Source organism: Solanum stenotomum, chromosome 5 (assembly GCF_019186545.1).
Source record: "Solanum stenotomum isolate F172 chromosome 5, ASM1918654v1, whole genome shotgun sequence".
In the NCBI taxonomy this organism is placed as follows: Eukaryota; Viridiplantae; Streptophyta; class Magnoliopsida; order Solanales; family Solanaceae; genus Solanum; species Solanum stenotomum.
The window spans coordinates 1,079,458-1,215,817 of NC_064286.1; the positions used below are offsets into that span (position 1 = coordinate 1,079,458).

At 34.1% G+C, this 136,360-nt stretch overlaps 15 protein-coding genes and 1 pseudogene across 19 annotated transcripts; 10 read left to right on the forward strand and 6 right to left on the reverse strand.

Moving 5' to 3' along the window:
* Positions 1–4,928: 4,928 nt before the first annotated feature.
* On the forward strand, positions 4,929–11,681 carry LOC125864973 (two-component response regulator-like APRR9). Of its 2 annotated transcripts, XM_049545122.1 has the most exons (9): positions 5,193–5,315; positions 6,269–6,324; positions 6,764–6,925; positions 7,008–7,138; positions 7,229–7,372; positions 7,827–7,929; positions 8,008–8,410; positions 9,997–10,714; positions 11,212–11,681. In XM_049545122.1, coding segments are annotated over exons 3-9 (1,626 nt in total). In that variant the 5' UTR covers positions 5,193–5,315; positions 6,269–6,324; positions 6,764–6,924; the 3' UTR covers positions 11,338–11,681. The 2 variants fall into 2 exon arrangements, with proteins under 2 accessions (XP_049401078.1, XP_049401079.1); XM_049545121.1 differs by lacking the exon at positions 6,269–6,324 and having other exon boundaries at positions 4,929–5,315.
* Positions 11,682–12,443: 762 nt separating this feature from the next.
* Positions 12,444–13,896, forward strand: LOC125865004 (NDR1/HIN1-like protein 1). Its single transcript, XM_049545155.1, has 3 exons — positions 12,444–12,604; positions 12,716–13,204; positions 13,446–13,896. Exons 2-3 carry the CDS (start codon positions 12,794–12,796, stop codon positions 13,716–13,718), a joined length of 684 nt encoding a protein of 227 aa, XP_049401112.1. The 5' UTR covers positions 12,444–12,604; positions 12,716–12,793; the 3' UTR covers positions 13,719–13,896.
* A 1,051-nt stretch (positions 13,897–14,947) lies between these two features.
* LOC125865013 (protein CURVATURE THYLAKOID 1B, chloroplastic) lies at positions 14,948–17,024 on the forward strand. Its single transcript, XM_049545164.1, has 6 exons — positions 14,948–15,349; positions 15,901–16,028; positions 16,126–16,212; positions 16,316–16,378; positions 16,627–16,664; positions 16,773–17,024. The coding sequence occupies exons 1-6, from the start codon at positions 15,181–15,183 to the stop codon at positions 16,828–16,830; spliced, it is 543 nt and encodes a 180-aa protein (XP_049401121.1). The 5' UTR covers positions 14,948–15,180; the 3' UTR covers positions 16,831–17,024.
* A 2,149-nt stretch (positions 17,025–19,173) lies between these two features.
* Positions 19,174–21,893, reverse strand: LOC125864991 (caffeic acid 3-O-methyltransferase-like). Its single transcript, XM_049545142.1, has 4 exons — positions 21,214–21,893; positions 20,264–20,574; positions 19,982–20,046; positions 19,174–19,624 (listed from the first exon to the last, which is right to left on the reverse strand). Exons 1-4 carry the CDS (start codon positions 21,630–21,632, stop codon positions 19,328–19,330), a joined length of 1,092 nt encoding a protein of 363 aa, XP_049401099.1. The 5' UTR covers positions 21,633–21,893; the 3' UTR covers positions 19,174–19,327.
* Positions 21,894–30,248: 8,355 nt separating this feature from the next.
* On the forward strand, positions 30,249–55,772 carry LOC125864972 (protein LATE ELONGATED HYPOCOTYL-like). Its single transcript, XM_049545120.1, has 8 exons — positions 30,249–30,591; positions 30,750–30,775; positions 31,059–31,261; positions 31,348–31,459; positions 31,784–31,845; positions 53,267–53,494; positions 53,573–55,012; positions 55,096–55,772. The coding sequence occupies exons 3-8, from the start codon at positions 31,223–31,225 to the stop codon at positions 55,507–55,509; spliced, it is 2,295 nt and encodes a 764-aa protein (XP_049401077.1). The 5' UTR covers positions 30,249–30,591; positions 30,750–30,775; positions 31,059–31,222; the 3' UTR covers positions 55,510–55,772.
* Positions 55,773–55,948: 176 nt separating this feature from the next.
* Positions 55,949–58,725, reverse strand: LOC125864971 (putative pentatricopeptide repeat-containing protein At5g08490). The gene has a single exon (XM_049545119.1). The coding sequence runs from the start codon at positions 58,709–58,711 to the stop codon at positions 56,156–56,158; it is 2,556 nt and encodes an 851-aa protein (XP_049401076.1). The 5' UTR covers positions 58,712–58,725; the 3' UTR covers positions 55,949–56,155.
* An 8,811-nt stretch (positions 58,726–67,536) lies between these two features.
* Positions 67,537–70,454, forward strand: LOC125865009 (plasma membrane-associated cation-binding protein 1-like). Its single transcript, XM_049545159.1, has 5 exons — positions 67,537–67,724; positions 68,420–68,565; positions 69,030–69,119; positions 69,779–69,863; positions 69,929–70,454. Exons 2-5 carry the CDS (start codon positions 68,455–68,457, stop codon positions 70,258–70,260), a joined length of 618 nt encoding a protein of 205 aa, XP_049401116.1. The 5' UTR covers positions 67,537–67,724; positions 68,420–68,454; the 3' UTR covers positions 70,261–70,454.
* A 2,019-nt stretch (positions 70,455–72,473) lies between these two features.
* LOC125864982 (oxygen-dependent coproporphyrinogen-III oxidase, chloroplastic) lies at positions 72,474–80,901 on the reverse strand. Its single transcript, XM_049545132.1, has 8 exons — positions 80,227–80,901; positions 78,501–78,576; positions 75,792–75,886; positions 75,247–75,330; positions 73,552–73,639; positions 73,020–73,144; positions 72,824–72,922; positions 72,474–72,728 (listed from the first exon to the last, which is right to left on the reverse strand). Exons 1-8 carry the CDS (start codon positions 80,794–80,796, stop codon positions 72,657–72,659), a joined length of 1,209 nt encoding a protein of 402 aa, XP_049401089.1. The 5' UTR covers positions 80,797–80,901; the 3' UTR covers positions 72,474–72,656.
* Positions 80,902–81,956: 1,055 nt separating this feature from the next.
* On the forward strand, positions 81,957–89,821 carry LOC125864987 (jasmonate-induced oxygenase 4). 3 transcript variants are annotated; one of them, XR_007446303.1, is made up of 5 exons: positions 81,957–82,471; positions 83,897–84,218; positions 85,862–86,378; positions 86,467–86,527; positions 89,325–89,461. XR_007446303.1 is itself a non-coding variant. In XM_049545137.1 (3 exons), exons 1-3 carry the CDS (start codon positions 82,014–82,016, stop codon positions 89,547–89,549), a joined length of 1,005 nt encoding a protein of 334 aa, XP_049401094.1. In that variant the 5' UTR covers positions 81,957–82,013; the 3' UTR covers positions 89,550–89,821. The 3 variants fall into 3 exon arrangements, 1 of the variants encoding a protein (XP_049401094.1); XR_007446302.1 differs by having other exon boundaries at positions 86,473–86,527; XM_049545137.1 differs by lacking the exons at positions 85,862–86,378; positions 86,467–86,527 and having other exon boundaries at positions 89,325–89,821.
* A 3,194-nt stretch (positions 89,822–93,015) lies between these two features.
* Positions 93,016–110,803, forward strand: LOC125864968 (endoribonuclease Dicer homolog 1). The gene is made up of 21 exons (XM_049545116.1): positions 93,016–93,269; positions 93,359–94,391; positions 94,477–94,590; positions 97,442–97,652; positions 97,961–98,355; positions 98,449–98,677; positions 101,881–102,053; positions 102,138–102,260; positions 103,032–103,192; positions 103,283–103,516; positions 103,592–103,742; positions 103,812–103,994; positions 106,659–106,820; positions 106,942–107,037; positions 107,135–107,760; positions 108,028–108,128; positions 108,220–108,419; positions 108,495–109,421; positions 109,533–109,697; positions 109,815–110,182; positions 110,296–110,803. Exons 2-21 carry the CDS (start codon positions 93,444–93,446, stop codon positions 110,483–110,485), a joined length of 5,757 nt encoding a protein of 1,918 aa, XP_049401073.1. The 5' UTR covers positions 93,016–93,269; positions 93,359–93,443; the 3' UTR covers positions 110,486–110,803.
* Positions 110,804–111,439: 636 nt separating this feature from the next.
* Positions 111,440–113,867, reverse strand: LOC125864974 (probably inactive receptor-like protein kinase At2g46850). The gene is made up of 3 exons (XM_049545123.1): positions 113,120–113,867; positions 112,869–112,952; positions 111,440–112,525 (listed from the first exon to the last, which is right to left on the reverse strand). Exons 1-3 carry the CDS (start codon positions 113,865–113,867, stop codon positions 111,441–111,443), a joined length of 1,917 nt encoding a protein of 638 aa, XP_049401080.1. The 3' UTR covers position 111,440.
* A 4,174-nt stretch (positions 113,868–118,041) lies between these two features.
* LOC125864986 (probable purine permease 4) lies at positions 118,042–119,187 on the reverse strand. The gene has a single exon (XM_049545136.1). It carries the CDS (start codon positions 119,185–119,187, stop codon positions 118,042–118,044), a length of 1,146 nt encoding a protein of 381 aa, XP_049401093.1.
* A 1,553-nt stretch (positions 119,188–120,740) lies between these two features.
* LOC125865363 (probable purine permease 4) lies at positions 120,741–121,375 on the reverse strand (annotated as a pseudogene).
* Positions 121,376–123,732: 2,357 nt separating this feature from the next.
* Positions 123,733–124,965, forward strand: LOC125865364 (probable purine permease 4). The gene has a single exon (XM_049545555.1). The coding sequence runs from the start codon at positions 123,733–123,735 to the stop codon at positions 124,963–124,965; it is 1,233 nt and encodes a 410-aa protein (XP_049401512.1).
* A 3,293-nt stretch (positions 124,966–128,258) lies between these two features.
* Positions 128,259–133,448, forward strand: LOC125865002 (ycf3-interacting protein 1, chloroplastic). 2 transcript variants are annotated; one of them, XR_007446305.1, is made up of 7 exons: positions 128,265–128,592; positions 128,674–128,718; positions 129,499–129,612; positions 130,813–130,893; positions 132,098–132,262; positions 133,070–133,232; positions 133,300–133,448. XR_007446305.1 is itself a non-coding variant. In XM_049545153.1 (6 exons), exons 1-6 carry the CDS (start codon positions 128,287–128,289, stop codon positions 133,157–133,159), a joined length of 801 nt encoding a protein of 266 aa, XP_049401110.1. In that variant the 5' UTR covers positions 128,259–128,286; the 3' UTR covers positions 133,160–133,448. The 2 variants fall into 2 exon arrangements, 1 of the variants encoding a protein (XP_049401110.1); XM_049545153.1 differs by having other exon boundaries at positions 128,259–128,592; positions 133,070–133,448.
* A 767-nt stretch (positions 133,449–134,215) lies between these two features.
* On the forward strand, positions 134,216–135,370 carry LOC125865019 (uncharacterized). The gene is made up of 2 exons (XM_049545169.1): positions 134,216–135,063; positions 135,267–135,370. Exons 1-2 carry the CDS (start codon positions 134,232–134,234, stop codon positions 135,368–135,370), a joined length of 936 nt encoding a protein of 311 aa, XP_049401126.1. The 5' UTR covers positions 134,216–134,231.
* The last annotated feature ends 990 nt before the right edge of the window (positions 135,371–136,360 follow it).

Consider the following 136,360-nt stretch of genomic DNA (forward strand, 5'->3'; position numbering starts at 1 on the left):
AAAAGAAATCAAATTACATGAAAAATATAATATTATTTTTAGATATGACAATTTATTAATGTGGCATTGATATAATAATGATGTGGAGGCGAGTGTAGAATATCTTCCATTAGGTAAGCTGTTATATATGTCTTAGGGGGAGTTAGGGATGCACTTTTTACACTTTAAAATAGTTCAGGTGGGTAAAATGATCCGCGTAAATGAAAAGTGAATTTCTAAAACTGTAGATATTGTTCAAGAGGTATTAATATATTTGATCGCTAGGAACTCAGATTGTGACTTGATAAAGACAATATTTGATGTCTTGATATCTTTATTAATATATATTACCTGAGTTAATTATGAGATTTCGAGATATCACTTCAATGAAATATGTTATTATTTATATAAGTGTAAGCTAAGGTTTATAGTAGAGATGCTTCGAAAAATTCTAATAAAGATTTGATAAAACTCAAAAACAAGACTTGAAATATCCATAAAAGAAAACTTCCATCTTTGTAATTTTGTGGCTCCAAACTTGCAGATCTGATTTGTGAGAGAATAAATGAAGGGGAAGTTTGGTTCCACTGGACAATTCCAATTTGTTTGCAATAAAATTTAAAGAGATGGATAATTGACTACAATCACAAATAAAACATGATGAAATAGAGATATTTTATTGTGAATATTTGTGAGTATATTTTGTTCCTTTCTTGATTCTTCTCTTTGAATTTTCTCTGTGATTGGAGAGTCATTAATGTTGTATTTCTCCATTGTAGAATAATTTCTTGTGATGCATCTGATCGCTAGGAATATCGGGCAACGACTTTGACAAAGACATTACTTGATACTTTGATTTTTACGAATATCTCATAAGTTTATGAGATCAAGGAAATATGATACCCTTTATATAGGCGCGAGCTAAGATATATGATAGAGTACCCTTCAAGAACTTGAACAAAAATTGGACTTCATCTTGTAGAGTTCTATAAAAAATTTGATGTCTACAACCATGAAAGAACTACTTCACCCCATTGCACATATTTAGAATTTGATTACTAAAAGCGAAGTGAGCGACCTACATTGCATAGGATTTTAACCACCAATTTTCATTAACTTCTCAAGAGCAATGTTTCAAATTACAACTATGAATCAAAGAGACTTACTCTAGTACCTCAACTCAACAATTCACTCAAAACTGTTCTAACTACTCTCCAAGAAGTCAAACTCGCTTCTTGTTACAAATTTCACCCACACGGCTATTCTCTTCAATCTAGAAATTATTACAACTCAATAATAATTCTAGGACAACTCAACAAAGATTAATAACCCTAGCCTTTACCTACCCAAACATCACACAAAATAGCTCATTGATTCACTACAACTGGGAACTCAATAAAGACTAATAACTCTAGTTTTTAACTGATCAAACTTCAATAGTACATACTTGAACACAACTCATTTATTTCCTTCTTTGTGACAATCTTCCATATCTGTAAAGGTTGTCCGCATTCGCGTCTCAGAAACCTGGTTCTTGATTCACCTGATAGAGTATACATAAGACAACAAATAGTAAACTAGGTACACTTTGTCAATCATCAAAACTACATACATGTTATCCTATTTCTCAATAAATGATATTATTAAAGACCAAAATAGTCCAATCAGTCTACACTAACATTTTCCTTAGGTCAAATACATTGATAACTCCTTCTAATTTGCCTCCATTTTTTAATTTAGACATTCTATTTTACCCTTCAATCTTATTTTTAAATATCATTTTAAATATAACATATTGAGTTATGTCTCAATTTTTTTTTTATACTCTTAAATTACATTTTTACACTTAGAAAATCGATGAACTTTCTGTAAAGAGATTGTCTACACATGTGACCTTTCTCAAATGATGAAACTAACTGCTGGCCATGATAGTGATAACAGTGGTAATGCATGAGAAAATATCTTCATAGGAGGCTTGAAGAGCACAACTTTTTTTTTTACAAAGAGAAATGGAAGGGGCATATGTTCTTGGGGGTGGGGGTGGGAGTGGGGATGGGGGTGGGGTGGGTGTAAAAGAAAATCAAAATGAGTGATGAGAAAATTGCCAACTCATCCTGGCCAATAACAGGACGCCTATTGATCAGCTTTGAATACTCTCTCCTCCTTTATAATAGTTTTTTATTTGATATTAATATTTATATTAAAAAATGTATGATTAATTTAAATCCGTATCATAAACTTTTTCATATATATCAAGATTCATTAGTGATTGGAGAAATTTAATTCCACGTACCACAATATTGGTTTAATTAAATATCTCTCCATCATATCAACATGTGTTAAGATGCTACCTAATTTTCCATGGCTATAAAGCAAAGTCTATAATTTGCTTTAATTAGAGAGATCACATATCATCCACTAGTTTGCTGCTTTATCTTAGATATTTTCTTCAACAAAACCATCAAATATTGCACTCATCTTGTCTTTTTAATTCTTCTTTTACACAAAGTCGTAGAGGCCGGTTTTGTGGGACATCCACATCTTCCCGTGATTTAATGGGTTCAATACTTAGGTCCCGTTTGGCCATAAATTTTCCAAATAAAATTTGGGGAAAATTTGATAAATACTGTTGGTCTATACAATTTATTATTTTTGGCAAATATTTTTGACAAATAACCCAAATTTCCAAATACTAGAAAAAATTAGTATTTGGGTCAAATCTCATTATTTGAGAATTTTTAATAATTCAAATTCTACACCAAACTTATATCTTTTACAAGAACACCCTCTATTGTAGTTGTTTGCATTGTTTTATATAATTTTTTACGTGAACATCAAAGTAGTGATGGAATATTGAGTAAATATGAAAATGATGATATGGTTGTTGATAAAAATTATAACAATCGGCTTAGGGTAACAAAGTCATGTGCTATGTAATGCAAACATATGGTTAGTTTTTAAAACTTATGGATATAAATCACATTTCTTAAAAAGGTGAAATATATTTCCCAAATACTATGGCCAACACATGATGAAATTTCACCCAAATTTTCACCCAAATAATATTTGTCAAAAATATTTGAAAATCTATGGCCAAACACTAGCTTAATTAGCTTTATTTTACTTGAGTCCATTCCCCCCCCCCCCCTCCAAATTAAGAACAATAGATTGACATATACTTCCTCTGTCCCTAATTACTTATCCACTTTTTTTTTTTTAGTTGTCCCTAATTACTTGTCCATTTTGACAAATCAAGAAAGGACAAAATATTTCTACCTATTATACCCTCAATTAATTACTTTGAAAAATGTAGAACTTCTTGAAAATCTTAAGTTTTTAATTCATCCACTCCATAATTAATAGGGGTAAAACGGTAAACTTACTATGTCAATAATTGCTTTCTTAATAGGTGTGTTTATTCAAAAGTGGACAAGTAATTAGGGACAGAGAGAGTATTATAAATGGAGTTGAAAGAAGATAGAATATATATAGGTCTTATCATTATTTAGTGAAAGCAAAGAGGCTGACTTCGGCTCAAGTGCAACAATTTCAGATGTAATGAAGAAGAAAAGAGTGAATAAAACATAAAATTATTTTTTTTTAAAAGCAGTGCAAAACCTACGAGAAAAGAATATGAACAACAAGAAAATAATGTAATAGTCAAAATACAATAAACATATGAAATTGGTATAGAAAACTAGAATTATACTAATACGACTAGTATAATTTCAGACACCAACAAGCTTGAACCTTTGAAAGCAAGGCAACACTCCACTATCTACTAACTGTGTACCCTAATATGCGACCTTCACTCCCTCATATCCAAGGTCATGTCCTCAGTAATTAGAAGTTTCTTCATGTCATGTCTAATCATCTCTCTCCTAATGCATTTTCACCCTATCACTACCTCTCCTCATGTCTACTAAAACCAACCTTTCGCACCTCATCACTGGTGCATCTGTGCATCTCTGTTGCACATGTCCAAACCATCTCAATCTCTTTTCCTCCAGTCCTACTTGTTTTTCAAATAAATCAAGGGATTCTTGTCCATCGCGGAGGTTACTCCTACCTTATTTAGGATGACCTCATTTCTAATTTTATTGCTCCTAGTATGCCCATGTATCCATCTCAACATCCTCATTTTGTCAACACACATCTTTTGCACGAGAGTTCTTAATTGGCCAACACTTTGCATGTTAATGGTCCAACCACCACTCTATAGAATCCTTAAGTTTTGATTGTACTTTTTTACCACACAAGACTTCTGAGGCAAGCATTCTCTCCATCTGCGCCGTACCAATACGATGTGTGATATCGTTGTTGATGTCCCCACTAGCCTAGATAAGAGACTCAAATTACTTGAAATTCTCTTTCTTGGGGATAGGTTGTGTGTCAAGCCTCACTTCCACGTTTAACTCATGCATCACTATATAAATTCGCACTCCAAATATTCTACATTGATCCTGCTCAACTTGAACCTCTTAGATTCCAGAGTTTGGTCTCCACACTTTTAACCTAATATTACATATCTCATCAATTAGTATTATGTCATCCGTAAATTACATACACTAAGGCACCTCATCTTGAATATATACCACTTCAATTAATCCATCAATAAGACAAATTAAAACGGGTTAAAAACTGATTCGCGATACAACCCCATTTCAATTTTAAATTTTATAACAATAATATATTCAATTTGATTTTAGTAGTTAAATACAAACAAGACTTAATTTATCTAATTTTTTATCATTATTTTTATAAAGTAGATTGACGGTTTTCGATAGTGGAATGATGAAAGGGAAAAATCAGAGGTAAAATTATTTGTGGCCAAGTGAAATTTGTAGTATCTACCCACAGAAACGTGGCAATGGTCATTGAAAATATCTGATATTAGTAGGGCCGTTTGAGAAGGCTTTAACACCACGATTTTGAAGAAAATGATTCTATGGAAAATCAAATTTGTGGACCAAAATGGAGACAACTCATCCACTAACCAATGATGACCCGTCTTTAGATTTACATCCCTCAAATAATCTTTACCCAATTTCCACGGCCAAGAATCAAGACTCATTTTTTACAAAAACCCCTTCATTCACATCTGTCCATTAGTTTTAGGCGGGCTGTTAAAGATATATTTTCTTCAAGAAAACCAAAAGGGGTTGCAGTTTTTGACAAATATTGGATTTGGTGGTGTAAAATGGGTGAAGCAGTGATGGCAGGTGAAGGAGATGGTGAATGTTTCCCAAAAATGGTGCTTAGGGTTTTATTGGTTGAAGCTGATGATTGCACTCGTCAGATTATTGCTGCTCTGCTTCGTAAATGTAGTTATAGAGGTTGGTCATATGCGGTTTCAACACTATTGCTCCTTTAATGTTCATTTGTTTCCATTATTCTTGATAATTCAGCAATAAAACTTTGTGCAACTTAAAAAGGGGTTCTTCTTTTGAAAACATGCAAGTGATCTGTTAGTTGTTGAGTTCTTCTTTTGAAATAGTCCAAAAGAACAGATTTTTGTGCAAAAACTTCTTGAAAATAGTTAATATAAACTTTCTCTTTGTTTTTAATATACTCATCTATGTTTTTTTTTTCATTATTTTGGTATGAAGATGTCTTCAAAAAAGTTTAAACAAAAGCCACCTTTAGTCTTGGGCGACTGCACTCATTACATTAAGGTTTAGGGGTTGATAACTTGATACTAAGCTCCCGTTTAGCTATAGATTTTGAAGTTTGAAGCTTGAAAAAATGAGTTTATGAAGTTGTGCTTTGACATGCATTTTGAAGTTTTGTGATGGAAGCTTGTTTTTGGTTACTTGAAAATATTTGAAGATTAGATTTTCAAAATCTACTTCCAAGATTCTTTGTGTTAGCTCCAAGTCATGTTAAGGATGGTGTTTGAGTGCTATATAGTGTCCCTTATACATAGAGGTATTCAAAATATTTACTACATAAATCACCAAAAATACATAAAATTGGTAAGTCTCAGATTGAGCTTACTACCTTAACATTTGGGTTGGATTATCTGATCTTCTACCTAAGACTTGGACAGTGATTGTAGTGTGTTTGGATATCAAGCAGATTTGAAATAGAAATGTTTCTTTATTTGTAAGGAAAATATATTTTTGTGTCCTTTTTCCCCCTTGTTTTGGGAATGGATACCTAGGATATTGTTTAGACTTTTAGCCTGCCCGTGTCTTCTATAGTTTGTCGTCTGTAGAACCATTTTCAGCATGAGCCTTTCAGTTACTGAGAATACAATCCTTTTTTTTACTTGTCCTCTTATCTTCAGGTTATAGCATGGGGGATATAATATCACGCTCATCCTGCACCTGGAGATTTCTAGTGGTATTATAACTCCATGTATTCCTCCCAGACTATGATTCTGCATTCGCTGATGCCCCCCCTCTCTGCACCACCCCTTAAAAGAATATGGGCGGATGTAATGTATCTGTTAAATTCCATCCTGCCGTGAATTTCATTGACTGATATCATGGTGGGGCTCAAGAGTATTACTTAACCTTCATATTTGATTGTTGACTAATGAAGACTTAATCTACCACATTTTACCAACCCGACATCCACCCCTTACTTTGTGCGCTTTGTAATTGGTTGCCTGAGAGGCATGTATTAACTTTATGTTTCAGCACACTGGCAATTCTTGTGGCGTGAGTGTGTACATAGCATCTTGTAAATTTTTTACACTTAGTTTTTTGGTACCAAAGAAATAATAAGTTGTTTTTTGTTTTTTGGTACCAACGAAATAATAAGTTGTTTGACAAAACAGTTGCTGCTGTTCCTGATGGTTTGAAGGCATGGGAGACACTTAAGGAAGGGCCTCATAACATAGACCTTGTATTGACTGAGGTTGAGCTGCCATCAGTATCCGGATATGCACTGCTCACTTCAATTGTGGAGCATGACTTGTGCAAAAACATACCTGTTATAAGTATGTTTTCTTGATCTCAGCACTTATTTTAATGTAATATTCACAGGGATCGTAATGCTTAATATGCCTATTTATTATGCAGTGATGTCCTCCAAAGATTCCATTAGCACAGTCTTGAAATGCATGGTTAAAGGAGCTTCCGACTTTCTCATTAAGCCTTTAAGGAAAAATGAGCTGAGGAACTTGTGGCAGCATGTTTGGAGAAGAAAAATGGTATGTAAAGAAAAGAAAACATTTGTAAATGGTTATCAAATTTAACCAATTGAATTAACACAAATTATTTTGTTTCTCTTGAATGATCAGCAAAGTGCTAGGAGCCATCCTCGGAATGAAGTTGTTGAAAACCAGAAAATTGTAGCAGCTTCTGAGAATGACACAGCAAGTAACTATTCTAGCGATAATCTGGCTTCTGTTCATCGAGGAAATGACAAAGGTTGCCAGTCACAAGTAAGTGATATCTTCTGTGTTAACCTCATTTGACTGAGATGTATGAGCTCCATCATTTTGCACTTCATAGATTTTGATGTAACATGATTGATTATCTATATGTAATTTTATATGCCAACTTTAAGCTATTTTTTGTTAAAGGTCATCTTTTTTCAAGAAAATAAATTGACTTAAGTGAGATAAAATGCTGATCTTCTTTTGCACTCCATGCCATCAAGTGCCTTCATTTTTTCTGCAGATAGTTGATTTACGTCATTTAAGTTTGACAAGTAATATACTTTCCAAAATTTATGATAATGATGCATTATGAAACCATGTAAAGAAGAACGTATTTTTAGATTAGACTGGTTTCATCGGGTTTACATAGAGATGACATATTTTGCCAACTGTTGTGCATAACTCTTGTCCCATGCCTTTCTTGTTAGCTGATAGTGTGTGTATGCCAAATATGCAGGGCGTTACAGATATTAGACAGAAAGATGATTCAAATATGTGCAACGATGGAAGACATGAAGAATGTGTTGAAAGATCATTTATGCCAGAAAGTAAACCACTAGGTATGGCGAGCTATCCTTCTTCTATCAAATTTTGGAGTTATATGTCTAAGATTTGAACTGACAAACTATCATATGTAGAAAACATGACAAACTCTGGAATGGGAACTTCTTCCGGCACTACACCTGACAGCTCAGTTGCTATTGGTTCAGAAGATGCCACTCTTTGTGCTGAACCAAGGGTTACGGCTGATGAAGTGCAGAATGGATGTTTTAGTGCAAATACGTGTACTGCTGATGAAGTTGATTGCCAGTTGAATGAACTCTATTCTGCTCCTAATACTGCTGAAGCTATTGACTTGATGGGGAATTTTGAAAATTACTTGGCTCACAGTGACGGCCATTCTCATGACAGTAGAGAAAAATCAAATCTGGCTTCCAGGCTGGATCTTTCTTTGAGAACCTTTAATCCCAGTTGCTTAAATGATGAAGCGTCATGGGAGCAGAACATGATAAGTCATTCAAAAGCATCCGCCTTTTCTAAGTGAGTTTTGCATTTCTGTTCTTTGGCATTCTCTTGTTGAATTGTCCTCTTTGCTTAGCGGATTCCTCAAATATGAAGGAACAGTTCTCCATCGGGAAGAGTGCCCCAAAATTGTATCATTGTCTCTGTAGGATAGTAGTGTTTGTTCTCTTTAAACACAAAAAAGTGTAAATAGAGTGAGTAGCCACATTTCAACTACTGCATACTGCTGTTGCAGCAAGTTGAGATTTGTAACAATTCTTTATCAGGGGATGCAGCCTGTTTTACTGGGTTCACTTTTAACCCAGTATTTTGACATAAGAGTGTAAATAAACATTTGAAAAATTACTAAAAATTTCAACAATTATTAATTTATGAAACCATAAATTCAGTAGTGCAATGAATTCAATTGTAAAAATTTATAGGTTGAACCAATTAAGTTTAAATTCTTTATTCTCTTCATGAATTAGTCACACTACATAGCTTATGGTAGTAGCAATTTCTCTATGACAGTTGTGATGCAATACTTGTGGCAGGGCCGTTCATGCATATTATACAGTAGGGAGAAAACTAGTAGAAGACATCCATTTAGGAAGCTATATGGTAGGCGTTGTTCCTTTCTGTTGTTCATCCCTGACTCTATTCGTGGCTATTTCAGAAATCAACATCTGGAAAGTATCAAATTTTATGAAGAATGTGCAGTATATTTAAATTTGAAGGCCTTTATGTGTGTGTTTTTGTTTCTAGCTCTAATTAATGACCAAACCACTGCCCAGGAAAATTTGAAGATTTGGATGGGTATCTCTTGAGGAGTTTACTAACTACTCAACCATAGTGAATGCATGTAATGCTTGTATATCGTGATAGGATATTAATTTTATCGATAGCATGAAGGAAGAAATTATTGTACAAAACTAACACAAGGGACAACCAGATATATGCTGTAAAAGTGTAGTAATTCTTTGTCCAGGAAATATTTTGAGGCTGAATATTATTATCTTGTTGTGATATATGGTAAGAACCTCTATTAAATTCTTATATTTAAGATATACTAAACCAAGTCAAAGTATAACTGTTTGCATTCACGTTAAACCTAGCTACTTATCTTTCTTTATTGGCACTTTTAAGTTGAAACCCCAAAAGATCAAGATTGGAAAATTCACCTTTACTGTTTTGAGTGTAATGAAAGGTGACTTAGAGTGTGTAATGATGCCTTCTACTTACAACGTCACAGTTTTAATGAAATTATCTTACCTTTTCACGAAAAAAGAAGACTCAGGATGCCCTTATTTGCTAGTTTAGTTATTTATTGCTTTCAGGCTGATAATATTTTTTTGAAATATTACCAAGGCTTCTCATATCCTTGATGGTCTCCCTCCCTCTAGTTACAAGTCCAATCGAATGTTGTTTCTCTGCACGTCTTCTCTGTGAAAAGATGTGAGTATATTATACCTATATATGAACACTAGTACAGCAGTACCTTGCAGTGTGAACAATTGAGATTATATAGTAATTTATCTGCCTAAACTATCTTACGAAATACCTTAACTGCTTAAATTAGTTTCCAGATGCTATCTGAAAATTGACTAAACCTTCTTTTATGTCAGATATGAAAATAAGATGACGGTGCAACCTCTTTTCTCTGGATTGAGTAGCAATTCAGCTCCATTGAAGGAAGGCTCTAGTGCCTCTACTTGGCAGCATGATGCTTCATTGACTGAGAGTCAGGAAAACGAAACAGCTCTGGTTATGCGCCAACCGGGAAATTGTAAAGTTTCACTATCGGGCAACCAAGTAAGCTTCATTCCAGTTGACAAGGTAAGGTTTGGAAGTATGGCTGCCAGTGACATTCACATAAATGCTTCAGTGTACAATACACAATCAGGTTCTCAACAAGTACACAGCCCTCGATCACAGTCTACACTTCCAACAAGTTCTTTGACTTATTCAACTTCCGAAGGTCAAAATATGGAGCATTACAAACAACCATTTGATGATACTACAGTTCACTCTGAGGATAATGCGGAAGAAGAAGATAACAGAAATTTAGTAACAGTTGAAAAGGCAAGATATGATACTGCAATTTGTGAATCTAGTGATTTGGGAAGTGGCATGAAAAATAAGCTCAGTAACTCTCATTGTGGAAGTATTTCTGATGAAGCTGTAGAAAGTTCCTTTCCAGTTGCAAGTCCAGAGAGAGCTCCTGTTTCTGAGAGTGTGAATTACAATGATAAGACAAGATCAGAGAATCACAGCACCAGCCAAAGGGAAGCAGCACTCATGAAGTTTCGGTTAAAACGGAAGGATAGGTGCTATGAGAAAAAGGTATATATAACCTTAGTGCTAGTGCCATTATCTTATTCTTCAATTCTATTACTACTACTGTTTCTTTTACTTTGGTCATCTTTACTTTTTTCTTGCCAATACTTTTCTGCCTTTATTATTTTCTTCAAACCGTTTTCTTGACCTGAGGTCTATTGCAAACAGTCTCTCTACCCCACAAAGGTAGAAGTAAGGTCTAGGTACCTTCACCCTCCCCAGACCTCACTTATGAGACCACATTGGGTATATTGTTGTTGTCGTTGCTAGTGCCATTACTCAACTTAGATATATTGCATCAATTTTAAATGAGTACAGCGTTAACTAATCTCTATATTCTAGGTAGTTTAGCGGAAACGAATGCCATTACTATTGGTTTTTGACCTTTCATATGCTTGAATGATCAAATAGTAGATATAACTACAAAACTATTCAGAAGTAGCCAACATTTAGTTAAGTATCTTCTTTTTGTCCTTCATTATACTGATATCATTTTTGCACAGGTTCGATACGAAAGCAGGAAAAGACTTGCAGAGCAGCGACCACGAGTGAAAGGACAGTTTATTCGTCAGCTACAAAACGGAACTCTGCCTAAGGACAAAGACGAAATGCGAATAGTCCATCAATGAGAAAAAATAGTTTTTAGGCAAATTAATGTAGCATAGCCATTAAGATAGATATACAGGTTTGTAGTTTTTTTGTGTTGTGTTATGTGTGTATGTCTTGTAAGCCTGAGAATTAGGGGATTGATGATAGTTGCAACCCAAGATGTTTCAATTTTTATTTAGTTATTGGTTTATTATGTACTTAGCTTAGTAGGTGAAATTTGTCTTGCATTTGAGAGAGTTGAAACGTTTAATGGTGAACTTTGCAAGTATTTGTAGTTTGGGCAAGGAACTTGAGAATTCATTTGATTCGTCTATTATGTATATATATAGTTGCACAAGAATATTTAAAGGAGAATTCTTCATGTTTTTAATACAATATTTACCATTTCAAATATACATAAAAAAAAAATCTCTACCGAGCTCTGTTGGAAACCACCTCTCTATTTCACAAAGGTGGGAGAAAGATTTGGGAACACTCCATTCTCTTAAAATTTCACTTATGAGATTAAATTAAGTATATGTTATTATTGTTATTGTTCCAATAAAGGCATAATCCATGAACAAAAATTTAAATTTAGTTATAGCTAGCAAGTAAATACATTAACTTTGAGTATGCACATTTAGACAATTGAATTTGTTTCCGTTGTATCATTGAACACTTTTAGCTTAAAAAATGATCATTAAGTAAATTGAAATATCTAGATATACCAGCAAACTATCAAATTGGTCCACGGCAACTCCAAAACCAAATGTCATGAAACTAAGTAGCAAAAATGGTGACAAATGTATAGCAATTCCATTTTCTAGGTGTCATCACATCATAAGACTCCACCGTTACACATAACACAAAATTACATATTAGTCGGCAGCTACTAGCCAAGAATCTTCTTCCTAAGCTAAAGTAACAAAAAACAAAAGAATTTGCATTGAAAACAACTAGCAAAGAGAGAACCTTATTCCCTTCTTTTTTTTCTTTCATAGATTCTATCTTTTTATTCCACCTTTTCTCACCACTATCACTCACTTAACAATTCAAACACTTTGTTAAATAATCTACTTGTTGGTTTTAATTACACTTGATCATTTTATTGTTCATGTAAGCCTCTCTTATAGTTTTCTTTCTTTTCTTGTGGTTACATTAATGAGGTCTTTTTCTTTTTCTTTTCACGTATCTAACTTTATATAACAGGTCAACATCGAATTAAAAAAGCACAAATGACTTAATGTTTGGAGCAAAAGAAAAGAAAATTAAGGCAAGTATACAAGATTAGCTAGAAGAAATTTTGAGGTGAGCTTTTTTTTTTTTTTTTATAAAATCTTCTTCTACTAGTTACTAGTTAGTGCTTATATTAATTGGGAGAATTTACTTTCTTTTTCGATATGTAAAACTTATATACAGGTGAACATCGACTTAAGAAGCATCAAGCAAGTTCTAAGTGGAACTAATTAATTTGTAGAGAAAATTAATTAAGACAAAATGAGTGATTATGACCAACAAAAGATTCAAAATGAAAGTGTTGGTTATCCTCAAAAACCTTCTCCTTTACCATCCTCTAATGATCCAAGAAAATATCCATCATCACCTACAAGAAGTCCAGCCAAAACTTTGTGCACTTTCTTGTTAATTTTAGTCATCTTGGCTGGCCTTGTTGTGCTCATATTATGGCTAGTTCATAGACCCCACAAGCCAAATTTTAGTCTAGTTGGTGCTGCCATATATGATTTAAATGTAACATCCCCTCCTTATATGTCAACCACCATGCAATTCACAGTGTTGGCAAGAAATCCAAATAGGAGAGTTAGATTAGATTATGGCCAATTTTCAGCTATTGTTTACTACAAGGGTCAAGCAATTACACCTCCAGTGGTGCTTCCACCTTTATTTCAGGTAAAATTCACATACTCTATTCGTTTCAATTTATTTGTCTGAGTTTGACTTGATACAAAATTTACCAAAATAAATAAGACTTTACTTTTTATTGTGACGGAGGGAATACAAGTTGTTTTCGCCCATATAATTATTGTATATTTGCATATAATCATTGTGTATATATATATATACCGTGAATAAATCCGCAGCCAAGGCTCGCACAGAACCATGAGTTAATTTTGGACGTATTTAATTTCAGAAAACAAAAAGCACGGTGATATTATCGCCGTTGATAAGAGGTGCATCGGTACCTGTGTCGGTGGAAGTAGCAAATGGATTACTGATAGATGAAGTTTATGGAGTTGTGGGATTGAGACTAGTTCTTATGGGGAAAATGAGATATAAAGCTGGAATTGTAAAGACTAAACACTATGAAGTTTATGTCAAATGTGACATGTTGGTTGGGTACAGAAAGGGATTTATGGGTCAAGTTCCTTTGCTTGGTTCTCCAGATTGTCAACTTGATTTATGAAGTTTTTTTTTTTATTTGAGAATAAAAGAGACTTAAGTGTGTACTATGAACTTGGAGATTTGTTTCTTCTTATATCAAAAGTTGCAATGTTGTAATCATAGTTGTATGTTCTCATTCCAGCCACCCTTTAATTTGTAAGCAAAGTTTCAATTAGTGCCTCTTCTTCTTCTTTTTACAAATTAAAGTGAGCTTTTCTTTAATAAGTCTACTCTTTTTTTTTTAAAGTTTATTATGCTATTGAAATGTTGGAGGGTTAGTTTGTTTCTTTTTCAACACTTCTGAATTCATTATTTTGATTCATGAATTTAGTTATTTTTATAAGTAAAATTGTAACAAATAGTAGGTGTAAATTTATAATTTTAAAAATATAATAGGTTCAATATTAAAATCTTAAAGATTGAATTCAAATTCTTACTTCAAAAGATAGATGTTGTTGCCTCGTGGCTCTTGTATTTATAACAGAAAATAGATAGCAAATTTCACTCGCCTTTCTTTCATCTTGCTCGTCACTCTCTCATGTATCTTACATACCAGATATATGTGAATCACTTCAGATACATATAGATACATGTGTCTAGTGTGTTCTAATGTGATTCTCATGTATATGTGATACTTCCGAATTTCGCTCGCCTTCCTCTTCAATCTCACTCGTCTCTCCTTATTTTTGTGTATCTGGTAGCAAAAATACATGTTTCTAAGTGTAAGATACGTAAAAAAACTCTTAATTAGTAGTAATATACATAATATTTTAAAAGTATAAATAATTATAGTATATATAGTAGTGAAGTATGACTAATTATGTAATTTTTTCAATATTATAGATGTGTAGATATACTTATCATACATATAAATACAATGTACTTTATTATTATTATGCTTGTGAATACAATATATTCGCTACAAATATATTATATACGTGCGAATACACTTGTTATGTACACGAACATAGTGTAGTTCACTATTATTAATTTATTATGCACATGAATTAGGTCATATTCTATTACATAGATATTGTATAGACACTAATACACGTTCACTATTATTATGCGTACAAACTATGTTTCGTAATTAAGCAAAATCTCATTATCTTTTTTTTTTTAAAAAAAAAAAATCTAAATAGAAATAATATCAAACAAGTACATTTAAGAAAACCCAAATGTCCAATGAAATAGCACCATAAATTCCCTATCCAAAGCAGATGATGATAGGGTTCATCCCACAAAGGCATAAATGGGTGGCTCTTAATACTTTTGAGAGCTCCAAGAAATCTTACATTTCACTATTGACAATAAATATTTTTCAAAATATCCCAAATTTTATTTTTTCAGAAAATATATACGTAATATTTTCTTCTTAAAATTCAAAAATTAGCCATTTATTTGGTACTCATCAGGAAAAGAAATCTTGTTTACTATTTTTTTTTATTTTGGGAGTTTTTGATTTTCAATTAAGTGAGAAGCAAATGGCCTCTACAACTTCCCCTTCACTTTCTCTCTCTTCTTCATCGACCCTCGTCGACGGCAAGACAACTCGTCAGTCCGCTGCCGTGGCATCGTCGCAATGTGTGACACTACCCACCCTTCCGCCGCCGCCGGCCGTTCAAAGCCGTGCTGCCAGAACCACTGCTTACTGTAAGTAACATTATAACACCACTGGTTATGTTGAACCATTTCTTCTTAAAGTTGAAATGATGGACAAACGAACATTGATTTGCAAATAATATTCACTGGCCAAGGCATGACATAGATAGTAGACAGTCAATTATCTTAAAACTAGTTAATCTGATAGACCAGGAAGAGAGTGCTAGTTCAATTACCTGCTATGCAATAGCCGGAGGATCTTCCAATCCTATAATAAGGAAGTAGCTTCTCTGTTGTATGGGCTGCTCCATTGATAACATAGTTTAAAATGTTTTGTTCATGTTGTATTATAGGACAATTTATAACAAAAGTTAGTTTGAAATTGTAAATGTCGTAAAGAAACAGACTGGATCAAGCATTCAGAAAGAATGTATAAATTAGATTGGACGAAGTAACTTGTAGTTTATACTAAAAAGTTAATAGTGTCTTTTGTTAGAGAATGTTGGCTACTCCACTCACTCATTGCCTTAAGGTTTTACGTTGGATGTTCAAATTCTTTCATACCTTTGTAATTTCCTTGACGTGGATGTGCTGTGATGCAGGTAGAAAGATTGCAAGGAATGTGGCCGCAATGGCTACATCAACTGGAGAAGTTGCCACAGCAGAGGCCACAGCTGAAACAGCAACCACTGAGCTACCATCAGAGCTTGTCCAAAAAATTCAAGAAGTTGTAAGGACATAATACGTACTACTAGCTTTTTCAACTTTACTTGTTTCTTGATTTTCTCCCCCCTGAATATTGATACCTATCTGATTTCTTCTTTTAGTGGGACAAAGTTGATGATAAGTATGCAGTCAGTTCATTGGGTGTTGCTGCATTTATTCTGCTTTGGAGCTCCACTGGAGTGATCTCGGTACTGCTACTAATTGCTAACTTAGCACTTTTTTAGTTCCATTTTAGTTCAGGTGTTGCAAACTATAACAAACTTGACAAAGGGACTTGCTTAATTGTGGCAGGCAATTGACAGGCTTCCTTTGATTCCTGGTGTTCTTGAGCTTGTAGGAATTGGTTACACCGGTGTAAGTTGAAATATTTTCACTCTTAGCCACTACTCTGTATGTTGTAACCTGAATGCTCTATAACCAATAATTACACTGATAGGGTAAAAAATAAACGTTACACTTAAGTTAAATCCTTTCTTTGAACCATATTGCATAGGCATTAGCATCATATTTCATCAATGCTTCTTTGGTTAAGCTTTTAATCGATCACCATGTTATCTTGAACTCATTTACACGTTTTTGGGGGATCTTCCCTTCCTCTGCAGTGGTTTGCCTACAAGAACTTGATCTTCAAACCCGACAGGTAATTTCCGTTTCTTTGTATATGGACTAGTGGAAGCTAAGTTTATTATTCATTCCTTTGTGTTCATCCTACCTTACCTCTCTGCTTATTACCTTTTGCTGCTAACAGAGAAGCTTTGATAGTAAAGATCAAGGAATTGTACAAGGATATTCTTGGGAGCAGCTAAACGGAAACAGAGTCCCGATGCTGCTGCAGAGACATGATCAAAATAGATTTCAGTTGAGCAATCTTGCAGCTTTGCTCTTCAAAATGTAAACTCTGCTTCGTTCTTTTGCTATCTTTTTATTCTAACAGAATAAAATCCAACTGAACTATGTCTATATTATGTGCTTATCTGTATATTGTCTTTTCATTTCCTCACCTTCAGTATGTTTTCATTAGCAGTTGGAAGTTAATGTATATCAATGCTTTCAAGTAAATCCATATCTTTGGTAATTCAATGGCTTAAAAGAACTTGGACAATAAAACATGTTACTATGGTTATTTAGTCAATAGCTATACATTCAAATCGTTAAGAGGCAATGCCTCATCCTAGCAGGGAGATTGTTGACTACGGGCTCGGCTGAACCCAGTAACTTTGGCTCAAACTCTATGTTTGTTTCTAAAGTTAATTGAATTTGTACAAATTACTCCCAGTAACTTAAAAATATTAGAATCTAGAACCCAACAACAACAATATATCCAGTGTAATCCCACAAATATGGTCTGGGTAGGGTAGGGTAGGATAGAGTGTACCTAGACCTTACTCGTATCTCGTAGAGATAGAGCGGTGGTTTCCTAAAGCATCTCAAAGCAGTTTGAAAAAGGAAATATGAAAATGAAAGTAGTAACAATAATGAAATAATGTGACATGGACAACAGTAAATAGCATACATGAAAAAAAAAGAATAGTAACAACAACGAAATGATGTGATACTGAACCACAAGAAACATAGGTGGTAACAACAATCGAAGAACAAGAAACTACGAGAATAGTGTTAGTACTATTGGTAAGAAAGTAGGAGATACGACCACCTAGCCTATCCCATAGGGAAGAAAGAGAATGCTCAACTACCAACTAACTTTCTATTCTAATCTGCGACCTCCAAACCCTCTTATCTAAGGTCATGTCCTCAGTAAGCTCAAGATGCGTCATGTCCTTTTTAATCACCTCCCCCAATATTTCTTCGATCAACCTCTACCTCTCCGAACACCCACCAATGCCAACCTCTCACACCTCCTCACTATGACATATATACTTCTCTTCATATACCAAAACCATCTCAACATTCCCTCATCTTGTCCACCGCCACCAAGGAAGCCACTCTCACTGTTTCTCGGATATCTTGATTCCTAATCTTATTTTCTATTATGCCCACACATCCACCTCAGAATCTAGAACCCATATACATAATCATAAATCTTCTATCAATTTGTTTACCAAACAGAAAAACAAACTTGTAAATCCAAATCATGTTTCTGCATGTTCTCTCCTGAATTGGCAGCAAAACAGTACTAGCTAAATGCAAAATTCTGCAGCAACCATGTAATCCTGTTTCCATACATAAGTCAATTTTTTGGATCTTTGTTCTTGAGCCAAAACACAATTGCATTGTGAACGCATAAGTTTATTGGAATTAGTTGGAGTGTCTGCCACAAAACTATGAACAAGAAACATCATTAACTCGTAGATATATTCATTTAGCTTCTTCTTCCCCACGAGTGTGGAGAACAAGTTATGTCTTTAAAGCGTTTACTAACTTATGTCTTTCATATACCCCTCATGTGCATGTCTTTTTCTTTTTCATTGGCAAAGCAAATTCTTTTTGATAATAGTTAGTGGGAGACTCAAACATAGAACCTCTGCTTACTCTGATACTATGTTGAATTGTGCGATCATCTCAACTAAATGTCTTAATGGTTTGAGATAGCACACTCTTATTTACTGAATTGTGTCTTCAACAAGTGTTTATATGATGGTTGGCAGATATAAGAAAAACTACTAAGTTACCCTTTTATAAAATATATAAGAAAAGCTTAAGTTACCCTTTCAAACAAAAATATAAGAAAAACTTTTCTTTGATCGTACTTCCTCTGTTCTTGTAATGCTTCTTAACTATAAACCAAACCTTTACTAATTAGACAGCACCGTATGGATTAGTACAATTGACAGGTTCGGATTGGACGCGATCAGTCCAGAAATAACCGCCATAAAAACTTTAATCATACTAGAGTAAGTTGCCATTTTAGTCCCAACTGCCTGTATGTGGATGTGGAGACTTTCTATACCATTACTCCATCCATTTCATATTAAGTGAAGTACGTGTTTCGGGCACAAAGTTTAAGAAGAAATAATAAGATTTTTAGTATTCGTAGTCTTAAACATATCATGGCATTTCTATTTCCAAATACAAAAAAAAAGTGTTAAACGAACTAAAAATGAAGGTATCACATCAAATGGAACTGAGGAATATATAAATATTACTTATTAGGAATACTAGGATATCAATGAAATTTGGACAAAAGTTACAATGACATCCTCTCAAACTAGAGAAACAAACAAGTAGTAATATAAATATTATTAGGAATCAATGTCAAACATTCAAGCTGGGCTAAGTTACAAATTCCAGTCCCAGAGTGCCATAAAAATACATAATCATAAGAGCCAAGTAGGTTGTGGAAATCTACTTGTAAAATTCCATGATCCAAAAATTACAGACACAACATATTAGGTTAACGCCTTTGAATCCAGCTTCACTTGCCAATGCCCGAAACTCCTGTTCAGAACGCTCTTTGCCTCCCGGATTCTGAACCATCATGATCAAATCACATTGTGAAACTCCAACAACTGTGGTATCAGTATCAGGTTTCACTGGCAGATTGGCCTCCACAACAATCACCTTTCCGTTGTCCGGTAGAGCTTTATGGCAGTTCTTCAGCAATTTGAGGCAGTGACCATCACTCCAGTCATGAAGGATCCACTTTTCATCAATAAACACAGAATGTCCTTGTTAATCACAGGTTATAGATACCATTGGTGAAGAACAGGAATGCAAGACTATGCAAGTAGTTAAGTTCTAGCTGACACAAATTGTATGAGACTTCTTTTTTATTTCACAAATTGGTCAACCCAAAAGTATTTGGATTTGGGTCTGCTAATTTGTGAAACAAAAAGATGCCTTACATAACTTGCATCGGTTATGTGAGGTACAAAATAAAGTTTCTTGAAGGTGTTTGACTGAACATGAAATCTAAGAAATTAGAGAAAACTTTCGACATGTAAGCCAAATATATGCACGGTACATAAATACTGCCTCTGCAAAAGATTTGGACATTACCTTCATAAAAATAGCATCTCCTTGTGGAACACTTTCAAACATATCTCCCCCAACATGATCCACCCCTGCAATATTTATCATTACAAATTCAGTTCATGTTAGGAATTGACAGAGCTCTACCATTTTAGAAAATCCATCGATTAAATAATCTCGTTATTATTTAAACTTCGTATTATAACTTATTGGCAAACCAAACGACCCATTGGTTTGTAATTTAAATCTCTAACATTGAACTAAAGTATCAAAGTAAACAATAAAACAAAAATTAGAGAATTAAGGTACCAAGATAGGAAGGTGCATGTTGAACAACATGAGGCAAATCAAAATTAGTGCCCTTAATTGTGGGGTATTTAGATGTAATCATCTTGAGATTAACTCCGAGACCACCTCCAACATCAACCAAAGTTTTGAGATTCTCAAAACCTTTGTAATTTTCAAGTATTTTTTTCATGACAACAGTTGTGTGGTTGATCATTGCCTTGTTGAAAACATCATTGAACTTTGGGTCCAATTTTGGATATTCAAATGCATGTACACCATGCACCCTGTCAAATGGAACTCCACCTTCAAGTACTGCATCTTTTAGTTCAAACCTGTAATTTAAATTAGATAGAGAGGGTCAGAAATACAACAACTATAATTACGCCTCAGTCTCATATGGAAGCAATTAATTCCCAACCATCTAGCAGTAATAACAATATATTCAGTGTAATTCCACGAGTTCGAGATTGGCAACATATATACCCTAACTATATCCATCAATTTCTTGAAATTATATTGTACCCGTGATCTTTGGCAATTGAGTGGACATAGGCTCATGCAAAAGTGTTCTCTTAGCAATTTATATGCTAACTTGAATGATGTATTTGTTAACATGATCATTGTAATTAACTCACAAATTCCATTAGTCTCATTATTTCTCTAAGTTAGTGTTAACTTTGTATCATATATATGAGATCACTTCACACTTAATTAGAAATCTCCAATTCGAGCTAGGAAATGGAGCCATTCACTCTGTAATAGGCCCTAGGCATCATGGATTTGAATTAGTCGGCCTAGTGAGTTTTGGATACTGGATGGTTCGACACAAAAGCTCTAATATATTCTGAATTTGTTTGGTTATACTAGGATGGACCACATACAATTGACATGATAAAAATTTGGTTGAAATTTAAGAGTCTTGTGATAAAAAAAAAAGGGTAAGATTGCTGCAGTAAAAAGACAAAACTGACCAGCTGTTAATGAATACTTTATCTTGAAGCAAAGCCAACAATGGCCCCATGGATGCACCATCTTGATCACGTACAAAAAATTTCCCCACTCCCGACAGACCATAACACCTTTCCGTCACCCCATTTCCCTCCTCAACAACAGAGCAATCGAGTAAAGAATAACTAGCTAGGACATAAAGCATCCGGTCTAGCATGGTAGCGGCATCAGAGTTCTTACAGTTAGGCATGTGAGACACAATTTCTAAAGCAGATAGTTTAGTGGCTTTATCTTTTGCGAGTATCTCAAAAACATCCAACTGGATCGTTGAGTGCAACACGAAGGGAAGCACTGACGATGAGAGTAGTTGCATGGCGTACGTGCAATTACGCTCTTCGTCTTCGGATTGTGTTGGTAACTGGATATTTGCTGTGGATCCCATGGCTGAAAAAGCCTTAGAGATGAACAAGAAATATGAGTTAAGAGTTGATGTTTTGGAGTGTTTTGTTAGGCCTCAAGATGATGTATAATGGGGTTAGAGTACCCTTTTATAAGTATCAAACCAAGAATTGTTGTTTTGTCAAAGATTGGTCATCATTGATTTCTTGGTGGGAATATTGGTTGAATTATTAATGTGTCTGCTTCTCATTCGTTTTTGTTTTTGTTTTGTTTTTTTTCAATTGCATAGTGGCATTCTATTGGTAGCCATATGCAAAGGCGAAAGTATACCCCACTTAAAAAAACAAAGAGAAATTAATGACACATAAAATTTTGTAGTTAACAAAAAAAATAATTTATGCTAATCTCATTTAGTTATAAATTAGTGGACGGATTCTAAGAAAATTTAGCTAGGATCTATTTATGGATGGATAAATTATATAGCTAGTTTTTTTTTTCTTTCTAGTAGTGGTTCACCTAAACTCAATAGTTCTTTTATTCAAATGTTGAGTACTCTTTCTGTTCCAGTTTATTTTAAAGCTTAAATTGTTATTAAATATAGAAATGTGTTATTATTTTTGTTACTGATTAAAAAGAAAAGTAATCATATAAATGGAGATAGATGAAGTATATATCTCCTCCATTACAAAAAACATAAAAGTGTCCCTTCTCGGGTTTAGCTCTTCCGATGTGAATTTCAGCCTTTAGGGCAAAAAGCTAGACATACAATCACCTTTTGAAAAAAAGGAAAAAACTTGAAATACACTCCACAATCAGTGACAACTACCAAATACAAACCTCTAAATAAGAAAAAATTTAAAAAATTAAAAACTATCCTCAAATATCTTAGCAAATCCACCTTTGATTTTGAAATGGCCTGTTATCAACTTGATCCACACGTTATCACTTAAGCTACAATTTGATGCTTGACACAGATTCTTACCAGGGGCGGATCTAGTAAGGCCAAAGGGATGTCACGTGACACGACTTTGTTGAATTTTTTTGCTAAATATGCATATATAATTAAGATGGATATCTTATTAAAAATATTTGTCTCATATTATTTTATCACTTACTAAATAAAGATAGAATTATTAATTTTTTCTCATTTCACCCCAATAATTAATATTATCTCTGTCCACTTTTAATTGTCATAATTTCCCTTTTTAGAATCAAACTATAAAAACTTTGACTAACAATTTACGATGTATTTTTTATCATATTGATAATTAAAAAAATGCAATTTATAGTACTTTTCATATAATTTTTTAATATCTAATTTTTTTTGTTTAAAATATCAAATTAATGTAATCTAATTTAACTCGGAAAATTAGTCAAATTGACTTTTGAAAAGTGCAACATAACAAATAAAAGTGGACGAAGGGAGTATGACCTTTGGAAATTTAAACAAATTTTGAACATCTAAGAATTTTTTCATAGAATCGCACTTATTTTTCAGGTTACTAATTAATTTTACATTTTATGAAAGCTAAAACTTATAAGTAGTTATTTTTGTTTAAGAAATGTATTTTAAACCTTATTCAATTTTAAAAAATTAATTTTGAAACTGTTAATTACTAGTAATATTATTTTTTATCTCACGTTCTTGACTGAACGAAGTAGTAGTGGGTCGCTCCTTTTCCTTCTTCCATGTGCACAGTTGCTTCCTGTATATGTGAGTTGGTGGTATGTATAGTTATTATCTTTTTTGTTTTTTTAACTATTTTTTTGTGTTTACTTTTTGGATTAAAAATTAATGCTTTTGGTAAAAGAATAATATAATTTGTAAAAAAAGTTAGTGAAGCACAAGGTCCACTAAAAAAAGTGGAGAGTAGGCCACTTAACATGTGGGAAATTAGTTGGTTTACTGGCTGCTTTACTGAACAAGACAATTGTCAAGCATTTTCTTTCTTCATATTTTCCTCATATAATATACCATTATAATATGTTTTCTTCACCTAACCATCATATTAACATACAATTAGTTAATTGACTCTAAGATAATTAAATACATAAAGTTGTTTTCTCTCTTGACTTTTAATAATAGATATACAGATTCCCATTGTATCCTCTTTAAATTTTATTTATTTACTCGTCATTACTTTATTAAAATTGTGAAAAATAAATTATGAATACAAACAATATCATAGTCTACTTGAAGTACAATATCGATATTTACAAATTTTATTTCTTTATTATATTGTTTAATATGTTCATGGATAATAAGATCACATTATATATGAAGATACATTGAATGTGTGATAGATTTTTTTTTCCTTTGATAAGTTACTGCTGAAATTTGACTACATATTAATTTACTATAATTGGACAAATATTTGTTGTAAGAGATGAATGTATTACTAACCAACCACTTCTATTTAGTGATGACATATGAAGATACATTTCAATTTCATGTGTGTTATTTTTTTACCTTAATAAGTTATTGTTGAAATTTGCAAGAAAGAGTCTTCAACTAGACATTTTTCCTTTTTTAAAAAATAAATAAATTTAAATCTTTGTTTGGTATAACAAAATAAAAAATAAAATAAATATATATATTCTTCTCAACCAAATCATGAAACCTCCTTTATATTATTCTTTTTCAGTCCACTTTTTCTTTGTGATGATTTAAAGTTGTTGCACCTAACATTACTAGATTTGTTTTTCAATCACTTTCTAGATGGAAAGATATCTACGTAAGGTTTTTTTTTTAGCTCCGTAAGTGACGTTTACCATTTTGAATGATTCTCTCTTGTCACTCTAAATAATCCTATTAATGCTAATCTTTTTTGAATTCTAAACCAAATTCCACAAGAGAAACTTCCTCACTCTACTTATTGTCCCATAACTAACTAGTATCTTGGCTAATGTGCTTCAACAAAATAGTAAAAACACTAAATAAAGAACACATTATTTTTCTGTAAAAATATCCGGCTCACAAAAGATGTAAGAATCACAACATGTACATCTACAACATTTAACCACAACTTTATTTAACCATAATGAGCCTTTCAACCAGAGATTAATTACAAACTTATGTAACATAAAAAATTGTGAACTCTAATTCTTAATAACTCACAAACCTCTCAAGGTATATGTTCTCAAGTCTTTAAGTTATCCCAACTTGAAGACTATAATCAAATAACACACTAAAACTAAGATTACATCAATAGTACACTCAATGAACAACTCCTAATACATGAACGCTAAAACTTTTAGCCTAACTCTACATTAGGACCTGGTTCTTCAATGTGTTCCTTCAATATTCAAACAACATTGGGGCAGTCAATTTGCTAATTGTTTTTGCTCTGTGAATGCACGCCTTGTTCTGAGTGACTGCACTTCTATTTAAGCACAACTCTTCAGAGAGTTGTTCTTCACTTCAAACTCCACCTCAACTCAAAACTCTCTTGATTTAAAATTCTACATCAAGTAAAGTTCCTTCTTAAAATCAAACTCCTTGCTTTTAGTATTTGAACTCCAACTCTTCAATTCAACACATGTTTGTTTCCTTGACTTAATCAGAAGTAACCATTATTCGTTCATTGATTTTTGTACACTTGTCTTTACTAATATATGATCTTGTTACGGATTCAGCTCCTTGAAATAGTATGTATCTGTGAACTAGACTTACCCGTTTCATGTCACTTTGTCAATCATCAAAACTTTATATAACCTAGCTAACATCACTTTAAAAATTCAAGTGCTCCTCCACTTTGTATTTTATACTTCTTCTTTTTTATACTTGAATTTATAATAAATTTTATCAAATTAGGTTGCACGATAATAACATGCTCAATGACTTTTTACACCGAATTGATGGCAAAAATAAGTATTCTTCCATGCATTTGAAGCCACATAGTAAGTATTTGTTGTGGGACTCTCATTTGTATAAAAAGAAATATCCTTAACATAGTATAAATGAATACAACGTATCCAACGGTGATCCTTCTAGTTCCCAGCATGTTTTAGACACTGCAACCTTATTCTAAATTGCTAAGATGAGTAAGTTTAGGAGTGCACAATGTATCTCAATCCATCAATGCCTATTTGAATTGTATTAATCCCTGACAATATGTAACTCCTATCGTCAGGGGCATATTCATATTCATATTTTTGAGAGAATGGTGCATTATTACAAAATAAGTAACGGGATACAAAAATTAAAGACCACCAGCAGAAATTAAAAACCACTTTAAAATAAGGCAAAACATGATAAAAAGGAGCTTCATTCTTCTCATAAAGTAAGGTCATATGCAATTGTTAGCCCATATTCGCTGAGGTCTGGCCCAATTAAGTTGGATTCTATTCCATTTTATTTTGGAAAGTTAATTAATGGCATCATATGGTAACTTAGCTCACTAAATGGGCTCATAAAACAATTTAAGTTAACGAAATTGGCACCCGACAGTATAACTATATTCATATTTCATGCTAAAAGATTAGTATTTCATATGCTAGAACTAAACCCGTTAAAATAATTGTACAATTTCAAAAACAAATCGCTCTTCTAAAGGTTTTATCCAAATACCTTTTCAAATTTTCTCTCCAAATGTCTTATCTTTATATCTGAATTCTTATGTTGAAATTGATGAAATACTTTTTTTTTTTTTTTGGGGGGGGGGGGGGNCGTAGATTATCATACACTCAATGGATGAATTTTTCGAGATGTTTTCTTTAAGTTCAAATTAATAATGGAAAGGAGATTTGTATCGAATGAGGTTTTCAAATCCTCATCTAATCATTGTAGATAAGGATTATTTTTTAGTAAGGTGATGTTGAATTTTATTGAAAATGTCTTACGGAGTTTGAAATTAATTTCGGAGGTGTTTGGATATTGACTTGAGGCATAATTGAGCTAAATTTTAGATTGAAAATTGAGGTAGATCTAAAGCCTTATACATGCATATCAGTGTATATTACATTAGATATATATATATTCGTGTATGTCCTATATACCATGTGTATATGAGTATATTCATGAATGGGTAAATCACATAAATATGCAATATTACAAAAATATTTACCATCTATAGCAATATAATTTTTCTAACTAAATATAACATTTTTTTAGAATTAAAAAATTGTAATGTTTATCTTCCTTCGCCTCTTTCTCTGCCCTTTTTCTCTTCCTCCTCTTCTTTTTTTATTTTTCTTCTTCTTTGTCGTCTCTTTCTGTGTCATTCTTTCTCTTCCTCCTCTTTTTTTTAATTCTTTTTTTTTTTAAATTTTCATTCAAATAACTATTTTTAAATCAGTTTTTGCCCATATTTCACTATTTTTATCCAAAAACACGACGAGAAGAGGAATAGAAAAATAAAAAATTTGTACAATATCATGTTCTCAAATAGAAATTTCAAATCTTTAAAATTATAAAAACAAGAGTTCACCATTGATGGTCACTATAAAGATTTATTTTGAATTCATTATTTGAATTTTACGAATTTGTGTTTAGTTTTTTTTTTTTTATGACAAGGGAAATCCCCAGCCGCTACCCTTTGGGTAAAACTCCGGCTCCTATGCAATAGCTTGCAAACCACATAGGAGAGGTAACTCACACTAGGCAAACCTGGTTTGATGAGCTCGACCCCGAAGGCAAACCCCTTGCTTTCGCTGGCAAGGAGTTTTGAACTTGAGACCTTAGCTTGGATAGGTTGTTCCTACAAATAGTTGAAAATGTCGTTTGGAGTTTATATCCCAATTTTAAGAGGGTTTGGTTAAGTTTATAATTGATTTTAGGAGAAATATTAGATTAAAACTCGAAAAAGGTGAAGTTTATGGAATGGTATTGCGATTGTATTAAAGTTGTATTAGATATATTTCATAATTGTATTAAAATCACGAACAATACATTTATAATACATATTACAAACTTCACTCCTTTTTAGTGATATCAACCAAAATAATTTAAATAACACACTTGTAATATATTTATAACATATGTAGAATACATTTGTAATACATATTGCAAACATCACTCATGTTCTTAGTGATACAAACTAAAATAATTTATAACACACATATAATACATGTTTTATTCATGAATAATACAAGTTTAATTCAGTCTATAGATTATTGTCTTGTCTTTCATTAGTTACGTTTTTCATTTATTGTTAATTTTCTCTTCTAATTCAACTTTAATATTGTATAATTCATTTTTAATGCAAATTTAATTCATTTTGTAGTTTATTATTTGTTACTGTTAGATTACTTGTTTAATTCATTATTGATATAAATTTAATTCACTTTATAGATCATTGTCTGGTATTTCATTAGTTACATTTTTTATCCATGCTTAATTCAACTTTAATATTTGTGTATGCACTTACAAGTTAATTCATTTTGCAGTTTATTGGTTGATTTGTTATGATTGAATTACTTCTTTAATTCATTATTGAAGCAAGTTTTATTCAGTTTACAAATCACATAATGCTCTTTCGTTTGCTACATTTTGCATTTGTGTTTAATTTGCTTCTAATTCAACTTTAATATGTGTGTAATACATTTTTTATTCAAGTTTAATTCATTTGACAGTTTATTATGTTTCTTCATTTGTTACAATTAGATTACTTGTCTAATTAATTATTGATGCAAGTTTTATTCAGTCTATGAATCGTTGACTTCTCTTTCGTTTGCGATTAGTTTTGATAGGTTGTTCCTACAAATAGTTGAAAATATCGTTTGGAGTTTATATCTCAATTTTAAGAGGGTTTGGTTAAGTTTAGAATTGACTTTAGGAAATATATTGGATTGAAGCTCGAAAATGATGAAATTTACGGAACTATATCGCATTTGTATTAAAGTTGTATTAGATATGTTTCGCAATTGTATTAAAATCATGAACAATACATCCTACATTTATAATACATATTGCAAACTTCACTCCCTTTTTAATGATATCAACTAAAATAATTTAGGTAACACACTTATAATATATTTATAATACATGCACAATACATTTTTAATTAATAAGTATTGTAAACATCACTCACATTCTTAGTGATACAAACCAAAAGTAATTTATAAGACACATATAATACATGTTTTATTCATGAATAATACATTTATAATACGTATTGCACACTTTACTCATATTTTACGGATACCAACAAGAATAATTTAGGTAACACACTAATAATACATTTATAAGATATGCACAATACATTTTTAATACATATTGCAACCATCGCTCATTTTCTTAGTGATAAAAGCAAAGATAATTTATAAGATACATATGATATAAGTTTTATTCATGAATAATATGAGTTTAATCCAATTTATAGATCGTTGTCTTGTCTTTTGTTAGTTACATTTTTCATTCATTCTTAATTCTCTCTTTTAATTCAACTTTAATATTGTGTAATACAATTTTAAAGCAATATAATTTATTTTGTAATTTTTTTATTTATTTGTTACTATTGGATTACTTGTTTAATTCATTATTAATACAAGTTTAATTTACTCTATAGATCATTGTGTGTAATATATTTTTAATTTAACTTTAATATGTGTGTAATACATTTTTAATTCAAGTTTAATTCGTTTTGCAATTTGTTATGTCACTTCATTTGTTACGATTAAATTATTTATTTAATTAATTAATTAATTATTAATACAAATTTTATTCATTCTACGAATTATTCACTACTCTATGAAGAAAGTAGAGAGAGAAACAAAATCAAAAAAAGCAACAGAAAGAGAGAGAAAGAGCAGCAAAAAGAAAAAAACAACAAAAAGAAAGTAAGAGAGAAAGAGCAACAAAAAGAAAGGAGCGAGCAAGAGAGAAAAATTAAAAAAACTGATAGAGAAAAAAAGAGAAAGAGGCGAGAGAGAGAAAAAAATCTAATAAAATATATAATATTATTTTATATTGCTATAAATGGTAATAATTAAAGAGTATATCTAAAATAAGTAATTATTTTTTAAAAATGATCCACTCAAGTAATTAACTTTATATATATATATATATATATTCTGATACAGTATGATATACGCATATCCTAATACATGATATATAGTATGATACGCGCATAATTGTTACTATTATACATACTTTCTCTATTATTTCTTCTTCACTACGGTAACATTTAGGAAATAATCTGTCATCAAGATGCAGGTGTTCACTTATGTTTTCTTGGAGGAAAAAAACAATTCCCTAGGCAATAAACCTAAAAATAAGGTTGGATAATAATTTTGTTGAGTATTGCGTTTGGATTTCATTTTTTATTTTTTTATATATAAAAATAAAAGGATATAGACACTCAAAGAAGATTCGTGAACTAAATTTTTTTCAAAAAAGCAGTCGCCAAGTGGTGTCTTGTGCAACCACAATTTCTCTAGTGACAAAATTTGGATCTCACGAACTTCCTAATAAAGTAGCCAACACGCGCTCTACCCGACATTCCACGTCATCCATATGGCCCCACATTTGATTACGTGACAGCACTTTTGTTACCTTTTTTCCTATAACTGAGCGAGTTAATCCACTCAACTCGGTTTCCAATTGAGTCCAGCCCAGTTTGTGGTTGAGATTACGATTTGTAACCCTTCCGCTTTCTATCGTTTCGAAAAAGTGCAAATTAGGTCCCACCGAATAGACACAAACCACTCATATACAGACACGTGGAATTTCTTCCTCTTGCTCTTCTCCCTTGTTCATTTTCTAGCCTCTAATTTATTTTCTATTTATTGAAATTGAAATTGAATCAAGTCAGAAAAATACTAGTGGCTGAGATTTTTCTTTGAGATTTTATGGGAAATGAAAAAGCTGTCACCTGTCATAGTTTAGTGCTACCTTTGCCTCAAACCTGCTTTCTTCATCTTCATACTTTTTCTTCTTCAATTCTTCAGTTTTACTTGTGAAATGGTTTTCTCCGATCTACCATTGTTATTGGATGACTTTTCACTTCATGCATGACCGAAACAACAACTAGTGTTTGCTTACAACATGGCTATCTTCCAAGGTAAATTTTGTTTACAACATCAAATATCTAGGGTTTATGCTTTTTTTGTTGTTAGATTTAGATTTGAAGTTGTTGATGATGAATTTTGCAACTAGTGAGTTGATGAGTTTACTGGTTTGTTTATGACTGATTTGTTTTTGATTTGATTTTCTGTAAAGGTTTAGGCATCATGCGGTTCCTTTTGGTGAGCAATTCTGGATAAAGGAATTTTCTGTCTACATCTATGCTGGTGGACTCTGATTTAATAAGAAGAATTTTATTTTACATAATGAAAAAAAAATTAATTTTGCAGAAAATAGTACTTGCTGTTATATTTTAGAAATCTGGAGGAAGGTCTGAGATTATTTATGATTTTTTTTCTTCAAATTTTTGAAATTAAGCTTATATTTATAATTTTGATTATGGAGAAAGGCAGGTGGATCATTTGTTTCCAATGTCTGTTTGTTACATGTTCCTCTCTTTTGCAGTAGTGTTACATTATCAGGTTCTTTTGTACAACACCACGGATAGACTATATTTGATAGTAACTGATGTTGTGGGGAGAATCGGAAGAAGATTTGTTCTGTATCCCCTGTTTGTCCCTGAGGATTTGAAGCAGAGATAGCTAGCTACCTTTGGTTCCTTTATTTTGATGGACCCTTACTCCTCAGGGGAGGAACTTGTTGTTAAGGTCCCTTGTTTTTTTGTATATGATTCGTAACTTTTGGTTGATAAGCTATTTATACAAGTCTAATGATTGTTGTTGTGTTATGGCAGACAAGGAAACCTTATACAATCACTAAGCAACGAGAGCGATGGACGGAGGAGGAGCACAATAGGTTCCTAGAAGCTTTGAAACTCTATGGACGCGCTTGGCAGCGCATAGAAGGTCAGTTTATGTTCATCCTTCATTTTATTTGTTGAACCACACTATGTAGCCTAAGTATCTTTCTGATAAATATCATTTGTGGTAACCAATATGCAGATAATCAATTAGTGCACGTGTTTGTGAAATACGTCTTTGTTTCTGCCCCCATCAACTTAATCTGATAACTCTTGTGATGTTTCTTTTATCGTTTACAGCTCAATCCACTGGATATCCCCTATTTCAGAAATTGGGGTCAACATTCTACTCGTTTTGCGTCTATGCCTTCTCTTACCTTGAGGCTTTTTTGTGGTTGTTTATTTATTTTGTTATTTTTCTATTGTGCAGAACATATAGGAACTAAAACTGCCGTGCAGATCAGAAGTCATGCACAAAAGTTTTTTACAAAGGTCATTAGCTACCTTTGACCTCATGCTTAATTATATCATTTACTTGATGGTTCCATGGTTTAATTTTACCGTGCATCACACTTACTTTATATACTTAGTTATTATTGTTTATTCTAAATAAATTGATATCTTTTTGTGTGAGTGATATAAATAACTAATATTAATAGTGGCAATGATCTTCAGTCTGATTACCACCTATGATAGAAAAACTTCCACATGCTTGACCCACAATTGTTTGTGTCAGGTTTAAGGGTACATGTTGGAAACTTAATATAATATAAATAGGAATATGAATGATTGTCTGACATGCCCGAAAAAGGAAGGCATGACTGTCACTTAGTGCCTTCAAATCCCACCAAGGGAACCACATTAAGATAGCTACCCCAAATCCCACAATGATAGGTCAACGTAAGGGTCTGACATAAATATAAATTTGACATGAAAGCATCATTTCTTATTCAAAATGTATGTTAGGCCCATGGCCATGTTACATAAGTAGGGAAATGGTAACAACATCATCATTAACATTGACGAGAAATAAAATGATAGTTCCCATGTACACAAATAGACCTTCCACAATGTCATTTGAACCTCTAAGCACATACACGAGAATGACGATAAATTTCTGGCTCATCCTAAAGGATTCTACCTGTACCATGCACCTTTCAGAGTAAAGGTGGGCCTACCAAAAGTAAACTAAAGGATGGAGAAGACTCCAAGCATGTACCATCCACTTCGAACACAATATGATCTAAAATAATCAAGTAAGTTTCCCCACAAGGAGGTTGAGTACAATTTCTATGAAATCGCGCCTTGTAAGTATCATTGATACCTCACAAAAAGGTTTTGAGCAATGTCTTTGAAACTTTAGGATGCAATAGAAAATAATATATTAGGAAATTTCATTGCAATGCACTGAATGAAGCTTTAAACAACTCATGTGAGAAATGACATAAGGCGTGAAATGCCAAGATCTGTGAAGGAGATGTTGTTCAGCCGGAAGAGTGGAGCCAAGAGAAGAAGGTACATGACGTGGAATATCACTCCTCTTGCATTAATGTGGATCACTTGGAGAGAAATAAATAAGAGAGCTTTTGAAGGGGGTGAAGATGAACTTTGCTCAAATAAGGACTAGCCTCCCATTCTCTTATATTTTTTTGGTGCGCCCATGTATATCTTGTTTGTATAGAAGATTGGGTGTCTTTCGGGGAGGACCATATTTTGTAGGTTTTTCCTTTTTGGTATACCTCTTGTATATGGCCAAGTTTGGCCTTGTTGTTATTAATGAAATCTTTATTTGATTAAAATAAAGGTGAGAATTGGCATAATTTAGGTCGAAGAGTAATTTAGCAATTTCTTCTTTAAGTTCAAGAGTTTCTCTAGGCACTGGCATTATCATATTACCATGAGAAGTATCATGGCGGACAATCGACACCTAATTGTAAAGGCAGCCTCTGTATGTGCTATATGGGTTGACTCTCCGAGGGGCTAACAACCTAAATGTACCCTTTATTTTATGTTGGTACACTAGTAGCAACCATTTTGGTTTAACTACTAGCCTACACCGGTATGTGAAGTTTCAAGGGAAACATTTCAACTTTTGGAAATGAGTGCCCTCTCAATCATTTTAATGTTCTACCAAAAACATTAAACTTCGTCATTTGACCATTCTTTTGGCCTAGAAGTCATCAGGAGTTTGGCATAATTTTAGCACATAAATATAACAACAACAACATATCTAGTATAACCCCACAAAGTGGCGTCTGGGAAGGCTAAAGTGTACGCAAATCTTACCACTACTTTGGAGGTAGAGAGGTTGTTTCCAATGGACCATAAATGATCAAACTAAATCATTGCTTAAATATAATCTTGAAAGCAATTTAGTACCTTCAAAATCAAGTTAAACATGTGAACATGAAATGTTAGCTCAACCTCATTTAATCTCATTGAAATTTCTCAAGTCATTATAAACTTATTGTTGTGCTATCTCTAATTTCAAGGCAATCAATTAGCCAACATACATAATATAAGAAATTAAAGCATATGCTATCATAATTATTTCAAACATGGAATGCACAACTTGTTTGTTCATTATATCCATTTGGGGTGGTAGACAACATTGGATCTTTCTCTTGGGTTTTGAATTACAGGGTTGGGACTCTCCCGACTAACTATCTTGGATTGCCGCCAGATGCTTCGAACAAGGATCAAAGAGTGTGTAATTTGGTTCTTGAGAGGGTCGAGAAGAGATCATGGGGGTGGAAGAAGAGGTATTTGTCCAAAGGAGGGAAATAAATGCTTATTATGAGCACATTATCGAGCATTCCCACTTCTCGTCTTTGTTTCATGCTCTAGCTTCGGTCAAAGGAAAGTTGGAAGATATCCAAAGAAATTTTCTTTGTATGCGGCGGACGAGGCAAAGAAGTATCACTTGGTTAGATGGGTGACTGTCACATCTCTAAAAAAAAATGATGAGGGCTTGGTATTGAAGACTTAAGGGTGTTTAATAAGGCCTTTCTTGGTAAATGGCTAAGGAGATTCGGGGTGGAGGTAAATGGTTTTTGGAGAGGGGGTGATAGTTGATAAATTCGAGACAATGGAAGGTGAGTGGAGAAACGAGGCAATGTAAGACGATTGGAGAACTAGAGATGTGGCTATGCCTTTTGGGTGGTTTGTGGAGAAATATCATGAATGGATGGGATGATTTCGAAGTAAATATATCATTCAAGGTAGGAGATGGAAGGAGGGTTAACTTTTGGGGACAAAAGTGGTGTGGGGATACTCTATTGAAAGATGACTTTCTAGCTTTACTCAGAATATCTTGCCAATGTAACTTGACGATACTACAAATTAGGGGGTCATAAGTTGGAGAGACTTTTTGGGACTTGAAATTTAGGAGGAAGTTCCACGACTAGGAGATGGCCAAGTTGCTATGATTGTTGGCTATACTGTATACACAAGCTATATGTTGATAATCTTGATACTTGTGGTTGGGGATAGGGAAGAATGGTATGTTCTCCGTTATGTCTTATAATGAGAAACTTTTCGTCAGAGAAGAGGGAGTTTTCCCTTGTAACTCAATTTGGATACCTAAGGTGTCGAGGAAGGTGTTTTTCACTTGACTAGCTACTAGAGGGGAGATCTTTTTTTTTTTCGAGCGGGTAACGTTGTTGTGTATTAATAGCAAACTACACAAAGGGTGTATAGTCCCCCATATTTACATCCAGATTAGCAAAAAAATAAGCGGCAAAACGGTGTTTTCGTCAGTTGGTGTGAAATTGCAAGGAGGCGGGAGAGAACGTGGATCTTTTTCTTCTTCATTGTGGTCGTGGTGGAATATGTTTGGGTAGTTTGGTAATTCCGGGGCAATGCCAAGAACTATGAAAAGATTGTTGTTTAGTTGGAAGAGTGAGTGAAGGAGGAAAATACGTAGATCATGGAGCTTGGTTCTTTTAACGTTAATGTGGGTAGAGAGAGAAATATGAGGGCTCTTTAAAGGGGGTAGATTCAATATTTTCTCCACTGAGAAGTAGCCTTCGGTCCCTTCTTTTTTGGGTGCACCCATGGAGTTCTCAATTGTATAGAAGATCGGGTGGAGTCTGCAGAGAATCATCTCTTTTGTAGATTCTTACCTTTTGGCATATTACTTGTATACGTCTTTGTTAATGTTTATATATGGAAGTACGTTTACTTGATAAAAAAAATTGATTGTTCGTTGTTACGAAATTATACAAACAGTTTTATAAACTTACATTCATGTAATTTTAGCAAAATCGTCTTAAAAGGAAAATACATGTTAACTTTCATTGCTATAGCCTTCCAAACAAGCTCAACAACGCTCCACACATCCCATTCAATTCAATCTACACAATTATAATTGATTTCTATCAATTTGAGTCTAGTGGAATTCATTTCAACTCATTTAGAGTTTACAAAGTGGCTACAAGCTCTCTTCCAATCCAAGTTCGAGTTTTTCATAATCACACTTGATAATTCAGCACCCAACAATTATTAAGCTATTGGAATCAGTAGAAACAATTGTCAACTTATATTTGAACTATACAGTACTATTCATCTTCTTCAACGAACACACAACAACCTCCATTAATGGTAGAACCTAGGCTTCATTTATTACCACTTTCCAACCATCAATCAACACCATAATATCATTTACCTTTGTAAATAACCATAATAAATGAACTTGGAGTGGTGTAATCACCTTAGTAGACCAAATCTTGAAAGATCAAACTTTTACGTGTTTTTGACCAACTTGAAGATTTCAGAAGAAATCTGTAGATTCGAGCTTGAATGATGTTATTACAAGTGTTTAAGAGTAGTATTTATAGGCTTGTACCAGTCAGGGTGCATGCCTTTTATGCTAAAGCGCAAGTATCTCTGTTCTGGCAACTTTTCAGTCAACTTTTCGCGCTTATTTACACTTAAGTGCTGCCTGTTGACTACATTACTACCCTTCGGCGGAAGGGCCATAATTTTTTTTAGGAATGTCAAAAATGATAAAACGGTTTCAGCCATTGGAATCTAGTCTTCAAGGGCTACAATTTTAATGTATTACTCATAGCCTAATTCCTTGGATATTGGGAGTAGTGCTTGTTTAAAGTTAGACCCTTGGGCAACTTTTTCCATGTTTTGTTTCTGTTGACCTTTCTACCTCTCCAAATCCCCAACACACACCATAACCTTGTTGACACGTTCCAAGGATTTTACTACCCTTATGTGGGTCTCGCACACTTCAGAGCTATCTTAAGGACTTCGTTAACGTTTTTAATTGGCGTGAAAAAACCTCCAAAACTTACGGGGCATTACACTATCTCTCCTAAGAGCCTGCAGCTTTTAAGTAGCGGTGAATTCTACTATTTGAGATGCTTTAGCCAGTGCTATTGGTTTGGATGTTCCTATTCTGCATATGTACATCACCTTGCCTAAAATACTTCTGTGAGTGATTTGGTTTTATGACATGAAGCTAAGACTCAGTATGATATTCTCATCCTTTTTTCCTGGGTTTGTAATGTGCCTTGTCATGTAATAGTATGTATGTGTATGCAAACATTTTCATGATTATTAGAGTAGTCATAGTCTCAAGGTATGTCGAGGCTGAATTATCCATTCTTTTTGCATTTTTTTAGAGCAGTTGTTTGTTTTATATCCATCCATAGCTTGAAACTATATCTACGATTAGATTTTTGTAAAGTGTGACAGTAAATTAACTTTAACAATGTGGGAACTGTGGGAATGAATTCAATTCATGGAAAACTGAAAAAAACTCCATCTATTCAAATGAAGTTCATCAATTCTAGTGCTCCACCTTAACGTGCCTGCTTCATGATTCCAATCATTTTTTCGGTAGACAAACTTCTCTTTAGAGAGTGACTTGGTTAGTTTGTCAGTTAACTATTTATATGTTGTGCAATGCTCAAGTTAAATTAGACCCTTTTTTCGATTCGATTAAATTAGACCATTTTTCATAAACTTCTAAGATGAAATGGTATTTTATGATTATGTGTTTTTTTCTATCGTGATTACTTTGGTCTCCACTCATGACTATGGCAGATTTCTTCTTACCATGGATCACACTTCATTCGCCGTCTTTTTACGCAATATCTTTACGTAGAAAAATAACTCATGGAGTTTTTTAAATAGAAATATCTTCTGTTTCAGAGAATAATTAGCAACAATCTTTACATTTATTTTTTGATAACCAAGAAAATATTCCTCATCCAAGTGCAAATAAAATTTTGGAAGTGCTTTTCACATCATCCTGACTTCCATCCCAATCTCTGTCTGCCTAACTAATCAAGTTAACATCATCTACACACAATAGATACTCCATAGTCGAGAACTTTCAAGTATCTAATGAAATTTCACTTGGTTCTGATGTTGACAGCAAAGTTGCTGCAAATGCTAGGTAAGTTGTTGTAGTAATAAGGTATAACAACTTGTCTATCAGGCTTCTATGTTGAAGTAACTGATCTTTTCACATTATTCTCTTTCGATTGTCATTCAGTTCCTGTGGGGTTTCCGCTGCTTGCGGTTCTCCGTTTTGAATTGATTAAGGATATTGCTTCATATTCCTATCAGAATGAACATCTTCTCCGTTATTTGAGACACTTCAGTCTCTTGAAAAAATAATGCAGGATTCACATATCTGTCCTCTCGTAAGTTCTCCCCCTGTCACATTTGTATTCATTCACAGGGCTGGATTTTTACTGAAAGCCAATCATCTACATAGATGCAGAGAATAAGCACCCAAATCCTGTTGATCAAAACATTAAACTTATGTTCAGATTTACTTTATGGAAAGCCTTGGGGAGAATGGAGAAAACAATTATTGTCATTGTATCAACATTTAGGAGCTTCTTTTAACCCATTGCCCTATTCAACCTACAAAAACTATTTCTTTTGTAAGAAACGAGCTCTATACTCTCCTCCTCTCACCTACAAACCTTGAGATTTGTCAACATAAATTTTCTAATTGATTTTTTTTTTAGATAATTAATTTCCTCACAAATTCCTAGAAACATGGTTCTTTTTTAATGGAACTAAGATCAAGTCGAGAAGTCTACCATTTATTTTGAGTAGCAATAAATCAATAATCGAATGGCTTCTAGCTGCAATAGGTGAAATCAATAGCAAAGTGCTCTATATTTCCAGGAATTCTCCTGCCACCAGCCTTGCTTTATTATCTGCATAGAGTCATTTTAATCTAACTATATTTTGTATATCCATCATAGCACACTCATATTCTTCTTAAGGTAGATAAACCACCCTGTTGTTTGTTCTGGTCAATTATATGTATCCCTTTGCATTGCCTATTTGCCTTTAAGGCTTCTTCTTTCACTACTTCTGCCACATTTCTGGTGGTTCAATTGTTATAAAAGTTTCAAAACTCATATATTTCACTCAGACTCTCTCATTTTTTTGGAGGAGAAGTTGAATCTTGTTGGGTCTTCTTCTTCGACTGGATTGGAATTTGAAGTTGAGGGAAATAATGATGTTTCTTCAACTTTTGCTTCCTTGCTTGACCTGAACTGCACTTTACATCAAATTCTAATTATCATGCTCATGGAAAAATGACATCGTTGTTAACAACAGGTTTCTAGCATCAACATTAAGCAAGAAATATTTTAGTTTCACAAAACTATAGTTACAACTTAACAGAAAGAATCTTCACTTTTCCCATCAAATTTGCTAATTTTTCTCTATATGATTATGAGCATAACATATGCTGTCAAAAACTTTATAAAATAAAAGAAAAACAAATGTGTGGAAAATTCTAAGATGACTTGCATATGGTTTCACTCCACTCTGGCTTTTGGAGTCTCTTTTGTCATAACTTTGGTAGGACAACGATTCAGGATGTAGACTGTTGTGTTTGCAATCTACTGCCGGAATTGTTAAGCCTTTCTAATTCAACATAGCTACCTCTAGGTATGGTACCGAGTCGTTCCAGCTTGAGATTTTGCTCAGCTCAGATTCAATTAAATGTTAGCTTAATTTATCTCCGTCTAGGTCAGAATGCAGCTAGGTGCAGTAACTGTTCTTGGTCATGCTGGGGCTCAACCAAGTAAACTAGGCTCAAATTTATATAGCCAAGTTGAGCTCAATCAAAATTTTAATCACATTATAACTTGAGCCTACTTTATGATTGAGGTGAAATATAATTACTTATAAAATACTGATGAAGGTGAAAATTGTTATAATCTTGAAGTTGAGAATTCTAAATTAATGAAATCAACTTATTACAAAACTTTTTGAATTTATTACTAATTTATTTTTTGCTTTGAAAGTTCAGTTTTATGTTTTACATTTAATTGAGGTCATTTGAGTTTAAGCACTATATATAAACTAGTATCTTATAGAGTTCAATGACATGAATTCAAATATCAATTAAACTATAAATCTTGTACTTCTTAGTTCTTATGTCCCATTTCACGTGGAAAACTTTCCTTTCTGTTTTCTGAAAAAGAATGACACATATTTGTATTTTATTTTTTTTTTGATAACCGAGAAACCCGTTTGTGACCCGCCCTTTGGACCAATCACAGCTTTCTAAACTCGGTGGATAATGGGCCCGCCCCTCTACCCTTCTCCACTTAAATACCGGGCTTCGCTTTGCATGGTGTGGGGCTTGAAGATAGTTTAACTTTAAACTTCCTGTTCTAGCCTTAATCACATGATTTTATTGCCACATACATGCCGTGACATGTTTGAGGCTACAAGTTTTCAAAGGCAGTCTTACTCTGTTTCTTAAACTTCGTACCAGTCGAACACCCTTACATAAAATAAGACAATAAGACAGAGGGAATACACCTTTTTATAAATCCATCATTTTTCTTGTCTTTTCTTAAGAAACAATTGGAAAAGTAAATTTTCATAAAGTAGTGCTGCACGGAAGCAAAAGTTAAATAGTCGACTTAGACTTAATTATTTTGATGAAGTAAGAAATTTCATATAAAAGGCATCAAGAAGATGCAATAAGGTACAAAAGAGGGAAGGAGAAGTCAACATGATACAAAAAGTGCTAAGCTAGAGCAAAAGAGCCGACACTAATTTAAATTAAATTTTAACTATGTTTTCCCTTTAAAGTTGAAGATTTGAGTTGAAGAACCCGAGGGCTAAACTTAATCAATTCCTCATAAGTTCTCCATATTTTCACCATCAAAATCTACGCATGATCACATAATAAGCTTATATAAAAGATTAGAGTCATTACCTTGATGCTTTGGAATGAAATCTCTATTGTTTTCCTCCTCTTTTCCTCTCTTTTTCCCCCTTTTTTTTTCTCTCTGCGCATAACTTCTTTGTTTTTGCTTCTGGTTCTTTCTTTCCCTCTCATTGGATGGCTGCTAATTCCATCAGATTTTGATTCTCTTTTTTTCTTGGGCTTGACCAACTTGTTTGTTTTTCCTTATTTAATTATTTTTCCCTCTCTCATAGTCAAAATACTATTACCCCAATTTTTAAATTGGGGAAAAGACTAGGGGTGGATTAGTGTAGAGAAATGTTTTATTTTTACCGAGATATGATGGAGGCACTTGAGCCAACATCCGTGAGCCAAAAGATGAAGACTATGTAGCCTAACACGAGTAGATTTCCTGGTTGACCTATACAAGTAGTAGATGATGATGATAATGATGATTGCCGTGTAACTATTTGATGCTATAGATAATCATCTTACTAGCTTGGATCAAGTAATAGAGTGACTAGAGGTAGAACATAATCTTCAATACCTTGCAATTTTACAGAAGCTGATGAGTAAGTATTATTTTTATTAGGAAAGATGAGATTCAACAGAGGATGTTGAGCTAGAATGCAACAAGGCCTAGCCGACCTGAGTGAACTAGTCACTGTGCAGAAAAGCTTCGGTTGAACCATGTAGGATGACTTTGACTAGGAAAGAAGATTCAACAAAGGAAGTTGAGCTAGAATGCAATAAGTGGCCTAGGCGACCTTGGTGAACAGGTTACCGCTTAGTAAAGGTTGCCAGACAAGCTTCAGGCACTGGAATGTGAGTCATCAATGAGAAGAAGTGGCATGTGAGTCGAGGCGAGACAAAAGAAGAAGTTGTGTGCTGAAACTGGTGATTTTGAGCTAGAGTGCAACAGGAGGCCTTAGCGACCTTAGTGAACTGGTCACTGTCTAGACCTGTAGTTACATAATTAAGAATATTCACAATTATTGTTAGCATATCACAAAACATTCAATAAGTTATACCCCAGGAGCATGCCTTTTTAATTGAATAAATATGAGAGCTTCATACAGCAAATGGCTTTGGGAGGCTGTACAATTTAAGAAACAAGAAAAGACTTCTTCTTATATCAGTATGTCTTTACATCCCATGAGAAGCAGTATTTATACAAGTGAATCCTAACTGGTTATGGAAAGACAATTAGTTATAATAAAAGAAAATATTATATTCCTATAATTACGCTAGAAAAATGGAAAATAAAGTCTCCTAAAATTATTGTAATTAATTAACACAATCAATACTCCCCCTCAAGTTGGAGCAAAGGTATCGTACTTTCCCAACTTGCAAACCGAAGTATGAAAAATCCTTTTGCTGAGCCTTTTATATGCACATCCGCGATTTTTTTTCTTGATGGCACGTGAAGCAAACTCAAAGTGCCACTAGTAACTTTCTCTTTGATGAATTGCCAATCGATTTCAATATATTTTGTTCGGTTGTGTTGAACATGATTCTGAGCTATACTAATTGCAACTTTGTTGTTGCAGTGCAAGGAAAGTTTCCCCTTTTTAGTAATCTCAATTCTTCCAGTAATTTTTGTAGCCAGAGAAGCTCACAAACACCCTGAGTCATATCTCTATCTTCTGCTTTCTCACTTGATCTTGCAACTGCACTTTGCTTCTTACTTCTCCAAGTAACTAGATACTCTCCTACGAGTGTACGCTAACTGGATGTACATCTTTTGTCTTCTCAAGATCCAACTCAATTCACATCTTTAACAGCTTCTCTGTGGAGGTGACCTTGTCTAGAGAAAAGCAAACCTTTCCCCTGAGAAAACTTAGTTACCGTAAAATGTGAAAGACTACTTTCTTATGAGGTTCTCAGGGATCATGCATGAACTGACTCACCAAGCTAACAAAATATGTCATGTGGTGGATCTAGTTTGAGACAGATAAATGAGTCTCCCAACCAACCTCTGGGAGAGTAAAATGAGAAGAGTGAGTTTACCCTTTTGATGTCTTATTTTTTTTGAGACAAGTAACAGTTCTATTCAATAAAAACTTAGCCACCCCAGAGAAAGGTGCTAAGTTGGAAACTTTACAAGCATCGAATAGGTACTTAAACCCCTGCCCAAAACCCTATACAATTATATATTGCCAATTTAATATACTTTCCTACTTCCCCCAACATTTCTGTTTACACCAAAAAAAGAACAAGCTAAGACAATGCATCCTAATTTTCTCGATAGAACTGCTAGTGCCTTCAAAATGTCTACCATTCCTTTCCTTCCACACTGTCCACCAATTGCAAGCAGGAATGATCTTCCACCAGTCCTCCTCCCCACCTCTATTCCCAATACTCCACCAATTGTTCAGCAATGCCAAAGTAGAACTAGGTATTACCCAAGTTATTCCCAAAATACAAAAGAACATGTGCCACAGATTTATAGTTGTCCTGTAGTGTAGGAATAAGTGTTCATTGTTTTCACCCTCCTGTTCACACAAAAGACATCTTGAACAAATCTGAAGACCTCTTCTTTGTAGCTTATCTTGAGTTAGGCAAGCTTTCCTAATCACTTACCAGACAAAGAATGACGCCTTCATAGGGATATTCACTTTCCAGACTTGTTTCCAATGCCAATTCTCCTTTACAAAACCTCTTTTGATTCAACTGCCAGTACACTGATTTTACTAAGAACGCCCCTTTACTGTTTAGTTTCCACTCTAGCCTGTCAGTAGAATCTGTGCATCCACCAAAAGCACCCAATATCTGAAGCATTGTGACGAAACTCTCTACTTCCCAGTCATTGAGAGCTCTTCTAAAGACGGTGTGATTGGCATTTTTTTGTTGGTAATCAGAAGAGATCATCACTTTTGAGAAACCAAGCTCTATGAAATTGCTTAATTCCATACACGGTTTTGTTCGGTCTACACACCTTTCCCTGATTTTATTCAGTATCAAATCCATGAGGAATCTCATATATACCTCTTCCTCTAGGTCTGTATGAAGGAATGTATTCTTCACATCAACTGCTACAAGTCCCAATCAGGATTAGCTGCACATGACAAAAGAAATTTGATAGTGTTCATCCTTACAACTGGGCAATTGTCTTCTGATAATCAACTCCATAAGTTTTAGTGAATCCCTTAGCCACTAATCTTGCTTTGAATCTTTCATTCAAACCATTTGCAGCCTTAAGTTACCAGTTTAAAAAAACAAAATCCATTTGCAGCCAAACGACCTTTTTGTCCGGTGGTGAAGTAACAAGTTACCAAATCTCATTTTCTGATAGGGCCTTCGTTTTTTCAATCAGATCTTGCTTCCATTTAAGATCTACAAAAGCTTCCAGTAATTATGGGGAATAGACACTGAAGAAGTAGACAAGTCAAATGCTTTATAGGAGGGAGACATGGAACAATAGGAACAACAACAACAACAACATACCCAGTGAAATCCCACTAAGTGGGGTCTGGGGAGGGTAGAGTGTATGCAGACCTTACCACTACCTCGTGGAGGTAGAGAGGCTGTTTCCGGAGGACCCTCAGCTCAAGTACGACAACCCAAGTAAAAGAAGGGGAAACATTATATAAGACATAGTATCCAATAAGAGAAAAGTGCATAATCAACAAAGGAGACAATAACATCAAGAAAATACTGTGAGAGGTGAAATGCAGTAAACGACAACTGGCTATAGGATCACAAACAAGAACTACAAGAGCAAGGCTAGGACTACTACAAACGCTACCCACCGAAACCCTCGCACGGAAAGACAACACGCTAGCCCTACTAACCTTCAACCTTAATAAAAGAATGTTCGATTGAAGATCTTACTCCTTTTCTAGGAATGATAAGCAAAACTAAGTCATTCAGAAACGTTGATAAGCAAAACTAAGTCATTCAGAAACGTAGATGACTCACTAGTAAAAGAGAATTCAATTTCGGCAGATTGTATAATGGCTTTTTCTACTCTATTTCTCTTTAGTAAGTTATCAAATTAGGTCTATGCAAATTTCTCCCCAAACTCTCTCCAGTTTCACTTTCCCTTGTGGTAGTGGGTTTTTTTTTTTTTTTGATAACCGAGAAATCCATTTGTGATTCGCCCTTTGGACCAATCACAGCCTTCTAAACTTGGTGGATAATGGGCCCGCCCCTCTACCCTTCTCCACTTAAATACTGGGCTTGTGGTAGTGGTTTTAACCGTGGAACTAGGGAAAATCATCTCTTCCTCTTTACTGCTCTCTCCTGGAAAAGGCGTAATACCGAAATAGGGTTCAAATTCTCGAAGGGTAAACAACTATATTTTAAAGGATCTCTTGGAGGGAAGATGATAACATTTATATCCATTATGTGTGGGAGAATATCCAGTAAAGACATACTTAAGGATTCTAGAATCAAGTTTCCCAGAAAAAATTCTAGTGTGAACAAGACACACACCCAAACATCTTTTTAGAGGATTCTGCAAATTGAGGATTTTAGGTGACATTCTATTGATACGATAGGCAGCAACTAGAATGGCCTCCGCTAGTAGTTTTTGGTAGATTCGTGGTTGACATAGGAGATCTTGCCACTTTTAACAAATGCATATATTTTTTCTTTCAACAACCCCATTTTGTGCACTAGTGTAGGGGCAACTAGTTTGATGGATTATCCTATTGAACTCCAGATAAGCACTAAAGTTTTTTATCCATGTATTCTTTTCCATTGTTAGTTCACAAGATTTTTATATCAACCTCAAATCAAGTACAGATCATCTTCTAAAATGACCGAAAGCAAGAGAAAACCTCACTTTTGGCCTTTAACAAGTACACCAAAATAGGGTTTGTAGTATGTTTTTCATTCACAAGCCTCGCCAAACAAAGAAACAAACTAGGATATAACTTTTGTAAAGTAAAAGAGGGTGGCTTCCCCAACTGCTTTCCCTCCTACATTATTTCTTGGTTGACATCCTTATTTCCTCCCAAAAAACGCTTGACCAAAGTATCAAATCCCTCCCCCCCCCCCAAACATGAATAAATCATCATGCAATTTACAATAGAAATTGGTTCCGGAGACTGGGCTAAAAGAGCCATTGGCTATTTTGGCTTAATTTCTTTTGGGACTAGGAGAGTAGTTTTGTAAGCCTTTAGAGGAGCCTTTCATGTATCCTTTTTTTAATAAGGTAAAGAGGTCTATTGACTAAGTACCAAAAAGGTACCAAAACCAAAAGTTACAAAAAACTGATGGGAATATCCATACAGTCAATTACAACATCTCCCTAGCAACTCCAAAAACTCCATATATTGATCTATATTATCAAGGAAACTACTTTTACACCAACAAAACAAATTATGTAAACACTTGTTTTTAACTCTAGAAATATGGTCTTTTTGCCCATCAAAACAAGCTTTATTTCTTTCTAGCCAGATCGTCCAGAATATGCACAAAGGTATAGTTCTCCAGATTTGCTTCAAAGCTTTGTGTGTTCTCTCGAGCCTGTCATGTGTCTATTCATACAAGAATCAACAATCCAAGAATTAAGGTGAGCAGTAAAGACAGTATCTGATTGCATATAATTAGATGTCGTAGCAGAAGGTGAGTCAAGTTTTGGTTAGAGGAGTTGGCGAAGATGCTGAATTTCTTCCGAAGTCAGTTTCTCTCGAAACCATCTCCCTAGGTGTCTCCACATTCTTTGCAATATTAGCCAGATCCCTTGATGGACCTACGCGCATTTCCCCATGACCTCTGGTTGGTCTGCCATGTAGTTTCAACATGTCTCCTTTGTATCACAATTTAACAGTGCAAGTGATCACTTTTTGTTGTTCACGAGAGACAATTAAGCCAGGCTTTTTGATTGGAGCCTAACACAATATGACACCTCGTCGGAACATAGGAGTATGCATCCTCAAGAGAAGGAAATTGAACTTTGCCAAGAACTTGAACCCTGATCTGATCATACTATTGGTTCAAATCACCCAGAACATAAAAACCTTTCCTTTTTGACCAATTGTTGAAAGAAAACTGCATCGTTGGTACGCTTTGCTTGTAAATCCTAATAATAGTCAATCTCCTTCCATAACCCACTTAATTTAGAACAATAATCAGATAGTCAACTCACCTTGCTTAGTGACATAAATTGTATTTCTAATCTCAAATATTTGGGAATCATTATCCTTGCAAGAGTAAGTGTGCTTAGTTGAAGTCCAGATTTGTTCAGCAGTATCAAACTGTAAAGATATGGCACTTGGGCCTAACTCAACCCCAAAAGCTAACTCGTGAGGGGAGGATTGCCCAAGTCCATATAAGGAGACCACCAGTCCATTCCCAAACCAATGTGGAACTTTTACCCACTCTAACACCCCCATTCACGCCCAGACCCGACTGGAGCGTGGACCGGGTGCCTAAACGGGGATAGACCTGGCTCTGATACCAAGTAATCGAATAGAAGTTGATGTCGTATTCCAATAGATAAGCAAGATATAAATACAATATACTAGGTGCTAATTTAGGAAAGAAAATAAAGAGGGATTCCTACAAATCTGCTAGCTAATTATGAGGGATTCCTACAGATCTACTAGCTAAAAATATGCCTATGTATACTACTAAAATGATGTTTATATACATTTTGTAACACAAACAATAAATATTGCGCAGAGATTTGGGGGTGCATAGTATTCAAAAGACATGTCATAACAAGTGAATTCTCAAGATCCCACAGACCATTATCAGATGAGTACATTGTTTTCTTCTCTCCATTAATAACCAAGCAAAGTCCTTGCCCAAATAAGATAGTACCAGCTCCATCTAGGTTCACAACTCTGTTTTGTGGAAGAAAATTGTTCTCCACTGCCTTTGTATCCCCCATAGTTTTAATAGGACTCCATATCAGAAAATTTCCTAGAACTCTAGAAAGAGATTATCTTGAAATCAGTCATATCGAGAAGAATGAAAAATGGGGAAAACCTTTTGGTGGCGCGTGATGATGTGCCAGGCGTCGTTTTCAGCAGCGGATGGCTGGGGTTTGGTCGCCGTCATCCAGAGTTATCAAAAGCAAAAAGCGCAAAAAAGCTCTAAGGTTGATTGGGGCTTTAAGTGCGAAGTGCAAAAAAAAACGTGAGCTTTAATGAAAAAAGGTGCAAAGGGAAAGAAGTACAAATATATATATGTTTAGTCCAAGACTTATAATTATAAGCATAAATGACAAATATATGAACAAAGAAATTGGAAAAAGTTTACGAAAAAGTGAAATATCAATTGTTTGGTGTCTCCCCTTCATAAGAAGTTCATTGGCAAGGAAAAGTACACCTTAGAACCTTGATGACACCAATGAAGTGTGCATTAAGTGAGGCGAAGCGCTCAACATGTTTTGAGCCTCACTTCAGAGCTTAAGCGCGCCTTACAACATTGCCGTCATCTGCTGGAAGCTGTGGTGTTCTTAGATTTTTTTAGAACACTGACAGAAATAGAGTTTTAGTCGCCAGACAACTTCAAGGAGGGAGAAAACCCGACCTCTTTTTTGAAAAAATGAAACCTTAATGCTGCGGGAGAGAAAAGCTTGCCTCAAAAGGCAGCAAACTGATACCATGTAGAACTTGAGAAAAAAAGAAAAGGCTTTTTTATATTTCAGTATGTAAATACATCCCATGAGAAGGGGTAATTATACTAGTGAATCCTAACTGATTAAGGAAAGACAATCTGTTACAATAAAAGGAAAAATTCTATTCCTATATTTATGCTAGAAAAAGCAAAAATAAAGTCTCCTAAAACTGTGCCTAATTAATTTACATAATCAACAAAAGGAAATGCCGATTCTGATTTTTTCAAAGCTGTCATTATTGCATAGAACTATCCTATGTATCTATGGGCTCATTGAGTTTTTCACTTAAAAGTTAGTAATGATTGGTACCCAACCTGGGTCAGCCACAACCCGGGCTCTCAATTTGGGCCCAAGCCACTGTTCTAAGTCATGGTTTCGGCGTTGATCAACCAACTTTGGTATGAGGTTGAATTGTGTGATTACCTCATTTAAATTGATCCATTGGAACTTTCCCTTAGCTTACTATGTTTTGATGATCTTGTTGCACATGAACTACGATACCACCTTATTAGCACGTTGAATGTCATTCATGTATATGATTTTAGCCTTGTCCTAAATTTTGCAACAAGTCTGACAAGAAGGAAAAAATTAAGTAGCTTGGGAGGAACTTAACGTAGATATTTTAATTTGTGTTGTTCAATCAGAAGCCACAACATCAGTATAGTTTTTTTGCAGGGTCATCATAACTCTTGACATATGATCCATAATTACGTAGAAGTCATCCAGGGAGCATAATGAATATTATTTTCTAACTTTATAGCAGCAATAATAGAGAGAAGAAGACAAGAATCCACTCTTTGTTTTGGTGTGAACAGAATTTGGGGGTTGGCAATATATAAGTTTTCATCTATTGAATAGGGGCTCCTGTTTTGGTTGTAAGTATATTTTTGTAAAGTTCTTGACTTAGCATTTTTTTCATGTGCTAAGTTATGGTTTAATACAATTGGTTACCTTTGAGGCTTTGACTCAAAAAAAGAAAGAATCCAAAGGATTAAATTTTCTATCGTCATCCTCATTAAAATTAAAGTTATTTGAAAAAGGAAACTCAGATAAATGCTGAAGCAAATAACAGCATTAGCCTGCTAGAGCAGAGAACAAAGTACTGACAAGGACCTCAACACCAAGATGATGGGAAGATTAAGGAAAGAGAGAACAAGAAGTGAAAAAGAAAGGTAAATAACTGAAGAATTAAAAAAAGGAGGAGGAGAAAGTGGTGAAGAGAAGAACCTGATCCAAGAAGGTGTTCGTTAGGTTCAGGGTTCAGCTGACATTTTGAGAGTCTACGGCTGACGGTGTCTGGAATGACAGGGAAGCCTATTTGAGTCTGGTTAAGTGATAGCTAGCAAGAGAGGTCGTTGAAGTTGGTGGCACATGCCAGGGTTTCCATCACCAATGAAATGGTTGAATTGGTGCCTTTGATGTGCACGTGCTTCTAAAGGCAATTGGAATGCTGCTGTTGGAGTCACCAGAGTGTGGGTTTCTTTTAGGTTGGGAGGTGAGACTTGAAATTTAGCTGGTAGTTACAAATCAAAGCATCATCAATCTGCTTCTTCACAAATCTACGATCTCTTCCAAATGTCTTTTGAATGAAAAGGAAGTTCAATGATAGACCAACGCCATGTCTCTGATACCAGTTTGAAAGAAAAGGAAAAGAATAAGAAATTTTATGAGAGTTAATTGTTTGATTATTCCCTCAAGCTTTTGAGGATTAAATACTGTCTATGAATGATGGAAAACCAATATTATATCCCTAAAAGGTTCCTAATTATGTATTTACAGGGTTTAGAAATTTGGCCTCTGCTTGCATTTTAGATATTCTTTCCATATTTACATTCTTGACAGAACCATGAAAGTACATAGCTTTGGAGCTTAAGTTGATAACCCCTATAGTTGAGAGAAAGGTCATTAAGTTACAATGAGAAGATATAACAAGTTCTACTTAAGAAATAAAGAGAACCTTGTAGACACATACATTAAGGAAACATTTGTATACGAATTCATTTCTGAAATCAATCCCGATCATCATCTACATACTGTGAATACCACATGTGCATTTTGGTTCCCCCCCTGCCATCTTTACTAAGACATGCCTCTCCTCTCCTTCAAACATTCAATGATATCTATCATATTTTACTGTCCGCATGATCTCATTTTCCCCTGCTTCTGCGCCTAAGTTTCCAATGTCCCAACAGTGTCTCAACAGTATTAGGAATCATCCAGTTCACCTCAATAAACTTCAATTTTAGATCTCACTGTTTTGTAGGTAATAGGTGGTCATCTACATAGTCCCTCGTCTTTTAAAGCACCATTTGTGCAGATTCTTTTTTTCTTCATTAAGAGTAGAACTTTGGTTCTTGATTAAGGAAAAGAAGCAGGTTTATGCCAAAACAAAATTGCACTAGTAGATCTGGCGTTTCTGATGGACTTCTGAGTAGCAAAACAACTGTTGAATTTTAGTATGCTATACTTGACATAGACAAACCCTCTCTTTCCCAAAATGGTATGCCTTATCAGAATGCCAAATTAGGAAGTAAAGAAGTCAATTATCTATATATATTCTTCAGTTCCACCAATATAATAAATTTTATATTGGGAGAAGAGGAAAATTCTAAAAGAGAAAACTGAAAGTTGGAGTCTATGGAAAGTGGATAAATCCATCAAGAAGATCTAGCAAATGGTACCAGCCTGTATATTTTGGTGTATATAGATGGAGAGAAATAACAATTGTTTTGATGGGACTTCAACTCCTAACTGCTCATTGAAATCTAAAAGTTTGATGAATCTTTTTAGTTGGGGCAATCTTTCCCCTGTAAATGATGTAATTTCCCTTTAAGATTCCTTTAGCTTCCTCTCAATGGCTTAACAACCTTGAGTTTTTGCTACAGGTTTTAACTCCCAGATCCTACTCGTTCTTTTTTGCTTATCTGTAATTATTCACATATTTTTTCTATTTTCTATGTAACTTTCTTGCATCTTCTTGATGCTTTATAATACAACCACTTCATCCAAAAAAAAAGTAGTGTTAGCCAATCGGACAAGGTAGTTAGATATTCTTTTAAGAGAGGGAAGTTAATGGGGTTGGTTTGGCTGTGCAATTTGCTCAGCCAAACCAGCCCCTTTTTCTTTTTTTCTTTTGGAAGGATGGGAGTTAAATAACTTAGACATTTTTAGTTTAGTTAGGACAGCTGCTCCAGTCAAGAGATTAGTAAGACCTCCGATGCCCAAAATTGAAATTGAAAGTATTCCTTCTGTTTCAATATATGTGAAGATGTTTGACTGAGCACAAAGTTTAAGAATGAAGGGAAGACTTTGGAAACTTGTGGTCCAAATAAAGCCATAGAAATTTGTGTGGCTATAAATCATCTCATCAAGGGTAAAATGGGAAGTTTTAATAAATTGTAACTTAATATAGAAGGTGTCATTCTTTTTGGTACTGACTAAAATGGAAAGAGTGTCGCATAGAATTTGGGACGGAGGGAGTATCTGATTGTTTTGTTATTTGACTAAATAGCTCTTTCCATTTCTTCTTGGTGTCTACATCCTTGTGGCTCGGAAAGTACCTCAGTTCGCTGGAAAATTATGAAGGTAGACCTCAACTTGAGAAGCTACAATTTTATCTTCATTGTCATGTTTTCATGTCTTTAATTTCAGACATAAAGAGTAAAGACTATCTCCAAACTTGAAACTTCAGTTTTAACGTTTCAAATTTAATGCTTCATGCCTTCACCAGGAATTGGAGCTTCTCTAGGGAAAACAATTTGATGGCCATTGAGTTCCCAGTTAAAACTTTCACAGGTCAATAGATATACTCTTTTCCAGGTGGGGACTCTAGAAGTTGTGGTGCCTGGTTGGCGAGTGACAAGGAGGCTGGGAAAGGTAAAGGGGATTGACTGGAGGTGATGGGAGCTGGAGATACAGAAGTGAAGAGTGATAGGAGTGGTGGGGAGAGGGAGTAAGGGAGTAATAAGTGGCCGTAGAGGAGTGGATAAGTGCATGGGAATGGAGCACCTGAAGGCGGAAAGGGAACAGCTGGTATGGGGTTTGTAATGGATTGGAATTTTGTCTTAATCTTGAAGCCTAGTTCTTCTTTCCTTGTTTTCTCTTTTTGCCATTTGGTCTTTTTGGGGAATACCAGTGACGAGGGTTAAACAGGAAACAGTTGGCATTTAACATCACTGCTATATGACTTTTAATATTGAAAGTTAATGACTGCTGAGATTCCTAAACTGACAGTTAGAGGGGAGGTATTATGTATTTCCAATTTAGAGGGGAGGTCTATGTAGTTGCACTAAATTACAAGAAGTAAAAATAATTGGCTGTTTTCTGGTTGCTATTTGATTCATCTAAAGCATTTAAATCTGAATAAGAGAATCTACAAAGTAAATAGACTATCAAAGACGATTAGATGAAAATGCTTTTTGGATGCAAGCTCTCATAAAAGGGTGATATAGAGGCTGCAACTCATGGACATGATTGAAATCTTCAAATGAAGACAATGACAGAGAATTGGCTATATTAGGCATTTGAGTTTTATGACTTCACAATATGCAGACTGTAAGATCCCGTGGTGAGAGGCCATTTGGGCATCTGATAACAGTTTTACATCAAGAGTTTATTGAAGGACCATTGTACATTTTTCACATAGAACTATAAAATTTAGGAGAAAATGTTGATACAGAAAGAGAACCATAGACCCATATTTCTGAAATATATAAATGCTGTTGCCCTGCTTCAGTTTAGGTTTCACTGGAATGTTTTCACATATATGTTCTGAGGGTAGTATCTGTGCATTTTCTTTTGTAAAAGATCACCATTTCATGTGCAATTAAAAATATTATTATGCGACTTTACATGAGCAGTTTCAGCACCCTGTGTACCACACTAGTGACTTTCTGTAGAGACATCCAGCTCCTAGTACTAGTCTCTGTTTTACTTTGGCAGCTATACATGGCTGTCAGAATTTTAGCCAATCGCATGTAGTTAAGATAGATCTATTTGATAGAATGTACAGATGATTCAGCTATATGCAATTCCAATGATCGTAAACCCTGATTGCTCCTCTTTTCATGTTGACATTCTCATATAACCATTGTTTTAAGTAACTAGTCTGTGGACTGACATTTTAGTTTCCTAATCTGGTCCAGTTAGAAAAGGAGGCTCTTACAAAGGGGGTCCCAATAAGTCAAGCACTTGACATTGAAATTCCTCCTCCACGACCTAAAAGGAAACCAAGTAATCCTTATCCTCGTAAGACGAGTGTAGCAGTTCCCTCATTACAGGTGGGAGCAAAAGATGGGAAATTTTCGACACCTTTTTCTTCCATCTGTGAGGAAAGGAACTTATTTGACCTGGAGAAAGAACCAATTACTGAGGTATGGGTTTCTCTTGATCTTGCACATCTTTTACTTTGTTTTCTTTGAATGCCTAGTTGTATTCTTGTTCTTTATCAGAAAGCTGGCGGAAACGAGAAGCTGGGAAATGTACAAGAAACCCAGAACAAGAAAAATTGCTCCCAAGGGTTCACTCTTTTCAAAGAAGGTGTTTCTGCAGCCTCTATGTCTTCAGGAAAGTCCTTGCAAACACATGTGGCACCAACAGATGCATGTGCTTTTAGTGAGTCTGTGCCTGTCACCAAAGGAGAGGTTAACCATGATATAGCAAATAAATCTTTTCTCACTGTTGAATCCAAAGAACATCAACAGTCAGAAATACTCGATATCAGACAGTCCTTTCAAGGTAACAGCTCCTGTAACACCTTCGACGGGGGGAAATCTTGCCAGTCGAGTGAAAAGTTGGCACAAGGTGAGAAAAAACATTCACCGAGTCAGCCAGATCATTTGGGGGAATTCTCAAGAAATGATATGCAAGTGCTACACAACTATCCAAGACATGTGCCAGTGCATATTCTTGATGGAACAAATGGTTCTCAAATATCCCCAGATATGTTTAATCATGAATCTACGAGTCAGCAGATAGGTGGGGTCCCGGCGCTCCCAAATTTGTATTCTAATCCTGCTTCATCCGCCACATCTGAGTACCATAGTAATTCTCCACAGTCATCCATTCATCAGTCATTTTCTTGTTTCCACCCCATCTTCACCCCTATTCGTGATCCAGATGATTACCGATCGTTTCTTCAATTATCCTCCACTTTCTCCAGCCTTATTGTTTCTGCTTTATTGCAAAACCCAGCAGCACATGTTGCAGCAAGTTTTGCCGCTAGCTTTTGGCCTTATGCAAACATGGAACGTCCAACGGATTCTCCAACAGATAACACCGCTAGCCAGATTAACTCAGCTCCTGGTATGGCAGCAATTGCTGCTGCCACAGTAGCAGCTGCAACTGCATGGTGGGCAGCCCATGGGCTCTTACCATTGTGCTCTCAATTTCAAAGCAGTTTTACCTGTGTTCCTACATCAGCAACATCAATGCAAGTGGATGCCTGTCAACCTAGAGTAGACAAGAATGAAGGAAGAGAGGGAACTCATAATTCTCCCCATGCTCAGGAACCCGTCCCAGAATGCTCTGAAGCTTTGCAAGAACAACAGTCAGGTTCTAAATTGCCACCTTCTCCATCATCAGAATCGGAGGAGAGTGAAGGTAGGAAGCTACAAACTGGGTTAACGGCCACTGATACTGAGCAAGGAGCTGCAGTTACTAAAATTAATGAGCCAAACACAGAAAAGGGCGGGAAGCAGGTAGATCGCTCTTCCTGTGGATCCAACACACCTTCAAGTAGTGAAATTGAGACAGATGCTTTAGAGAAGGACGAGAAGGGTAAAGAAGAGCCTCAAGAATCTAATATTAACCTTCTTGCTGGAGAGGCTGCGATTCGGCGTTGTAGAAATTTCATCAGTCCAACTGAATCTTGGAAAGAAGTCTCTGAAGAGGTAATGAAAGCTTTGGTTCTTGTAAGTCCTCCAGTGACCATTTCTTGCTTTAATGAATTTCTGTCTGTCACCTTTTGTTACAGGGACGGATAGCTTTCCAGGCTCTTTTCACCAGAGAAGTGTTGCCTCAAAGTTTTTCTCCTTCACTTGATCTGAAAAATAAGGGAAAGATCATTCTTGAAAAGTTTAAGCAAAGGCCAGACGAGAAAGTTCAATGTGGACCGCAGTTAGACCTTAATGATCTGGCATCCAATATCTGTTCCAGTCACCAAACAATGAAAGACACTGTGTTATTAATTGGCAACAAAGAAGATGTAGAAAAATGCCTACCAATGATAGAACTTGGACAAGTAAGGTTGAAAGCTCGCCGTACTGGATTTAAACCTTACAAGAGGTGCTCATTGGAGGCAAATGATAGCAGGGTGACAAGTTCAAACTGTCAGGATGAAGAAAAAAGCTCGAAAAGACTTCGATTGGAAGGAGAAGCTTCTACTTAGTGTTGTGTCAATGTGCAATTCTACAAGGGAACCTGTCTTGTTGCACGGAGAGCTCTATTCTACCCTGTCATTATCTTTTCCCAGTTACGTTGTCTAGTTCTAATGTACACGAAACTTATCGTGTAGGTGTGTACCATATTATTTTTATGTTCTGTTTTAATTCGACTTGAATGCAAAGGGACTTTGAAGAATGAACTTAAATGTGGATGTCTTCAACAATCATAGCAAATTTAATGGACCTTGATTGGACCAGTTCCTCGGAAGATTTCTTTTGTGTTTATGTTGACGGTTTTTTATGTGAATTTGGCGGGTCGTAAGAATCAAGTTAACATATTCCATTGATTTTTCTGTATAAATGCTCAACAGTGAGAAGCCACTTGCATGCCAATGTCACACTTTGACCTCTCTGGGGAGAACAGTGTATCTGCAGTTTGTATTAGTACAAAATGTTAACATGGCAGGCCAAAACTTTGAGAAAATCTCTATGCATATCAGACTTTCTAAATTAAGGAATGCATATTGGACAATGACAAGAAATTTCACCCTACAAATATCAAAAATTGCAAGACTAAGATGGACCACTTTCTTGCATAATGTAGTGATACAGTAACTAAGTGTTACTTCACATGAGCAAAATATTACGAGGCTATAAGTCATACTCATATAGCTCTTTGATTTGTTCATCTAAGACTCTTAATGTTTCATATATGAGTCCTCTCTGTTGGTGAGAATAGTCACCAGCAGCAAATACACTTTTCTTCCTTTCCACTTCAATCCAACTGCAACCAACTGGCTTCTTAAGATCTCTCATTTTCATAGACCTCCTTATCTCTAAGACGCCATCCCATCTAGCATTTACAGCATACAGATTTGACATGACTATATAATTCCCGATATCATTAGCATTAATTTGAAACAGGCGATTAGCCGCAGCACAGCCCACATCAACCTCCTGATGGATTTTACAGGCACCCAGAAGCGTTCCCCATACATCCGCATCAGCTTGAAAGGGCATCTGGGTCACAAAGGAAAACGCATCTTTAATTCTACCTCCACGTGCAAGTAGATCCACCACACAGGCATAATGCTCCATGCTAGGTTTGATTTGATGCGTCTTTTCCATTGAATCAAAGATCTTTAACCCTTCATCCACAAGGCCAGCATGACTACAAGCAGATAGCACTGTAGTTATTATAACATGATCTGGTTTAAAGTCCATCTCAAGCATATGATAGAATATCCCAAGTGCTTCTTCTCCCATTCCATGCATAGCATACCCTCCAACCATTGCTGTAAACATAACAAGATCTTTGACTGGAGATGATTGGAAAAGCTTGTATGCATATTTTAGAGTAGCACATTTAGAATAAACATCTATGAAAGCCCCAATCAGATAAACATCATCATCCAGAAAAGCCCTTATCACATATGCATGGCACTGCTTTAGCAAGTTGCTTGAGGCCATTTGAGCACAAACAGGAAGGAGGCTCAAAATGGACATGGCATCAGGCCTCATTTTGTGATGCTCTAACTCGGTAAACAGACTCACTGCTTGATCAGGACAATCATTTTCAGCATAAGCTCTCACCATCAAATTCCAAGTGGTAAGATCCCTCTCGGTCATCCTCTTGAATATGCCATGTGCATCTTCATGCAGACCATATTTCACAAACCCTGAGATCATTGAGTTGCATGTGATTACATTATTGCTTCCTGATAAATTCTCAAATATTCTGTTAGCATATTTTAAATTGCAACACTTTGCATATGCATCAAGTAAGGCATTAGCGAGAGTAGGTTCAGTATAACTTAACAAGATACCAGATCTTACTGAAAAACCATGTGCTTCTTTAACCTTATCCAGTCTGGAAATGTTAGCAAAATAGCGCACCACAGCCAATAATGTGATGGAGTCAGCTTTCATCCCCTCTCTAAACATCTCCTTTAACAAGATAATAAATTGTTCGTGAAGTTGGTTTTCTGCTAAGGCATCAAGCATAGTGTTCCAGGATATCAAGTCTTTATTAGAAGTCAACAAAAATAGGTGACATGCCTCTTTAATGTTTCCACATTTTGCATAAAAACTTATAAGGGCATTAATCACAGAGATATCCTGACGGAGGAAACTATGACGAATTACATACCCATGGATCTGCTTCCCGATCAACACATTATTGAGCTGTGGACATACTGGAAGAATGCTCATAAGAGTAACAGAGTCTGGTCCACTCATCTCCTCTTTAGTGAATTCACGGAAAAAATCCAATGTCTTCAACCATTCACCATTTGCTGCATATCCAGCAATTATTGAGTTCCACGATACCAGATCTTTACTTTTCATATTCCGGAACACAGTCTCTGCTCCTTCAAAATTCCCAACCCTCAAATAGCAGCTCAAAAGAGCATTGATGACAGTAGCTTCTGACAACAACTCAACCCGTCGCAAAACATAACAGTGCATCTGCCTTCCCAACTGGTAACCATTTATCCCTCCTAAACTAGGACAGGTAGGAATAATATTAGCAATAGTTGCATAATTAGGTAGAACAGAACCTCCCACCATCAACCTGAACAATTCAAACGCCCTATCTGTAAGCTTATTCTCTATCAAACCTGCTATCATTGCATTCCATGAAACAACATCTTTATCAGAAATTCCATGAAAAGTAGCTTCCGCATCTAAAATATTCCCAGATTTTGCATACATGGATACGAAAGCATTTCCTACCAACGTTTCACAATCCAACCCATTCTTTACCGCGTAACAATGAAGACTTTTTCCAGCACCCAAATCTCCAGAGCGAGCAATCACAGGAACAACAATAGCAAGAGTAACAGAAGTTGGCTTAGGATAACATGCTCTTTGCATTAAATTAAACAACTTTTCCATCTCCATTTCATGTAACGGCGAACAAGCAAATCCAGACAAGACAATATTCCACATGACTGTGTCACTATAGTTAACCGTACGGAAAAGCTTTTGACAATCATCAAGATGTTTAGATTTAGCATACATATTAAGCAAGGCTTTTATAACAAATTGACATGAATGATGACCTAACTTAATAACACAAGTATGTAAAGCTTTCCCCAACATCCCATCTGATATGGAAGCACAACATTTGAGTACATTTGCCAAGATTTGGTAATCAGCAGTTGGATTTTGTATTTTTGGGATAAGGCTAGAAAGTAAGTAGTTCATTCTTCATGCTTAAAAAAACCCCACTTTCATGTTTTGATTATCCCCAAATATCAACATTAACACTCCAACTGTACCAATTCAATCAGTAAGTATTGCTTACAATTCCTAACTTCAAATTCCAACAAACTCAAGTCATAGAAACACTTAAATTCTGCACCCAATTTTGGTGAACTATATTTTTTCACAAATAAATCGATGAAGAGAAAAGTAAGGAACTTACATACATACATACAAGAGAGGGAATTCAAAAACACTCCGGTCATACAAATATTCATAAAATTGAAAGAGGTTACGGATAAATTAGTTAAGTTGGAGTAGTTTTTTTAATCCATTTTTTGTATAAAGTAGAGAAACCGAACAATTCAAAACTTGCGGATATATTGATTATTAGGGATGACAATTGGGTTGGTTCCATTAAATTTGGGCTGATCAAAATGGGTCAAGACAATAAACAGATCAAGACTCAATTCAACCCAAATTTATTTGGACAAAAATGGGTTGGGTCAAAACAGGTTAATAACGGGTCATATTCCAACCCGCTCAATTTTTACTAAGTTCTAATAGCTTTATTTGTTATTTTATAAGCTTCTAGTACCTAATAAAATTATTTTTTTCTTATTATATAACATAGAAAATAAAATAAAATGATTTTTAATAATATTTTGACAAGATTTCTCAAAAATCAATTTGGGTTACATATCAACCCAATTTTTAATGGGCTAAGCTAACAAATGTGTGGGTCAATAGCCAACCCAGACCTAAATGAGTTGGGCTGGTTGGGATTGATTTTGCCACCCCTAATATTGATCCTTCTCTCGATATACATAAGTTATGTAGCAGATACATAACTATAAATAAGATTTATACTTATTTAGATTTGAAATAATTAGAGTTATGTATCAACAATAACATTTGTACTGGATATATTGTACATAAATAAAGTTGTAATGTATATGACAAAGGTGGACTGATGTACCGGATGTTAAGAGAAGCAAGGAAAAAGGGATTTTTGTGATTAATTCAAATGATAGAGATTTTTAGAAATTATATTATCTTAAATCGTGTAATTATACAATTTTCCCAAAAAAAAATTACCTTAAAAGGTATTAAAGTAAATAAGTTATAAGAATTGTTAAAAAAAAATTGAAAAAATAAAGGAAGCAAGTGTAATATTATAAACCACAAGGGAGGTTGATGTGACACAACAAAACTTAAAGGAATGTCTATGAAATTGTCCAGTTTTTTTTAATACAAAACTAGTTATTTTAGAGTAATATAGTATCGTTTGGAGGTGATTTATATTTGTTGGCGGATCAAAATTGAGAATAAAAGTTAGTTCATTAAGGAAGAAAAATTGACTGGTCAACAATACATAACGTATACCAACCATCATTCTAATAAAAAAAATTTATTGCATGTACATATTGATAAGTAATCCTTTCTTGTACTACTTAACATAGTGTAGAACAATTTAGAAACATCAATTTAAGGGGGAATTAAACCACACCAAAATGGGATCATTCGTGCAAATGACCCATTAGCAATCTCCCAAAGAGCTCCTCTATGTGTGTGGGCTATTTTTTTTCCAACACAATCCAATTTTACAAGATAATCACAAAACTATTAATCATAACTCGTACTTTTACACACACTTCACATTACACCATTACATACACACAATCATATAGAGAGAGCATGAGAAAGACATATCACATACTCACATTTCTCTTCTTTTTTTCTCGCCCACCTCACACATGTGATCAGAACTTTCACAAGAAACCTTTGGATATAATAGTCATTAATATTGAAATTTTTTATCTGGCTCGATAATTTGATTTTCGATGATTTATGTTCATCCCTAGTTAGAAGTATACCAAGTCATTTCATAATAACTTCAAAAATGTTAAATTGGTTCATCGAAGAATACAAGCAAAAGTGTGGTGTATATATATGTGTATATTACATTGTATAATTATGTGTCCGCCCATATACCTGTATATATCCCTTGTATATCTGTGTACCTCATATATATATATATATGCCACGAATTTTGTTTATGATATACATTTTATATACATGTGATACACATTATTGCAGTGATGTTTTCCACATCAACTTTATATGATTATATCTGAATTGTTTTTCTTCAGTAACCACTCTGAATGACTTCCAATCTTCCTCAAATTTTGTATAATCTTCCTCAGCGAATTCGTAACACATAAAACAATTACTAAGCTTCATTTGAGTCAACAATTTTGTGCTATCAACAAATTGTGGCAAAGTCAATTATATTGTTACAAGTGTTCAAGATTTTATATATATATAATTTTTATAACGAAAAGTATATTTTAACTAAGGTAATCAATCAATTCATTGTATGTGGCTACGCCAAGCGTAAAATACCTCTAAGTAGGACTAAAGTAATATCCTGCTACTTGTAATTCTTTAATTGATATGAATAATATTTTTCATATGGAAGATTATTTCCTTTTTCTTTCAGATAAACTCAAACTAACACTTGGCCTATACAAATGTTGGATGTCCATGTCACAGAGTTTGATACAAAAGGATTAAGGCACGTAGATGATGGTAAACACCAACTAAAATTTAAAATTTATGAATTTTATTAGCGATTTCAAATAAATGTAGAATTATATTTAAATTCATAATTAATTATATTTAATAAATATTTGAATACATATACATGATATATATATGGACAAAAATTATTAAGTTTCATGAATCATAACTAACACGCTGAACCTGCCTAGGTAGACAAATGAGAGACACAATTTATGTATCACCATCAAGAAATGAAAGGATTTTGGTAGTTGCTACTAGCTCCCAATTAATTATGTTGTAGATTGATTTGGACTTGGGATTTAATAGACCCTTGAAATTGAATCTGGCTTAGAAATATCCTCGTAAAAATTAAAATCTTCAAAATAATAGAGGTGTAATAGCATTTTGATAATGACTGAAAAATTGTTTTTTATCTGATTAATAGGAATTTCTTCCCTCCCAAAGAATTTATTTAAAATTAGATCGAAAAGTAAGAATTTGTAATTGAAATCAAGATAAACATAATGAGAAGAATTCTCTTCACACATGATGCTAAGAAGCAAGTTTCTATATAAAAAAAAGAAATTTTGTTTGTGTACCACAAATTGGAATGGCTTACTCTTTCATTCTTAATTAAAAAAATTAAATTTAAATTTTATTAAATATAAAATTTATTTTTATTAGAGAGCAATTATTTTGATATAAATTTAAATTTAATTGATTTTAATGCAAATATTGTACGAGTGGAAAAAAATGATAGACAGATAGATAGAGTGGAATATATTTGTGAATATTTTTAATTGTTTAATAATTAATTGTAGATATATATGAGTACATTTGGGTTGTCAATTGACATATGGTAATACAAAACAAATGAAAAAATCTAAAATATTTTGTGAATGGCTAAAATCAAGATCGCTTTCAAGATGACAGAAGAGCAATTAATGTGATACTACATAATTCTCCACTCAAATATTAAAGCTACACCTCATCTTATTTGAAGATTCCTAGTTTTACATAATAATATTAGGAACTAGTAATTCATGGAGATGTGTTCTTTTATATATATATATAAAGAGTCTTTGGATGCAGAAAATATTTTACCTTAGAAAATTCATTTAAATTTCTCTTGATATCACATAAAAAATCCTTCTCTCTTCTTCAATAAAATTATTCTTTTTCCTATTATTTTTCTGAATAATAATTTTATACAAACTTCAGACTTCTAATCATTAAAAATTAATACACATATTTGGAATCAGAGCAAAATTACTTCTTAGACAGTAACTTGCCACGACACTATATTGTGACAATTTACTTACTATTTTCAATTTTAATTCTATATCAATATTTTGTTAGTTTCCCAAATAATGTCCATAAGAAATGATATAGGGTAGAGTGATTGCTTTAATAATTATGGTGACTTGTATTTCCGTTTGATCAACCACAACAAAAAAGGGGGGAACAACTCAACAGCTCAAGTATATATATGCCTTCATAAATAAACTGGTGGTTTATTAAAAACACATACTATATAAAAATACTAAAATCCATAAATATTGAAAAGTTGGTTTTGGTAAGAAATAATATTCATGTGTTCAAGGTGTACTCAATTTGCTGTTTACAGCAAGTTTCTCCAATGTATATCACACTTTGTGTTTGTTGGCAGGACTACAAAGACTTAGCTCAAATTATATTCTCAAAAAATTATTCTACTGTCAAAATATATTATTTTGCTACATAAAATCTTGTAGTAAATTTTTTATTTAGAACGAATATCAGTTATTTTAAAAATTAATTACAAATATTGGATGGCTTATGATACTTGAATCTTTTTGATTATTAACACTATGTTTGGAGGTTTGCTTATGTTTCATCATAATGTATCATATTATATTGTATTGTATGGTTCTAATGAATACAATGTTTGGATCATTCTCCGTCGTCACCACATATCTATAACTTGAATGATAAACCTACAAGAAAGTAGGATATGAGATAGAATTAACAACTATGAAAAGGTTAGGTAAGGTAAAGGATAAAATAGAATTGTTAAATAATAAGTAAAGACAAAATGAGAAGATAATATTAAGGTAATAACGCGATCACACCAAATCTATTGTTACATAAAATGGTTCTAACAGTGGATTTAAATGATACGAAACAATATAATTTCAGTAACAATCAAAACAAACATTGTATGGATCAAACTAACAATACAACACAATGGGTGTCAACCAATATCCAAACAAGGTGTAAAGCAAACCATTAAAACTATAGTCATTTAGGTGCCAATAAGTCGTGGATGAATATGATTCTTTCACTTTAGGTAAAAATTTCAGGTTCGAGTTTTAAACATAAAAAATGAAATCATATTAGAGAGAATGACGTAACTACGAATATCAAACAAAACGAAAAAAAAGAAGAAGAGAGAAGTTGTTAGGTGTCCTTCCTTGTCATTAGTCCTTGATTAACAAATCAATATTCCTTAATCACCTCTTTTATTTATAATCACCCCCATGTGCTTTGCCAACGTATTATCATCACCTCTATGGCCCTACTTATCAAATCATTAATCAAACATATATTCATCATTCAATTATTTTATTTGAATTATATTTGAATTAACCTTCCAATCAACCCCCATTCCTCATATATAAAACTCTATTTTTAGTCATTACATTTATGTATAAGTAGGTAAAAACACTATTCCTATCAATTATTGATGGATAATCCGACCTGTTTAATTTGTTGCATTTGTTTTAATTAAATTTTCCAATCAAGGAATAAAACCTATTTTTTTTCCTTTTGTCAATAAGTAAATAGGAGTTTGAATATGATTTGGTTGAAATTTAAAAATATATATATACTACTAATTGAAATTAAGCTGGGGAAAAAATATTTAGAAGTTAAAATCGTGTTTAGCCATTAAAATATAGTTAAAATTTTATAGGTGAAACGTGAAAATAGTTGAAAATCGTCTAGATCTTATTTTTAAATTTTAAATTGAAATAACCCCGACAAGACAATTGCTGACACCACAACAGACCCCATTTGGATTTAAAACATTTTGAAGAAGTTCAAAATAAAAACAGCCATTATTTTTTAAAAAAAAAAAAAAAAAAAGAGAGAGAGAGAGAGAAGTTATATTTGAACAAAATGAAATTTTCGAAGGAAACATAAGAGGTTTCATTAATTAAAGCTGACTCTATAAATGTTGTCGAATAATAATTTCTCCAAATATAATTCTACAACACTTTGTTGTGTTTGACACACAGCAAAATAGTTTTCATGAAAAATGGTTTTGTGAAAAATGAATAACTTATTATTTTTTTTTTGCTACTCTTACGAGAGTAGTTTTTTTCTCAGTATAATTGCTAGAGAGATAGACCGATACCATTCTGAACATGTTATACTAACTTTGTTTTCCAAATATTAGGTTCACCCACCTTTGTATTATATATTTTGGACCTATAATTTTTAAAATTTAACAATTCACATTAAGACCTAAAGATTAAACCGATTAAATTTATATCTTAAATGCATTTTTTCGTAATAGTGCATCATCCTAAATACACCTCTGTAAAAAAGTATTCAAGTTAGTAAGAGAGCAAAGTTTGTAGATTCAAACCAACACATAATTGCTCTGGCTCCATGGTACGTAAACGGCAAACTACTTATCTTAAAAATCGTTATAGTTGAACTTGTATATGATCAAGTGAGAGCATGCGTCCTAATCTAACTCTTTTAGGTTTGTTTAGTAGCGATTTAAATATTACTCAATTATCAGTTAAAGCAAAATGAATATGACTAAATAGAGTGATGTAAAGAGTAGTGAATGTAAATCCATTATGTTAATGTGATTACAAGTGAGTCTAATAGCCTTTGCTCCAAGAGTATCCTTGTATGAATATGTTAGATAAGGTAAAAATAAAGTTGATGCTCGAGAATATTGATGTATATTCCTACAAACAAGATATAAGTTTCATCATTCATGCAAACTACAAACCATATAATTAACCAACCAACCAACCAGAGTTGAGTACTCATTAAATTGGATGGCAGTAATGTAATTTGGGTAGAACAAGGAGGGCAGATTTGAAAAGGGGAGATTTGTTTTGACGGCGTGATTTTTGTAGAAACCAGCGAAGCCACGTGAGCAAGCTGGATTTAAGGTCCCACGCCACCTATGATTGACCCATTTGCTAGCTGTCAATTTCTTTTACCCATTTTGCCCTCAATATTCTTGTCTAATTCATCAAAATCACCTACTCCAATCATTATTTCTTCAAATTAGTCAAAACCAACCAATTCATAACATGAAATGACAATAATACCCTTCAAGGAATCGTTTTGGTAGCTCATTAGAGTTACGCCGATATTAGTAATGTAAGAATTATTTTTATGGGTATTAGTTATGCAAAGACTAGTTATTTCAGTTTTTTTATAGCATAAGATAATACATATATTTTTTCGTAACTTATACATGTATTAGTTATGTAGATTTTCAAACTGCAAACCAAACATCGTATTAATTTTATGCATGAATAATTGACTTCCTAACTAACTATCAAACATGATATTACTTGTGCATGATTCAATACTTACTTAACTGATCACCTTCAAACTAGATATGAAACGACCCTTTATTATATGTATCTCAATTGTTAATTAGGTTCATGTTATCTTTCATCAGAGCAACTATGACAACCAATGTTTAACCAAATAAAAACTAAATACGTACTCAAGATGGTTTATCTCCGTTGAGAGTCAAATTTTAATATCTCATGATTTTTATCTACTTATTGACTAGTAAATCACATTCATGTGAGACTTATTATCCAAGAAAAGAGATAGATAAATGATTTTTTTTTTGTCTTAGTTCAGTTCAGATTTTAAGAGTAAAAAAAATTATTTGACTACGACTTCTAAATATCTTTAAACATTTTAAATTGATAATTATTATATGATTTATAGTACATTAGGTTGTTTTCAAATAAGTAATTTTTATTTTTAACACAATAAAAACTCCATGTTTAAATTTATGTTAAAAACTAAAACAAATGACTCTCAAAATTCATACCTTCACATAAATTAAGACGGAAGTATTTAAATTAATTATGTAAGGGTGATTTTGGTAGTTAAATTAATTACTATTTTATTTTATTTTCTAAAAAATAAAAATAAACATGTGTGTTGTGCAAGTATCCAATGCTCAATTCTACATTCACCCCTGTTCACAGAAAAAGCCAGAGGTGAGAAAGCATGGTGGGGTAGGTCATTTTGGTGATAGACACAGGGATATACGAAGTGGTGGAGTCAGAATATTTTTTTTTTAGGTTCAAAACATTAATAAGTAAATATATGAAAATTTTAAAGGAATTTAATATCTATTATATATATAATTTTAATCTTAACTATACAATATAATATTTCACAAAAAAATAATCGTATGAAACCCATGCACTATTGTTGCCTGTGGGAGTGTGCAAAAAATGATTTAACTGATATACCAAGTGGAAAAAAAAACATGATTGATTTATTGATATTGGGTTAATGGTTTTGTAAAATTTGTATTGGGTTATTGGTTCGATTTTTCAGTTTTATGATTTTGGTTAATGGTTAAATCGATAGTCCAATAAGATTATATTAAAATTACTATTTTACTCCTAATTATATAACATAACTTTAACATTTTATCGACCTTATTTCCTAAAAATTTAGTATTACTTTCTATTGTAGGCAACACAAACTAGCTTCGATATCTTTTTATTGTGACATTTTCTCTCTTCTTGACACAAACTAGTATTACCTTCTCGCTTCTCAATTTTTTATTGATTATGACAAAGACATACAATTAACATTTTTTCCGCAATTTATTGTATGAAATTTTAGAAGGAATTTGAACAATTTTGTCATAAACAAAAGTGATCAATGTAGAAATTTGTATTGCACTTCTATTCTTACTACTATTTCTATTTTATAAGCATCGTGTATATATGACTATATGAACAATTGAACATTATTCTTATTGATTAAATCGAAAATCAAACCGTTAAAGAATAAAAAAACCTATTAACCAAAAATCAACAATAAGTACTTTATTAGTTTAGTTATCCGATCCGTTTCGCATATTTACAAATTAATAATTCAATAATATATAAAATCGAACTGAACAGACCGATGCAATTTGGCTCCACACCTGGATATATGTGTAAATAATGAGAAAGAGAAGGAGTATTTGTAGTTGAAAATAAGTCTTTGTTGGTATAAGGCCTTGCCAGGTCCTTATATTTGGAATCACAGTTGGCTACAAATAGAAGAGTTATTTTATGAATTGTCCACTTATATATATATAACAACAGTTATCTGTTATTATTATTATTTGAGAGCAAATATTTAATAGCAAACAAAGAAGAGAGAGATTTCAGTTTGCTTTCTTCATATTCATGTAAGTGAAACATACAATACTCAATTCTTTCTTGCTGTTTTACTACAAAAAGGTTATGATCAATTTCGTCGTTAAATTGTTCGTAGCTTAAAAAAAAAAAAAATTATATAGAACTAGCAAAAAATTTTGTTGTTTAGCTATAAAATTTGTCTTTCATTAACTCTTACTTTTCAGTAGGTTTTTGATAATATATTGTTAATTCATTGCTGAATAGGATTAGCAACCGATTTTATTGTTAATTAGCTACATATTTTTTTTTATCATTAATTCCTATTTTTCAGTAGTTTTTTTGTATAATATGTTGCTAATCCATCGATAAATAAGATTAGCAAAAATAATTTGAGAACAGTAGGATAGACTCGAGGTCAATTCTTTCTTTTAGGTGTTCTATCTATTGTTAATTCCTATTTTTTCAGTAGTTTTTTTTTATTATATAATATACTGTTTATCTATCGTTAAATATGATCAGCAATAAAGTTTATTATTTAGCTACAAAAATTCATCTGTCATTAATTCTTATTTTTCTCAGTAGTTTGTTGCTAATCCATCATTAAATAAGACTAGCAACATATTTTGTTGTTTAGCTATATAATTTATCATCCATCTCTTCGTCTTACCTATTAATCTTTTATAGCAAGAATTTTTATCATGTTGTGTATTTAATTATTATTTTTCTTCCTACAAATTAAATATAGATATTTTGTGAGTACTTGATTTGAAAGAAATAAAGATGGGATACTGGAAAGCAAAGGTTCTTCCAAAGATCAAGCAGATCTTTGATAAAAATGGACCCAAGAAGACTGCTGCTGCTGAGGCATGCAAGACTTTTGATGAAGCTAAGGTAAAAAATAAATATATTTACCAAATATTTTAATTTGTTATAACAGATAATTAATATGTCTTTATTTAATGTTTTTTTAATGCCTGAATAAGTTTATAAGTCTCAAAAAAAATAAAAATCAAGAGAGCGAATAAAGGGTAAAATAGTAAATTATTTATTTTATTTATGATTTTTTAAGAGACGTGTAAAGGGATAATTAATATGTGATGGAGGAAAATTATCTCATAAAATCATTTTTTTGTTAAAAAGAATTAGAATCAAGAAAAAATATAATATTTTTTACACAAATATCTTAAATTTTATATATTGATGATGATGTAAAAATCCTTTATATTATCACATCATTTAAATAACTTTATTTGATAGTATACTAATGATATATAAAAAAAATTATTATATTATCAGTACGTATAACTTAAATCTATAAAAATAATTAATATGAATTATTGTCTGCTAAATTTCAGGAGGAGTATAGCAAGGAGTTTGAAGAGAAGAAGACTGAGCTTCAACCCAAAGTTATTGAAATTTATGAAGCTGCTGCAATTGAGATCAAGGTTTTCTTTTTTAGTACACTTTATTTATTTATTTGTACTTTAATATTATGCAAAATTTAGCAGAATTATTAAATAGTATTCTTTTTGTTTCAAAATGAATGTCTAAATATATTTTTTATTAAATATTAATTCTTCTTAATATGCTATTTTTTAAAAAATTATCTAATAAATTAGGGTAACTAAATTATACCATTACTAAAAAAAGTCACGATTTTCCACTAGAAAATGTTACTAGTTATTTCCACAAATATTTGAATTGAATCGTTGAGAAAAGAAAAAATGGTGAGGATTTCATACACAAAAATTAGGAAGCTTCCCTTATTTTAGTGAGAATCTATTTCCCCTCATGCATCTTCTTAGTGAGCTGGTTCGATGAAAAATGAGCAGAAGAAAAATCATGTTGTAGCAAAAAATCTTTGTTTCTAGTGGTGACCTTACATTTATTATTTTTTAATGGAGGTGAAATGAATTGAAGTGACACTTAATAATTTTTAGAGGAATAAAGTATATACATAGTATGATTCAAGTTGTGATAACAATAATCGAAATATAGAATAAAATTATGTACACTAATAAATCTTAATAATTCAAATCTTACACATGTAGCAAAAAATTAGTGCACTGAACTATGTCTTTATTATTATGATGATGATATACAGAGTTTAGTGAAGGAACCAAAGGGTGCAGGGCTGAAGAAAAACTCAGATGGGGTTCAGAAATTCCTTGATGAGCTTGTGAAGATTGGTAAGTATATTTTTTGTAAATTTAGAAATATATTTAATTGTGACTAAATTTTGGTGTACTTGAAGAATTTCCGGGATCAAAAGCTGTTAGCGAAGCAAGTTCAAACTTTGGGCCTTCATATGTATCCGGCCCAATTCTGTTTGTGTTGGAAAAAGTTTCCACTTTTATAGTCGTCACAGAAGATAAGAAGGGAGAGGAACCCGCAGCTGCTACTGATGACTTGCATGCAACAGCCACGTCAACTGAAGAGGTGGAGGTGAAGGAGAAGGAGATAGTTATTGAGGCTGGAGAATCAAACAAGGAAGAAGAACCTGCTGACGTGACACCTGCAGTCAAGGTGGAAGCACCTGCTGACGTGACACCTGCAACTAAGGTGGAAGAAGCACCCAAGGCGTGATATATGATCCAATGTACTAAAATTATATCAGTATGTGCGGACCATATGTATACTTCAATTTGTCTTTATTTTTATTTACTGTGAGAAACAAGACACAAACTTGATTTATTATTCTTTTGCTAGTGTTCTCTCTTTCTTTGTACAATATTATCTCATGAACAATGTCTTGTGTACCTATTTTTATTCTCAAACTTATTCCATTTGATTCTTCAATACTACAGTAAGTTGATTTGATTTCTCCCCTTCTTTTTGTCCTTAGTACAAAAGAAATGATATGGTTAAGAGTATCTTCTATTTTCAATACTTAATTAACGTGCCAAACTAATAGTGTGGTTGGTGGTTGCTGGAAAACTATATATGCCTAATGATCATGAAAATTGATGATTTAAAATTTTCAATTAGTCATATATAGATAAATTAAACGTCAAGGTTAAAAGTTATAACTCTAGTTGAGCCTCATATTATAAGATTTTTCTCCTCTCCACCTCTAACACCGGCTTCCATCCCATTGAAATTATTATCATATGATGATAGCGGAGATAAAAGAGGAAGATTTAGCTTATCTAACTCTTCTTACACTACTTTTACATCGAATTGGTAACGGATAAATTTTGAAATTAAATAAGATTAGCACGAGCGATTTAGCGATCAACTATTTTTGTTAGCATGTTCTCTATGAAATAAAACTAAGACCACATTGTAGTCTAAGTAATTAATGACGTGGCTAATTTCTCTACAACATAAAATATAATTTTTCTTTGATAATAAGATCAATTTTAGAGAAAAAATAATCTATTGCGTGTAAATATTATGGTTGATGTAATGGTATCCAAAATGAATCGAAAAACTGAATTAATTCAATTTGATATAATATTTCGATTCTTCTATGTTTATCCTCACTTTTATTTTTATTTTATTAAGTATTATATATGTATAAGAGAGATGGTAAACATTTTTAAATAAAAGGTTGATGACACGTAGCAACTGTTTGAGGGGGACTTCTATTAATCTAATATGATTTTGTATCGTCAGACTAAACTCTAACCATTAACCATAATTTTCATATTAATTTCAGATCAATAATTAATTATCAACATCAAGGATATGGTGGCTTATATTGAAATATAAAATACAACACAATTCTAATAATAATAAAATAAAAATAATATAATGTAAATTATTGAGAAAGGAAAGAAGGGATACATCAGAAAATTAAATATTGACAGATAATACAACTCATCAATTCTGATAGCAACCAAATTCGATTGCCCACACGCAAGAAACTATAAAGTTGGACCAATTATGTATAATAATAACATTTGAAATTGATATATCAAGAAGAAGCTTGATTAAAGCAACTAGGCATTAATTTATCAATCATAAAAAACAAGTTATTCATACATTAATTCTTGTATCATTTATACGACGAGTTTAGGAGATACACAGGAAATAAGTTATTCATGTATAAAATTAATATGACGTTTGGTTGATAATTTAGAAATCCACATAATTCATGCATAAATAAGTTATGAGGGAATCTATGTATAACTAATACCTAATACTTCATAACTCTAACCAGTTATTATCAATTTGTTGATAAGAAGCAATCCATCTACCTCCACGAGATAGTGACAAGGTCTACGTATACTCTATTTGGATTCAACAAGCATACTTGTTCACTTTGACCAAAACAATAAATAAACTAAAAATAAGAAAAGACGTGAGGATGGTCTTGCAATCATTTTTCCATAGAGGTGAATTTTTTGTTGGCTCCTTCATGCAATTCTAGTCTAGAATATATAATTTTCTTGCTTTTATTATTTCCCCTCTCTTGAGCATCACCACCACCACCACCACACACATATTTAACGAGATTAGAAATTCTCAATGTTTTGATAGATGAAGTTATCCGATATTTATACTAGTGGAGGTAATAGGTATTTTGTAAAACTGATCAAGGTGTGTGAATTAACTAGGACATCACTTGGGAAAAAATATTGAACTACATAATCGACAGGACACCAAACCATGTGATTTTACTATGATTTAAGTAATGAATTATGAAGAGATATAACGAATTATGCACTCCCTCCATTCACTTCTATTTGTCCACTTTGAATCAGAGCTTTCAAGGATTGAGATATCTGTCGTTTATGCTTAACTTCATATATCACCGGTAGAGGCTACTAGGAATGAAGTTTGACACGTCTAGATAACAAACTTTCCTCTCATCACATCATTATTATTAGGTTAAAAGCCTCAGTTTTTAGTTAACATTATGGATTCTAACATATTCCTACATCAACCATTTCTATCCTTCCTCAATTCCCTCAGCAAGGAAGAGGCTAAAAACAGGAAATCTAATCAAAGAAATGGGAAGACGACAAATATAGAAATTAACAGATCCATTCCTTAGGGTTGATACAAGCATCCAAGAGTTTCCATTCTTCAGACCCCTCTACTGGTTGCTGCATAGAACAAACAGTAATTTAGTTGAATTCATGGTTTTTTTCTTAAGAAGAATATCAGCAAATTGGACTACCAAAGCAGAGAAAAAACTTACATGGTCGTACTCCCAACGTGCACTTAATGGAAGAGAAACAAGAATACTCTCAATCCTACCTCCTGTCTTGAGACCAAATGTAGTTCCACGGTCATAAACCTTCAATTACAAAGCAAAAAAGAACCAAGTCAAAACAGTTGTTTCTTATTTCATTTTATTTTTGGGAAATAAAAGCTTAGGGAATAGAGTAATCCACCAAGTTGAATTCCACATAGCGCCCCCTCCGTAATTGTTGCCATGCCTTGTGTTCATCGGTGAATGGGGTATCCTTCCTCTTCTCTATGATAGGTATATATGCTGGAATGACGGAGTTGGCACACTCTGCACTCAACAACTCATACATTAGGAGAGGGTATTTTTATCCATTCCAACAATTGAAAGTTTACTGTGCGTTAATTAACTTCCATCATCAGATTAAGCAAACAGTTTGATGTTTCTAATTATTCAGAAAAAGGAATGGAGTTAAGCTAGTCTCCAGCTATTTCAGGTTCAAAGTAAAATTTTCTACTTGGAAAAAGACCAGTCAACTAATGGAGAACTGAAAGTGTGGACAGCAGATCATTTCAGCAGCTCTTAATATCTTCGGAGCAAAATGTATTTTCCATCTAGGATATGCATCTAAAAGATGACAGATGCGTGAAGATCATATAATCCCTGCTACAAACAAGCTTTCCCGACAAAGATAGGAGTGATTCTAAATTTACATGTGGTCTTTTCACACCATTTACCTGTAGAAAAGGAGAGAAGCATTTCCTGATCATAGTCGTTTAAATCGTCAAAAAAAATTCCTCCAAGACCCCGCCTCTCATCACGGTGCTGCAAAACAGTGAGCTCAGTCAAAACCTGATAGTGACATTACTTTAATTGGACAAAAAAAAAGTAATAGGCAACCATGGAAGAGTAACCCCATTTAAAAGCTTCTGGTACTTTATCACCACTTAATAACCAGAATGCAGCATTACGATTCTTCACAAGAACTGTAGTCCTCACCAGAAATGCCAGATATGGAATGTGAAAAAGGCAAGACTGAATGCTTCCGCTCATGTTACAATAGATATAAAAGAATGCATAACTACATCTAAGAAAAGGATCAAAAGCTCCTAGAAAACAGAAAAATTCAACGCAGTCATGGATCAAACTCAAACAAGTTAACCTAGGAAAAAGATGATAACACAAAGTAAGGTCTGCTATTACCTAGACAGTTTCATTAAAGGCAGTGTTGTCAAAGGCGCGCTTAAGCCCTGAAGCGAGACTCAAAACGTGTTGAGCGCTTCAGCTCGCTTTATGTGTGCTTCAATATCATCATCAAGGTTCTAATGCAAAATTTTCCTTGCCAATGAGTCTCTTCGGAAGAAGTGACACTAAACAATTGATATTTCACTTTATCATAATGTTTCTCAATTTCTATGGTCATATATTTGACATACATGTTTATAATTATTAGTCTTAGACTAAACATACAAACTTGTATATTTTGTCCCTTTGTGCTTTTTTTAATTAAAGCCCACGCTTTATTTGCACTTTGCGCTTAAAGCCCCAACGGACCTTAGAGCTTTTTTGCGCTTTTCCCTTTGATAACACTGATAAAAGGATCAATTTGCTTAGAAATCTCTAAGGTTTGTAAAGGTTTTCCTGAAACCCTCTGAATGCCTGGTTTATCTTTAGGAAGATAGCAGCTTTCAGCAAAGGGGGGCAGGCAATTCACATGTGAGAATCGTACTAGGTACTTAAGCAAGACTGCAATTAATTTAGATATTTGATCCTTACAGCACGCCTCACGGGAAACCAAAACTTGACTTACAATTTCAGGAATTAAATATGGAGAAATAAAAACTGATCAGAGGCAAACACAAAAAACAAAGAGCACTAAGGTACACCTTAATGAGGGGAGATGCTTGGAGGATTTTGTGTAACTTGGCACTATTGTCCTTAGTGTCTGCTCAATATTTGGTTTATTCTAAAGTAAATAGTTTTTGAAAAAAAAATTAGACATTGTGTTGGATTTTCTTTTCTTTTTTGGAAAAAGTAGTTGTTTTCTGTTTTGGTTCTTCAAGGAACCTTTTGGGTTCTGTTTCAAAACAAAGTTCAGTTATCAAATGAAACATGATTGATTTCAGCTTTAAAGATTATTTCTATAATTTTTCCAATCCAAATGCCACAACTTAATACTGTTACATGTTAGACACAAAACAATGACTCTGATGCGGTTGGAATTGTTAAACTGTTTAAAACTCACAAATGATGGTTCAAGTACAGCATTTTCATGTTTAGTGGGTAGATCTCCACACCAGATTCTTTAACAGTCTAGAGCACAATTACCCTATTATTCCAGTTTCTGGCAGATTATGGGAATAGAAACTTCATATGGAAAAGAACTTCTATCTGCTAGTACTTCTATCTGCTAGTAAATGAAACTCGAATACCTTTATGTAGAAATAATCATCACACCACTTCTTGAAACGAGGGTAGAAACTAGCATCAAATTTGTCACAAGCACCTTTTTGCACCTGCAACGCAGACAGAGAGTTGCAATCAATTTTAAACATCCAAGAGAAAAGTCTGTGATAGAATATGAAGATCTTTCATTCTAGCCAAGCATAGTGATGATGTTGGATAGGGGTGCTCAAAGAGCAGTGACTACTTTGCAGGGAGTAAGTGTGTGGAAACACCAGAACAGGCAGGGAAGACTCCGCAAAAGATACGGATTCTTAGAGATGGCAGAAGAAATAAGCTCAGGTCAGATTGTAGGGCTGGACATACCCCAATGAAGGAAGCACTTCCGGACTTTAGATTTGTTGCCAACCAGGAAAGACCTGGGACTTTTCTGTCACTTTTGAGTGAATAAAGCAGCTTGTAAAAAAATCTCTCAATGCTTTTCTCCATGGTAAATTTTCTAAATTAGACATTAGAAATTTTGAACTAATGAAACAAAGATCTACAACGGTGTAATTTTTTTGCATGCTTATACCGAATGGAAGTGCTTCACATCATCCTCGAAAATGTAAGCAGGTGTCAGATCAGTGCCACCTCCAAACCACCATTGCCTAGGTGCTCCTGGAGTATCTGCATTAAAATTAATCACAAGTAACTGATAATTAATATAGTTCAACTTAAATTAATCAAGATGCAGAAATCACAGACATGGACTTACCAAAGGTATACTTTGGCAATACTAGCTAACGACCTAAATACTACTACTCTCATTTTTGATGCAGACCCATATTATGCATTAATAAACATAACCAGTGAACAGATTCATAAAATGCAAGAAGCACACAAGACAATTGGGGCAAGAACACTAAATTCTACACGAAATTTCTTAGTTAGTGATTTGGCATATTTTCCATCTTAAAAAGGTAACAAATTTTTTGAACAACTCTTTTAAGAATTAGCACTTCTGCGATAATATTCCCACTTTCAGCTCTTCTCAATCGTCTACTGGTGGTCTCATGCCAAAGCTTCCCCCACCGCATAGCTCTGTTTTCTGTCTCCATGGTGTGCTGCTTACTGATGCAATGCTCTGGACCATAACTGCCTACTACCATAGCCTCTCCATAGGTGCAGCCACCCTCGCGTGTATCACCCAGTGTGCACAATAATCCTTTATATCTCCCTTTCGATGATGCTGCATGCATCATGCCTGGAGGCCCCCTTCACATCATTGCTTATCTAGTATAAAAACAAGCTTGAGCCTGCTATTGATTGGGTCAAGCTATGAACACCTTAGGCAAATCTTACATCAACAAAAAACATGGAGAGATGTGAAGTATATAAGGAAGCAAGCATTAGATCACAGTAATGCATTCTGAAGCCGTGCAGGCAATTGTGTACTAGACTGTAAAGATTAGTGTCAGAGCCACCCCTCGTGTATCCTTGTATGTTGGAGGAGCAATCTCAGCGATGAGGCTGAGTCCCTAAGGCAAATCCTATGTCGGAAAATGTAAAATAAAGTTGTTGGATGTTAAGGAAGCAAGCCTTAAGGTATAGTGTTGTGTTCTTAAGCTATATATGCTTTGATCCAATGTGGGTAATAGCACTGGTGAACTTGACTGTTGCACACAGCCTCCAAAATGGTGGCTCAATCAAGCTCGAAATCAAATTGAGCCAAGCTAATAAGTAATGCTCGGGTTAAGCAGCATTGAAATTTGCACTGAGTTTGGATGCATCGTAAACAATAGATTGTATTAGATCTTTTCGCCAATGACCAATAATATTAACCAATGAACAGAATAATAATATGAGGGTCATCAAACTAGCGAATTAGCCAAAAATTACACCTCATGAAAATATAATATAAGTAAATAACCGTGTTGCCTCTCCAACAACTTAATCTTTTAGATGACATGGTCACATAATTCAAGATAAGCAGAGGTCCTTCGAGCCTAACCACCACTCACTATTAAAAAACAGCTTTCAAGTGTTGGGCCCAACAAAAACAAAAAGAATCAGGGTTGAATGTGAGGTAACTTGTTGTAGACCAACAGACCCAACAAGTGAATAAATGTGACATGTCTTTATCAATTTAAGCTTTTAGTTTGAGATAGTCACACAATTCAGCACCACTCATGTATAAATAGAAGCTGGGCAAACCCATTCACTCTTTTCTTTTCATCCTTTCCCCGAATCCCAGACTTCTGCCACTGCATTCATTTGGTACAACTCTTTTTGTCCATCTCAAAATAAGCAATACCTATCTCCACCCTCATCCACAATTCCAAATGTGCACCATCCACCACTGTTCTATTCTCTTATCCCTCCCTAGATAGCAATGACGCAATCTATTCTCATTACTATCCCAACCAGAAATCTATCATTCTACCCTCCGTACACTCAACCCCATGCCCGCCACCCCCCTTGAAGCCCCTGCATTCGTCAAGAGATCTATTTTCTTATCCATCCCTGGCTGCAATCTACTATCTTCCCCATCCCCAAACATTAGTGTATCCTTCCCATTCCCTGCACCCAATCCCCATGCACCAACACCACCACCATCCATCCCATCCCCACGTTGTTGCTACATTGCTATGGTTTTACGTTCTGAATGAACCTTCTTCTTTCAGGTGCCGCTTCTTTTCTTACTTTTTTCTGTCATTTGAGGATATTCTAATGACAGATGGAGTTACTGATTGCACTAGAAAGATTAAATTGTGCAAAAAGTGCTTTCATTTTGAGAATAATGTTCTTGTGTTATTGTTACCCAATAAATAGGAAAGAATTAGGATGGCATGTTACTCCATTTTAGAGAAATAACATTCCCAGAAAATGAACTACAAGTTCATTATGGCCCAGCAGGATATAGGAAGCAAAGCAAAGCAAATATGATACACCTTGGAGCTGAATTAATTTTGAAATCTACTCCAACAAGAATTACTCTGACTGAGGGAAAACTGCAAAAGTTGTAGATGTGCTTTGCATTCGTCAACACTACTAATTTCTGTGAAAAGCAGGATAAGTGGATTCTCTAGTCTATGTCTATGACTGCAATCCCTTTTTATTATTATTATTATTATTTTATTCCAAAATCTCAAAGAAAATTAGAAAAGCACAATAGATATCAATAACACTCGCTAGTCCTGCACAATCTCTTCTTTTCTCATAAACTCATAGTTTCTACTCCATTTAAATCGAAAGCAGATCAGCATCACTGAATAATAACCAAAATTATGAAGGGGAATACCTTTAGGAGCATCAGTCTCAAAGTAGCGATAATTGAAATGTACAGTTGGTGCAAAGGGGTTTTTTGGATGTATAACCTGGTAAAAGAAATAAAACCTTTATCAGTGATGATAATGTTTGGCTTGTGGTTCAGTGACATATTCAAGTAAAATGGACCAAGATTTGCCCAGAGAACAATACTAAAAGAAGGTAATTACTCTAGTAGTCTAGTCCATGCTGATTCTTAACTAAGCAAGTGGAATCAATTAACTACCCTCAATCTCAAACTAGCTGACGTCAGAGATATGAATCCCCTATATGTTCCACTCTCATCCGGCAATCATTATTACTGAAAATCTTAAGCTTTTGGGTGAATATTAGCGAGAGAGTGATAAATCATAACAGTAACTCTTAAGGGAAAATTTACTTGGCTCTTAAATTGATAGACACTAATCCCAAAAATAAAATGTTGATAAACAAAAAAAAAGGGAATTTTACATCGTTGGCCAACAGCAACCTTCTAAGTTCACAGGTGGAGTTCAAGTAAGCAGGTGGAGTTCAAAAAGAAAACAAACTCAAAACTACTAGTGCAATATACTTGTCGAATGCCATAATCTTCCGAAAGACATTCAAAAATCAACGTGAATCCCTTTGGATAACTTTTGGTTCTTAATAAGCAAGTGAAATAGATAAATTAAGCCTCAATTCAGACCTAGTTTGGTTAGTCATTTTAATCTGTTTATATATTTCATTCTATTCGGGCATCCATTACTATAAGATTCATCATAAACCAACTGGTACTTCATATGAATAGAGTTTATATTAGTGAGTGGAGACAGAAGGAAAACAAAAACAAAACTACTAAATGCAATATACATGAAGAATATCATATCCTACAGAAAGGCATCACAAAACCAACATGAATCCCTTTGAATCACCAAAATCTGAATGACACTTATAACAGCTTGTTTGATGGTTGTTACTTGTTGTATTGTATTGTTAGTTGATATACAATTTTGTTTTGATTGTTAGATCGTTAAATCCATCTTTGGGTAACAATGGAAAATCCCACTTTGTGTAACGACCGATTTGGTGTGATTGCAACATTGTATTCATTAAAATAATACAGTATGACACAAAACAATACAATATGATACATTATGAAACAATATGCCACAACCATCCAAACAGAGTGTAACCAAAGTAAGAAATGTGGAAAGAGTAGCTGAATTTTATGGCACCATAAATCAGTATTCAGGACCAAAGATACTCTCAGATAGAAATGCCATAACAAAGACTCTTTCACAGTCAGCTCTGCTTATAAGAATTTGAATCAGATGGGGTCTCAAATCAGTTTCTTACCCTGGAAGCTTATATGGAAATTGAAAATCCCCTACAAAGTGGCCATCTTGACTTGGCTAGTAGTGAAAGAGGCTGATCTAACTCAAGAGAACCTCATGAAGAGGGGCATACAAATGTGTCCAAGATGTTATTTTTATGAGCAACAGGCAGAGAGAATTAACCATCTGTTTTAACATTGTAAAGTGGTTAACCAGGCACCAGCTATGGATCCTGTTTACTAATTTCAGAGGCATAAGGTGGACTATGCCTGAAAGGGCAGATCAGGCTCTTGTAAGCTGGAACAATGAGGGTAGTGGTAGCACATACAAAAACAGATGGAGAATTTCCCAGCCGTGATATAGTGGTAGCACATACAAAAAAAAAATTAAGGCATGTGAGAAATTTACCGAGCTAACGCCAGCAGCAAAAAAGGGGATAGGCCCAGGTTTAGTATCTCCATTATCAACTGGTCTAGCAGCTCGATAAGCTTCAGGAGGCATAACACCATAAACAACAGAAACATTGACACCAGCCTTCTCAAAAACATCCCCATCTTGCAAAACCCTACTAATCCCACCACCCCCACCAGGCCTGGACCAAACATCTTCCTTGAATTTCCCCCCTCCATCCACATCTTCCAAAGCAGCACAAACACTGTCTTGAACCTCCCTAATCATCTTCTCAAAACGTGCTCTAACCGAATTCGGCTTTGATGACTCATCCCCCGATGACCCTTCATCAGATTCTCTTAGAAATGTATGTGGCCGTTCAGTTTCTGGGGTTTCCTTCTCAATCATCCTCGATGACACTTGAACTCTGATGGAGCAGTTGTTGTGTGTTGATTTTTTACTTGTTCTTCTGCATCCAATGGTAAGTGGAAGTGATGAAAGATTGGTTAAGGATGAAGGAGAGGAATATCTGAGGGGGAAAGTGGAAGTGGAAGAGGATGAAGGAGAGGAGAGAATTGCAGGAAGCATTGCAGATGAATTGAATTGTAAAGAAAAAAATTGAGAGAAAAATGGGGAAGAGAGAGTAGTTGCCTAAATTGGATTTACAAAGGGTATGACCAATGGGGAGAGAAGAAATGGATTATTGGGATAAGAAAAAACCATACAAAGGGATAGCCAACTTTGCTATATTTTTAAAACAAATATTAGAAATTATTATTATATTATATGTCCAATTCATAGTAAGTTTATTTTTTTGGCAAATAAGTGGAACATTTTATTCACCAAATGGTTGATTTGAGAGGTTAAAAGTTGGTTTTGTTTCGTCTAAATAAGATTTATTCTGTTTATTCGAAAATCTGTTATTATTCTTATTGGATGGTTTGTTTGATGTGCATCAAATTGGAGTTTCAGTAATTGTAGGACTATACATGAATATTGGAGTTATTTAGGTTTCAACTTGAGCTTTAAAAAACAGAGATTTGTTGTTCACTCAAATACTAATTCTGAATATATGAATTTAGCTGCTACAACAGCTGAAATAATGTGATTGTAAAACATTCTTCAAGAGTTACATGTTTTGTCTACTACTACAAAATTTTGATATGATAATTTATCAATTGTAAATCTTATAATTAATGTTGTCTTCCATGCTCGCACTAAGTATATTGAGCTTGATTTTTACTTTGTCAAAGAAAAAATTGGTCCAAGAAATTTTTAGGTTAGCTATATTAACTCTGTGAATCAAGTGATAAACACATTCACAAAAAATGGTTTCAGTTCTCATTGACAAATCTATTATAATAAACTCACAATTTCGCTTGAAGACGGAAGTAATATCGTATATTTCCAAAAAAATAATAATTTAGATATAAATGTGTGATTATTTAATATTTATGTAAATATTTGAACATCATTTTCTTACTAAACGTAATACACTACACTTGCAAGTGTCATCTTGTATACCTTTGTATCAACATTATTATTTTTGCAATAAGAAATAATTCAATGGAGTTCGTTTGCCCTTGACTTAAAAGTTTGTGGGCTAAATTGTAACCAAAAGAAAATAATGGACCTTTTCATACAAGTGTTTTTCTCGGGAAAGTGTACAAAATTTTACGTGATTAATTCCAGATTCAATCTCAATCCTCCGTCGCTCGCGGCCGTTCCCGGTGACCGTCTCACCTCAACCACTGAATTTCAATATTCCGATCATTCCTACCTTTGTAAATTGTAACTAAAAACTCATGGAGACTCTGAGAGTACAATTATTGGCTGAAAAAGGTGAGATCTCAGTACCATCACAGTACGTACAACCACCGGAAACCAGACCACAAATAGAAAAAACTAACGTCAAAGCAGCTGTACCAGTAATCGATCTCAGTTCACGAACGAACCTTCTCGATGAACTGAGGAAAGCGTGCAAAGAATGGGGAGCATTTCAAGTGATAAACCATAAGGTTCCGATTAGTTTGTTGGATGATATGAGGCGTGTTGGTCGCACTTTTTTTGAAGGTCGCACAATGGAAGAGAAGCTTAAGTATTCTTGCGATTCTGCTTCTCCTGCTTCTGAAGGATATGGCAGTCGCATGCTTGTAGCATCAAATGACACGGTTTTGGATTGGAGAGATTATTTCGATCACCACACTTTGCCTTCATCACGTCGCAATCCTTCTCATTGGCCCGAGTCTCCGGCCGATTACAGGTTTTGCTGACTTCTTCTCCTAACTAATACAAATTCTCCCTCCGTTTCATATTAATTGGCCTCTGTTGAACTGACACAACACACCAAACGTATAAATTCTCTTGCTTTGCTAAAATGAACAAGTAAAATGAAACATCTATATTTGAGGTGCTTGTATGCTGAATACTAAAGTAATGCAAGTGCAAAGATTTTGCCAATTTTGGAGGTTTCAAGTTTGCTTATTTGATCAGTAGGGAGAAACTTGAGTCCTTTTACCACCTCCTTAGCGTCTCTGTTAAGAGTCTGTAGTGGTCATTTTATGTTTTTAGGACTGCTTTTCTGGAATGTTCACTTCCTTTTTTTTGTAAACATAACATTATATAATAACTCCATTGCCGCGAATTGAAAGGTAACTGATAATTTCTCGGAATTCCTGCAGTGCTAAAATGTCTCTGACTGTCTGTATAAGTGTTAATAAAATCTTTTACGAGAAACTAATCGAAGAAATAGTGATTGGAAGTTGCTCAGGATATGAGTATCAATTATTTCCTTTCTAAGCTTGTTTCATGCATAAAGCTCGCCTAAGCTATTAACAAAGTAAAAACCTCTTAATTCCAACAATTTCCAACCCCTATGAGCCCTGATCTGCATTGTCTTGACCCTAATGCTGCCGCACACTTTGTCCCAAATCACCATCATCAGGCTGCTTTAGTGTACTCATGTCCCTACATTTCCCTCACCAAACTAAATACGAGTGAAGATTCTTCTCTTCTTCCTTCATAAAAGAAGTTTGTGTACAGAGTAGAGCAATATTAAGCTCAAATCTGCAATAAATGGCCCCTAAAAAAGTACTTGCTGCAGTCAATGGCAAAACCAGGATTTTCAATAAGGGGGTTCAAAATCTAAAAAAATAGACACACAAAGTAGCCGAAAGGGGTTCAACATCTACTTTATATAACTAAAAAATTATTTTAACCATGTATAAATTATATAATTTTCCACCAAAGGGGGTTCGGATGAACCCCCTCATTGTAAGGTGGCTCCACCACTGGCTGCAGTTAGTTCTTGAGCCAGAGTTACAGCCACATCAACTGAGAAGTCTAAACTGAGAGACGAAAACAAAATTGAAAAGGCCAAAGTACAAGAAATAAAAAGAGGCAAAACAGTCGAATCCCAAGCCTTGTCATCCTTACATGGATCTTTCACTTGGCTTGATATACCCTTGCTGAAAGGATGTGACTTTGGTATGAGTAGGTTTTGTGGATTCTCCAAAATACACTAAAAATTAGTAAAAGAAAAACTGCACATATCTAATGCGGATATTTACACATGTCAGATATGTACTAGTAAACTTCTGCATTGAATGTCCATCTGTTCATGGGTTTCCTAATTCATCTTTTTCCCGATTATCACTTAAATTTGACTGACTAAGTCAATTTGTTGCAGAAAAGTTGTGGCAGAATACAGCGATCACATGAAAGCTCTCGCACAGGAACTTCTTGGTTTAGTCTCTGAGAGTCTAGACTTGACATGTCAGTGCATAGAAAATGTTGTTGGGGAGTTTTACCAAAATATCACTATTAGTTACTATCCACCCTGCCCTCAACCAGAGCTTACTCTTGGACTGCAATCACATTCTGACTTTGGTGCTATTACACTTCTCATCCAAGATGACGTGGGGGGTCTTGAGGTTTTCAATAATGGAGAATGGGTTTCTGTAAATCCAATGTCAAATGCTATCTGTGTGATCTTAGCAGACCAAACTGAGGTACTGTTTCTCGCTATGGTTACTGATTAATTCATGCTTCCTGCATGCCATGTTTTGCTTTAAAAATTCAAAATACTACGATCATACTGAAAAACTCGATTTAGTTGTTGATCAATGAAGAAAAAGCTGTACATATGAAGCTGAAATTATTTTCAATAATCGTGTATAAGTGAATTTGTTAATGTGTGTGCTAGGGTTGTTTGTGACTTTGTGGTTTCTGTTTCGGTTACTTCCACCCTGCTGCACCCCAACCATGTGACAAGCTGGTTAGGGGGTTAACCCTAATCCGGTTGACGTTCAAATTAAGAAATTTATGGTCCTCGACCAGAATTTGGAGGAAAGGTATGGGTACCTGATGCTTAAGGGATTACTAATAAAGGAAAATGTTGTTTGTTGAACAAATGCTTTCCATTTGTTTGTATCTATTAACCCTATTCCAGTTGACTTTTCTATTGAGAAATTCATGGTCCTGGACCAAAATCCTGAGGAAAGGGGTGGGTATCTGTGCCACTTTTCAAGCGACATTTTATAAATGTCTGTTAGTAGCTGTGCTAATGTTTCTTAATCCCAAGTGGTCATGTTTGTTGAATTTGGCCTTGGAGAAAAGCTAGAAAATTTACAGTTCCTCAGTCTGCTTTCTATTTTATTGCATCTGCTAGCATTTTTTTGGTCCCCTATTTTTTCCTTTGGTGGGGGGTTCATTTTGTTTGTTTCATGTGTAAGTTTTAGGACTTCTAAAGTTTCTAGAGAGGATTGAGGGGATAAGACGTGGTGAGTCTCGAATTAAAAAAGAGACGAATTGACCGACCTTTTTTTCTTTTACACAAAATATCACCTTTAAACACTGATTAAAAGAGATGGGGGCTGAATTATAAGCAACTAAACACCTAATAATATATAAAATACCCCATGTCTCCACACCCAAGCCCACTCGTTCAAAACTCCTCTTCTGCAAAACTATTATTCCCAGGCCTCTCGTTCCCTCTTCTCTTTTGTTGTTGCGATTTTCATCTTTCTTCTACCATGTGAACTTGATTGATGACATTATTAACTTTGATCACTTCAACAAATTTCGTCAAGGCACTGCTAAGGTAAATTCCTTCTTCTTCTTCTTCTTCTTTTTTTTAAAAAAAAGGTTTTAGTTCTTTTGAACTGATAGAGGGGTTTTTTTTTTTTTTGCCTAGAAACAACAGTTTTTGCCTCCCACAGAGGACCCTCCTTTGCTATAGAAAATATATATCCATTTTAGAAATGTTGTTATGAATATAACTTAGCTGGAGGACCTACGTGAGAAGATGCCAAATTACATTTGGGACCCTGGGAAGATTCCTATATATAGAAGAGGGAAATACTCAATTAGGATTATGCTATGAACTTGTCTCTTATTTCTTAGTTTCTTAATTTAATCTGGAACCTCCCTCCATTCTTCTTTTTTATTTCTACTTCTTCCCTTGGAAGGATTTGTTACTAGTTTTGGAGTAATTAGAATGATGAACTCTTATAGTTGTACGTGTAATTCCAATTATCCATTTCAATACAATATGAGTTCATTACATTGGTGCTTTCATTATTCGTACTCCATGCCTCTTTACCCTTCTGCCATGCTTGATGATCAATTCAACACCCTCTCTGAATCGTTGAAGGTGCTGCAAGAATCGATGAAGGAGCTACAGGCAAACAACAAGTGTATGCTCTCTTCTATTTGTCATGTGCGGTCATTGCTGCAGGAGGAGATGCGATTGGACTCCACTTTCACCGATACTCCAGAGATTTTAGATGATAAAACTATCACCTCTGTGCTAGAGTCAACTTGCGATGATAATGACACCGAGATTGCTGATACCGTGAAATCACATTTGGATTCTCAACTTCCCATTCTTGATGTTGGATATACAATACAAAAGACCATTTCTCCCTCTGTTCTGTTCAGTGCTTCTATTGACACTACCGAGCTTGAATTTTCTAGTTTGTCCTTCTCAGTTAAGGAACTGACACGGACATAAGCTTGACATGGAGTTTGACTGCAAGGTGTTCGATATAATGCGGAAGAGAGATATTTTTGCAGAATTTCTTTGCCCTCATACAGCTATTGGTTCGCTTGGTTTACACATTTGCGATTGGTTTGATACTGGGCGGGATATTGGGGCTTGCTTTGATAAGGTAAACTCGGGTGTGCATTCACTCAACCGATTTCTTCTTTTTAATTGTTCGAATGCCTTTCCACTTCTGAGCGTTGACGATACTTCAGATGTAGGTGAAGTATCCTCACTTACCATTGCACACAAGGTGTTTGTTGATATGTTGGACAGGTATGAATATGCTTACTCTTTTAATCTCGACTCAGCTAGATCGTACATTGAATCTGAGAGTGACATTCTGATTATGGATAGAATCACATTGGTCCATATGATTAAATGTTTACAACTTTCATTTGATCCCGGTGTATACGTAACACATGAGGTCATAGTCCTGTGACATATGTAACGATATTAGAAGTATTACGCATATTGAACATCATTGCATAACTGCTAACCATGCTGTCGGGGTTGTTTCTTCTGGTGAATTAGAGAAGTATATTGATGCATATGACTTCATCCAGTACTTCTATTTTTGCAACTTCAACTTGTCCTGGCAGCCATACACTACAGTTGCTTCCTCTCATGGAGAAAATAGTTTTATTGTGCTTAGGTTGTTGGAGCAACTAAATACCATAGCCCATAGGTGAGAAGCCTGTTGATTTATGGTATCGATCTGATGTCGCAATTAATCGAACAACATGTGTTCTGCGAAGTGGCAATTGGCCTGGGTTTACACTCTTCTCTGCTGACCAAGTATTGCATATTTTTGTGACATGCCAATATGCAAGAACAGTATTTGGACGTTTGGGGAACCCCGAATGGTCTTGCAACAATGATATAAATCAGAGAGCTGGTGTAAGCTTTGTCTGTGATGTTCTGAATGATGACCCCCAATATGAGAAATGGTACAGTAGTGTTTTTGGACCAGCTCCACCTACTGGTCTTAACCACCTTCAGATGTCTAATGGTCACTCAATTGTTGAATGGGTTGATGACTGCTTAGTTGTAGTCTTATGGATCATCTTTGCGAGTTGTATTCGACTCTTTTATGGGTTAATGTCATTAGGATATCCCGTTACAACCATTTTAAAAAGGAGTAGTCACATCTTTTCTGATGCCAAGGTTATCTTGACTCCTGATTGGTTTGAGCAATTTAATCTCAAAGTTCAAATTTGCAAGTTTGATCACTGTTGGATCAAAGATGGAATGATGTTTGAGGTGCTTGTAAAAAGGCAATTTTATTTAAAAGTATTGCTCCTGAGGTTGAAAGAGCGAAAGATTTTCTTGGTGAACAAACAAAAGAGCTACAATACCATATTTGCAAAAGCAAATGCTCTATGAACAGCAAGTCAACCAGCTTGAAAATTTCCATTTGCCTCTCGTGATCAAATGTTACTGTTAGAAGGTGCAAACACCACGTCAAACACAATTATTGATGCTTTGGGAACTACAACTGCTGCGAGGGAAGTCACGCAGAAGGCACCGCCTATTGAGGATATTGACAAAATAATTGTTGCAATCAGTGAGCTGATGGAAATTATGAAAATGCTACAAGAAGCATTCTCTTCGCATGTTTGTGCAGCTGCTGCGTTTGTCAACCGTGAGTTGCAGGCAGCAAATAACAAAAAGGTAGGCACACATAACATATTGAAAATTATGTTGGCTGGATATTGTCCAAAAATTGCTCAATGTGTGTTCTATGAATTGCTAGGGAAAGGTAATTCTCCTTCTGCATTCACTTTTGCTCAAGTGATACAAGCAAAATGTGTAGTCGATGAGGTAGACTCTGGTAGTTCACTTCTTAGAGACATGACAAAATTGGGATGTGTACCAAATGCTTTGAGTCACCATTGTTGTACTCTTACACCACCACAGTCTGCCAATGCTCTTGTTCATGAGTTTATTTCAGAAAATTTACTGACATCTTGTTCTACAATGCTGGATCTGTTGCTAGTTGGTGGGGCTCCCAATAGACTAAAGATGTGGTCTTGCTCTCAACACAAGATCAAGTGTTTGTTGGATGTTTCTGAAATCGGGAAGAGATATGTAGTGTTGGTTACATTTTTTGAAGAGTTATCCCCTAATGAATGTAAGCTACTGGAAGTTGGTTCTGTGGGTGCTGGAAGGATTTGGTTCAAGTTGGTTGAGAAAGTGGTTGTCCCTTGGAGTGCTTTTTGAACTACAGAGATCTTACAGGTGCCAGTGCCATCATTTCATAATATTTTAGTGGAGTTGGATCCAACAATTCTCAATGCTCTCAGATCAAAGCTCCATAAGGTGTTCAATGTCGGTCCTTTAGTTCTGCCATCTTCATCTCTCAAGCAACTCCTTGATGTTAATCTTGTTAGACATGGATGCATCCTCTGGTTTAAAAAGCAAAATGTGATTGAAAGTTTCTTTGGATAATGAAGTGTTAGAAGAATTCCTATGGGTTGTTAACACTTATAAAGAGGAACATGACAACATTGTGGTCTCATTACGACTATACTCAAACCTTGAGGACAAGGTTATTATTGAGGAGGGGAGAATTTTTATGAATATAACTTAGCTAGAGGACCTACGTGAGAAGATGCTAAATTACATTTGGGACCCTGGGAAGATTCCTATATATAGAAGAGGGAAATACTCAATTAGGATTATGCTATGAACTTGTCTCTTATTTCTTAGTTTCTTAGTTTAATCTGGAACTCCCTCATTCTTCTTTTTTATTTCTACTTCTTCCCTTGGAAGGATTTGTTAATAGTTTTGGAGTAATTAGAATGATGAACTCTTATAGTTGTACATGTAATTCCAATTATCCATTCAATATGAGTTCATTACAAATGTTTTCTTCCTTTTCAAGTTAAATGTGTTATTTTACACCTATCCTCCCTAGACTCTCTACACCCATCCTCCCCAGACTCCACTTGTGGGACTATGTTGGGTATGTTGTTGTTTAGTGAGGGGTGTGTTTGTTTTTTTTTTTTATCTCAATATATGTTGTATTTCCGTGTTAGTACCGTTTTGAATGAAAACTATTTTCCTGCAGATCATAACTAATGGCGAGTACAAAAGTGCTCAACACCGGGCAGTGACGAATGCTGGAAGATCCAGACTCTCAGTTGCCACGTTCCATGACCCTTCCAAGACCAGGCAAATTTCTCCAGCCTTCCATCCGCCTAGATATCGTCCAGTGATTTATGGCGACTATGTCTCCTCATGGTACACTAAAGGGCCAGAAGGGAAGAGGAACCTTGATGCACTTCTACTTTAATTGTTATCTCTCTTTCTGCAATTATTCATTCAATGTAGAAAAAAGTGATCTTTGTGTTACTTTGACCAACATTTATTATTCATGCAGATTTTGATGAATAATATTGTGCAATTGTTAGGTCAAAAGATGGACTGAATCAATAAATGAGTCGTTGGCAAATTTTGCCGGAAGTCTACTTGAGCTAAGATAGTTAGATCAAGATGGGCTAAACACCTCAACTTAACACAACTTTTGTTCATTTTTCTCTAATGATATCAATAAATATTCACAAAAGTTTTCTTCCATATTACCCTACATACAATTTATGTAGTCCTAAATGGTTTCAGGAAAAACTTTTTTGAATCTATTATTGTGATTGTAATTGAACAACTCTATGCGGCGCAAACTTTTTGAGCACTTCCCCGGAATAGGGTCCTATGCGGCATGAATTCGAACTAGTCGGGGTTCAATGCAAACATCAGATACTAGATGAAAATAAATAAATAAATAAATATATATATATATATATATATATTCAAATTTGTTATGTTCAATATGTCTTGATTTATGTGTCACTTTTTATTTTTCAAATTCAAATTATATAAATTTTATTTGGCATTTTATAATATATTTTTTATCATATTGACATGAGTAAAAACTATAGCTTATAGTACTTTTCATATAGTTTTTGAATATATAAATTTTTAATTTTAAAATATTAAGTTCATTTAATCAAATTTAGCTTCAAAGATTAGTCAAATTAACTCTCAAGAAGTAAAAAATACCATATAAATTTAAACGAAAAAAGTAAATTTTATTAAATGTACTTTGAAGTAAGATGCAAAATTTCATAAAATATGTATTTGTACTTAAATCTATTATCTGTATGATACTCTTTATTTATGAGATAGTAAATTTTTTATAAAGATAACCATCAAAAAAGGCATTTAAAAGGCGCCAAACATGTTGTGTAGTTGCAAGTAGTTCAAATTTCATCGGAGTTGAAGTTTGGATAGTAATAAATTGAGTTTGGATTATTTTTGGGTCAATTTTGAATCTAACTTTTGTCATGGATTAGATGGATTGTGCTCAAACTCACCTTATCTATCAGGTAGATTCTAGGGTAAATAATACAACCCCACTAGTTAATTATCTCTTTTTTGTGAGCTTGTGATATAACAAATACTATCATGATTTGCACCTAGAATACATGTATATGGCACATTCAAATACATGTATCTCAGATACATGTTAGCCAAATATATATAATTAAGTGTATTTTAATAAGGAATGTAACTGAAAAACATGATTTGAGGCGCGAGTAACAATTTTGAAGTATCTCGCGGTATCATTACTCCTATAAATTTCAAAACATTCGAAATCCTTCTAAAAAATTTTAAAGAATCATAAAACTTTGCACTTCTTTTTCTCCAGAAACCTTCTCCAATAATTTCAAGCTTTTGACTCAACAATGGTGAATATCACCATGTTGTTAAGAATTATGTATATGAGATTTAATGACATGTATTTATACATGTTCAGATGCCCCATTATATGAGTGATACAACTCAAATACACAATTAAAGTTATTGTTTGCCCTATTCATAAGCTTTTACTTAGATACATGAGTATACCTGACAAATACATAAAGACTTATATCATATACACATATACAAATTAAATACATTTACTCTTAACTCAGATACATTGTGACAAAAAATATATATGGATATATACCATGTGCGTACCTTGTTGTTCAAAATACACTAAATAAGTGTATCAAACATCATATAATGTTAGTTAACATTGCTACATATTGGATACATTGTGAAATTTCTTTTTTTTTCTCTCTCTTATTCTCCATCGTGAAGCTTCTATTCATTAGCCATTATCATTGATATGCCTTTTAACTTCCTTCAATGGTTTACAACTGATTATCGAAGATTCTTTCTTTTTAAGTGCCTTTAAAGTTGTGTAAGCACACAATGACATGTTTTCTTCATTTATGTTATTTCATTTATCATTTTCTTCATTTATGTTCCCTTTGCTCGTCAACTCCTCTTTCTTTCATTATATATTCTAAAATCATTTTGGGCCTTATGGGCCGAATTTATTTATTTGTAATAGATCAAAACAAATTCAACAAAATACAATGTAGTTCAAACTGATACCCGACCCAAATAAATAAAATATCTATCCTACTGAAATATAAATTATGATAAAAATCATTCGTATTGTATCTAAGTCTAGAAGCTCCTTCCTTCATCTTTCTCGTGTTCTCCGTCGTGAAGCTTTTAGTAGTCATCACCATTGATATGCTTTTCAACTTCCTTCGGTGATTTACAACTGATTATTGAAGATCCTAACTCTTTTAGTGCCTTTAAAGTTACGTAAGTACATCTACTCATCTTCTTCATCTATTTATCATGTTCATTTACTGATTCACGTTTTCCTTTGATCTAATATAGCGGAACACCTTTGTTGGATTCGATCTTTGAGTTTCCTTCTTCGACTGGTTTGAGATACTTACTATTTGCTTGTTGTAATTTATATTCCTTGTGTAAGTCCATCCTATTTTATTTTGTTAGATCAATGATAATTGTATGATATATGTGTAGATCTATACTTTCTGAGCGTTTCTTTTTAATGTCTTCCTATTTTTATGTTTTAGATTTTTCTCCCTCACTCGACATGTATTAATTTTACCAAAAGTGTTTTTATCCTTCCTCGAATTATTGGTACTTGTATCATATCTATATTTAAGCCCGTTACTCATCATACAAGATTTTCCTCCCTCGCTTTACATGTATTAATTGTCGAATCTTTCCTATTGGTACTCAAATTATTGATATTTGTAGCTTATCTATGTTTAAATCTTTTACTTATCATAAAAGATTTCCCTCCCTCTTCGTTTTACATGTATTAATTTTGCTCAATCTTTTTATCTTTACTCGAATTGTTGATTGATATATCTTGTCTATGTTTAAGTTTTTACTTGCCAAAAAAGATTTTCTTCCCACGCTCTACATATATTAATTTTGTTGATTCTTTGTTATCCTTTACTGGAATAATTATACTTATATCTTGCTTTTATTAAATTTGTTACCTATGTAAAACTTAAATGCTCGGATAATAATTGCTTATTCATAAAAAACTTAATTTTATTGTTGACTAAAATCAACTTTAAAACTAAATATTTTTTTAAAATAAAAACATAAAATAAAAGAGAACACAATATTAAAGTCCGAAAGATGATTTGATCATAAATAAAAAATCAATTTTTTTTTTTAACAAGGGTATAATTATTGAAGAAAATTGATTCAGTGAGTTGAATTATTTTTTTATTTTATAAAAGAAACTTTGAAGAAACTAGGTAAAATATACTATAATTTTAGGTATTCTTTTCATATGTATACTTTTATAAAATACATTTGGATGAATTACAAAAGTCTATCTTATCACTAACTATATGTTTTGACTTACATATGTCAATTTGAAGAAATTACATAAATATTTTGCCTTTTTCCTTTTATGCATTTTTATTTGTTTTGTTGACATTTTGATTGCTAGGTCTACAGGTGCAAACAGTGTACTTTCCTCCTGACTTGCAAAAAATCAAGAACTCGCCGCCCCTTTTTCCCCCCTTTCCAGAGAGTCCACTGAAGCTGAAGAATCTGAACAAAGTTCGAATCTTTGAAACGAATAAATTGAATTGATCTTTTTAGCTCCACTATTTCGCAGGTTCTATTCTATCAAGCCCATTTTATTCTAAGTTTGTTCTATTTTATATGCGCATATTTATAAAGTTTTGATTTTTTGGTTGAATACAGGATCTGTGTTGGCCTTATTTTTGTGTTATTGTTGTTTTTACTCATTTGGGGGTTCTTGAATTGGGTAATATCATAGTATATTGTAATGGATGGTGATGGTGGTGGAGTCTCTGACAAACCTTCTTATTGGATTGATGCTTATGAGGACATCTCATGTGATGATCTCATCCAAGATTTTGTTGGGTCGAACACTGTACCCGTTGCGCCATTGAATCAATTGGGTCCGGATGGGAGTCTTGATCCTTGTTTCTTTGGTGGTATTGATGGGATTCTTGAGAAATTAAAGAATGGTGATGGTTCTGTACATTCTGTGGATGGAAACAACAGTAATGTACATAGTGAAGCTTTAGCTGCACCTGGAATTTGTAAGGACAATGGGCCACAGGCTAAAAAGGATGTGGAGCACAACAAAGGTGATTTGGGGAAGAAGTCTTTACAAGAAGGAAATGGATTTTCCAGGCATAAGGAACGAGGTTGTAATGATAAAGAAGAGAGAAATGGAAAAAGGGCGCGGCTAGGTGATGATAGCTACCAGAGGAGAGGCTTTGATAGACCTTTGGCTAGGAAGAGACTTCGTGAGAATGATGAAATCAATAGAGTAGGGAGGGATCAAAGAAAAAGAAGAGAATATCATGGTGGTCGTGGTGGAAGAGATAGGAACTGGAGGGAAGGGAGTGGCTTTTGGGAATGGGACAAAGAAAGGAAAGAGATGGTCTATCGTGTGGGTTCATGGGAAGCTGATAGGAATCGAGAGGGGAAGTTACCAACTGAGAGAAGCCGTGAACCTTCTGGAGCTATTGAGAAGAAAGATGACAAATTAAAGGAACAAGCTCCCAAGGAGGAAGCACGCAAGTATCAGTTGGATGTACTTGAGCATGCCAGAAAGAACAATACAATCGCTTTTCTTGAAACAGGAGCAGGAAAAACACTTATTGCCATCCTCCTCATGAAGAGTCTATGTAGTGACTTGCAAAAGAAGAACAAGAAAATGCTGGCAGTTTTTCTGGTTCCTAAAGTTCCACTTGTATATCAGGTACTTCTTTAGCACATCTCCTGTTTCCCCATTTTCACATCTGTGAAAACTGGAATTAAATGTGATTTTTTGCTTTGGAACACAGCAAGCAGAAGTTATTCGTGAGCAAACTGGCTATCAAGTTGGCCATTATTGTGGTGAAATGGGCCAAGATTTTTGGGATGCACGAAGGTGGCAGCGTGAGTTTGAAACTAAACAGGTTACGTCAAGCTTCTCTCTTCTAATCTTGTGCTTATCATGACTTGTCTATGTACAAGTTTGTGTTTACTGAATTTAATTATATTCTTATCGACCTCTTTTTTACCACTTGGAAGTAGTAAGTAATAGCTGCTTGTGAAGTCATATTGGTGGAAGTAAGCTGATCAAATGTTCTTAATATCTTTTATATTCTTTTTGGGTGATTGTTTGTGAAATTTCTGTAATTCTGTTTTCCTTTTGAACAGTTTCCATAATCTGCTTCTTTGTATTTTTTATGGTAAAAAATTAAAGCTTTCCTCATTTCCGATCATTACATTTTGTGAAAACAATAAAGGTTTAATCAGCATGTAAGCATTCTTCTGTTTTAATGTCTGTATCGCACATTGGCTTATCGTCACAAACATCAAATATAGCCATGAGTCTTTATTTTTGATGAAGTAAAGGTTTACATTGCTGGCAATGGAAACTGGGTCTTGCATCTATTTCCTATTGGTTAGACCCATGGCTATATTTTTTTTTTTTTTAAAAAATTCTCAAAAAAAATATAGCCATGGGTCTAACCAATAGGAAATTGATGCAAGAACCAGTTGGGAAGAATATAACAGTGTTATGGTACGTTGTACATCAAATTGCAAATTGCATTCACTGTTATATTGGACCTGGTATGATCATATTAATTCATGTTCAGATATCTTACAAACCACATACTGATACTCCTACTAAAGAAAACCACATATTATGCTATTACAGACACTTTTGTGACAGGTGACGATAGCTTCATCATTCTTTGTGCTGGCAATCATATTTACAATTCAGAAATAATCAGAGACCATCCTTGTTCATCTTAGAAGGAATCTAACAACTCTTAACAAAGTTTCAGCTTCATCTACATAGTTCTATTTACGCCAAAAATAAAAAGTCAAAATGCAATTCATGTTGATTTTTGTAATGAACTACTTCCATTCTCAACAGACCTCCCATTTCTTCTTTCTACCCGGTCCACTGTATCCATCTTTCTTGTCTTACAATTCCTCCCACACTGTTCTTGATTAAAAGGAATTCCTCCTACAATGTTCCAGCACCTCAAAAGATCACGTGTATTCTTAGGCATGGCCCAGCTAAGACCAGGCATACATAAATAGAGCTGCCACAGTTGGTCAGTGACTCCACAATGCAGAAATAGATGACTATTATTCTCTGTATCTGCATGACGTAGGAACCATCTACTGCTCAACTAAATTCCCCTTTTCTGCAGTTTTTCTTGAGTCAGACATACCTTATTAGCTACCAAGTACCCAACCAGGAGAAACAAACCATTGAAAGGAGCTTTAACTTTCTAGATATGTTTCCAGTGCCAGCTTGTACTGTGCTAACCAGTAACAGAAAGAGAGTAATACTTGTGATCTAACATGCTTATGTTCTTCCCAAGGCCAACACCATAAGGAGTGTTGGTCCTTCCCTATATCCACCTACTATGCATTGACAAAACTGTCCCTTGTTCGGTGCATCTGCAGAAGTATGTAACTTGATGATCTTAGTGATACTGGAGAGACTGCTGGTGGTGGAGATGATGGGTGTGTTCAGTATGAAGGAATATGTTTTCCATGGAAAATAAGTGGGGTTCTTACTTATTTTCTTGTGTTCGGTACGTAAGCACAAATATTATCCTAAAAACATTTAATATAATCTAGATAAATATTATGAGAGGTGGGTGGGGGTACGGGGGTGGGGGAGAAGATGAGGTGCGTTGGATGGTGGTGGGGAGGAGACACAATCAATGTGGAATGCCACTTGTGAAACTTCTTTTCCCTATTTTCATTGGGGAAGTTATTTTCCTCATTTTCAAGGAACTTGTTTTCCTATTTTTTTTTAACCAATCAAACATGGAAAAATTGGTAAACCTCCATACTAAACACACCTGATATGTCTTCAAATTTGCGTTTTACGTGACAATGACTTAGCAAACTTTTGTTTCTTGATCTCCATGCATACTAAAAATTGGAACGAGGGATACACATCCATTGCAATGTCTTCCTTCTGTTTGCTCCTTTAAAATCTACTTTGATATGTGTTAGTTGAGCCGAGAGTCTTTCGAAAACAACCTCTCTACCTCCACGGGGTAAGGGTAAGGTCTCGTACATTCTACCTTCTCTAGATCCCACCTTGGTTATGTTGTTGGGAATTCACATCCAAAGGTTGGTGGAATTCAAACTTATTAATTCACTTGCTGCAGAAATAATGCACCAAAGTCCTTATAAAAAAAGAAACAATGTACCAAAGTAATCTGGATATTCTACTTCAGAGTCACTCTTTTTTTTCTTTTAAAAAATGTAATGTGTACTAGTGCAATATGAACAGTGTTTCTGAATCTGATTGGGGTGTCTTCTCTTTCTCTATTAGCACAAGCCATATTTGTGTTACTGGAAGGCTGATCTGCTATTTGTATTCTCAATCTATATTCCAACCTTCTGAAGGATCACAATTGCTTCAATTTTGTCCCAGTTCTTGTTTTCAGCTAGAAATCTAGCTAGAATTTTTCTTTTGATAAATAAAGATCCACTTTTGACTGATAATATATCAAGATAGTGTCAATTTTATTTAAGAATATGGATGTTGGTGTAATCTCATTCTTCAGTGAGCCTACCCATCCATGCAAAGAGGTATCTTTTCTTTAGTCTTAAGTTGAACAAATAGCTAGAGTTGTTTGCTGCATGCATCAGTGTGATCTCATTTTCAGGTTGCTCATTAACCTCTGTATATGAAACAAGATGGAGAAACTGTCACATCACTGTGTTGCGGGAGTTGGTTGAAATTCCCATTCCTTCTCACTCTAGTACTTCTGTCTTTTGCAGGTCCTGGTTATGACTGCTCAGATTCTCTTGAACATATTGAGGCACAGTATAATAAAAATGGAAGCAATTAATCTCCTTATTATGGATGAATGCCACCATGCTGTGAAGAAGCATCCATATTCTTTAGTAATGTCTGAGTTTTATCATACAACACAAAAGGAGAAAAGGCCATCTGTTTTTGGCATGACTGCTTCACCTGTTAACTTGAAGGGTAGTCTTTCTTTCCCTAATATGGTTTGAACTTGATTCTATCGAAACTTTTTATTTGCAGTTGAAGTTTCCTCTTCACTACTTGTTACTAAATCTCAAACTCGGCTTGGTCATGCTTTTTCCTTTTCTATTTTTCTGTATTTCTGGGATGCATGAATTCTTTCGAAATTGATGGCCTTGAGACAAAGTTTCCTCTTCCTTTTTTGTATTAAATATTAAATTTGGCTCTATTCATGTTGTTTTTCTCTGTATTCTTACTGCCAGTTAGCTACTGCATTTTATAAACTTGTCTTGTATCGATTGATGCAGGTGTTTCCAGCCAAGTTGATTGTGCAATAAAGATTCGTAATTTGGAGACTAAATTAGATTCTGTCGTCTTTACCATAAAAGACCGCAAGGAGCTGGAGAAACACGTGCCAATGCCGTCAGAAGTAGTAGTCGAGTATGATAAAGCTGCTAGTCTGTGGTCTTTTCACGAACAAATAAAACAAATGGAATCAGCGGTTGAAGAAGCTGCTCTGTTAAGCTCCAGAAGAAGTAAATGGCAATTTATGGGGGCTTGTGATGCTGGAGCTAGAGGAGAGCTGCGCCAAGTCTATGGTGTTTCTGAAAGAACTGAAAGTGATGGGGCTGCTAATCTAATTCAAAAGTTGAGGGCTATCAACTATGCTCTTGGTGAACTGGGACAGTGGTGTGCCTATAAGGTAGCAGATGTTACCACTTTTGTTGTGCCTTATTACCTTGTAAATGTGATGTTCTTGCATGCAGCATCTCCTGAAACTCCTTTTCTGTTGTAGGTAGCACATTCTTTTTTAACAGCTCTACAAAATGATGAAAGGGCAAGCTACCAGCTTGATGTCAAGTTCCAAGAATCCTACCTGGATAAGGTTGTCTCTCTCTTGCAATGTCAGTTATCAGAGGGAGCCGTAGCACAAAGTAACTTGAATGGAGAGATGGATAAAGGTGACAATCCAAATAGTGATAGGCCTGACGAGATGGAGGAGGGCGAGCTTCTTGAAAGTCATGGTAAGCACCTATTACAGTCAATTTAATTTTGTGTCCATATTACAAAAATTGTTTACAACTCATACATTGAATTTTGTGAATGTGGAGAACATATATTTGATTCTTAATCAGATATTTATGTGTTCGAATTGGACTTCAGACTACACACCACCATGAAGAAAGAAAAACTAATCTCAATTGGAGTGTGGAATCCTCGTGATCTTGCCACAACAAATGGTTGCAAGATGGCCCATCTTCTGAAATATTTGGAGTTTCCTTTTGGTAGGAAGTTTAAAGACATCGAATTTTAAAATCATGTAATTTATACGATCGAGTAAAGATCAGAGAGGATAGAAAATACAGTACTCCGTCCATCCCATTTTATGTGAAGGTTTGGACACGTAGTTTAAGATATAAAGGAATTCTTTGGACGCATAAGATAAATATATGCAAGTATTGGAATTGCCCTTATTACCTATAATAATTAAATGTGTGATGGTGAGAGTTCCACATGTCTATTTCATTTTCTCTCTCCTAGTAAAAGAACGAACTTCTATATCAAGTGGGTCCAAACAAGTCTTGTGGGTAATTTGGGACGTTAATTTGAAATGGTTTCCTAATAGAGAAAGGTGTCGTTTTTTGGACAAACTAAAAAAGATAGTATGTCACATAAAACGGGACAGAGGATGTATTGTTTTAAAAAGAAAAGTTCCTTAATAGTGGACACTCTCAAGTATAAGATATGTACTTCATGTCTTCGCTTACTATTCCAACTTCATTTAGTTAAAGAAATTAATAAGTTGATTAGGGAATTTTTTATGAGGTAGAACATATTATGAAGGACGTTACCATAGGCATCCTTAGATTCTTTGTTATGATCTTCAATTGTAGAGATCCCTTCCCCAAGACATTATTGAGAAAGGTGATTCTAGCAAAATTATGGGTAGTTCCTTGAGGAGGTCACAACCTCACATGAATGAGTCTTTATTAGAGGTATTATGAAGGGGAACTCATAGACATTATTCCAAATATTTGAACAATATTTGCAGATTATTCAAGTAAGTGTTTGTTTAGTAATTTGATCCATCATTTCAACCTCAAACTTAAATTGAGAATTTGATCTATGAAAGACAAGTTTGAGGAGTTGTCATTCAAAAGAAAAAAAATGAGGAGTATCTTAACTCTTAAGTGAATTAATGATCTTAACTCACAGAACTTCAGTATATTTTCCCATTGAATTTCATGTCCAACCATAACTCACTTCGAATCCCTTTTTCAACTTCAAATACTCTTTATTTTCTGAACTTCAACCAAACCATGTCCGTTTGCCTACTTGTTGTTTCACATTAAAGAATGACAGTGAAATTTGTTTTTGGTTGGATATCGAGTGTGGACACTCAACATTGAATGATGAGTCATCTTCTTTATTTCTGGTCACACTGTAATAGAGAAGTCACAATATATAGCATCTTGGTTCAAAAGATGTATGCCATGCGACATGGATGTATCTTTCACGGGGGCCATGCAAGATTGGAATGAGATGGCATATAAGATTGGGTGTCCTTTGTAGAAATCCATATCTTTTTGTGAGGCTTCTCTACTTTTAGTATAATTCTTAGTCTTTTTGTGTACGTGTATTTACGTCCTTCACAAATAAAATCTTATTACTTAATCAAAAAAAGAAAGAAAGATTGGGAATGACATTAACATTTGCGGAACTTTAGTAAATGTACCGTCATACTGATTTTGGGGAATTGTCATATTTATGGTGATTTCATTCAGAACGTTCTTTATTTAGTTGTATTATGGGTATGTCAATTTATTTACTACTGAATCAAGGCTAGTGTGGAGATCGGTACAAGGAAGGAGACTTGTCAAAAAAGTAAAATGCTAAAAGGGGATGCTTGAACAGTTGATCTTCTTTGCCTGGTATGCAGGAGGAGGATAAAAGTTAGTTGGTGCTGCCTATGCTAGAAGGATAGGAGAGATGCAAACTGTGCTTTTGTTCTTCTAAACTTTTGGTAAAACTTGATCCTTGGTGTAGGCCATGTTTGATGTCTTCTGAGTGCTCCCTGGCTCTGTGACAGAAGCACATATCAGTGGATGATGAAGAGACTGAACGTCAGGAGAACTTCTTGCTCCTCATGGCTCATTGTTCTTTTTTGGTTTATACGGAGAAAGGAATGGAAGAGTGTTTGAATGAATTAAAGTTCCTGTAAGACCTGAACGCCTTGACCAACATCATTAGGTGTAAGAATAAACAAATCAAACATGCATCAAAACAATACGACTTCAAGTGTTGGATTCTGGAAGCTACAGTAAACAGAATGCAGGGACAAGGAATAGGAGAGTCAAAGCAATATATGGAGATCTATGTTTACGTATATTTTGGACGATTTGGTTGGGAGGAACTCTAGACTTTTAAAAATGCCTTATCTTTGTCTTTTGCTGTAAATGATTTAGAAAAATGTGTTGGAATTCATAAAACTCCTTATAATAGGAGTGAATTCCACAATACTTTTGTCAACTACAGTACCTTCGAGGTACTGTAGTTTGTTAATCAAATTTTACCTTATCTAAATGAGAAGGAAAAGAAGTATAGGAGCGAAATGTTAACATGAGTTGTTTCTAAAATATCACACTATTTCTAGTAGATTTATTATCTTTTGTCGCAGTGAACATATTCCATCAATTGGATATTAAGTATATATGCCCGTCTGTACTCATTTTGTGCTTACTTCATTTCGTATCTTACCATTTCACACAGTACTGATGTGCCTTAGCTTTAACACTTGTGCTTAGTATGCTCTTACATCAAGAGAAACATAAGTTTGTAACAAATACTAAAGAGTTCATTACTATGACCCAAGGGTGTGAAGTGGGTTGAGAACCAATGATTTCTCAGGAGACAAAAACACTAGTGATTTCTTCCCATCTATACTGTCCTAGCCTTAATGGACAGAGTTACCTGGAACTTGTTGCTGGTGGTAGGCAGAAGGTATTCCGTGAAATTAGTTGAGGTGCGCGCAAGCTGGCCCGGATACCATGGTTATCAAAAAAAAAGTTACATTACTGTTTTTTCTGAAAGTGAGATAGTGGCCAATATCCTTATGCGCTGAACTTTTGTTCCTTGAATTTTGTCTGAAGTCTATGCTTCTCGCGTCTATGTCTTTTACCAAACATGTAATTGTGATGTTTGACATAATTGGAGATGTCTATTGCAGTTGTATCTGTTGGAGAGCATGTAGATGTGATTCTAGGAGCTGCGGTGGCTGATGGGAAAGTGACACCTAAAGTTCAATCATTAATTAAGATTCTTCTCAAGTATCAACATACTGAGGATTTTCGTGCTATAATATTTGTTGAACGCGTCGTGACTGCATTGGTTCTTCCAAAGGTGCATTGTTGCTACTTTCATTTTCTTACCAGGATAGTCAATTATCGTAGCACTATGCTATAACAAGTTTTGTTAAGCATGCAGGTTTTTGAGGAGCTCCCTTCCCTAAGTTTTATCAATTCATCAAGTCTAATCGGGCATAACAATAGTCAAGAAATGCGAACAGGTCAAATGCAGGACACAATAGCCAAATTTCGAGATGGTCGTGTATGTCTCAGTACCAAGCTATGGACTCAATTTCTTTGTTATTAGTTTTACATCAGTGACCTATCAATGCCATTTAGAGTGCTTGCTCTGTTTTGTATTGGTTGTAGATTGTTGGAATTATATGATATTTTAGATTAGTAGCCTTTACTTATTTATGCATTTTCAAGTTGGAGTCAACTTTTATGTGTTACATGGCTACTTAAAAGCTTTACTGCCTGCCTTGCTACTCTTGAGTTCTTTGCTGAAAATGCTGTTGAATTTTAAATGTAGAGTTTTGTTTTGTTTAATGCTTCTTCTTCTTGTTCTAAGTTCCTGTTTGGAGTGGCATATTTTAGGTGCTTTAAATCAAAATAACTTTTAAATAGGGTTTGGGTAAGATAAAAAATGCTTTTAAGTACTTGTTTTTTTAAAGCCAAAATAATAAAAATATCCAAAAGCCATAAAGTTATTAGCCCATCCAAATAGTCTCTAAGTTGATTAGATACTTCTAAAACAAGATATAATTTGAATTATATGCTGCAACTTATTCGATGGCCAAATATTATTCAAATTATGCTCTCATTATTGCATCTTACTGTTGAGGATTCCTAATTTCATGTGGTCAGCTCTATGCACAACTGAAACTCTGGAAATTTTTTGCTTTAGAACTTTGGCTGTGTGCCAAAAGCAGCTCGTTTATAGTTGATAATTCTATTTTCTCCTAATTGCTTTCATGCTTTTGTCAGATTAATTTGTTCTATTTTATTCTAATTGTTCTCATGTTTTTGTTAGATTAATTTGTTAGTCGCTACTAGTGTAGCTGAGGAAGGCCTTGACATCCGGCAGTGCAATGTTGTCATTCGGTTTGATCTGGCCAAAACTATTTTGGCGTATATCCAGTCTAGGGGCCGTGCCCGTAAGCCTGGATCAGATTATATTTTGATGGTTGAGAGGTATCTGCATCTTTATGTATTCCATCATGTATATTCCTCTTCCTTGTGCACTATGTGGATCCTAAACCGTTATAATAAATCATTGTGTAGAGATAATTCATCACATGAAGCATTTCTGAGGAATGCCAGAAACAGTGAAGAAACGTTGCGGAAAGAAGCAATTGAGCGGACTGATATTAGTCATCTCAAAGATGCCTCCAAGTTGATCTCTGCCGAGGCACCAACAGATTCAGTTTATCAGGTGGAGTCCACTGGAGCTGTTGTGAGCTTAAATTCTGCTGTTGGGCTGATCCACTTTTATTGCTCCCAATTACCAAGTGACAGGTGGAATTACATACATACACCAGTCAGAAATTTATTTTTAGTGATCGGTTTTACAGGTTTTCTGTCTCATTCCAGGTACTCGATTCTCCGTCCTGAGTTTATAATGAAGAGTCACGAGAAGTCAGGTTGCCCAACTGAATATTCATGCAGGCTTCAACTGCCCTGCAATGCACCTTTTGAGACACTTGATGGCCCTGTATGCAGCTCAATGCGCCTTGCCCAGCAGGTCTGTGTTTCCTTTTGTTCTCAATTACCAATCTTGATATAGCAAGTATTAGAAGTAGTTTTGATGCAGGCTGCTTGCTTGGATGCTTGCAAGAAGCTCCACCAGATGGGGGCATTTACGGACATGCTCTTGCCTGACAAGGGAAGTGGGGTGGAGTCAGAGAAAGTTGAACAGGATGAAGAAGGTGTTCCAATTCCTGGAACTTCCAGGCACAGGGAATTTTATCCTGAAGGTGTAGCTGATATTCTGAGGGTTAGTGCTTTAATTCTTCTCTGATGTATTATTCTTTTATTTATTAATTTTCTTGATAAGCATTCTTTATTAGTTATTTTGCTGTATGTTTTTCTTGTTTGACAAACAAAATTATCAAATGAGAGAACTCAACTGGCATAGGGGAAAGGAAACCCCAAATAGTTGTCTCAGGCTCAAGTATATTTCAGAACTTGAGGCTTTTGGTTGGAATGCCACTTTTTGTAGGTCTTCAGTTTTTCAAAGAAGTGGACTTTTTCGAGTCTGAGCTTGGCAAGTTATTTACTTTCTTTTTTCGGAAATCTTTGCGTACAAAGTTTGCAAAAGTTGAAAAGCTTTGTGCAAAAATTTGTATCATCTTTTCAACCAAATGTCAAACTTTTTTGGTCAATTTTCAGAAAATCTATGTGTAATTGGTTGCGTGTATATGAGTACTTTAGAAGGAGGTCATAGGTAGAATAAGACAACAATCAACATTTATAAGGATGGTCAATACATCAGGTTTGGATGGTTATATGATTACAAAGGTATGAATAGAATAAAGCACAAGTTTTAGCACTCATAAAATGAGAACGTAGGTGAATTTTTTTCAATTGTTGGTAAACTATCATACAAAATTTTTGTAATAACCGATGGAGTCCCACGTCGGTGGGATAAGGGATCCTTGGTCTTGTTATTTGGTTTTGGGCAATCCTCCCCTCATGAGGTAGCTTTTGGGGTTGAGTTAGGCCCAATGTCCATTTCATTTAATATGGCACCAGAGCCAGACCCATCCCAATCATTATTCACCCAATGTTGGGGCCCATCTTATATTGTCTACGTTCCAGATGTCCAATCCTAGGCATGAGGGGGAGGGGGGTGTTGAGTCCCACATCGGCTTACTTAGGGATGAGAGGTCTCTTTATGTGGTTTTGGATGATCCTCCCCTCATGATCTTGTTTTTGGGGTTGACTTAGACTCAAGATCCATAACATGGTATTAGAGCAAGCCATATGTCCAGTCCTGGGCATGGGGGAGGGTGTTGGAGTCCTACATCGGCGGGATAACAGATTGTTGGTCTCCTTATAGCCTTTGATAATCCTTCCCTCATGTGCTAGCTGGGGTTGAGTCGGGCCAAAAGTCCATTTCATTTAACAATATCTAACATGAAATATACATGCAATGCATGTATCCAAGTGCTCATGTAAAATTGAAAAACCTTTTTACCTTTCAATCAAACGTTACTTCTATGCATTTTTGTACAATGAAGCACATATTGACATTTTTGTACAACGAAACACCTATTAGAACAAACTGACAAAAGAATCACTGGAGAGGATAAAACCCCTAAACATGATTAATATTTATTATTTTGGAACTTGCAAATTTTTATTAACTTCTATGTTATAATGTAAACATATCTTTTAAATATTATTTATACTGTTTTAGAAGTTTTTCCTCATTGAGAACGTGTGTAAACTGAGACTAGTAATTAAATAATTGCGAAAAAGTTTTTCAGAGAGTTTGTGGCAAAAGAAACGTGTTTGAATAGTTATAGTTCTTTTCTGATTATGAGTGTTTTATGTGTACATGAAGATTTCTCAATTCCAAAAGTGCCTCAAGGCACTCTTCCACCCAAAAAAGAATTCTGTTTTTTTTTTAAACACAAGTATTTTGAAAATACTTTTTCAATTATTTCAAGAGATTCTTACACCCAGATGCCACCTCCATCTTTGTAAGACTTCAAATATGAACTGTCAATTCATTTTACTGTGAGCATCATATCATATTTTTAGAAGAATAATCTCCCTATCATTTTCTGGCATCCTTTTCCCTTGTCAAGACTCTTTTCCTTCCACTTGCTTGCCCTGTTAATTTAAGGGATTCTGTTGTTCACAGTTCTCCTTTGAGAAATAGTTTCTCCGTGCTTTCTTTAGATGATTTGCAGGTTCTTCTTAGTTCTCTGTAAAGGATGTATTGCGTCCTACTCTGCCTGTCACAAAAAAACAGGAGAGCTATGTTAAACAAATTAGTAGTGAATGATAAAGGCGTAGATTCTATTCTCTTGTTTTAAGAAAGCAAATACTTTTGTGGGATGTGTTGAGATAGTAAATAGTAAATATAGCTGTAGAAGCTTCATTGGAATATGCTAGTTTATCGACAGCTTCAGACACCAATTTAACTGGTCCTAAAGTTTATAGTCTTCTATTTTGTAAAATCTGGGCATGGCAATGTATGAGTGGAAGGAGTGATAAGAATGTTCTTTCATCAGACCTGTAGCATTAATTGAGGAGCTTGTAGAAAAAAACAATTATTAATAGTCATGTCTAATCTTTCTTATTTTTTTTCTATAAGATCTAATCTACATATTGCATCCATGGGTGTGGCCTACTAGTCAAACATTGGGTACCCAACGGAATAGTCGAGGTGGCTCACACACTGGCCAGGATACAACTGTTATAGAAAGAAAAATCTTATCTATTCAAGGATCCTGCTAACACGGGATGCTTTGTGCACTGGGCTATCCTACTATGTTTTTTTGTTTTGATAACCAAAGATGTAATCTATATTTTTGACAAAGGAATAGTTTTTATACATTTTTCTCACTTGGGGAACAAACTTTCATCTAATCATTGTCTTTCAATATTCTCCACACACTTATGGACAACTCATTTTTTTTCCCTGAAGGGTGATTGGATTTTGTCGGGAAAGGATTCTCTTGTCAGCTCAAAGGTCATTCATCTTTATATGTATGCCATCAAATGTGTGAATATTGGCCCCTCGAAGGACCCATTCTTAACTGATGTGTCAGAGTTTGCAATACTGTTTGGCAATGAGCTGGATGCAGAGGTTTTTTCTTTTCTTTTGCCTTTCATATCTTAAACATGAACATCTGTTTACCAAATATGAATTCTGTTAATATTTCCTCACTTAATAATCATTTTGATCTATTATCATTTATCGGGTACAGGTATTATCGATGTCAATGGATTTATTTATTGCTCGAACCGTAGTAACAAAGGCGACTCTTGTCTTCAGAGGGCCAATAGATGTTACAGAGTTTCAGGTTGGGTTTCCTTTTATTATCTTAAGTTATAATGAACTATTGTTAAGCTTAGCATTTAACTACCTAGAAAAAAATTCTAATTTCTGCTGATTGGCAGTTGGCGTCCCTTAAGAGCTTTCATGTAAGAATGATGAGCATTGTTTTGGATGTTGATGTTGAGCCGTCCACCACTCCATGGGACCCTGCAAAGGCATATCTATTTGCCCCTGTTACTGGTGATGAATCTGGAGATCCTATAAAAGATATCAACTGGGATCATATTAAAAAAATTACTGAAACTGGTGTATGGGGAAATCCTCTTCAGAGAGCTCGCCCAGATGTATATCTTGGTACCAATGAGCGTGCTCTTGGTGGAGACAGAAGAGAATATGGCTTTGCGAAATTGCGACATGGCATGGCCGTCGGACTGAAGTCTCATCCTACATATGGTGTTAGAGGTGCTATAGCACACTATGATCTGGTCCAAGCATCTGGTTTGGTCCCTAACCGGAGTAGCCTTGATGATGTTGAAGTTGATTTGAATAAAGACAAGATAATGATGGCTGATTGTTCTCTTAGAGCCGAAGATATTGTAGGAAGAATTGTCACTGCAGCTCACTCTGGAAAGAGATTTTATGTTGATTGCATTCGTAGTGATATGACTGCAGAGAACTCATTTCCAAGGAAAGAAGGTTACCTAGGTCCTCTTGAGTACAGCAGTTATGCTGCTTATTATAAGCAAAAGTATGTTTCCACTATTATCTTAGTGTTTCCTCTTTTTCAGTATGTTTCCACTAATATCTTAGTGTCTCCTCTTTTTCCATGTCCTTGAAGTTTGAACCACATTTCTTGATTTCTGCAGCTAACAAATGCTTAATTATTTGCAAGGATTGGGTGGTTCCAGTGCACCTTGGTTGTACTTGAATAACAAAAGGCTTCTCATGTAGAAGGTTAAATTGTTTTCAAGTACAACCTTGGTGCAATTGGCTGTCCAGTCCAATTTGTATGCAGGTATGGAGTTGATTTGGTCTATAAAAAGCAGCCTCTAATAAGAGGGCGCGGTGTTTCATATTGCAAAAACCTTCTGTCACCACGATTTGAACATTCAGAAGGTCTGCTTATACTTGGCATTCCCATTTTTTTTTAGGACTGAGCTTGTCTCTTCTCATGCCTTAAAAGTCTTAAATTTGGAACTTTTTGTAGAACATGAGGGTGAACTCGAAGAGGCAACTGACAAAACGTATTATGTTTTCCTCCCTCCTGAGCTCTGTGTTTTGCATCCACTTCCTGGATCCCTTGTTCGGGGTGCTCAGAGATTGCCCTCGATCATGAGGAGGATTGAGAGCATGCTGCTTGCTGTTCAGCTTAAGGAAATGATCGGTTACCCTGTCCCAGCACTGAAGGTAAAATAAACCTCATTTTTTCTGGAGTTTGTCTTGCAATTTCACTTGATTGCCTAACCATTTTTTTTCTTACAGATCTTGGAAGCATTGACCGCCGCTTCTTGCCAGGAGACTTTCTGCTATGAAAGAGCCGAACTTCTTGGAGATGCATATCTGAAATGGGTTGTTAGTCGGTACCTTTTCCTTAAGTATCCCCAGAAACATGAAGGCCAACTCACCAGGATGAGACAGCAAATGGTAAGCAACATGGTGCTGTATCAAAATGCCTTGAGTAAGGGAATCCAGTCATACATCCAAGCAGATCGATTTTCTCCATCGAGATGGGCAGCTCCTGGGGTGTTGCCTGTCTATGACGAGGACCTCAATGAGGATGAAACATCAATATTTGATCATGAAACAGCAGAAAATGGTACTGTAGCAGCAAAGGCTCTAGCTGGTGATGAGTTTGAAGATGAGGAAACTGAAGAAGGTGAGCTTGATAATGATTCAGGGTCATATCGTGTACTCTCTAGCAAGACTATGGCTGATGTTGTGGAAGCACTGATTGGAGTATATTACGTTGAGGGTGGAAAGTATGCTGCAAACCACTTCATGAAATGGATTGGGGTTGAGGTTGATTTCGATTTCAATTTCAAAGAGACAGAATACTCTATTAGGTCTTGTAGCATTCCTGAGAATGTACTCAAGAGTGTTGACTTTGATGCATTACAAGGTGCTTTGAACATCAGCTTCAATGATAAAGGCCTACTGCTAGAAGCAATTACCCATGCTTCACGCCCATCTTCTGGGGTCTCCTGTTATCAAAGACTGGAGTTTGTGGGTGATGCAGTATTAGATCATCTCATCACGAGGCACTTGTTCTTTACATACACAGATCTTCCCCCAGGCCGATTGACTGACTTGCGAGCTGCGGCTGTCAACAATGAAAATTTTGCACGTGTTGCTGTTATGCACAGTCTTCATTTACACCTTCGTCATGCATCCAGTGCTCTAGAAAAACAGGTTCTTTAATTATGCTTCCACTTTGCATGCTCATTTTTCTAGTCAGTATTGGGCTTTCTATGGTTGCAAAGTATATTTACCAATGACTTCTCTTTATTACATCTTTTCCAGATTCGTGACTTTGTGAATGAGGTTAAAAATGAACTATCAAAACCAGGTTTCAACTCCTTTGGCTTGGGAGATTGCAAAGCTCCTAAAGTTCTTGGTGATATTGTTGAATCAATTGCTGGGGCTATTTTTCTAGACAGTGGGTGTAATACTAAATCTGTATGGGAGGTTAGTTTCCAAGGGCTTTGTAATATAATTTACCTCGGTGCTGTATCCAGCGATTCAGTTATTGGCAAATGAATTTGAGTTGGAATGTCGACTCACTTGATTTGTGAATTTTCCCAGGTTTTTCAACCACTGTTGCATCCAATGGTTACACCAGAAACACTGCCCATGCATCCAGTTCGAGAATTGCAAGAACGTTGTCAACAACAAGCTCAAGGCTTAGAGTACAAAGCAACTCGAAGTGGGAATATGGCTACAGTTGAAGTATATGTGGATGGTCTTCAGGTTGGAATGGCGCAGAATCCTCAGAAGAAAATGGCACAGAAGTTGGCGGCCAGGAATGCCCTTGTTGTGTTGAAAGAGAGGGAGGAAGCTGAAGCTAAGAAGGCTGATGATGCAAAGAAAAAGAAGAATGGCAACCCGAGTTTTACTAGACAGACACTAAATGATATATGCTTACGCAAAAATTGGCCTATGCCACTGTATCGGTAAGGAAGAGTTTTTACAATTTTAGCATTCTACCTTACATGCTATGCAATTGCTGGTGAACGTCCCCCGACTATGAATTGCATACTGAATTAATAGTTTGGTCTTTTTTCAGATGTGTGCACGAGGGTGGTCCAGCACATGCAAAGAGGTTTACATATGGAGTACGCGTAAATATTTCAGACAAAGGATCAGACAAAGGATTTACAGATGAATGTATCGGGGAACCTATGCCGAGTGTAAAGAAAGCCAAGGATTCCGCAGCAGCTCTTCTGTTGGAACTCTTAAATAGACGGTACTCATAAAATCTTTTGCAACTCCAGTCTTGTGTTGTGGTGGCGCGTCCCTACATCTTTGTTCTCAGTTTCTACCAGATGCTGCTTGACTAGCCACTTCTCTCTTTAGTTATAAATATCGTATTCAGTTCTCTATACAACATTTCTCATCTCCAATTATAGTGAATTCGCTTAACTTTATATGTATTCCATAGTGCTTCTCTTTTCACATTGAACAATTATAGTTTGTCTATATTGGAGCTTTCCAAGTTTTCTATAAGAAAGAAAAGACACCTTTTTGATTGCACATTTCTATCGAATCCTATAAATTTTGATGTATTGATATTATCGAGTATCTGTCCCCTCATTTCTACATTGTTCATTTTGTGATTTGCTCCATTTTCTGGCACTATGAAGTTCCATTAACGATGAAGGTCAAGCATATTAGGATATATAGAAGGTTGTTAGGTAGCATAGCATATACAATATGAAAGATCAAGGGTAAACAAAGTCATTTTTTATACCGTACGTCTATAAATCTATTAAGGTGATTAAGAAGACATTAATAATGTTCTTTCGATTTTAATTATATAAATAAGGAGAGCTTTAACTAATCAAGAAACTATTATAGAGCTACATCTTTTTATTAAGGGTAAGTTGGTAAGAATATATATCACTTTCTAGGATACGTAGTTTTCTTAAGGATTGTGCCCAAGCTAAAAACATTACTCTTATTTTGAAACGAATGGAGTAATTTGTTAAAATACAAACTGCAATACTATCAGGATATATTACCATTTTTCAATGTGATTTGGAAGTTTATTGAAACAAAAATAGGATTGCTTGTTTATGCATAAGAAGATGGAAATAACAGCAGCAGGTAGGTTAAATCATTACTGTACATAATTACAGCATGTCAATAGTGTGAGAGCCTTCCTCTTTTTCCAACTAATTTAATGCACTGACAGGCGGCCGTTGACATAGCTTAAGAGAATCCTCTGGCTGCAGGGACATGTATTGAATCAGGAGACATAGATATCATCTGAAGAAGGCTTGAATTGGAAAAAGTTTCTTCAAGATTATGAGTTGATGGACATCTCCTACTTCTACCATCAATTCCATCTTTTGTTATGTGAACAAGTTCTCTTGAAACATCTCCAATGTGAAATTTCCCATTTTGGCAACCAAATATTATGCATCTTGTTGCAAGGTCTGCAACTATCTCTATCTGTTCCCTCCGGAAAATAGGCTGCTCGTGATAGTAAAGACGTGGATCGACTATCTCTTCTAGCTTCCCGCTTGTTATCTTCTGTAAAGCTATCTTTGATGGAAGATGATCTGAGCTGCTACCTGTAATAACCTCCAAAAGAACCAACCCCAAGTTGTAAACATCGCTATGCTTTTTGTTATCGGTGTTTGCATTCGTGGGGAGCTCTAGCCCAAAAAGTTTTACGGTCATGTCCTCATCTAGGAAGATGCAACTGGCGTTGAGTTCATGATGTACGATGGGGGGACAAATCTCACACTGCAGGAATGCAAGAACATTTGCTGTTTCAGCAACAATGTTTCTTCTGTGGTGCCAATCGAGGCCTCGTTTAGTTTCATCTTTAGTTTGAAAAAGATGTTCTCCGAGCGTTCCATTAACAGGATACTCATACACCACTAGCGGGGTGTATCCAGAATCAACAGACCATCCAAGAATGTGAGGAATATTCTTGTGTGATACAGCATGTAAGGCCTCCACTCGTGACAAGACCTCGACGAGTTCTCTTTCACTGTCACATTGGAGTCTGTGTACAGCTATCCTTGATCCATCCACTAGAGCTCCAGAATATAATGTAGCTTTGCCACCACCATGATCAATAAGTATTTGCTCATCTTGAAAACCTTTTGTGGCCTGTTCTAGCTCATGGTAAGTAAACATTCGAATTGTACAAGGTTTCTGGAACGAGACGTTACCCTGACTCCGTGTCATACTAGGATGATCAAATATGTCCGTCTTCATAGGCCGTCTTAAAACACAGAAAAGTGCTGTCAAGGAGGTAATGGTGAGTGCTGAAGTGAGAACTCCTGTGGGATATATGTACACACAATTGCTATGAGTTAAGAATTACGGCATAATACATGAGTAGACACTCAAACTTAGCCTCAACTGACAAGTAAGCACTCCAACTTTGAGTATGCAGATTTAGACACCACAACTAATCTCCACTGTATCAGTTGAACACTCCCAACTTACAAATTGATCATTTAGTTACCTCAAAAAATTTTGTCACCTCAGCAAGGATGAGTTGGAGTGTTTAGTTGTCAGTTGGGAGACCAAGTTGAGGTGTCTAGATGTGCACTCCCAAAGTTGGAGTTAAAAACGTGCCGAATTCAATTGAAATTACAGTCACTAGTACAAAGTACAGACCAGCTAGAATTTTTGTTTTCCTTGAGCCATGACTAGTTGAGTAACATGCTTTGCCATATGCTTCCTTTCCTTCTTTGATGCAAGCTGTCAAATAACTCACATTCTGTTACTAGTTAATCATGGAAAATAAACTCTATCTGTTGTTATGTCAGCATATATAACTTTTTTACACCATAAAGTTAAGATGACCGCGTATAAACAGTTATACTCGTTAAAACAATAGGTAAGCGTCTAAAGTTAAATGAACTCACATTTGAGGCAGCCTACTCCAACAGCAAAACCATCACCTACATATCCATCTTGGCATTCACATCTAATCCCGGAACCAACAGTTGTTGCATTGATGATATCTGCATTGGCAGCACAACTAGCTGTGGTTGAATTTCCTGGAACAGCCCACTCCAACTTAACACCGCGTTTTCCTATTTGATTGGCAGATATGTCAACCCAAGACGAGAATCCCCTGCATCCAAACTGGGAAAAAACAGAGAAACCATCTGCACTCCAAACACTCGTATCAGATAACGGATAGCAACACGAAGGATAGCTGTTTCTACCTGGGGATCCATCACAATGAGGCATTATGCTTTTCTCGCAATCTGGTTTACACAATGATGAATCCTCACAGTCATACAATCCTAAGATATTATCTCGAGATATACCAAAGTAGTCATTTCCATTAAATCCAAACGACTTTAAGTCGTTGTACTGACGACAATAAGTTGTGTTTGGGAAGTCGAGAAGCACTCCATCGGAGAAGAAGTGGAGAATTCGATAACTTTGAGAACCAATGTTGAGGAAAGGTGAGGTTGAGTTGATGCACGAAAGACGAAAATCATCTGAGAGTGATGAATTACATATAGATTTATTCATGTAGAATGGAAATGGTATGTGAAAATTCCCACATTTCTCACCACAAGAATGAGCAGTGGTAAAGAGAATAGTGAAGTAGATTTGGACTAGAATAATAAATGGGAAATTAGAATGCAGGGACAACATCTCCCCGGTGCAAAACGAACCAAGTGAAACTAAGGGTCACGATATAATTTTATGAAAGTAGAACTCACAATATATTCCTTCTTTCAAATCGAACCGAAAAGACTATTCTAAACACAACCATACCAAGTCCCTCCTTTCCAACAATAATCATTTCATCAAAAAGCAATTAAAATGGCACACTGACTACTCTGATTGGAATAAATAGGGAAAGCTAAACGATATTGGCAAAGAAGAAATCACTATCTTCCCTATAAACTTGCCCTTTTCTTGTATAGATCACCAACACTATGGATCTTGTACTAAAAGAATATTTCACGAATATATTAATTACAATATATTTTATAAATATGGTCCATGAATAATATGCTAATGGCAAAAGATATTCACTATCTTTCTCGTATGTGTGGAAATCTTGAATTTTAACTTGAAATTGAGGAGTCTATCTTGGAAGAAAGGGCCTTGAAGACAATTGGTCTGAGTAATGGGGTACATTTTTTTAACTGGACACGTGGCTAGTTGGGAGACTCACCAGCTCGAACAACCAGGTCTCGTTTGAAGAAGAAAATAAAATAAAATATACTCTCTCCGCTTAAAATAAGTGTCGATTAACCAAAAAATATTCCCAAAATAAGATTTAACTTAGTACTTCCCTTCGTCCCTATTTACTTGTCCATATTTCCTCTTTTAGATGTCCCTATTTACTTATCCATTTTGACAAATCAAGAAATGACAAAAAAAATTTTCCTATTATACCCTCATTTAAACTTATTGAAAATTTAAACTTCCCTCAACATTGATTAGTTATCTTGAATAAATTTATTTTGGAATCATAATTAATAAGGGCAAAATTGTAACTTCACTATGCTAATCATTGTTGCCTTAATATGTGTGCCATTTCTAAAGTATTATATACACTAATTAATAACATATACACACGCATACAAGAATCAAGAATGTATCAATATATATTTGCTATAAAATGTAAAATATATATAGTTATGTTTTATAATTATTTAAGAGCACCACATACAAGAAGAACATACTCGTTCAGTTGTTCCTTATTTATTCAATATATTAATAATAAATATTGCTTATTAATTAGCAAATTAAGAGAGAAGTAGTTTATAAAAAATCATCATTATTGTTAAATCACAAATTTTCAAACTTATTGGAACACTAGTAGTCAAATTTATGTTTTCAAATCATGGATAATAAGGTTCATTTTAATAAAAGAAACACTTGATTAATATAGGGAGCGCAAATTACGAACTAGACAAGTAAAATAGAAGGATTAAAATAATGCTTCTTTTCAAAAGAAAATCTATCTTAATTTCATGTCTATTCAAATATCGTCATATAAAATGAGATAAAGAAAATAAACTGAGAAACTATATGATTTTCTTAAAAAAATGTAGTATAAGAATAAATTTTTTAATTAAAAACATTTAACCAAAGGAAAAACTATTTAATTTCTCAAACAAGAAGTTATATAAAATTACAGTTGAAATGTGTCTCTGATATTATATGCAATAATTACTTAATTCCATATTTGAAAATTTTATATTGGGGACAATAATTCCGTATTAAATTAGTAATATGTACTCTCACGTTGCAGGTAAATCTCTTAGCCATTTACAAATTGAACAGAAATAAATGATTTTTTAAAATTTCTTAACAGTAAAAATAAAAATCTCTTATGTAGAAAAAAATAAAAATTTATTATAAAAAGATCTTAAAACTAAAAAAGAAAAAATATAAATGACCTATAAAATCAATTCTCCTATAAATATATTATTTTCTCCGTCTCAAATTATGGACTTTTTTGTTACACGTCTCTTAAATATTAGTAATTCGGAAGCCGGCTTTTGCCTAGTTTACCTTCATTCATGTTGTCTATATAAAGATATAATCTATCTTCATTTGGCATTTAAGCTACAAATTAGGATTAAAATAATAATAATAATTTTATCTTTTGCAAATAATAAATATTTTAAATAGCTATATCGAGATTCGTCTTATTTGAGTATTACGGTATGTTAGGGTGGCTGTATTTACAAGTAAATAAAAAGTAAATAAATGGTAGCACATATTACAAACCAATTAAGCCATACTATGTAATGAACTTTTTACGCATTAACCCTTCGTGTGATCATTCAGGTGTCAAGGTTACCACAAAAGTTTAGCTCCATATATAAAATATTTTGTGTTTGCATAAATTTGAAAAAAAAATCTGCATCATAAACGTATAATATAGATAATTTATCATAATATAAATATTAGTAATTGCAATATTCTTCTCGACTCAAAGTGTGATCACGGATTGACGTGAGGGCAGGGATGGAGCGAACTCCGGACGAATATGAAGCGCATGAATACAAGTTATGCCTTGGAATGAAAGACAATTCCAAATTTGCTTTGTCTACGAACAAGGAAGCTATAAGTAATGCAACTATGAATCTCATGGAGAGTTCGATCCTGGATCAGGATGAACGCTAGCAGCATGCTTAACACATGCAAGTCGGATGGAAAATACGAAAAACGATATTTCAGTGATGGACGAGTGAATAACGCGTAAGAACCTGCCATTGGGAGGGAAACAAACACCATTTTTTCCCAACAATATCCTTATTGCAATATGACATCTCGACTCAAATGCATTTTATTTATTTTCATATCATCATTTTGATTCATTCGTACCCAATTCGACCTGCACTTTACCATCCTTAGATATAAAAAGAATTTTAAAAAAGAAATAAAGAGATGGTTTATATCTTATATTATTATAATAATTATTATTGCTATTATTGTTATTATTAATATTGGTAGAGGAAAATTTGATTTATAAATGTATGCTAAACATATTTGTTTGTAATATATTATTACTTCAGATCTGGTTGTAGAAAAAAAGTTACTATATTAATATGAATTATGGTTTACATGATTTATAGTATTTGAAGGAGGCAATATCTCTTACCTTTTCTTGTATTGTTCATCGATTTTTATCCGTTATTCTATTCATTATTTCGATTGTTATTTATTAGTTCAATCACTTACATCAAAGATCATTTCATAATATTTATATTACTGTGCTGTTGATGAGCTTTTTCAAATAAATTCATCTGGCCATATATACTTTTTAAATTATCTATTAAGTTAATTTCTTGTTTAGCCACTTGATAATTGATATTGATGATGATTTTTGGTACATTATGTTTGTGGTTTAACTCTTCTTTTACTTTTTTTTTTTAATTTCTATTTTCTGATTGGTTTATTCGTACAAAGGATCGTTATATGTAATATTAATTAGTCTATGCTTATTTGTCTAATTACATATAAGTTTTCTTTCATTCAATACAACTTTGAGTCTTTTCGAACAATAAATATATTGTAAAATACTCATATTATCATTATTTTTTAAGGGATATGTAAAGTTAGAAATGAACAAGTAAAAGCAAACCTAGGAGTATAAAATATGTTCATACCAAATACATTCTTAATGGTGTATTTAATTACTACAAGCGATTAGATAATACAATAAAAGTGAGGTCAAGTTTAAACTTAATTATACAATAAAGGTGAGGTCAAGTTTAAACTTAATGGCCTTAATTATTTTCTACAGTTTATTTTGGTCATTTGTGTTAATACTAATAATATCAATGAAGAAAAAAAAATCCTCAAATTTAAGTAGATCCTCTTTTATTATACTTGTTGGTGCTTAGACATTAATAAATATGATTACACACATGTCATTTGATATTATTTCTTTTTGATAATAATTATTCGATATTTGATAGCTATTGATTCAAATATTTCAATTCATAACTAGTAATCTTGCTTCTGCAATAATGCCGTAATTTGATATAAGAACGTGTTAGTGAATTTCAGTGAAATTACTAGAAATGAAAAGTGATAAGTAATATGCGTATCAATCATTTTATCACCATGCGTTCGATTATTTTAAATAAAATAAAAAGATAGATGTAGAATAAAAAACTTTTCTTTCATAATATTTTTTCCCCAATTCTCCCTTTTGCTTGTTACAAGGGATTATATATCTTCTAATGAAGATTTGGGTACATGCATGACAATATTAGAACATTGACTCATAAATAAATAAAAATAAATGATGACGCGATCTATCATCTTCAGATATTGCGCAGCGTTACGATTTGTTTCATGCTACAGAGTGTTGATCATCAATGTCTGTAGAATCCTCTTTCTTCTTCTCTTCGTCCTTTTTTTTCATATATATTCCATACAAATACGAACCAAATCCCCAAACACATAATATAGTAGAAATTATTTTCATAACACCAAAATTATCCCCAAACACTATAACCCCACCGAAAACATTAACAGCCATTAACGCCGTCATACAAACTCCCCCTGTCAACGAACTTGTTATAAACACCATCCCAGCAGTACCCATAAAACAAAACTGCCACGTCAGCACGTTTAACATTACTGTTATCCAATATGCTTTTTCACCCAAATCAAACACATTTTTGCTCTCTTTTATCATCTCTGAAAATCCACCGTCTATAGCCATTCCCAACATTGCGAAAACGGTAGCTGTTAATTCCATCACCATCTGCATTTCCATAACCATAGAATAGCAAGAAACTATTTTATATATTTTTTCCATTAATGGAAGATAAAGAGAGAATAACAATCCAGCACCAAGCGTTGAGAAAAATCCTATGAAATATTTTGTTCTAGTAATACCCTTTGGTTTGTCATGATTCGAATTCAAGCCAAGTAGAACTGAACTAAGCGTTAGTAAAACAACACAAGTGAGATTTGCAAATGTGATTTTTTGTTGCACAATAATGACAGAAGTGATAAGAGTGAATACTAACTGTGACGATAAAACAAGAGAATTAGTCGAAACGGAGAGGTAAGAATTACCCCAAGAAAATAAAAGGTTGTTGAGACCTAAGAAGAAACCAATTACAATAGAAAGTAACAACATTTTGGGAGTGAAATTTGTGAATGGTTTTCTATGAGTTGATTTAAAAACATAAAAAGGTAAATAGATAGGGAGAAAGAGAAGAGGGAATCCAGCAGATTGGACCCAAGTTGAAACCCAACGACTATCACCTTTGTGGTTAAAATAGAATTTTGACAGTAGAGATGATGAAATCGAACCACTAAAAAGTAACATATAATTAATTACTAGAAGAGATATGTAGCGTTTATTAATGTTTGAAGTATTACTAGCAGTACTACTACTTGTTTCTTCGAGTTCATGATCAATTTGGATCATCAAATCATTTGTTATTTCAGATTGATATTGATGATCATGACCTACAAACTCCATGGAATTTTATTATTAACAAAAGAAAAGAAAGAACAATGAAACTTTGGTGGATGAATATAATGGGGTTTTTGGTGAGGGTATATATAGTGGTTTCGCTATTAAAAAGTTGATGAAAGTCAAACAAAAAATAAATAAAACACTATATTAGATGTATTTGTAATCATGTTTATTAATGGTTACGTATGACTAAAGAGAAAACCTATTTAATGCTTTCTTCATTATCATAAATGACCAGTGGGTGGGGGGAGGGTACGGGGTTAATCGAATAATCGGTTTGAATTTGCGCAAAACTTAGTAGAAAACTCAAATATTGTTTCATTTATGATTAATGTATATCTAGAAATTCAAGTATAATTTCCTGATATTACATCACATATTTGGCAAACCTTCACCTGAGCTACATTAACCTATATTAACATAGGACTAATTAAATAAGTAACAATGTACATAAATTAACTAGCAGGGTTAAATGATAAGGAATTTAAATGCAAATACATGACATATATCTATTGGGTTGATGTAAACGTGTAAACTTTTTTTTTTTACTGAATTTCTCAATTGGTAAAGCCACTTTTTTTCACTTTAAAATAGGCATATGTTTTAAGTATATGCTATATATACTATGCAATTAAAGGACCTAAATCGTGTTGAAGAGATGATCATTATATTCCACACAGACATGTTCTCTTTAATGTAAAAGCAGATTAATCTTGTATTTTCTATTTAAACATTGTGGTCGAGCCCTTTTATGAACCTTGCGCTTAGCAGGAGTTTTAGTGCACCAGACTGCCCCTTAACTTATTTGTATTCTAACTAAATTGATCATGGTCATCACAATACGCATCCCATATTTTGTTGTAGTATATATCTTAATATACCATGGTATGGTATACAAGACTTTCAACCTCAACACAGGACCCCATTTCCTACCCGAGACTTGAATCTCGACTCAGGATTAGAAACCTAGACCCAAGATCCAACCTAGGATCAGACTCCTGACCTTGAACCTAATCCATAACCTGACTCTCAATCCAAGATTCGACTCCCAATCACTTATTTTTCTGAAAAATATTATTTTTATTCATATCAAACATACCCTATAAAGAGAAAAAGATAATTTGGGAGTACTCATTCTTTTACATAATAAAAAAAGTAGTAGATATCCATATTATTTGTTCGTTTACCCATTTTTTATTCCTATCGAATATGGACTAATAGAATATTTTATCAATTTTTATCAGATCCATTTTTTATCCTCTATTATCCGACTCGATCCACCTGTTTATCACCACAACTATCTAGTACCTTAAATACAAATTACTACTATATATATATACCTATTGAAGTAAGCCAAAATAAGTAAACAAAACCCTAAATCTTGGAACAACAATAAAAGATAGAAAAGATAGAAAAGATATAGATAGATTGACAAGTCCTTGTTTCAAACTGAAAATTTTCTTCCAAAAGTCATAAACAACAAAAGAAACTAGAGAACATTGTCTCAATAACAAAAAATTGTAGAGTGATAACTTGTCAAATGACCATTATTATCCTCAAGCTACAAATTGTTGTTCTTCAATCTCTATAGAACCCTCTTTCTTTTTCTCCTCTTCCTCCTCCTCCTTCATTTTCATATACATTATTCCATACAAATACGAAGAAAATCCCCAAATACACAACAAAGTCGAAACCACTTTAATTCCACCAAAATTATCTCCATACACTATAACCCCTCCCAAAACATTAACGCCGTCATGCAAACTCCTCCTGTCAATGAACTTGTCAAGAACACCATCCCTGTAGTACCCATAAAACAAAGCTGCCACGTCACCACATTAAACATTACCGTTAACCAGTATGCTTTTTCTCCTAAATCAAACACATTTTTTACCTCTTTTTTCATCTCTGAAAATCCACCGTCAATAATCATTCCCAACGTGGCCAAAATCGTAGCTGATAATTCCATTACCATCTGCATTTCCACAACCATAGAATAGCAATAAACTTCTTTATATATTTTTTCCATTAATGGAAAATAAAGAGAGAACACCAATCCAGCACCAATTGTCGATAAAAATCCTATAAAATACTTTCTTCTCGTCAAACCATTTGGTTTGTCATGACTCGAACCCAAGGCCAATAGTATTGAACTAAGCGTTAGTAAAATAACACAATTGAGATTCGCAATTTTGGATTAAATTTTAAATTTTATTTTTAAATATCTATTTAGTCACAGATTTGAATCAGGTCATAGATTTTGAAGATTTGTCTTACATAAAAAATTCAACTTCACAGATCAGTTTTTGAGAGAAACGTCACTTTTCATTACAAGAGTTTTTTTTTTAAAATTCAGGTAAAATACAAGTTCAAGCATAAATTCACAAGTTCTAAAAATAACAAATTTAAAATCATAAATTTTCAAATTAACTTTAAAATCTATAGTCAAAGAGGAGTTTAATGTATTCATTCAACAACAATTTAAATTATGCTTTCACTTTATTTAAAAGGTTACAATTATATAATTTTACCCTTAACAAAATAACATTTAAATAATTTTCTGTTTTGCTTACAAGAGTTTTAGTTTATTCATAATTACATAATACTGAGAACATTATGCGAGTTTGATACCTTCGTATCTGAGAATCAACAAATTCGACTTCGCATTGTTCACAAAATTTCGGGTCTTCTTTTTCATCTCCGATTACTCGATAATTTTCACAAGCACAAATTCTGCTTTTTATAGGACCAAAAATTCTTTCACAAAATAATCCATCTTTTTCCGGTTTATTTGTTCACTTAACTTTTATTACAATATCACTATATCGTCCCTTAAAATAGAATTTCAGTTAGGTTCATAGGCAATACTCTTAAGATGCAAGAAGCGAGATTTAAATGGTTTGTGCATGTGAAGTGGAGGAGCATAAATGTCCTCCTGAGGATGTGTGAGAGGTTGATGCAGTGATAGATTTGAGAAGAGATCGAGTTAAATTGTGGAAGAATTGAAAAGAGGTGATTTGATAATATTGCATGATATCTTTAACTGGTCATAACTTTTAAATAGGATAACATGAATCAGTACAAAATCAAGACATGAGCAAAAACCTTTGTGCTCTTCATAAATGGACTACGTAAGTATCCAATATCACAATCAACGTGTATTCATAAGCAGACTAATCATATGAATTTTTATCAATTGTGTTGATTTATGGTCTTAAAATATCTACCTTATTAGTAGGCAAAAGGTAGAAAATAAATCCAAACACTATATCCTAATTATATTTTCTTTTTTAAATATACGATCCCTCAGTCTCTTTTTATTGGTCAAATTTTGACTTGACACACATATTAAGAAAATTATGATTGATATTAGTGAATTTACTATTTTATCCCTATTCAATAGAGTCTTAAACATATTTACTCACTACATTTTTTAAAGACATTAACTCAATGTTAATAAATTGAAGGTATCATATACAGGTAGAAAAAAATTGTTCTTCTTTGATTTGTCAAAAATGACAAGTAAAAAAGAAATCAAATTAGAAAATATGTAACAAGTAAATATATATAAACGGATGATGCATCTTTTTGCACATATCATTTGGTCATTACTCACTAAAATGTGCATTAATCATCATCATCATCATGCATATGCTCATATGTTATATTGGATACTCAATTAGCCTATTTATGATTAGCCGAAAGGTTTTGCTTAGGCTTGTTTTTAATTAGATTTAAAATTTAAATTTTATGAATTTTATTATTTTTAAATAAATAAATTTTCGTAGATAGTTTTGTTTGTGTTGAAAATATTGAAGTCAAATAAATTTGATATCGTAAATTTGTTTCATGAGACTTGTACCTAAGGTAATCATTTTTCATTTTGTAACTCAAATTTATTCGTATCGACTCCCGTATTTCTTTTTCCATCAATAAAATATATTGTTATGAGTCAAGTCTTGAGAAGAATATGTGTATGCTATATTTTTTCTTCTCTATCTTTGTTTTGTTTGTTCAATTTTCTCTCTATAGACTTCTTTTATTTATTTATTTTTTATAAAACTTATATTTTTATTCGGACTATAATTTAGTTCAAATTCTTAAACTTTCAAAGCATTTATATTTGTTAGCATAAAATACACGTGTGTTGCACGTGTACGAGAACTAATATTTTAGAAAGAACAAATAAAATGTTTATCTTTTGAAACTCATTAATAAAAAATAAAATTATTTGATAAAATATATCACCAAAAAAAAGTAGTGGAAAGAATCCAAATCCAATACAAGGGGTAAGAGTAGAGTTTGCCTAATATAAGGGGTGTAAATTCTTAAAAGAGTAAAAAGAAAAATACCACTTTAATATCTGTATATCCTTACTAGAGTCTACCTTTATATAGCGAAGCCCCTATATATATATATATATATATATTCACCAAAGCATATTTTCTCTATATAAGAAATCCCCCACCCCCATCCATTCTCTATATAAGAAATCCCCCACCCTCCACCCCCATCCATCCATCCAAACCAAATCTAAATTTTCTTTCAATGGAGTTTGTATCCCAACCCCAACAAGAAGAACATGATGATGAGAGAGGAAATCTAAAAGAGTTGATGATCAAAAATAGTGATGAAATTGTCCAAATCCAAATGCATCATGACCAGATTGAAGAAACAACCATGACTAGTAGTGAAACCAGTAAAAAATGCTACACGTTTCTTCTAGGTATTAACTACATGTTACTTTTTATTGGCTCAATTTCATCATCTTTACTCTCAAAATTCTACTTTAATCACAAAGGTGATAGTCGTTGGGTTTCAACTTGGGTCCAATCTGCTGGATTCCCTCTTCTCCTTCTCCCAATTTATTTACCTTTTTATCTCTTTAAATCAACTCATAGGAAACCATTTACAAATCTCACTCCTAAAATGTTGTTACTTTCTATTGTAATTGGTTTCTTGTTAGGTCTCAACAACCTTTTATTTTCTTGGGGTAATTCTTACCTCCCCGTTTCGACTAATTCTCTTGTGTTATCGTCACAACTAGTCTTCACTCTTATCACTTCTGTCATTATTGTCAAACAAAAAATCACATACACGAACCTTAATTGTGTTATTTTACTAACCATTAGTTCGGTCATGTTGGCCTTGGGTTCGAGTCATGACAAACCAAAGGATTTGACGAAAACAAAGTATTTTATAGGATTTTTCTCAACGGTTGGTGCTGGATTATTGTTCGCTCTTTATCTTCCATTAATGGAAAAAATATATAAAGAAGTTTCTTGCTATTCTATGGTAATGGAAATGCAGATTGTCATGGAATTAGCAGCTACCGTTTTAGCCACGTTGGGAATGATTATAGACGGTGGATTTTCTGAGATGAAAAAAGAGGGCAAAAATGTGTTTGATTTAGGTGAAAAAGCATACTGGTTAACGGTGATGTTTAACGTGGTGACGTGGCAGTTTTGTTTTATGGGTACTGCTGGGATGGTGTTCTTGACAAGTTCATTGACAGGAGGAGTTTGCATGACGGCGTTAATGGCCGTTAATGTTTTGGGTGGGGTTATAGTGTTTGAGGATAATTTTGGTTGGATTAAAGTAGTTTCAACTTTGTTGTGTATTTGGGGATTTTCTTCGTATTTGTATGGAATAATGTATATGAAAATGAAGGAGGAGGAGGAAGAGGAGAAAAAGAAGGATGATTCTTTAGAGAAGTTGATTAATAATGATAAAGATGAAGAGGAGAATATGACAGAAATTCATGTAAATGAGGATGCATGATGGTTTCGTGTTTTGTTTTTGTTTTTATTAGTTTGTCATAATGCATTTTTATTTTTGTTTTGAATCAGTGTTTTAATATTGTCGTGTATCTAAATTCTAAATCCTCCATTTGAAGACAGACAATCCCTTGTAACAAACTAAAAGGAGAATGGAAAAAAAAAAATTCATTTTGCATCATCAGTAGCCTTTGTTTCTTCTCATTCTTAATTACTTACATGGTTGATTTGAGTTCATGCAACCAGTGTGATAATTAATATGATAATTATAAGAGAGCTGCTGACTGTTTATTATCTATGCGATCATGTCATATATTGACTAATAAATATGAAAGAGAGGTTGTAAGGGTATAATCTCTCTTCTCCATCCTAAAAGCACTCTGACAAAATGATTAATACTCACATAGTTCTCATTTTTAGTGATTTTGCTATAGTTTATAATCGTAATTCTAGGTTAAAGTTACGAGTAAACTCGCTTTGTTTGTGTCTAAATTTTTGATAGTGAGTGTTTTCTTCTTTATTATGCATTGTGATTATTGAAACTATAGTGATATCGAATACCAGATAATAAAAACAAATCAGTTTACATGTTTGTGTTATCATGTTTATTAATGACCAAACACCAATAAGTAGAATTATTTAGATCTTTTAATAAAAGAAGATCTACTTTGAGGATTTTGTTTTCTTCACTGATCTTATCATTAGCACAAATGACTTAAATCCAAATCCATCAGTTAGAGAAGAAGACAGAAGAATATATATCTAAATTTTGTAAAAATATAATTAAGTTCATTAAGTTTAAATTACCAGTGAAAAAAAGATAAACTCTTTTTTGAGTATTAATAGGTTATAAATCGATTAGTGGTGTCAATTAAATTGGAGATATTAGAATAAATTGAGTTAATGAATATGTGAGTCATTAAGTGGATCAAAATAAATTGAATTAAAAAAACTAATGGCTCATAATTTTAAGAGTTGATTTGTCTCCCTGAAGTCCGTAAATATTTCTTAGGATGTCTTATTTTGGTCGCCTCATTTAAGTAATACCCACCGGCCACTTTAATACATAAGTTTATTTTTTACGAAAACCTAATATTAGACAACTTTCAGGTAAAATAATATATTTATTTTTGCTTTTGCATTCAAATATATACCACTGATATTATAGTCAAGTTTAACATGTGTTTCAATCATATATGAATGAAACGAACATATATATGAAAAAATTGAAATGTTGTTAAATGGCTAACACACAGTCTTTAATTAAGTATAAAGTTTAAACTTGACCGCACCTTCTTTTCCTTTTTAAGGTATAGATTAAATATTAAAAACTTACTTTTTTTGTCAATTCTGTTGAGGGCCCTTAACTTTTAATAACGTGAAGATAATTGTACAAGTCATATATATGTGTATAATTAGATAGGATTAAAAATTACTATATTTGACAGAAAGTTCAAGTTATGCACATAGATAATAAAAAGAGTTTATCATGTTGTAATAATTTAAACATATTGCATTATAATAAAAGAGATATTAAGTGGTAATAGAGTTTCTTTTTAATGATAATATTTATTGTCGTAAAAATATTTAGCGGCAATTAAATTAATGTCATTGCATTCAGAATCGCTAAAACCTTTAATAACATTTATATATATAGAATACTACAAATATTTGTTTTATATTTTCACCGGTAGATAATTGTTCTGCTAAACAATTGTCGTTAAAAGAAAAATTTACTATCATAAAATGTCTAATTTTGTTATAGATTGTAACTACTTGATTTTAAGGTCCAACCCAGCTAATTTGTGAGATTAGTCCAATATATTTCTAAGTGGTTTCTATTTATTTATTGAATAGAGATTATAGTTCGTAGATATCATGATCATGAATTAATTATGATCATATGAAGATATAATCATTGAGTGTAGCTAGCTAGTGCTTAATAACATAACTATATATTTAATATGATATTACTCACATGTCGTAAAAGTTTCTCATGTCAATCATATCACACAATTAGTTAACAAGTTATTTATTATATATATTTTGATTCCAAAACCTAATATAGTTTTCGAGTACCCTAGAGTTCCAATTTTGATCTTTTCAAAGTGATATGTATCCGATTTGTTATCGTGATTTTGTATATTAGACATGTTGATAAATATATTTGTTTTTTGTGTTTCTAGGGTTGGGATCCTACACATCATCGTACCATCCATTTTGGAATTTGTTGTTTTGTGGCGCTATGATTGTACGAAGTTTTATCACTACCTCTTGTATTTTTAAACCCGATATTTTGTAGCATTATAGTTATGCAACGCCCTAAATCTTGCATGTGATAGCACATTCTTTGGTTAAAATGCACCATCATTATAACTTTTTATATCGACCTCGAATTAACAAACTGATTTGATATTCTAAAAACTAGACTTTTAATAAATTTTATTTGACATATATCTCAAAGCTCAACTCAATATATACAAAGAAATATATATGATCGCTTGAAATTAAGTCATGTGAGATTATATATGAATCATTTTCTTTCCTTAAATATTTTCTAACTTATTTCAAATTACATCTCCACTACTTTACACATGTAAAGTTGTAAACAATCTTCCAAACATAAGATTTAGTCATTACATCCCTTTATATAACACTTCAAATAAGATCACAATTTTTTTTTTTTGTATGGTTGGTGATTCACAATAGACTATCCACTTCTCAATTACTTATTAAAAGACATTTGTGAATTTGGCATATGTGAGAAAAAAAGGGAGGACATACATTGCGGAATTTCTTGGTAATTCTAGCTAATTCATTGCTAAAACGCTTCTAGTTAATTGATTTTTTATTGGTAAAAAACTTCTAGTTAATTGAATTTTTATAATTCATTCCTAAACAAAATTAACATAAGATTTTTGTGGTTTAATTATGAATTTTTGTTCATCGCTAATTTCTCATTTTGAAGTTGGAGACATCAGTGAAACATGTTTTCAGGGAAGCTAATAAAATCACAGACACATCAATTTAAAAAATGGAAACAATCTAGGTTATTTTGAAAAGTTAGGGATCGTTTGGCGTGATAAATAAAAAAAAATAATTCTAGGATAAGTTTATAGTACATGTCAATTTTTTGTTTGATTAGTGTGAGATAATTTATTCCTATCATTAATTATTATGATCGCCATAAATTATACGTACTAATCTCGATTAATAAAACTATCATCTTAAAATGAATGTTTTATATTTAAAAACACAAGGCATAATCATTTTTAAGGTTATCCATTCTGTTACCAAATCTCAACTAAATATTCCACTCCCTTCAATGGCGCTTCAGCTGCCATTCCCACTGCTCTCTTCCTCCTTATCATCACTGCCATTGTTAACTTCTTCACACTGCAAAATTTGCTCAATTCCCATCTCACCCTTTACTCATAAACCTCTTTTATCTTCTTCCAATGTACAAATTCTTGGATTTAGTAGCAGAACCACTTCACTGGGGCCTCTGTTTGTCAGTAAAGAAGACACCCAATTGACTAATGAGGAAGAAAGTTCCATTTCCACTGCTACCCAACAAGATGACGATGACCCGGATCCTGAATCGCTTGAATACGTTTCTCAAATTAAACGAGTTTAGTCTTCTTCTTCTTTTTGCTTTTACCCAATTAGGATTGTGCTGTTTCTGATGTACATATGATTGTAAATTTTGTAGGCGTTGGAGCTTCTTAAGAGGAATCGGGATATGCTTTTCGGTGAGGTGTGAATTTACTTTTATCTTTTGAATTTTCCACAATATTAACGAGGCTGCCTACTAGTATAAGCTCACTGCTTTTACCAAGTTTGTAGTGCTTTTTGCATATTTTCAGTGTTTCTTCAGCTAATAATGATGTTATCTGATAGATGTTGGTGCCTCTCCCTTTTTAGTACCATATCGATTGTCTTAGTTAGAGTTAGAACTAAAGCTTAGTTACATTAGCTTCCTCTTATAGAGGCTTGCTTCTTCAAGTTCAAGTTCCGTTTGTTGCTTTACATTTTGATAGAAATAGGTGCTTGCAGCTGGCTCGTTATCTCTACTAAATGAGCCTTCATTGACTGCTTGTGATTCCCTAATTAAGTAACCAAACCAATACCTGTCATTTTGAACAAACAATGGTATATTTTGAGCTTTTGAAGTGGACGAACAATCAACGTGCACAATTGAGTTTCATGCCATTATGTGTACCAGTCTGGTGTTTATGAGGAGATCTTTTTCTTCCAATCGGGGACATGTAAGTCCATGTAGGAGTAAGCGTGAGATTTAGACAAGTGTAAATTGAAAGAGACTTAATTTGTTTGTTTTGTCTTTCAGTACTGAAATGAAATGGACTTGAATACTGTGGAATGGATACTAAAGATTCTCATAGTCAAACCCAACTAACTTGGGATTGAGGAATAATTGATTAATTAATTGGTAGACTGTTTTAGTTAACTATCTCTATGGGGTAATTTAAATGTCAAATTGTTTCTAGATTGACCAACTCCTTTGAGTTTATTACAGGTTAAATTGACTATAATGATTGAAGATCCCAGGGACGTTGAGCGAAGGCGGCTGCTTGGCATTGATGATGAAAATGCTCCAACAAGGGATGACTTAGCTGCCTGTTTAGAAGAAGTAAGTATTTGCTCCACAAATACCTCAAATCAATGCTGACGATTTATATGGCTTTTTACTCGGGAGGCTTCTCCTGAACTATATTTCTTGTTGTTGCGATCAAAGTTGTAATCTGGTTCTGGAAGTGTGACCTGGAGCTATGATTTGGACTACTAAGCCCACATATCTGCTGGTACCAGATGTTACCTGAAATATAGGACATCTAGTTAGAATGATCATCTGCTTGTGATCCAAGCGTAGTTGATAAAATGATTGATGATAAGAATAGAACAAATGAGACCTGTGTTGAAGATTTCATAACATCTTGAATCAGATAGATATTTGAATCACGCAGATACAAAGTTTGCTCAATTGAACAGAGGTTCTCGATGACAACGGAATACCAAAATTTCCATATATGGACCGCTAGAAGATGTTATTTGAGGTTTTGTTTGCGAAGAACAAACTTGATAGCCATAGATGGCATTTACATGCAGATTTCCAAATATTAACAAAGATAAAATTTCAGCATGGTAGATTCATATTCATATAGTCTGACAATGTGATAGTTGAGTTAAAGTAGAAATATGGAGAAAATATGAAAATGAACCTAAATAGGTATCAGCGAGTCATCATAAGAATAAGTTATAAGAAAAAAAAAATTGATGCTCTCAAGGAAGATAATTAAAATATTACTATCTCGGTCTCAATTTATGTGATGGTGTTTGACTAGCCACGGAGTTTAAGTAAGAAAGATAGACTTTTGAAATTGTAGTCTAAAATAAGCCATAGCTATTTGAATCACGCTGATTACATACACTGATATTGCAGACCTGTGTCGAAGATTTCATAACATCTTGAAAAGGGAAATATGTCAGAAAAAAATGAGACAGTGAAATAGCAAAGAATTTAGAAGCTCTTTTTTTTTTCTTTTTTCTGGCTTAGCTCAATAGATTCTCAATGAGTTTTATATGCACAACTATAGATCAGATTGTTTCTAGTTGAATGTAATGTAAAAGAAGCATCTTTGTTGGACCAAATTACTATCTATTCAAATTCTAAATGTTCCTTGATCAACAATCGACTGAAGGATCAAGGCTTTGGCTGTCTTTAAAGCGCTCATTAATTATTTCTTTCTTCTTAATGTTGCAGTACATGGTTCTAAGTATATGTTTCCTAAGGCCTTGCTAAATCCTTTATTATTATTATTTCTTGTTGAAGATAAATGAAGGAAAAGTACCAAAAGATCGGGTTGCTCTGCAGATGCTTGCAGAAGAGATGAATTCATGGCCTAATTTGGAGGTATTACTGTGACCTCAAACATTCTTCTGGACACAATTTTACAATTAAGCATGATAGTAAATGCTCGCAGTTCATCTTCCATTCTGTGCGGCAGAAAAAACACTTACTTTTTAGTTTGGGAGGGGCTGTAAAGTAGTAATTCAATTCTCTATAAGGTTGCTTGATTGTTTTCTTCCTTAGCATTCGGCCAACAAATGCATTACTAGGTTCACTTATGTCTCAAAGTCATCAATAAGCATTCTAATATTTTGATTTCACAATTTTACTCAACTGCACTGCATAGTAGGTTGACAAACACACTATATGCTTTTTGAAGCAGGTTTATGCAGTTATCAGTCGTTCTAATAAAATGTGCCAGTTTTTAATAGCCAGAATCAGATTGACCTACTTAATATTGGGGTTGGGAGGTGGGGAGAGACTGCAATAGTATTACTCAGGTTTTTATCGAAGATCGAGAAATGTTCCAATCCAGACTATGGATAAGAAGTGGTCTTGATTTGCATTTCAAATTAAAAAAAATTCAACAAGTTACTACTTCTTTAGCTAGACTCCTTTTTAGTACTAGTCAGCTAAAAGTAAATGCGGTGGCCTCTGATAAGAAATTTAATTTTCTTATGTTTTAAATGAGGGATGTATACTGCTCAGGGAGAAAAATCTCAATAATTTGACCTTTGGGTCGAGTTTTTTTCCCTAAAAAAGTTAGCTTGAATGGCTTGGAGATATGTTAGTGAAACTTTATCAGTTTACGCCAATCAACAGAAAGCAAATTCTAAACCATCCAGTCCATGGTGAATTTAAAACCTTTCACTCCCAAAGTCAAATACGCTGATCAAAATGAAATCTTTTAATTGCATTGAAATTTTTAACACTGATTTATTGGTTGAATAGTTTCTCCTCAAGTTTTGATTTCTGGACAGTTTTATTTCTTTCCCAAACCATTTTCTGCTTTTCTGAAAAGTAGCAGAAATCATTTCTTTCTTTTTGAAAGTTCGTACACCAGTACTATTTTCTTTCATGTATTAAGCTTTTACTTGATCCGGACAATTCCATTTACAAATAATCTTGATTTATTTTTTTCATTTCTTGAAATCAAGTGAGACTCCTTGATTGATTGTATATCCCCTGGGAACGCGATGTCTTTGTAGTGGCACCAAGTGCATCATTCAGACAATTAGTAGTTATACTGTATTCTTGTTGGATTTAGGTTGAAGCCTCGAAGCAAAATAAGAGCAGATCCCTGTATGCAAAAGCCACAGACACTGGTATTGATCCAAAAGAGGCTGCTAAGCGGCTCAAGATTGACTGGGATTCAGCAGCTGAGATTGAGGAGGCAGCTGATAGTGACGAACCAGACATTCCTCCAGTTCTGGTTAGTCGACGATATAAATGCTTAGATATTTCTCTGGTTATTCCTCATGTTCTGATTGTTCATTAGGCTGGCTAAGTTCTATTCCCGATAATCAGCTTGCAATTTAATGGAGTATGTTAAATGCACCAATTTTTACATGTTATTGAGTGAATACCTGGCAAAACAACAAGTTCACTTTTCTTGAAAAGTTAAAAGTATCAGATCATGACTAATCCTGTTTGGCCAAGCTTCTGGGAAGCCAAAACCCAAAAGTACTTCTTTTATTTTAAAAGAATGCTCATTTTAGATAGTAAAGGTGTTTGGCCAAGCGAAAAAGGTAGTTTTTTTCCGTGAGCACTTTTGGAACCTTAGCATGCACAAATTGTTGCTATAATATGCTAAAATTCTTTCTCAATTTATTAGTCGAGCACAAATTGCTATTTTCAACGGTACTTTTTTTGAAAATCAATTTTCAAAATAAGCTGTTTTGGAAGCTTGGCCAACAGTCTATAGATCAAGTTTAGCTGGTAGCCCAGAAAAATGTTAGCTTCGTGAAAGAAAACGATCCTGGTAGAAAAAAACATCGTTGCAAAGAGCTCAAATCTTTTCAGATGCATTATAATATAGCTCCATCAAGTAGTAATTGCGGAAAATTCTCTTAACTGTAGGTTTTAGTTTTAGACTATGTGCTTGATTAGGGAGATCAGGTGCTTATTGAGATAAAACTTAAATCATAAAATCTAATTGTAATATAGAACTTGGCTAGATATGTTGCTGTCATTACCGCTTCATTTGGAGCTGGTTCTGACGAGGGACATTTTCATGCAGGGATATGGAGCTTTATACTTGGTCTCTGCATTACCAGTCATCATTGGCATCTCTGTTGTGTTGATTCTGTTCTATAATTCTCTACAGTGATACACCTTTTGGCATTTTTGCAGGGTCGATAGTGTACACGATTTGTCCTTCCAATCATAACAATAGTGGAAACGTAAATTTTGTCATAGAAAATGTATGTTTGTATCAGTTCTAATATAGAGCTCATGATGTATTTTGAGTGAATGTGTGTTTTAGCTATATGTAAGTGAATCAGTTAGATCTCTTGCATACGCGACGGTGTTGTTTCGTCTCATCTCAATAATTTAGTTAGTTGTATAATTCTATTATATTATATTCAACCGTGTGATTGCACGTTCATTTTATTAAACTTGAGTTTAAAAGTCTGAATTAAGTTGTCTAAAATATAGTAGTCACCAGCCATAATATAAGAATATTTTGAGATTTTCTTTACTCTTTTTGAGTTGGAGGGTACAATAAACATTGAACCTTTGATGCCGGTGGAAATGCTAATATAATTCTTTTTTGCTTAGGCATCCGGAATCTAAAATTCACTGTCCTGACTAATTTAGCTTATAGCGTCAAGTAGGCCCATTGTTCTTATTCACATGACTCGAATCAATATATTTAGATAGGGGTATAGAGGAATATTAGTTATTGCACCACTCCTAGGAGGAGCAAGAATGTCAGTAATGGGTTTGGTAGAACTCAATAGCTTTGGATCACTGATGGTATGCTTATATGAACTTGAGCAATGCTCTTCTCGTAAGAATTAGATTTTGGATGTGTAAAGCTTAAATGTCATATTTTTACATGGTATAAGAGTCAGGTTTAAACTCCTCAATTAGGTTTGTGCATGAAGAGGGTATTAGAATTTGGTTTCACTTTTGTGCTTGGTGGTTGGTTACTAGAACTTGTTCTCCACTTAGTTGATGCTAAGTCAAAGTATGACCTAGTATAATATATTAATGAGATTTGTTTTCCACACACGTTGGGACAAGAAGACGTGACAATCATAACTAAGATTTAATACAATACAAAGACATGTCTCCCACAATATCTATGTTTAGCTTTCTCCCCCCTTAAATACCTAAAATCTATAGTTGATGGACATCTCAATTCTCACTCAACTTTCACACTCCAAACTTCAATTATGCCTTCATTCATAAATGTTCAAGATTCAAATGAATCTGACTTCCCTATTTCCTTGAAGGAATCAACAAATACACATAAAAAATCTGACATTTTAACAATTCCTCTGCCTAGGCCACCATCAAAGAAGTTCTTGAGCAGCAGCCTTCCAAATTCAACAACTTCATCACCTAGATTTGCATCAAAGAAAAAGTCCAAAAACCAACCTTCTCCTCTCTCCAACAACCCTTTGGCTAGGCAACATTCTGTGGCACTGGCAAACCTCCAACGGTTGAAAGAAGATCACTTGAGGAGGAGCAAGTCATGTGGTGAAGGAAGATCAAGCGCACCACCGGATAAACATGTTGTTGGATTAATCACAAAGGTAATGAATAGTAGTAGTAGTGTTAAACATGTTGAAGCAAGCAAAGTAGATGATAAAGCAGAATCTATTGATCAAAAGTTCAAATGTGGTGCTATGTGTTTATTTATTCCTGGTTTAGGAAAAGCAAAACAAGTGAGAGCCAGGAGGGTAGAAATAGAAACTGAAATAGTACATGATGTTGGACACAATATTTCAAGAAAAGTGTCATTGGAGAAATTTGAATGTGGATCATGGACATCATCAGCTATAATCAATGATGAAGAAAGTGAAAATGATGATTCCAATCTCTTCTTTGATCTACCAATTGAGCTAATCCAATGTAGTGATGACAAGGACATGACTTGTTCACCAGTAACAACTGGATTTGTTTTTGACAAGGAACCAAAAGGGGTCCTAAAGAACACCACCACACCAAAAACTAGTGACTCCACAACGCGCCATGTTCGCTTTTCTACCTCTGACCCTGACCTTGACCCTGACTCTGGCTTGCCTACGTCCTGCATGACTCCTNTGATCTACCAATTGAGCTAATCCAATGTAGTGATGACAAGGACATGACTTGTTCACCAGTAACAACTGGATTTGTTTTTGACAAGGAACCAAAAGGGGTCCTAAAGAACACCACAACAAAAACTAGTGAGTCCACAACGCGCCATGTTCGCTTTTCTACCTCTGACCCTGACCCTGACTCTGGCTTGCCTACGTCCTGCATGACTCCTCGCACGCGCAAGGCAAGGGAAGATTTCAATGCACTCCTAGAAGCCCAATGTGCATGACCCAAGCCTGATCCAAGTCCAACCACAGGTTTTGGGTTCGACAATGTTTTAAGCACGAACCCTACATATATATACTCTTATTTCAATTTGTTTGTCTTACTTTTCTTTTTAGTCCGTTTTAAAAAGAATGTCTCTTTCTTTGGCAATTCTTAACTTTCCACATGACATGTTTAAGATCACATACAAACTTGAGATGTATATGACATGATTCTTAAGGATATTTCACCACTAAAAATGTATTTCATATTCCAACAAACTTTTCTAATATAAACTAAAGCCAGATAGAATAGAGACTAAACAAAAGAAAACCTAGCACTATACAAAGAATTGTTTGTGATATCAAATCCATTAACATGATATTAAGAGAATTAACTTAGACATGAATTTGAAGACTTCTTTTTTCGATATAAAATTCATTTTTCCAACAATTCTCCATATATTTCAAAATAGAATAATCATAAAATAAAAAGTTCGGTTGGATTTTCATAAATGAGCAAAATACATTGAATTGGGTGTTTCTTGGATTATGAATCAAACCTAGACAAGACATATTTTTGTATCTATGAGCCAATTTTTAGAAATTATGTGGTTTTTTTGATTTTTTGTGTGTGCCCATAGATCTGGCGCCTTGGAGCACCCAAATTTTTTTATGAGGACCTTCGTAATGAGTTGGAAAAGCATTACAGATATAGGGTGTGTTTGGTATGAAGGAAAATGTTTTCCATGAAAAATGTTTTCCTAGAAAATGTTTTCCAGGAAAACAAGTTGATTTTTGACTTATTTTCTCATGTTTGGTTGGTGAGTAGAAAATATTTTCTGAAAAAGATTTTTAGTGTTTGATTTATGAATGAAAAATATTTCTGAGAAATATCTTTTATTTTTACTAGAGTAGAAAATAATTTTTGAAATTGAAAATAGTTTTTAAAAATAAACTTAAATTTTTTTTAACTTAAATTTTTTTTGGGCGGTGGGGGGTGGTAGGGGTGGGTG

Excerpts from the sequence above, each read along its gene's own strand:
- LOC125865002 (XM_049545153.1), top strand. The coding sequence starts at position 128,287 with ATGGCGCTTCAGCTGCCATTCCCACTGCTCTCTTCCTCCTTATCATCA. Across the intron at positions 128,593-128,673 it reads ACGTTTCTCAAATTAAACGA|GCGTTGGAGCTTCTTAAGAG; the intron begins GTTTAGTCTTCT and ends TAAATTTTGTAG. Across the intron at positions 128,719-129,498 it reads GGGATATGCTTTTCGGTGAG|GTTAAATTGACTATAATGAT; the intron begins GTGTGAATTTAC and ends AGTTTATTACAG.
- LOC125865009 (XM_049545159.1), top strand. The coding sequence starts at position 68,455 with ATGGGATACTGGAAAGCAAAGGTTCTTCCAAAGATCAAGCAGATCTTT. Across the intron at positions 68,566-69,029 it reads AGACTTTTGATGAAGCTAAG|GAGGAGTATAGCAAGGAGTT; the intron begins GTAAAAAATAAA and ends GCTAAATTTCAG. Across the intron at positions 69,864-69,928 it reads TGATGAGCTTGTGAAGATTG|AATTTCCGGGATCAAAAGCT; the intron begins GTAAGTATATTT and ends GTGTACTTGAAG.
- LOC125864971 (XM_049545119.1), bottom strand. The coding sequence starts at position 58,711 with ATGAACTACTTACTTTCTAGCCTTATCCCAAAAATACAAAATCCAACT.
- LOC125864991 (XM_049545142.1), bottom strand. The coding sequence starts at position 21,632 with ATGGGATCCACAGCAAATATCCAGTTACCAACACAATCCGAAGACGAA. Across the intron at positions 20,575-21,213 it reads AAAGTATTCATTAACAGCTG|GTTTGAACTAAAAGATGCAG; the intron begins GTCAGTTTTGTC and ends TTTAAATTACAG. Across the intron at positions 20,047-20,263 it reads ACATGCACCTTCCTATCTTG|GGGTGGATCATGTTGGGGGA; the intron begins GTACCTTAATTC and ends TAAATATTGCAG.
- LOC125865013 (XM_049545164.1), top strand. The coding sequence starts at position 15,181 with ATGGCCTCTACAACTTCCCCTTCACTTTCTCTCTCTTCTTCATCGACC. Across the intron at positions 16,213-16,315 it reads GCTCCACTGGAGTGATCTCG|GCAATTGACAGGCTTCCTTT; the intron begins GTACTGCTACTA and ends TAATTGTGGCAG. Across the intron at positions 16,379-16,626 it reads TAGGAATTGGTTACACCGGT|TGGTTTGCCTACAAGAACTT; the intron begins GTAAGTTGAAAT and ends CTTCCTCTGCAG.
- LOC125864972 (XM_049545120.1), top strand. The coding sequence starts at position 31,223 with ATGGACCCTTACTCCTCAGGGGAGGAACTTGTTGTTAAG. Across the intron at positions 31,460-31,783 it reads CGCTTGGCAGCGCATAGAAG|AACATATAGGAACTAAAACT; the intron begins GTCAGTTTATGT and ends TCTATTGTGCAG. Across the intron at positions 55,013-55,095 it reads GGAAAGAAGTCTCTGAAGAG|GGACGGATAGCTTTCCAGGC; the intron begins GTAATGAAAGCT and ends CTTTTGTTACAG.
- LOC125865019 (XM_049545169.1), top strand. The coding sequence starts at position 134,232 with ATGCCTTCATTCATAAATGTTCAAGATTCAAATGAATCTGACTTCCCT. Across the intron at positions 135,064-135,266 it reads TTCTACCTCTGACCCTGACC|CTGACCCTGACCCTGACTCT; the intron begins TTGACCCTGACT and ends GCTTTTCTACCT.
- LOC125864974 (XM_049545123.1), bottom strand. The coding sequence starts at position 113,867 with ATGTTGTCCCTGCATTCTAATTTCCCATTTATTATTCTAGTCCAAATC. Across the intron at positions 112,953-113,119 it reads TGGAGTAGGCTGCCTCAAAT|CTTGCATCAAAGAAGGAAAG; the intron begins GTGAGTTCATTT and ends GTTATTTGACAG. Across the intron at positions 112,526-112,868 it reads GAAAACAAAAATTCTAGCTG|GAGTTCTCACTTCAGCACTC; the intron begins GTCTGTACTTTG and ends TATATCCCACAG.
- LOC125865364 (XM_049545555.1), top strand. The coding sequence starts at position 123,733 with ATGGAGTTTGTATCCCAACCCCAACAAGAAGAACATGATGATGAGAGA.
- LOC125865004 (XM_049545155.1), top strand. The coding sequence starts at position 12,794 with ATGAGTGATTATGACCAACAAAAGATTCAAAATGAAAGTGTTGGTTAT. Across the intron at positions 13,205-13,445 it reads TGCTTCCACCTTTATTTCAG|AAAACAAAAAGCACGGTGAT; the intron begins GTAAAATTCACA and ends ATTTAATTTCAG.
- LOC125864986 (XM_049545136.1), bottom strand. The coding sequence starts at position 119,187 with ATGGAGTTTGTAGGTCATGATCATCAATATCAATCTGAAATAACAAAT.
- LOC125864973 (XM_049545121.1), top strand. The coding sequence starts at position 5,180 with ATGGGTGAAGCAGTGATGGCAGGTGAAGGAGATGGTGAATGTTTCCCA. Across the intron at positions 8,411-9,996 it reads AAAGCATCCGCCTTTTCTAA|ATATGAAAATAAGATGACGG; the intron begins GTGAGTTTTGCA and ends CTTTTATGTCAG. Across the intron at positions 10,715-11,211 it reads ATAGGTGCTATGAGAAAAAG|GTTCGATACGAAAGCAGGAA; the intron begins GTATATATAACC and ends ATTTTTGCACAG.
- LOC125864987 (XM_049545137.1), top strand. The coding sequence starts at position 82,014 with ATGGAGACTCTGAGAGTACAATTATTGGCTGAAAAAGGTGAGATCTCA. Across the intron at positions 82,472-83,896 it reads GAGTCTCCGGCCGATTACAG|AAAAGTTGTGGCAGAATACA; the intron begins GTTTTGCTGACT and ends AATTTGTTGCAG. Across the intron at positions 84,219-89,324 it reads TCTTAGCAGACCAAACTGAG|ATCATAACTAATGGCGAGTA; the intron begins GTACTGTTTCTC and ends ATTTTCCTGCAG.
- LOC125864982 (XM_049545132.1), bottom strand. The coding sequence starts at position 80,796 with ATGCTTCCTGCAATTCTCTCCTCTCCTTCATCCTCTTCCACTTCCACT. Across the intron at positions 75,887-78,500 it reads TGAGACTGATGCTCCTAAAG|ATACTCCAGGAGCACCTAGG; the intron begins GTATTCCCCTTC and ends ATTTTAATGCAG. Across the intron at positions 72,923-73,019 it reads GCTATGTGGAATTCAACTTG|GTTTATGACCGTGGAACTAC; the intron begins GTGGATTACTCT and ends TTGTAATTGAAG.
- LOC125864968 (XM_049545116.1), top strand. The coding sequence starts at position 93,444 with ATGGATGGTGATGGTGGTGGAGTCTCTGACAAACCTTCTTATTGGATT. Across the intron at positions 94,392-94,476 it reads AAGTTCCACTTGTATATCAG|CAAGCAGAAGTTATTCGTGA; the intron begins GTACTTCTTTAG and ends TTTGGAACACAG. Across the intron at positions 102,261-103,031 it reads CCAAATTTCGAGATGGTCGT|ATTAATTTGTTAGTCGCTAC; the intron begins GTATGTCTCAGT and ends TGTTTTTGTTAG.